The 143,200-nt window shown below is 43.3% G+C and overlaps 4 protein-coding genes and 1 pseudogene across 14 annotated transcripts in view; 3 read left to right on the top strand and 2 right to left on the bottom strand.

Annotated features, from left to right (window-relative positions):
• The window catches only part of Mcm8 (minichromosome maintenance 8 homologous recombination repair factor), a 27,833-nt gene extending 11,449 nt beyond the window's left edge, over nucleotides 1-16,384 (top strand). For 6 of the 9 annotated variants that reach the window (XM_021226368.2, XM_040746349.1, XM_021226369.2 and 3 more), the window contains 9 exons: nucleotides 1,607-1,637; nucleotides 2,284-2,424; nucleotides 4,829-4,970; nucleotides 6,951-7,146; nucleotides 9,713-9,932; nucleotides 10,600-10,809; nucleotides 12,035-12,111; nucleotides 15,009-15,198; nucleotides 15,925-16,384. In XM_021226368.2, coding sequence (XP_021082027.1) covers nucleotides 1,607-1,637; nucleotides 2,284-2,424; nucleotides 4,829-4,970; nucleotides 6,951-7,146; nucleotides 9,713-9,932; nucleotides 10,600-10,809; nucleotides 12,035-12,111; nucleotides 15,009-15,198; nucleotides 15,925-16,017 — 1,300 coding nt within the window. In that variant the 3' untranslated portion in view covers nucleotides 16,018-16,384. Of the gene's footprint in view, nucleotides 1-1,606; nucleotides 1,638-2,283; nucleotides 2,425-4,828; nucleotides 4,971-6,950; nucleotides 7,147-9,712; nucleotides 9,933-10,599; nucleotides 10,810-12,034; nucleotides 12,112-12,220; nucleotides 13,093-13,652; nucleotides 13,753-15,008; nucleotides 15,199-15,924 lie in introns of those variants that run through there. The other 3 variants (XR_005877433.1, XM_040746350.1, XM_013112327.3) reach the window with 3 other exon arrangements.
• A 4,430-nt stretch (nucleotides 16,385-20,814) lies between these two features.
• On the top strand, nucleotides 20,815-40,985 carry Crls1 (cardiolipin synthase 1). Of its 3 annotated transcripts, none has more exons than XM_021226373.2 (7): nucleotides 20,815-21,304; nucleotides 23,430-23,567; nucleotides 28,574-28,703; nucleotides 34,597-34,682; nucleotides 35,733-35,801; nucleotides 37,590-37,681; nucleotides 39,895-40,985. In XM_021226373.2, the coding sequence occupies exons 1-7, from the start codon at nucleotides 20,996-20,998 to the stop codon at nucleotides 39,980-39,982; spliced, it is 912 nt and encodes a 303-aa protein (XP_021082032.1). In that variant the 5' UTR covers nucleotides 20,815-20,995; the 3' UTR covers nucleotides 39,983-40,985. The 3 variants fall into 3 exon arrangements, with proteins under 3 accessions (XP_021082032.1, XP_040602287.1, XP_040602286.1); XM_040746353.1 differs by lacking the exon at nucleotides 20,815-21,304 and adding an exon at nucleotides 21,921-22,065; XM_040746352.1 differs by lacking the exon at nucleotides 20,815-21,304 and adding an exon at nucleotides 22,057-22,076.
• Nucleotides 40,986-43,167: 2,182 nt separating this feature from the next.
• Lrrn4 (leucine rich repeat neuronal 4) lies at nucleotides 43,168-53,248 on the bottom strand. Its single transcript, XM_005068674.3, has 5 exons — nucleotides 53,093-53,248; nucleotides 51,267-52,015; nucleotides 50,104-50,308; nucleotides 46,430-46,567; nucleotides 43,168-45,472 (listed from the first exon to the last, which is right to left on the bottom strand). Exons 2-5 carry the CDS (start codon nucleotides 51,934-51,936, stop codon nucleotides 44,278-44,280), a joined length of 2,208 nt encoding a protein of 735 aa, XP_005068731.1. The 5' UTR covers nucleotides 51,937-52,015; nucleotides 53,093-53,248; the 3' UTR covers nucleotides 43,168-44,277.
• A 10,401-nt stretch (nucleotides 53,249-63,649) lies between these two features.
• Nucleotides 63,650-63,823, top strand: LOC121140626 (annotated as a pseudogene).
• Nucleotides 63,824-74,571: 10,748 nt separating this feature from the next.
• On the bottom strand, nucleotides 74,572-111,953 carry Fermt1 (FERM domain containing kindlin 1). Its single transcript, XM_005068675.4, has 15 exons — nucleotides 111,795-111,953; nucleotides 108,614-108,782; nucleotides 106,276-106,509; nucleotides 103,046-103,192; nucleotides 101,910-102,123; nucleotides 100,389-100,491; nucleotides 92,354-92,461; nucleotides 91,669-91,800; nucleotides 89,949-89,998; nucleotides 85,076-85,200; nucleotides 84,118-84,224; nucleotides 82,201-82,422; nucleotides 80,993-81,117; nucleotides 76,710-76,851; nucleotides 74,572-75,118 (listed from the first exon to the last, which is right to left on the bottom strand). Exons 2-15 carry the CDS (start codon nucleotides 108,762-108,764, stop codon nucleotides 74,945-74,947), a joined length of 2,034 nt encoding a protein of 677 aa, XP_005068732.1. The 5' UTR covers nucleotides 108,765-108,782; nucleotides 111,795-111,953; the 3' UTR covers nucleotides 74,572-74,944.
• Nucleotides 111,954-143,200: the final 31,247 nt, after the last annotated feature.

Here is a 143,200-nt window from a genome sequence, read left to right on the forward strand (position 1 = left end):
TGGTTATTAAAAAAAAAAATGAAGAGGACTTCATTACACGGTATTATATGAAATTCAGGTTTTCAGTGTCCAGAAATAAAGTTTTCTTGGAATAGAACCACATTCATTCACTTAGATGATGTCCTAGCTGCCTTTGCACTGTGGTGACAGAAGTGAGTAGTAGCAACAGGAAATAATACATAAGGGGATACTTATGCCTTTTTAGAAAAAAATGATACCTAGCTTAAATGATGACTGTCTCACACAGAAAGTTTGCTGTGTGGTTGTGGTTTGTAATATACTTACCATACTTGACATAGTATGCTTTTGACATTCTGACAATTTGGGGGTAATTTTGAAGAAATGAGGAAAATCAAGAGACTGAATAAAAAGTTACCGTACCTAGGAGATGAAGAAGGATAGAACGCATTCTATGAAGAAATTGATCAAGGCTTCAGGCTCTGAATTGAGTCTTTCTGCTTTTCGTGTGTCAGTTTGCCAACTGAGGAAAGTTTTGAGTTACTTGAGTTCTTGTCTTTAAACTGTCCAAATTTCCCACCAAATATCAGCGTGTGTAAGCTACATAGGAATTGTCTGAGCAGGCAGGCAGGCAGGCAGGCAGGCAGGTACCCCAGCAGTGGCCATGATGAGACTCAGACACCAGTCATTCCTCTTAGCGGTTATCAGTGAAGCAGCGCGTAGTGCCTCTTTTTTGGCACTGCTCACCAGTTTGCCTGTCGCTAAGTATCTTATGATTTGAGTCAGTCTCTCAGTGAATCTAGAGCTTAGAGGTTGGCTAGGCTGGGCAGTGAGCACCAGGGATTCCTGTGTCTCCACTTCCCCAGTGGTAGGATTACAGCTTTCCACTATACCTGTGGGTTTTTTTGGGGGGAGGAACGTTGTTTATTTTTTGTGACAGGGTTTCTCTATGTAGTCCTGGGTGTCCTGGAACTCACTCTGTAGACCAGAGTGGCCTCAAGCTCAGAGATCTGCCTGGCTCAGCCTCCAGAATGCTGAGATTAAAGGCAGGTCCCAATCACCCAATTTACACTTGACTTTTATGTGGCTCTGGAAGTCTGAAATTGTTATGCTTTTCCAGCAAGCACTCTGTAGGTTGAATCATCTCTCCAGTCCTTGTAGATCTATTTCCTTATATTCACACTTAATCTGACCTTTCTGAATTGAACTGAAAAGAAATGAAATTTTACGCCACTTTGAAATAGTAATATTTGTGCTGATCTCACTCGTTAGTGTTCTCCTTTTGGTGACTTGACGATACAGGTCTAAAGATGTCTGTTTTAACAAAACAAGGAACTTGGGAATGTGGAAAACCTGATAATAGTGCATTTTAAGTGTTAATCCTGTAAGATCAGCTGTGTATTGAGTTACTTTAAGATGTTTTCCTGCACCCCTTCAGAGAGGCATGGATTTTAAAACAAAATCCCTTCATAGATTAAGTAAAACTCAATAAAGTTTTCTGCAAGAATAATATTTGTGTGGTTGAGGAGATGTAAAATTTGCTCTCCTCTTAGTTACTAAGTAAGGAAATTAAGCAAATTGTAAAGTAGATCTTCAATGCACCTATGCAATTTCAGTTAGAATTTATAAGATGTATTCTATTTTTCAGCTCACTTTGTCCTGTCATTTTTGGTCATGAAGTAAGTATATTACTTCACCTTCATTCAAAAAGTACATTAATGCTAACAGTAATGAGATATTTTAATATGAATCATCATTCTCTATAAGTTGGTTATGTGGGAGGCAAATAATAGCCCCCTAGAACTGTTGACAGTTACTGGGAATGGACACCTTTGACAAATAGACAAAGTAATTAGACATTAAGTTAAAGTAGGCACCAACAGGTATTTTTCACTTGGGAATGGATTTATGAAGTTGCTTTTATCAATTTCTAAGATACCACTGATTTATATACTTTTAGTCTTTTAATTATTCATGTTGTAGAAGTTTGTTTCTAGATGTTTTTGCTTTTTGAGACAGGCTTTTGCTTTGTTGCCCCACGTAGCCTTGAACTCATAACCTTCCTGTGTCTGTATCTCAAGCTCTGGGAATGTAGACATGCTGGCTTTGTTTCTTGACTTCATTATAAAAATAAATAAATAAAAAAGTTCAGCCATGTTTAAAAGTAGCCTGGCTGGGGTATAGCTCAGGGATAGAGTAGAGCATTGACTAATTAGGCACTAAGCCTTGGGCTCCATCAGCACTGTGAAGGGGAAATAATCACCAGGAATGCCTCTTGCTAGTCATCTTGATGTTTTTCGTTTTTTGTTATCTTCTTCACACAAGCTTGTTAAAGCAGGGTTGGTGTTAGCACTCTTTGGTGGTAGCCAGAAGTACGCAGATGACAAAAACAGGATTCCCATTCGAGGAGACCCACACATCCTGATTGTTGGAGATCCGGGCTTGGGAAAGAGTCAGATGCTGCAGGTAGAAAATCAATATTTAGTATTTTGCCTTTTGTTTATATAATGTATGAATAATTGGCAAGTGACATTTCTCAACGTATAGCATGTTTGGGTTGCAGAGGATCTAGGGGTATAGGAGAGTTGGAGTTTGTGTGAGTTATACACGTGTGCCTTCCTGCCACACAGACCATTATTACCCCTAGTAATGCTTTGCTAGTCTATTGTGATGTGACTACAGCCATGAACAGAATAGTGAAGGAAGTAAAGCTGGGTCATGTATTCCTTCCACACACATACCTAAGCATCTTGTTAGGGCTTCAGAATATTCTGGTAAAGGTAAGGGGTCTCTCTGAGTACATCATCACCATTTCTCTGAATCCAAAGCAAAGCAACTTTTCTGACCATTCAGTTGTTACCCACCAAAGAAGATTCTGTCTCTTTTAGCCAGAGCCTGATGGTGTATCCTTATTGGGTTCATTCATCATGGCTCTAGAAGGTAGTTGGTTGGAAAGCTTGTGCTTTTCTGAGAGTGATACCCAGCTGTGTCCTTCTTAAGGATGCCCACAAAGTCCCTCTTTCTTGCAGCTGTCCTGTGCTGATGAATCTTAGTCTAGCAGTTGAGTGCTCTGGTTGTAGATTACACTTGTCTTTGAAACTTAGAAGATAGTGTAGGCAGCCTGAAGTTAGTATTTGTATTTATGTAGTGCTCTACAGGTGGTCCTGATGTTAGACAGGACTGCTTTGATCTTGACATTGCATGTCCACCCTACCACCCTTCACGTGGGTCATCTTTATTCTTCCTTGTGGTTGAATACTAAGCCAGTCTTTTTATTTAATTTCATTTATTTATTTATTTATTTATTTATTTATTTGGTGTTGGATTGTTGAGACAGAGTTTCTCTCTGTAGCTTTGTAGCCGACTGGCCTCAAACTCCCTTCCTGCCTCTGCCTCCTGAGTGCTGGGATTAAAGTTGTGCACCACCACCATCCGGCTAAACCAGTCGTTTTAATTCCTTTAAAACATTGCATCCTTGTTTGGGTCTCTGGCCAGAAGAGCCGATTTTAACTTGTTCTGAGCCCTTGCAACAGCCTGATATCTGAGGCAAATGTTACCTAGTTATAAATGAAACAAAGTTTATAGTACAAGTGAAAGCAAAGAATGAAGAGATAGCTTAGTTAAAAGCACTTGTTACTCTTGAAGAGGACCTGGATTTATTTGGTTTCCCATACCCACATAGCAGATCACAACTGTGTCTCCAGTTCTAGTGGCTATGACAACCTCTCCCGGCCTCCACAGGCAGTGCACACATGTGGTATACTTAATACTTTCATGTAAAACACACACACACACACACACACACACACACACACAATCCCAAAACAATAAAAATAATTCTTTAAAGCTCTAATATTAGAGGCCAGTTTTTTAAAAAATTGGGCCAGCATTATTGGGAACCACTTAACATTTATATTCTTACTTTCTTCTGACCACTTAGTAAACTACCCCACTCTCAGATCACTGTAAGACTTCTCAAAAAAGACTAACAAAGAGGCCTGAGAATGTAGTCAGTTGATAGAAAGCTTGTCACACACAGAGCAACTGTGGTGGTGCTCCCTTGTCACACACACAACTGTGGTGATGCTCCCTTGTCACACACAGAGCAACTGTGGTGGTGCTCCCTTGTCACACACACAACTATGGTGGTGCTCCCTTGGGAAACCAGCACTTCAGTATCATACTGTGTATCGCATAGTGAACTTGAGGATGACACCCTCAGCTGATGAGACCTGTCTCGGGAGAAAAGTGTCTCAACTTTTGAAAACATTTGCTACTCTTCTAGAGGACCCTTTTGGTTCCCAGTACCCTTGTCAGGTGACTCAGAATCATCTGAAATTCCATGTCCAGGAGATCTGCTTCTGACTTCTATGGACACTAGCACATTTGTGGTACACACACATAAATGTCCATCAAAAACAAAAAAGACTTCAGGGAACACTTAGCATTAACATATGTTATACCCCTGGATTTGAGCCAATGACTGGTCAGTGATTCTTTTTTTAACTGTGGGGTGTGTGTGTGTGTGTGTGTGTGTGTGTGTGTGTGTGTGTGTGTGTGTGTGTGTGTGTGAAGGCAGTCAGTTGATGTCAGGTGTCTTCCTTATCACCTTGCACCTTAGTCTTTGAGATGGGGTCTCTCGCTGAACTTTGGAGCTTGTCATTTTGGGTAGGCTGTCTGGCCAGCAAGTCCCCGGGATCTGCCTGTTTCCACTCCTGAAGGGCAGAGATTAGGAATATTACACTGAAATGTCTATAAGGAAGCTGGGGATCCGAACTTAGGTTCTCATGCTGCATGGTAACAAAAGCTATCCATTGAGCCATCTTTCCAATCCTCTGAATGATTCTTTTAAACCTTTTGTTTTTAATAGGCAGCATGCAATGTGGCACCCCGTGGTGTGTATGTCTGTGGAAATACCACCACCAGCTCTGGGCTGACTGTAACTCTTTCAAAAGACAGTTCCTCTGGAGATTTTGCTTTGGAAGCTGGTGCCCTGGTACTTGGTGACCAAGGTGAGAGAAAAAAGGGACTAAAAATTCTGGGGCTTTAAAACTTTTGTCTTTAGCCAGGCAGTGATTATGCACGCCTTTAATCCCAGCACTCAGGAGGCAGAGGCAGGTGGATCTCTGTGAGTTGGTGACCAGCCTGGCTATATGTTGAGACCTTCAAAACCAGCACACACTAGAGGACAACAGACAATCCATAGGGGGAGCCCTGTGTGGGGCCTGTTGTGTTACAGTGTAAAATCTAAAACTTTTTTTATAGTTTTAAAGAATTGTACAGAAAAAACACAAGTGTATGTGAACTATGGGCTGCAGAACCTGAGATTCCTACTTCTGGCCCTTTTCAGAAAAGGTTGGCTGCCTCTCACTTTATACTCTGGAAAGTGGGAGCCAACAGATTTTGTTGGCTTGATCTTGTTCCCACCTCATTCCCTCCTGGGAGGACGTGTGCAGTCAACTGAGATTTTCAGTAATACTGTCATTGTCAGAAGCATGGACGGGACATCTGGGCAACACGGGAAGCATGATATGCCTGCCCACAGCCAGCACTGGAGGGAGGCTCACAGAGCTCCACTGGACAGCCTGGCCTCCCTCAGGGATGGGTGGCCCTCCCCATACAGGAAGCTAGGTGGCACAGAATCCAGTTGCTCTTGCTTCCCCTTCCTACGTCATTTGCGGGTTACAAAATGTAGTCTACAATCTAATTAAACTAACAGAAAAGGGAAAAGGGTGGCTCACAATTAGAGCAGGGAGAGTACTCGTAAGAATGACAGTATAAACAGGCTTATGCAGAAGAGCCACTAACCATGAGCAGGATAAACAGAGCGAGACAGCTGTGCAGAAACAACAGTGAAAGTTCCCTGTCTGGGCAAAACTGAAATCCAAGCAGCGATAAAAATTCCCCATGAAACTTTAAAGAGTTTAACGAGAACACGAGTTTAATGAAATAAAGTGAGATAAGTACAGTAGATTAAAAAAAATTGAGGCTCAGTATATGAGACTGACAAATGTAAGGATATAGAGGAAAGCCTTACAATAGCTCCAATAAATAGGAAAGAAAAGAGCAAAGTTCTAAATAATAGGACTTTGAGCAACTGTAGAGATAACAAAAAAGGAAATGCTACACAAAGGGTAATTGGTTCCATAAAATAGGAACCTAGAAGTGGCACTGGGTTGAACTCATGGATGTGAGACTAATGTGCCTCAGGCTCAAATCCCAGCACAATAGGTATCTAGATCTGGCAATGTAAACAAGGTAAGAAGCAGTTATTTCTCACATGTGCTTAGCTGGCAAGGGTTAGGTGGCCGCAGAGTACAGATAGTTTAACCACAGGAGAGAATCCCCTAACTGGTGTGGAGAAGTGGGAAAAAGCACACTACCAGGTGTGCGGACGATCCCCAGTAACTTGTGCTTCAGGCCCAACATCCCTGGTACTCAGAGAGCCTTTGGTGGTGGCACTGTGTGTTTAGTGTCCCTCAACTGCCATCTATACCTCCCTTTACAGACCATGTTTGAGTCTTCCGACTGGAGCTATGTTCTTCCACCCAAATCATTCCTGCAATCCCCCGAAGACTCAACTCAAGGGGCACCTTTTTCTTAAGCTCTTATGAATTCCCCTAGTTTAACTGCACTCTGCTCCGGGAAGCTACCACCTAATCCTGCAAGTCCTAAGTGGTCCTGGGAATGCAATTCTTAGATGTTTGTGTCTAACCTGACTGGCTAAGTCTTGATGCATTTTAAGACTTGCATGTCTTCATTTATGGATCTACCACATAGTGTGTTACCCTGGAAAGTGGTTAATAATGCACCAGGTTTAGTAATAAGATAGATGTATCATTTGCAGTAAAACAAATGGCAGTTCTCATTAGTTAACATTTGATAATTTTAAATTCTGGAAACAAATAGAAATAATCATTGTGCAGTAACTTCTACAAATTTGAAACCTGACCAGAGAAAGATGTTTTTGTCTTTTCCTACTGTGCTTGTAGGCATTTGTGGGATAGATGAATTCGATAAAATGGGGAACCAGCATCAAGCCTTGTTAGAAGCCATGGAACAGCAGAGTATTAGCCTCGCTAAAGCTGGTGTGGTTTGCAGCCTCCCTGCAAGAACTTCCATTATTGCTGCTGCAAATCCAGTTGGAGGACACTACAATAAAGCCAAAACAGTTTCTGAGAATTTAAAGTAAGTCTCTTCAAATGTGTGTGCTGTGCATCAGTAAGGAAAAAATAGTTGAGTGTATCTGTGGATGGCTCACAGAAGTTACAGGTCTCCAGTAAATGTTCAGAAATGTGCGTGACTCCTGAAAAAACAGTGAGGTGCCACAGATAGTCTCCCAGCCTGGCAAAGGTTTAGATGCAATTCTCAGTGTTAGCAGACTGAGAAGGAACCCTTACATGCTCTGTACGTTGAAAACTTCCTTGTATTACTATGTACATTGTGTTTATTCTAGCCACTCAATGCTTAGGAAATCCTGATTGTAGGTAACATCTCCATAGGCGTGCTTCTAGAATGTGTATTGCAGTGTTATCACCATCAAAAGTCAGTGGCAGTGGGAAGCAGCAGTGAGAAGTAAGGGCTTTGCATGAAGGGACCCTGTCCACTTAGCTGAGTAAGAAGGCTGTGTCATGTACTTAAGAAGTGTCGTTTCACTTTTTCAAGAAGGAAGTTTATCTTGTGTTTGTTTTTGCTCTTTTTTGTTGTTGTTTTGTTTGCTTTGTTTTTGAGACAGGGTTTCTCTGTGTAGCCCTGGCCTGGAACTCTCTGCAGACCAGGCGTGCCTTGAGATCTGCTTACCTTTGCCTCCTGAGGGCTAGGATTAAAGGAATGTACCACCACGCCTGGCTTGTGCTTCCTCTTCTAATTCATTTTGTACAGACTTAACTGGTATTAAAGTGAGAAGACGGCCAGGCGGTGGTGGCGCACGCCTTTAATCCCAGCACTCGGGAGGCAGAGGCAGGCGGATCTCTGTGAGTTCGAGGCCGGGCTGGACCGACAGCCTCCAAAACAATACAGAGAAACCCTGTCTCGTAAAAACCAAAAAAAAAAAACCAAAAAAAGTGAGAAGACAGAGTACCTCCAGAAAGAGTAGGGCCTTACATGTAGTTGGGGACAGCTTATTTCTTTCTTTTTTTAAATTTACATTTTCTTAAAGATTTATTATTTTTATTTTATGTGTATTGGTGTTTCGTCTACGTGTCAGAAGAGGGTGTTGGATCCCCCTGTAACTAGTTGTGAGGGCTGTGGGTGCTGGGCCATCTCTCCAGCTCCTCTCCATCCCCCTTGCTTTTGAGATGAGGAATCTCACTATGTTACTCATTTTTTATCCTAAACATAGACTTAAGTGACCCTTTGCTGCCTTCTTCTATCTTCTACTGTCTTCTCTAGTCTTTAGAAGCTACAGGTATGTGATGCTGTCCACAGCTAATGTTAAACAATTTACACATCTTGAGCTGGGAGTGGTGGCACATACCCTTAATCCCTGTACTTGGGAGGCAAAGGCAGGTGGATCTTCTATGGGTTTGAGGCCAGCTTGGTCTGCATGGTGAGACACTGTCCAAAAAAGAGTAATTATAAATAAATAAACAATAATAATAATAATAAATTTTGCCGGGTGGTGGTGGTGCACACCTTTAATCCTACCACTTTGGAGGCAGAGGCAGGTGCATCTCTGAGTTCAAGGCCAACCTGGTCTACAGAGTGAATTCAGGATACCCGGGGTTACACATAGAAACCCTGTTTTGAAAAAACCAAAAATAATAAATAAACTATTTAAGACATGTATACATCTAAAATAAAAATCGTCAGGCCAACAAGATCAATAGGTAAAGGTTCAATCCAGAACCACATGTGCTTCATGGTACACATATATATATGCATACAAATTTAAAGACACATTTTAAAAGTAAAAAATAAAACACAATTGCACTTGGAGATTTAAAGTGTGTTTATCACTGCCTCCAGTGAAGTCACTCTTCTACTAGTGGAATTTCCTTAGTAAAATAATGAAATTCTCTTTCATAAAGTCTGTATAATCCTGTTGAACAAAACCTACAGATGACTTGGTTTTGCTTTTAGCACAAGCATTCTTTGGTGGTTTCATCAAATTCTTCAGATTCTAGGTTGATTTTTCTTGTTTCAAATAGGAACAGTTCCTGATTGACTGAGTATGATGCCTAAGTAGAATGTGGCATCTTTACTCCGTTGCATTTAAGTGGGCCATGAGTAAGTGGGCTGCAGGAATGGCTCAGCAGTTAAGAGCACATGTTGTTCTTGCAGAGGACCTGGGCTTGGTTCCCAACACCCATGTAGCAGCTCACAGCCATCCTTAATTCCAGGTCCAGGGTACCCACCATCCTCTTTTGACTTCCACAGGCACTAGGCACACCTACATGCATAGACACACATGTAGACAAAATACTCCTACACGTGAAAGAAAAAAATCATAGGAGAGAGCTGTGAAATCAGTGATGATAGCCTCTGTGCACATGAGCATTGCCAGTGATATCATATGGATCTCAGTGACTTTGTTATATGAGGAAAGACCATTTGTACAGCTGCCAGGCCTAAATAAATACAGCTGTCATGCCTGTGGTGAGTTGGAACATGTAGCTGTACTAACAACTTATTTCTTTAACCTAAAGCTTGACTGTTCTAAAGTTCTACATGGAACTAGTAAGCAAGTAAACAGTTCCTTAGGCTTTTCTGTTTTGATTCAAACATTGCTGCTTCTTTCTTCCCTGCTTCTTAGGATGGGGAGTGCCCTACTGTCCAGATTCGATTTGGTCTTTATCTTGTTAGATACGCCGAATGAGCAGCATGACCACTTACTTTCTGAACATGTGATTGCAATAAGAGCTGGGAAGCAGAGAGCTGTTAGCAGTGCCACAGTAGCTCGTGCGCTCAGTCAAGATTCAAATACTTCTGTACTTGAAGTGGTTTCTGAGAAACCATTATCAGAAAGATTAAAGGTATACCTGTTTTTTTAATCATTTAGTTTCATTGTACTTAAATGTGCGAATTCCATGTGTGAAGGTGGCTGGGAATGTGTCATAGTGGTGTAGCATATGCTTAGCATTATACAGGGCTCTAGATATAATCCTCAGCATTTTACCCACCCACCCCAATAAAATCCACCTTCCTCCTATTCCCTAGACATTTACATAGTCCTTTGGAATCACCTAAGGCAGTAGTTCTCAAACCCCTGTAGGGTTACATATCTGATGAATAATACCCATAGGACACCTGTGCTAGCAGGTGTCCCCCTCCCCCTTTGGGACAGTCAGTGGAGGCTGGGGCAGGGTGGGCAACAGGGGCTGACACAGGAACTGCACCAGGGGGACAGAGTCTACTGAGAAGATATCCTGCATATCAGAAATTGACATACAGTTCTTAACAGTAGCAAAATTAGTTATGAAGTACCAACAACAGAATTTTATGGTTGGGGGTCACCACAACATGAGGAACTTGTATTAAAAGGTTGCAGCATTAGGAAGGTTAAAAACCATTGAGCTAAGGTGATTGAATTGAGAACTGTAACTATACATAGTGTTTGGTTTATTTGGAGAAGTTTTCGGGACTTTTTTATTTACCCAAACAAGCTAACTTTTTTAGCCATTTTTTTTAATACTACTCTAGGTGGCTCCTGGAGAGACGACAGATCCGATTCCACATCAGCTGTTGAGGAAGTACGTTGGTTATGCACGGCAGTATGTCCACCCAAAGCTATCCACAGAAGCTGCTCAGGCTCTGCAGGACTTCTATCTGGAGCTCCGCAAGCAGAGCCAGCGCATGAGCAGCTCACCCATCACCACCCGGCAGCTGGAATCTTTGATCCGTCTGACAGAGGTTTGAGTTTCCTATGTTTATGCTGTTTGTGGCTGGAGGAAGAAGGGAGGAGCTCAGTATGATGCCACAAGTCTGTAAGCTCAGTTACTCAGGATGCTGAGGCATGAGGATTGCAAATTGAAGGCCTGTCTGAACCACAGAGTGAGTCTAAGGCCAGACTAGGCTACTTAGTATGAGACATGTCTCAAAAATCAACATAGAGGTGATGGTAGCTCAGTGGTCTAGAGTGCTTGCTCAGGGTGTGCAAGTTCTAGGTTGTCTCCAGTACTGTAAGAGAGGTTGCTTGTGTGTGTGTGGTGTGTGTGTGTGTGTGTGTGAGACACTATGATTTCTCCTTGATCAGTTTTCTTCACTGTTGTCTAGAAGACATTAAAAAAATTTGCCAGGCATTGGTGGTGCACACCTTTAATCCCAGCACTCGGGAGGCAGAGGCAGGCGGATCTCTTGAGTTCAAGGCTAGCCTGGTCTACAGATCGAGTTCCAGGACAGCCTCCAAAACAATACAGAAAAACCCTGTCTCGAAAAACCAAAAAAAAAAAAAAAAAAAAAAATTTAAAAGGATGAATAAATGGTTTTTTTTAGAAGATTTCTTTCTAGGCATAGGACCAGTTTTGCCAAGCAGTGTCAATTTTTTTAATGACACTGTCGATTCCTGGGGTATCTGAACAGTGGTTAAATGACCTAGAATCCAGGGCTTGCACGTTGAGCATATGGGAACATGAAATGTGTCGAGTGTCTTGGTCACTTGATTTGATTATGTGACAGGTCTGTAGGCGTAGGCAGCCATTAGCAGCACTGTTTGTCACATTGCACAGTACTCTGAGTACTGCTGCAATTAAATTAGCTGCAACAGATGGTAAGATTCTTTTGATCCTGAAATATAATTGACCCCTCTGTTGTTTTAGTTCAAATAAACTGTGATTTCCTGAAAATAAAAGGCAAGGACAAAAACATTTTCATAACCAAACCTCATGAAATGAACACTCAGAAAGAATGTTAGTAGGGAAAAGTAAATTTTGGCTATCTTTTAAGCTTTTTGTACTCTTGTCTAATTTTAAACACATCTTTATTCTTTGGGAATTGCACATATGCATACAGTGTATTGTGATGTGCTCACACCCAGTCCTCCCCATACAATGAATAATTAAGCTTAGATACAACACACCTTCACACATAATGGTGACAATGTTTATCATTTATTTTAAATGGTTGTTTTCTTTCACAGGCACGAGCAAGGTTAGAATTGAGAGAGGAAGCAACTAAAGAAGATGCTGAAGATATAATTGAAATTATGAAACATAGGTACGATTAACACTAATTTTACCTTTATGGATGGGGGGCAGTGCATACACACTGTGGTCATCAGGGGACAACTAAAGTCAGGTTTTTCCTTTCTCCATTTACATTCCAGGGATTGTCAGACCTGGCAAATGCCTTTACCTGCTCAATCATCTTGCTGGCCCCTTAATTTCTGTAGGAATGATTTTTTCCCTTTCTCTTTTTCTTTCTCACCTCCCTCTCCCATCCTCATTTTAGGGTCTAGCACTTGTGCTGTCCTTGTAATTGTTCAGGAGTGTTGTGCTGATCACTTCTCCCTTCCCAATAGGGAGGCTTCACATTGCTTTGCTTATGTTCACTATGGTTCTGGCCTCACTGTGGCCGCTTCTCTCTGATTATGGGTAGAATGGCACCCTGCTGCTCCCTAAGGCTTGAGCAATAACCCGCAGCTTGTTCCCTGCTCTTATAGGCAGTCTGTGGAAAGAGAAGCTCTCTTTAATTCAGTGTGTCCGCCACAAGGGGAGAGAATAGTTTGATCAAGTGGCTAGGATTACCTAGTACTATCAGACATTGAGAGCTGGTTAGACACATCAAGTTCCTATCTGTTAGAACTAACATGCTTTCTTAGTCTGTGAGAGCAAGGACCTTATTCCAGTGTCTTTTTAGGGCCCACAATCATGGCTAGTACGTGGTATGAAACATACTTTGTTAATTCATTAATTAAAGTATACTCTTTAAAAAAATTTCCCCCTTTATAGTTCCTGTCTCTTCTGCGTCATTAAAACCACCATTAATGTGTTATCCTGTGAAATTACATTAACTAGGAAGCAGAAGCCTGAGCGAGAAAAATCTGAATCTTGACATAGTTCATCTGAGTTAGCATAATACATACTTGGACATTTTTTGAAAAGTAAATGTTTTTATTTTGTAAACAGTTTATATGTGAGCATTCTTATTTTGTTGTTTTGTTTTTGTTTTTTGTTTATTTTTGGAGACAAGGTTTCTCTGTGGCTTTGGAGGCTGTCCTGGAACTAGCTCTGGTACACCAGGTTGGTCTAGAACTCACAGAGATCCACCTGCCTCTGCCTCCCAAGTGCTGGGACTAAAGGCGTGCGCCATCAACACCTGGCTGTTATGTGAGTATTCTTACACAATTGAAAATATTCTAGGAACAGTAAGCTGCCTGCTGAGACTAGTTTGCTGTGAGCTTTTCCATTTCAGGGGAGTATGTCAAATAATTTGTGTATCTTTTTTTCAAATGGAAGCAAAAAAGCATGGATTAAAATTCCAGTTGTAACTCATTAGTTGTGTAACATCTAGAACGTCATTCATCCTTACTTGCCAAAACTGCCTTCATCTGTAAAATGAAATAAGGATAATTCCAGGGCATAATGTTACTAGGATGCCGCCTGTGGTAAATAAGCACAATTACCATGTTAGTAATTCAGAGCAACTTTGACAATAAGGGAACACTAATTCATTACATAATTCAGGTGAATTAAAGCTGAAGGTAGTAAATAATTTGCACCTGTTTTACTTGACTGATACGCATTTTTGTTTGCCAGTTTGTGACCTTTCAAGGAACAGATTGTGACATTTCAAGATCATTTCTAAGGACTCCTTAAGAACGAACAGTGATTAGATTTGTTTACCACTTCCTAACAGGTGACCAATACATATTTGATAATTCCCAAGTACAAAACTTCACCTGTTAAACAGGCTGTGGGATTTTATGTGTCCCATTGTATACATGGAATCATCAGTAGAGCTGGATTACAGGGTGGTTAATAATATCTTTAATGGGTGTTTGCAGATTCCAGCCAAAACTCACTGTCAGATACCTATCCTCCCCCCCCCCCTTTTTTTTTGTGATACTGTAAAAAAGAGAAAACAGAAGTGAGGTTAGTGTCTGTCATCACTGCCAAGTCCAGCATGAGTATTCAGTTGAGTATTTGTTTTTCAGATTTTTTTTATGGGTATGTGTAGTTAAACTTTTCTGTTTCCAAATAACCACACAGAGATCTGTTATTATCTATACATGTTCAGCCGATAGCTCAGACTTGTGCTAACTAGTTTTTTTGTTTGTTTGTTTGTTTGTTTGTTTGGCTTTTTCGAGACAAGGTTTCTCACTAACTAGTTCTTATAACTTAAATTAACGCATATTTCTTATCTACACTGTACCAGGTAGTGGTACCTTTTTTCACCACAACAATTTCCTCTTGTTTCTGTGTCTTCTCACGACTCCTGAGACTTCTCTCTTTTTCTTCTTTGCACTCTTTTTTTGTCTGAAAGTCCTACCTAACCTCTACTTGTCCAGCTATTGGCTAGTCAGCTCTTTTTTAACTAGTGAGAGCAATACGTATTTACAGTGTACAAAGATTGTTCCACAGCAGGTGTGGGTGTTTCGCTTGCACATATCTCTGTACCATATGCACAGTGCCTTCAGAGGCCAGAAGAGAGAATGGAATGCCATGGAGTTACACGTGCTTGTGAGCTGCCATGTGGCTGCTCTTAAACCTGAGTCCTCATTTCTCCAGCCCCCCTAGAGTTAAGCATCTTTTCTTTGCAGATGCTGTGGTAGTTAATGATACATGTTTACCTGGGAAAGCTGAAAATATTGTGTTAGAAATTAGTTTTATTAATCAGAAAGAATGTTTTGATATTTATAATATTTTTTCAACTCTTCATGTTTTCATTTCATGTTAACAAATTCGTTTTGGTTGAGATAGAATCTCCTTCCATAGCCCTACCTGCCCTGGTACTTGTTATATATTTCAGGATGTCTTTAAACTCAAGAAGTTTTATGCCTTAGCTCCTGAGTACAGGGATTGCAGGCATGTGATAGTTATAACTTGGAAGCCTAGTCCAAAAATATCTGTAGCCATGCTACATGAGATAATCCTTTCTTCTTCATCTTGAAGCATGCTAGGAACTTACTCAGATGAATTTGGGAACCTGGATTTTGAGCGATCCCAGCACGGCTCTGGAATGAGCAATAGGTCAACAGCAAAAAGATTTATTTCTGCTCTCAACAGCATTGCTGAAAGAACTTATAATAATATATTTCAATTTCATCAACTTCGTCAGATTGCCAAAGAACTGAACATTCAGGTATAATAACTTAAATACTTAACAGTTTTTTATAATAATTTCAGAGGGTCTCTATTATTAGAACAAAACCACTGTTTGTTTTTCAAGACAGTTTCTCTGGGTAACCCTAGCTGTCCTGCTACTCTATCGACCAGGCTGGCTTTGAACTCAACAGATCCACCTGCCTCTGTCTCCGGAGTACTGGGATTAATGGTGAGCGAAACCATACCTGGCAAACAAAAGCACTCTTTAGTTTTAAGATTCTTTGTTACCAATTCTCAAGGGTTTCTGGAGTTTTGTTTTGTTTTTTGAGACAGCGTTTCTCTGTTGGCTTTGGAGCCTGTCCTGAAACTCACTCTATAGACCAGGCTAGTCTTGAACTCAGAGATCTGCCTGCTTCTGCCTCCCGAGTGCTGGGATTAAAAGCATGTGGTTTTTGACATTTTGATAGAGTGACTTTTCTGGAAAGACTTGGGCTCTGTTTTTTCCCTGACTGTCCTATGCTGGCCATAGTGATGACTGATTTCTCATCTGTTGAATTGATGTGATCCCACCTGCTCCTCCTACTTCAGCGTTCTAATGGAAATTCAGATGTAAGGTCGTGCAATTTCAAAAGCTAGTCCAAGTTGGAATTCTTTGCTGTTCAGAGTGCTGTAGGAAGCATATCCTATTTTATTTGCCAGAGAAGCTTGTTGGGTGTATATCGTTTGGCGAATTACTGGGCTGACTGTGAGTGTTTGCTTCTAGGTTGCTGACTTTGAAAACTTCATCGGATCACTGAATGACCAGGGTTACCTCTTAAAAAAAGGCCCAAAGATTTACCAACTTCAGACTATGTGACAGACTTACCACATAAAAGCCACCTCTGGTTTACTGATAGCTCAAAAGCGTCTTAATTACTAAAACTGAAATAAGTTCTGAAAGATGACACACAGCTCCTAAAACAGGAAAAAGGTGTTAGTTATGGTCAGCTGAGAAGTGGTGAAATTGTACATTAATAATTCATAATTTATCCAGAAGATTAAAATTAAATTGTCTATATTTATCTAGTAACATAAGCATTATTTATACTTCTTGTCATGTTTTTATCAGTGTTTCATAGTTTTGTATATCAGGTGTCTATCAGGCATTCAGATAATACATAAACAAATGAGTATGTGTTCTGATGAAACTTTATGTACAGCATTAAACTTTGAATTCCATAAAATGCTTAGGTCACAAATAAAAGCTCTTTATTGTTTCTAACCTTATGGTTATGGGGCGGTGGGGCACACTCGGATTTTCATTTGAAGTAGTAGAAATTTGGTGGCATAAGTAGAAGTCCTTTCTGGATAATACCTGTCTACAGAATTCTATGAAGACTGATGACTAAATGAAACAAGAAAATCTCCCCAGGGGTAGTTTGTAAAACTAGCCTGCCGCCGCCACAGTGGCTAAAGCATTCCCACCTTTGTGTCGCATGGATGCCATTCTGTACCGGGAATGGCTTCTGCAGAAGGTGGCGGCAGCAAAGAACATTGTTCATCACCCTCCTTCTGTTGCCTTCCGAGTTCAGACGAGAAAGCACATCAAGAAATGTTGGTTTGAAAAGCTGGATTTGCATGCTGGGGAGTTTCCTGAGGTCTGCTTCAATGGGGCAGGATCCATAAGGTCAGAATTCACCATGTTTGGGAGAGCTTCAAGTGGAACTGGACCTCCAGTTAAAACACTGTATCTGTAACCAGCAAACACTGTAGCACATAAGTGCTCAGGCATTGAGAGCCACTGGTTGGAAAATGGATGGATGAAAAATTGAAAACACAAAATATAAGCAGATTTTTCTGTCCCATCAGCCAGCTCCCAAATATATGACATGGAGACTTCTTATTAATTACAAAAGCTTGGCTTAATCTTGTTTTTTTTGTTCTTTTCAGACAGTTTCTCTGTGAAATAGTCTGTGAACCAGGCTGGCCTCGAAATCACAGAGGTTCATCTGCCTCTGCCTCCCAAGTGCTGGGGTTAAAAGCATGCACCACCAATGCCCAGCAGCTTAATCTTATTTCTAACGAGCTCTTATAACTTAACCCATTTCGGTTAATTTACTTTTCTGCCTCATGGCTTTATTACCTCATCTCCACAGAGCCCATCCTGCTCATCTGCATCCCTTTGCACTCCACCTTCTTCCCAGCGTTCTCTCTGCCTTGAAAAATTCTGCCTTGCTATTGGCCATCTAGCGTCTTATTAAACCAATCATAGTGACATATCTTCATGGTGTAAAGGAATATTCCACAGCAGCTAAATATACCCAAAACCGGATTGGAGAAATGGCTCAGTTGGTGAAGCTTGATGAACAAGCATTAGAACCTAAACTCAGATCCTCTTGTAAAGCCAGGAGGATTTGTAACCCTAGCACTGGACAGAGGCAGATCCCTGAAGCTTACTGGCCAGCCTGAACTAGTGAGCTCCAGTTCATAAACACGCAGGTCTCAGAGGGTGAAGACCTCAGTGTCAACCTCTTCTCCTGAACTCCTATATGCACATGCGCGTGTGCACGTGTGTGTATACACACACACACAAATGGCAGAGTACATTGAATAAACAATAGTACATCCAAAGTGAAAATGAAATGGGGGATAATATGCCACAGAATACCATAAAAAATATTAAAGCTTGACTTTAGAAAGCAAATGGCAGATGTTAGTATAAATATAGTAATGTGGTGAACTGAACCTAGGGACACTGAACTGTATCTGTAGCCCTATATGGTGTCTGCCTTTAGAAGAGTCTTTTTTCCCTCGTTTCCTTACTGGGGAAGGACGGCAGTGGGTGGTCACAGTGCTCTTGTGGAGCCCTGAGAACGAAGTCACATTTAGTGCAAGCACCTTCATCAGTTAAGCCATTTCATCAGTTGCGATTTTTTTTGTTTGTTTTTTAATGCAGGGTTTCTCTGTGTAGCCCTGGCTGTCCTGGAACTTGCTTTGTAAACCAGGCTGACCCACAACTCAGGGAGCTGCCTGTCTCTTCTTCTTGAGTGCTGGGATTAAAGGTGAGCACCACCTTGCCAAGCCTAAAGTGTTAAAGGACAAGAACTGTTGATAATCTGCTAATAGAGCTAAAAGCCTATTTCAGAAAAGTCAGTGCATAGTAGCTTTTCATAAAAGAGAAAGATGAAATGTGTAACCATTCAAAGGAAAGATGGGCCTATCAGACTGTTATATCTAAGGTTAAGACTATTACATAAGGGGATGTAAGCCTAATTATGAGGAGAAACTGCTGTTTTCTTATATTCTGTATTTATTGGTATCTGTTGTCACAGGACCATGCAAACAGCTGCAAGTTGGGTGGTTGTGCACACCTTTAATCCCAACACTTAGGAGGCAGAGGCAGGTAGACATCTTGAGTTTGAGGCTAGCCGGATCTGTGTAGTGAGTTGACACAGAGAAACCCTGTCTCAAAAAACCAAATAAAATAGCTAATGTTGGGGATTACTGGAAAGTGTGTGACTTTTGTTTCTTCTGTATTGTTTAACTCTGTGAAGCTGTGACTCTTTGCCTGTCTAAAATGCCTGGTGGTCCTAATAAAGTACTGAACAACCAATAGTGAGCAGGAGTAAGGATAGGTGGGGCTGGCAGGCAGAGTATAAATAGGAAGAGAAATCTGGAAGAAAGGGAGAGCAATGAGAGAACAAGGGGAGGAGGATGGCAGGGGCCAGCCACCCAGCCAGCTGTGGAGTAAGAGTGAGTGAAAGCAAGATACAGAAGAAAAGGAAAGTCCCAGAGGCAAAAGATGGTTGGGATAATAGAAGATAAGGAGAGCTGGCTAGAAACAAGCCAGGCATTATAAACCTCTGTGTATGGCATTCATAAGTAGAATAAACCTCTATATGGTTTATTTAGGAGCTGGGCGATGGGTCCCCTTAAAAGCCCAGAGAGTAACGAGTCAAACATCACAGAACAAGCTAAAGCTGTGTATATTGTCAGGCCAGCCAGCTTTTGTAACTCCAACGAAATTAGGAACCCTCCAGCCCATGTGTTTCATCCCCTGCTCGCTCTCCTCTTACCATCGTCTCGTTACAGACGCTCTGGTCTCTGCCTTCCTTCCTCCTGCCCATCCTCACCAGGGCTATCCAAAGTTTCTGAGAAACAGATGAATGGTTCTAGTGGTACCTTAAAAACAAAGTCTTAACATTGCTAAAATTACATCTTTAGATTTTCTTTTAATGCGTATGGATTTTTCTTTTTAACACGTATGGGTTTTTAAACATTTTCTTGATTTTCAATGTTTTACCTGAACTTATGTCTGTACCATGTGTGCGCCTGGTTCCCATGGAGGACAGAGAGGGCATTAGATCACCTGGAACTAGAGTTAGGTTGAGAACCACCATGTGGGTGCTAGGAATCTAACCTGGGTCTTCTGAAGAGCAACCAATACTCTCAATCACTGAGCCATTTCTCTGGTCCCTAGATTTTCCTCTAAAAAAGTTAAAGATAGCTGGACACGGTAGTGCCCACCTTTAATCCCAGCACTCGGGAGGCAGAGTCAGGCAAATCTCCGAGTGCAAGTCCAGGCTGCCAGGGCCACACAAAAAGATTCTGTTTTCAAAAAGAAAAGAAAGGAAAAAAATTAAAAATGATCTTGGTAAAAATGCTCCTCAAATCTATAATTGGCAAATTTAATCTGAGCTTCAAGAACAACCTTAAGGTGATTGCATGCTTTTGCAGAGTGGCTGAAGGAGTATAGTGGAAAGACGGCAAAACTGTCCAGTGCGGGTTTGACAGGGACTTGGTGCCCTTCCTATGGTATCACCCTTGCCTGGGAAGGCCCTGGGTTCAAGCCCAATGCTAAAAAAGGTAGGAACATGTTTGTAAGGTTAGGAAACCAACGTGCCAGGAATGTGTTATTTATAACAACAGGCTCATTGTTAGAACAAGTGAACTGATTTGTTACTAGTATGGATTTCTTAAGAATAAACAAGTTCTGGTCCTGGAGAAGATTGCTCAGTGGTTAATAGTACTGACTACTCTTCCAGAGGACCTGGGTTCAGTTTTCAGCACCCACATCGCAGCTCATAACTGTCTGTAACTCCCTTTCTAGGGTATATGATACCCTCACATAGATGTACATGCAGGCAAAACACCAATGCACATAAAATAAAAATTTCAAAAACTATAAAAAAGTTTCTTCTGTACACCGATTTCCATACCTATAAAAGAAAAGGCAATAAGAGAATCTATGTTAGAGTTGTTACTAGGATTAAATACACAATAGCTTACACAGTAAACACTTTTTCCAAGTAAATAGTGATTGCTATAATTGACATTTTCATTGCTTCTTTGGACCTATCCATAATGTGCTCCACAAACAGGGTAGGTACTTAATACTTTCATTCCAACACTAATACTTTAAAACTCCTCCAGTGGTCATAGAGTGCCACACACACCTGCGGGCCACTTGGCACCAGACGTTTCTGGGCCTGAGATGACTGGCTTCCTGTGGCCACGTGGCACGCGCTCAAGGCCTTCCCTCCCTGTCATTCTGCTTAGCCTGCAGGCGAGCGAGCTGCGCCGCGCACGGGCCCGGCGGCCTTAGCGGCACAGGCTTGCCGCTACCGCCAGGGGGCGCGGGGGAGCCAAGCTGCTGGGTGTCGTGAAAGTGTCGTGAAAGCGGCTTTCCTTGACGGTTCCGGGCCACCTGTATAAGCGGGACGTCTGGAGTGTGGAAATTAGTATGGAGACATCCTTGCGGCCTTGGCATTGCTTAGTTTCTGTGGAGAAGCTGGCGGCGGGCGCCCGTGGCTGCTGAGTTCTCGACGCTTGGAGTCCCCGGCGGCCGCAAGGCCATGCTGGCTTGGCGCGTGGCGCGCTGCGCGTGGGGGCCCCTTCGCGTGGCCCTCCGGCCGCCGGGGGCGCGGCTCGGCAGGGGCGGCTCCCGCAGGGCCCTGCTGCCGCCCGCGGCCTGCTGTCTGGGCTGCCTGGCCGAGCGCTGGCGGCTGCGCCCGGCCGCGTTCGCCTTGCGGCTGCCCGGCGCCGGCCCGCGGAACCACTGCTCGGGCGCGGGGAAGGCGGCGACCCCGGGGCCGGCGGCCGGAGGAGGCGCTACCGCGCAGGCCCCGGGCGCCCGGTGGGTCCCGGCGAGCGCCGCCAGCTCGGTACGTACGAGGGTCGGCAGAGCGCCGGGACGCAGGTGACGGGCTCGGCGCTCTGTCGCGACACTCACCCGGTGTTCTGGGAAGTTACGGGCAGGCGGGGCGTTCGGTCGCCGTGAACTTCGGGGGCCCCAGCTGGGTACGGTCTCTGGCCAAATTAGAACCCACTCTAATCCCCTTCTGTCTACACCCGTTGCTGGAAGGTGTGTCTGCATGCTGCATTGGTAAAAATAGCTATCATTTGTCTAGTTAAAAGTCTATTTTTAGCTTTTCTGAGTGAATCTTCAGCGTATCGTAAGTTCGGAGGCATCTTAAGAATGGTCCTCCTGTTCGCTTGTGCAGATTTGGTTCGTAATTCTTTGGCCTTTGGTCATCGTATACAGTAACACGGAGGATACTTAGCTTAGTTTGTGATGGAGAGATCTTTAAACTTTGTATCATTGAAAACTTAAGAGTATTCCTGATGAAACAAAAGGAGTTATTTGTCCACCTCACCTGCTAAAATAAACTCCAGGCAGGAGTCACCAGAGCTTTTGATGTCATGTTAGCAAAGCCCATGCAATTATTACATCTTCAATTGTTAGGTCTTCAGAGGCCACTGTACTGCTCTGCTCTCATCAGTTACACAGCATGGGCTGAGGTGGCCACACCCCGGCAGGGGTCTCAACTTCAGGAATAGCTTTAAAGCCTGTCGGAGCTTGAACGCTGCATGCTTGGAAGTGGCCCTCAACCTGGCTGAAGCCCTTCCCAGCACAGTTGGCCGAGTATGCCACAGGTTATCTGGTTGGGTAATCTGAGATTAAGCTTTCCCAGGGTGGACTGTTACCGGTGGCATAACTAGCTGTTAGTGAGCTTTCTGTAGGGCTCGAACCCTTCACGGCCCAGGAGCTAACCATCCAGTTGTAGTTGTGTGTTTGCCACCGGAAGTGATGAGACTGCAGCTCTCTCGGCAGTCTTGCTTCATGGGTATGTCAGACCGACTCTGGATCTCTGCATTCCTGGCTTTGGCTTAGTATCACATCTCCTCAACCACTGGCTGCCTTCCTCTCTTTCCAGCCTTTTGTGAGTTGCTGTGATATTGGGCCAGTGACTGACTTTGTACCACAGTGTACAAATATCAGGACAGCGTGCCTGATCCGTCTCAACAGCCTGACACTAAATAGTCTGATATTTTGAACCTCGGTGTAAATGAGCATGTTTTCATACAATTTTCTAATGTGGTCCTTCTGTGAATAGAAGTTTCCAGAAAAGAGGGCTGTATTGCTTCTGATTTGGTGTAGAATTTGAAGTTCTACAATTTTCAGTGTCAGTATTCTGTCACCTGACTCCAACAACCACTCCATTATCCATCTACACTGGTATGCTTTCTGTTGGGTTCTGTTTATAAAATAGTCTTTTCTTATGAGGTAGGTGGCTCAGGAGATTTTAAGATATCTTGAGAAATGAGCTTTGCCACTTTTTGCCTTTGGTGTGTGCACACATACTTGCTATGAACACATGCAACTTCCCTGGAGTGTCTGCTGTCTTTCTACCGTGTGTTCTGGGGCTCAGGTTAAGAGTTGGCAGCAAGTATCTATACCTGCTGAGCTCACCAGCTCGCCCCTCCCCTTTTTTTTCCAAAAAGGTTAAGGTTCAAGCAAATTGGTTACTGATTTAAAAAGATGTTAAAATGGTTCTTTGAAGACAAAGTCCAGTGGGTTGAATCGGCTTTCCCGACTAATGAGAAGATAGTTCAGGCTCCAGGGAAAGACATTTTCTGGCTATTTCTGTACCATGTGGTACAGGGTATTTTTTTTTTTTTTTAGCTTTGCTAGGTGGAAGAGTTTTAAAGTTGAAGTGCTCTCATGAATTTTCTGTTTGGCAAAGAAGGGTTGTCCTTCAGGGCAGCTGCCAAGGAGCCATTTTGTCAGTGCCAGTTTCTAACAACTTGGCTCCAGATGACGTTGCAAGGAATCAAAACTCTAAGTGGGAGCCGTGAATACGCCCCCAGTTTTTTACTTGAGGGAGGAGAAAGTGTCTCGACGTCTCCATGAGTGCTTCGGAAAGATTTTCAGAACTCTCCATTTCCATGTATTTAAAGTATGAATTTGTAGTATTTTATTCAAATTGTGCTGTCTTTGTCTTTCAGTATGAAAATCCATGGACAATCCCAAATATGTTGTCGATGACAAGAATTGGCTTGGCCCCTGTGTTGGGCTATCTGATTCTTGAAGAAGATTTTAATATTGCGCTAGGTGTTTTTGCTTTAGCTGGGCTAACAGATTTGGTAAGTTATGAATATGTTTGCTTTTTGTTCCCTTCCAAATCCCACACTATCTATAACTCCCCTGGAGCACAGCCTTAGCTTTCCTGGAAGGATGTCCTCAGCATGAGTGTGATTTAGTCCTTGTGTAAAGACTTGTCATTAGTGTCCATGTGGAACTGCTTTTAGAAGACCTAAAAGATCTAGAAAAGATTATAAAGATCTACAAGTGTAAAGCTCATGGAAAGCCATAGGGGAGGGTAATCTTTACCCTACCTGTTTTTAATTTCTTCAAAAATGAAACAACCACTGGGCGTTGGCGCACGCCTTTAATCCCAGCACTCGGGAGGGAAGCAGAGGCAGGCGGATTTCTGTGAGTTTGAGACCAGCCTGGTCTACAGAGCAAGTTCCAGGACAGCCTCCAAAACAATACAGAGAAACCCTGTCTTGAAAAACCAAAAAGAAAAAAGAAAGAAAAGAAAAGAAACAACAGTAGAAATGTTCCAGAGCTGAGTGCTTGCTGTAGAGGTGGAATGAAGAGAAGGTCTGGAACTCTTGTGTCTACTGTGAAGGGAAGAGTCTGCAGGGAGAGTGGAGGGGATGTAGTCTAGGAGCTGCTGCAGGCCAGGTTCTGCTAGGAGGCCGTCTTTTGGCCACACACCTGTGACTGCTGTGCAGTGAGAGCCTTGCTTTAAGGGGGGGATTTGGCATTCTTTTCCCACTTCCTCAGCACATGGACAAGGAAAGGAACTCTTTGCTATCACTCTTGTCAGGTTTGGGAGTATGATATCAAATGAGAAATGGGAAACAATTCCATGGTAGAAGGCTCTATTGCTTTTGCTGACTAGCCATCATACATGACTGTATTCATCATCTACCTTTTCACAGAGGATTTGAAATGACTTATAAAATTGCATACCTACAAACAGAGTTGAGAGAAGCAAAGGACAGAGGAAAAACTTGAGATCAGGGCAGGTTGAGCATGTGGAAATGGAAGCAGTATTTTCGCATACAGGAAAAGCTGGGAAATGTGTTTCCACCTGAGTCGGAGATAAATGTGTCTTCAAACCTGTTTTTTTAACATTTTGCTCAATATTTGTGTAATGAGAATAGAAAACTGATTTCCCAACAGTAAAGAGTGTACAACATTTTAAAAACGGTTGCTTTTTCTTCTGTGGTTCACAGAGACAATACTTGCCTGGTGACAGTAGCATTAGTGATCAGTGTATAATCATCTGGTAGCAGTAGCACTAGTGATCAGTGTATAATCATCTGGTAACAGTAGCATTAGTGATCAGTGTATAATCATCTGGTAACAGTAGCATTAGTGATCAGTGTATAATCAGCTGAAGGCTTTGAAGGTAGACAGAGGTGAGCACTTAGATTGTCTAGATGTGCATCGGATAGATCTAGCCTTTCACATGAGCTCTTGCTTTTCTTTCACAGACGGCAGTTCTCTCTTGTCACCATCTGTCCCCATTCTCTATTTGTCTCTCTGAAGCCTGAAGGTCTCTTCACTCATTGTTGGTGTGGCCTGAAAATTTGTCCTAGAATATTTGACTGATAATAAAATATTTTAGATAGTAGAGTTGGGCTTTTTTTTTTAGACATTGGATTTACCTTTTATATTTGTTAATTTGTGAGGGTTTTGTGGGGTAGAGGTCAACTGCCACAAGAAATGGCCTTATTGAATGAGAGAGACACCCCATTACCAAGTATGACATAGTGTGTCTAGAATTAACTGGTGCCATATTGTGCACTTTTTCATGGAGATTTGAGTGCCCCCGCACTCACTGGTTTTAAGCAGGGGGATGGCAGGACCTGATTGTGTGGGCACTAGGCTCTAGGCCAGCAGAGTTGAAAGCCAAACAGCTTGTGAGGAAGGAAGTAGCTTAGACTGAGTTGGAGTTTTGAGATAGAAGTGGGTGGGTTTAGATAATGTTCTGAATAAAGTATTGATATGTTGATACACTGGACAGGTTGGATGGGGAGTAAAACAGGGTCACCGAGGCACCCTCCAACACACACACCCAGTCCCCAACTTCAAAATCAGGTACTAGGGGTGGGGAGCACTTGAGACAGGACAGGGTTTAGGGGAAAACACCAGGATCCTGATACCCGTTTCTTCCAATTGAATGTGGTAATGTATAGCAGAAGACAACAGACTGGGAGTTGGCTGATTAGAGGAAATATCTAAGTGATGTAAATAAAGTAAGTGCGAGGGAGAACCAGGCAATAAGTAAAAGAACAGAAGCCTGGCTGGGATGTTAGGGTAGTGAGAAGGGAAGATTGGGCAGTGCTTGTCCCAGAGAGTAAATGACAACTTGATGCTATTGTGTTGAGCTCACGTAATCTAAAAATGTAGAGCACATTGGTGATCTGCACTAGAGCTTCCCAGAGGTGTGAGGGTGGTTGGCCTCGGTTGGTAAGCAAATGAGGGGGGAATGACTGGCACTGCTTTTAAGGAAACTTTGCTTTTTAGGGGAGCAGAGAAAGGGCCAAGGGAGGGTTGTTTTAAAGACAGGTGTACTGGGGAACACTTTATATTGTCTGAGTAATAAAATGAGGAATGGGATGAGTCCAGCTGGACTGTGTATTGGGTGCAACATAGGGAAGTACTGGTTGTCTTTTTACTGTTTTCTTATAGGGTAGTATAGACATGGCCGTGGGCGAGAACGGGAACATTTGGTAGGAACGAAGTAGGTCAGGGATAAAGGCATATGAGAAGATAATACTATCAGTAGATATAACCTGGCATTGTGTCTGCAGAAGGCCTTGGCATGCGTTCATGAGATCAGTCAGCCTGGTTCTGTACTTTGGGGAGCAGCATTTATAGCCGCTTGCACGGGACCTGAAATTCATGGTATTGATTTGTGGGAGGAATGAAGTGCGGTGTTTGCAAAGGAATATTGTAAGTTAGAGGATAGTGAAGACAGGAGAGTGATGATGGCGAAAAGTGGGAAGTGAAGAAGAGAAACTGTACCAAAAGCTGGGTCTTGAAGGCCTTGGTTCCTCATTATAGACAACTGTTAGTCAACATTACCTCCAATCCACATAAGAAAATAGCTGGGCATGGTGGTGCAGACCTCTAGTCCCAGCACCAAAGGCAGGCAGATGGCTGCAAGTTCTGGACCAGTCAAGTCTACATAGTAGGTTCCTGCCTGCCAAGTAAGGGAACCTACCTCAAAATGAATGAATGAATGAATGAATGAATGAACGAACAAGTAAGTAAATAGATAAAATTGAAAAAAATTTGCAGGGTGAGGGGAGGAGAAAGAGTCAGGGAATAAGAAGAAAGCTGATTGTTGTCGTTGTGATTGGAGTATTTAGTAACTGCGTTTTTGAGGACTTGCTAAGAGACTGAACAAGTATTAATCGTAAGTGCTGAAGGCATTCAAGGCTTTGAGGTAGGGGGGTGTTACCTGTTCTAAGCAGGAAGAAAGCCATGTCAAACACCTTGTTCAAGGTCATGCAAGGAGGGCGTGCAGAGCAAGGACCTGAAGCAGTCTGTTCTGCTGTTGAGTCTGTGTTGTTGCTGGTGGGTTTTGTTTTGTTGCGCTAGGGGTCATCCCCTGGCCTTGTGTATTAGGTGAGTGTTCTGCCCTAAGCCACAGCCTCAGGCCTAGACCAACTGCTTAAACATTCCTGGGTATGTCTTTCTGTCTTTTTCCTTTAACTTACTGGAGTACTTGCAACATGGAGGACTTGTCTTTAAAGGGCACCATGCTTAATTGCACATAGTTTTATCATTTTCTTAGAAATAAGAATATCGATTTTGTTGAACTATTAAGTGCTATACATCAGAGCCTAGGATAAGCAAGGCAGACATTTCTGCCTTTTGTAGTGTGACTAGGCAGCACCTGGATCCAATCCTTGTAGTGGCCCTAGTATGATCTGTGCTTTAAGATGTTGTTTCTAATCATAATAAGTAATAGAAGAAGTAATTCTCTGAGTGTGGTGGAGCATTTAGGAGACAGAGACAGGTGGAGCTCTGTGAGTTCCAGTACGGCCAGGGTAGTGAAACCCTAGAGAGAGAGGGAGAGGGAAAGGGGGGGGGAGAGGGGAGAGAGAAAGGGGGGGGAGAGGAGAGAGAATTAACTTTTTAACTATGGTAGGTACAGAGGATTAAGTTGTTCATTCAAATATAGGTAATACAAACATGGAACATTGAATTGTTGAACTAATAGTGCTACTGAACAGTATATGTATTATGTGCATGTGATTATGCATAATTATTACTTTGTGTGTGTGTTTGTGGTGCAGGTCATCAAACCCAGGACCTCACAGAAAGCTAGTCAAGCACTCTTTTCCCTGTAATATACCCCAGCTCTCTGAACAAAATAAAGTTTAAAATTGAGTTAGATAACAGGTAAAGCAATGGCTTAGCTATAAAGTGCTTCCTGCTCTTGCAGAGGACATGAATTTGAATCTCAGTACCACCATCAGACAGCTTCTAGCTGCCTATAACTCCAGTTCCAGAGGATCTGATAGTCTCCTCCGGCCTCTGTGGACACACACATGCACACATGCACACACACACACATGTACACATACGCATGCACATGCATGAAGCTTTTAAAAACAGAACCCACAAAAGTCACATAGTACAGTAGAACAGATCAGAATGTGAAAGTTAATGTTTCACAATTTAAAAGTAGGCCTCCCAGACAACAACAACCATTTTGGCTCAAAACAGTAGACTCCTAGTCCCAGCTGTTAGTCATGCTTTCTGTGAGTTTTGTGGGCCTCTATTTCTACATCCATGCTTGTGTTTATCCCACATGGGCACATTGTGGAAATAGTGAGAAGTCAGTGGGACCCCTTGGAGGAGAAAGAACAGTTCTATAATCCCGAACTTTGTTTAAATAATTGCTGCTTTAAAAGCTAAAGAAGTAAGAATGTTTGGGGATAAGAAATGAGATTTTGCTGGCATTTTCTGAAAGCAGAGTTGTTTTTCTGGTGTCTCTTAAGCTTCAAATTATCTATTCTTTCCTATATGATGTTTATTTAAAAAACACTTCTATTTTCAGTTGGATGGATTTATTGCTCGAAACTGGGCCAATCAAAAATCAGCTTTGGGAAGTGCTCTTGATCCACTTGCTGATAAAGTTCTTATCAGCATCTTATATGTTAGCTTGACCTATGCAGATCTTATTCCAGGTAAGAACACTTGTGTGTACTTTAAATAACAGGGACTGACGATGGTAATGAGTTTAGGTCTTCTCTTGAGGGAAATAGTTTTCTTCTGAAATATATTTTTAATTTTAAACTGTTTCCTTAATTTTAAATAAACTGTTACACTGTTTATTGTAGAATTTGTGTCCTTGTTAAACTAGTAGTTTCTTTATAACTGTTTAAAATTAATTGAGATAATAGTCCACAGTGCTAATTCATAATATTCTCGAATTTTTTGGTGAACATTGTGTTGTTAGCACAGAGATATTTGGAAGTAATTTAAAATCTTCGTAAGTCACTGATTTTTTTTTCAACTTTTATTTGTGTATATGGTATATGTAAGTGTTTTGCCTGCATGTATGTTTGTGTACCACTTGGTACCTGGTGCCTACTGAAGGCAGAAGAGGGTATTAGATCTACTGGGATTGAAGATAAAGACATTTGTAAGTCACCATGTGGGTCCTGGAATGGAACTCAGGTTTTCTAGAAGATCAGCTGGTTCTCTTAACTGCTGAGCCATCTCTCCAGCCCCCACGGTTGTCTTTATTAATTACAGTTTATTCATAATGGGAGCTCTGATACTATGAAGATACTGTAAATTTTACATTATTCATTTTTTAAAAAGATTTATTTGTACATATGGTGCTCTATTTGCATGTGTGCGTGCATGACAGAAGAGGCATCAGACCCTATTACAGATGGTTGTGAGCCACTATGTGGATGCTGGGAATTGAACTCACGACCTCTGGAAGAACAGCCAATACTCTTAATTGCTGAGCATCTTTCCAACTCCCACATTATTAATTATTGCTCAGTTTCATATCATATACATATATAATGCATTAACTGAATACTCTGTAACTTCATGATCTCTTGCTTTATGTATTGTCATGCCTTGCTGGTTCTTCATTTTGGTCTTAGGCTGTATTTCTCAAGCAGTTTTTCTTCCTCATCCCACCAAGAATTGAAGTATGGTTTGAGAACAGAAGCTAGTCCATTGTTGGTGTCTGGTAGATGAAGCATTGCGGTGTCTCGTTCTGATCTCATATTGTTGTCCATTAGTGTCCATTATTGGCTTCTGGTAGCCAGAATGTAGTGTTGCCTCATTCTGGTCTCTACATATGGTCCTTGAGTGTCCATTGTTGGCATCTGGTAGATAAAGTGTACTGATGCTTGTCCAGTTTGATACTGGTTTTCTAAGTGCCCAAGACACATTAGTTAGTTATATATTCTTAGCTGTTTCCAGTGTGTATGATCTTAGAATCATGTTTTTCCAAAAGGAAAGTAAAAATCTGTTGGGGATTTGATTGATTTGATTAATGGAGTTTATAGAAATTTTTCTTTGGAAATTTTTACAGTAGCCTTCTTGTTCACAGATGCTACTGTATTTTTGATAGGTTTATTCTCAAGTAATTGATATTTCTTAATGTTCTTACCAGTGGAAACGTTTAAGCATTGTTATGTGATAGTTATCACTGTTATAGGTGTGATGACCATTCTTTTCCTATGTTAACCTGTGTCTAGTAAAGCTTACTCCCTCTGACTCTGTTAAATTCTGCTGGCTTGCCTCCCGGCCTGGTGTGCACTGTCTGTGACTAATGACTGCTTTCTTTTATCTCTGACTTCCCCACTGCACTGTGTATCTCATGCTAAGCAAGAGCAAGCCTGACTCATCCCAGCTCAGACACAACTTTTACAACCTCTTTGTGGGGGGATTCCTAGATCCTCTTTTCAAGTTGCATAGTAATTTTTCTTGGAAATTTCTTCCAAATGTTTATTATGATGGAATACTGAGAACCCTTTCTTGGCATATTATTAGCCTAGCATTTTTCCCCTTTAAACTGCTATTATGAAGTGAGTTGCATTACTGTTTTTCTAGTGTTAAGACAACCTGTAGTCCTGGTGAAAATCAACCTTGGCCGTGATGCATTCTGGAGATATTGTTGGGTTTGGTTTGATTGTATTTTGTTGAAGATTTCTCATTCAGATTCATGAGATTAGTCTGGCATACTTCCTTGTGGGGGTATTCTTTGTGATTTTTGCTCCCACCAGTGGCTTTTCACTTTCATACATTATTCTACCACTGAGCTAAATTCCCAAGCTGTAGCCAGGAATTTGTTTCGTGAAAAATCTCTGTTGGTTTTTAAATGTAAAAACTTTTTAAGTTATAAAGTAATGGGTTTCATCATGGCATCTTCATACGTAGGTGTCATTACACATTGTTCTCAATCATTTCCCTCTCTGCCTCAGTGGATTCTTCTATTCTCCAGTTAGTTCCCTCTGCTTCCTGTTATACGTGTATGCCACTACCTGCTCTACAACCCACCTTACTTTCAGGGACCCCCTTTCTAGCTTTATGACCCACAAAACATAAATATTCCCATACATGCACCTGTGCACAGTCATACATGTAAAATTTTATATTTAGGTTCTATAGGGGAGAAAAATAAGTGTTTTTGAGTCTGATTTATCTAGCCTAATAATGGTTTCCAACCCATTTTCTGCAAATGTCATGTTTTCCCTCTTGTTTTAACTGTCTGAAGTGTTTGTTCTTCCATTCATCCATGAACATCTAGACTGGTTCCTTTCCTGAGTCTTTCAAATAGTGCAGCAGTAAACATGCAGTTCCCAGAGTCGTCCTGCTGTGTGCTCAAGAGTGGCATCGCTGGGTTACGTGGTAGTTCTGCTCTGCTCTGGAGGAAGCTGCATTCAGATCTCTCTAGTGGTTGCGTTCCCACCATCAGTGAATAAGGGTTCCTCTTCCCCACATTCTCATCGCATTTGTTGTCATGTTTTCTTGGTGATAGCTGTTCTCACTGGGTCCCTGTTTTTAATGACAGTGTTGTAAACTGCCTCATCAAACAGGTTAGTGATTTTTTTTTTTCAGTTCTTGGTTGGTATTCATGTGACATTACAGGGTTTCTGTTTTGTTTTTTTTTTTTTCTAGTTCTTTTTCATCTTGGATGTTTGATAGAATTTGTTGAAGCCATTGAATAGAGTTTTGAAAGGTGATTAATTTTTTTTTGTTTCTTTAATTGTTCTTGGGTAATTCTGTTTAATAATTCATCTTTTGTGCATTTTGTAGGTTATATTTTTTCTCTAGGAACTTAACCATTTTATTTATATTATTAAGTTATTTGTAGCAACATTTGTTGGTACCATAAGATATGTGGTATATAGTAATGTCCTCATTTTCATCTCGAGTCTTAACCCTTATGTTTTTTTCTCTTGATTAGTTTTGTCACATGGTTGCCAGTTCTGTGACTCCTAATGAACCAATATGAAAAGAAATCATTGAAAAGATTCATAGATTGTTTACATCATTAAATATTGCTCCCTTCCCTTTCTCTGGACCTCCTTGATCCTTTCTTTATGTTTGAGTTCTTCTAGTAGAAATAAAAAAGGTGCCACATGTAATGAAACATTTTTAGTAGCCATTTTAAACAATAAGAAATAGAACAGAATTTTGATGAGATTTTTTTTAATCCTTTCTGCTGGGCTGGTGGATGACTCAGCAAATAAGGTGCCTCTAAGCCTAAGGACCTGAGTTCAGCCCTCTGGACCCACACAGTAGAGAGAACTGATTCTGAAAACCAGTTCTCTGGCCTTCTGTGCTCGAATGTGTGTGTTTCCACCTACATGCTCACACACTAAATTAATCTGTTAAAGGTAACTCAGTAATTCTAGCATATAACCAATACAAAATTAGCAAATTGAAGTATAAAGCTTCAAAAATGGAGTGTTTGTCTCCATTTGCTGTACCTTTCTATTTTGATGAGTCACCTCTTAGGTTCTCAGTAGTGTTGTGTCTGTATGAGTTGACAACACAGCCTATAGATGGGCACATGACTCATTGCTTTCCAGCTTTTGTGAAGTTTACACGAGGCTGCATTTTCTGCTTTTGTAACACTTTCACTGCATTGTGTGTGTGTTAGTGTTTTTGTTATTGTCCGATACAGAACATTTTTTCTGATAATTTTTGTCTGTCTGTCTGATAATTATTTCTTAGGTTAGGATATGACTCAGGGTCAGAACATTTTCCTAGTATGCACAAGGTCCTGGGTTCAATCCCCAATACAACCAAAATAATAGTATGTTTTAGTTCTCAATTTGTGTGGATTCTGTAGGTTATCTTTTGTTAGTGATTTCAAGCCTAACTGCATGTTCAGAGACTATGCTCTATGACTTTAGTTTCCAACCTGTATGCAATCAGATTTTATAGATGTGTGCTTCAGTGAATGGATATTCTGCAGTACTATGTTGTGATGTTCTCTGTATAAGTTCAGTAAGTGGAATTTTCAGTCTGTTGAAATCTTTCACATCTTGACTCCCCATCCCCCTGTCAGTTACTGAGAGATTAGGTTAAAGTTTCTTTCTTTGTGTCTTGTTTTACTCATTCCCCCTCCACATTTCTAATTTTGCTTTGTTATTAAAAGTTATTAAAAGCACCTAAGTTGGAATTGTATATTTATGACAAATGAAGCATTTATTTGGAAGTGGCGCACCAGATGGTTACAGGTAGTAAAATGACTCGAGACACTGCCAGGTCCTGTGCTGGATTGACTCCAAGAGCACTGCCCAAGTCTGCATTCCATAGACCTCTATCCCTGCACAAGTTTCTTCACAGTTAGGATTTTGATTTGCAGAGGTTAGCTACATTTTAAAGTGTGGTTGTTGTTAACTTACCAGCTAATGCTTTCTGTAGAAATATTTATTGGTTAAGAAAGTACATCTAAAAACCATGGTTAATGTGGTTAATAGTAGCGTGGCTACTAGAGTCACATGCTCTGCTAGACACATTTTCTCTTTGGAACAGCACTGTTGAGGATGGTGAGGCCAAGGCAAATTCAGTTAGATCTGCAGTTGCAGGTGCAGAGCCAACAGAATGTCAGAACCGGAGAGGGCCTTAAACATAGCCTCAGATTACCTCTGAGCTGTTTGAAAATACAACTAAAAGAGTATCTGTGAGCTATGATTTGAATTCAGAATTTATTCTGTAAAATATACAGGATTGTGGTTTAAACTTTGTGTGGTACAGAAGGCTCTACACTGAAGTAAGTTCTGTCCTCCCATCTAAAATTATCCTCCTGTTGGCTATAATCCTGGGCCCATGCTGGGAAAACTGAGGAATATGAGTTCAGTATCCTTAGTGACAAACAGCTTGGCATTTTGGATTGTTTGGGGATTAGTGATGCTCAGTGGGCAATGTTCGAATATCCCAAAACCCAAGAAACTGAAATCTGGAACATCTCTTATCCAAGCACGTAGAATAAGGGAGACTCATTTGATAAGAACTGATTGACAAGCTGGGCAGGGAGAAGAATAATAGTTGTGTAGGTAGGAGCTAGGTCAACAAGAATGAAAATATTTTTTTATCTGTAAACTGTGTATGTAAATGCTCTTTAGAGAATATACTAAAATTCAGATACAAAACATCTTGATACTTCAAGATATTTTAACTTCTCTGACATCCCCTTGAACATCTTTATCATTCCTTTTCATTGGATTCCAGTAAGCATGACCTCTTTTTCCCTGAATCACAAAGCTGAGAAGAGTGTGGAGAGGCTAGCTGTAGCTCTCGCTATTATGTACAGATTTGTCGTTTATAGACAGACACATGAGAGAACAAAAGTGGTGAGTGGGTCAGAATTCTGGAGGCAGATAAGTCACACAGCCATCTACTCTTCATTCTGATTACAAGAAGGAATAAAAAGATCAGGGCTTCACTGTAGAGGCATGAATCACCCATAAGTAATTGTTACAAAGTTTTTACTTATGGAACACATTGAATAGTATGAGGCTGAATGAGGCTTTTCTGCAGTCATGTATTTGTAATTTTCAGCCTCCTCATTACTGGTTCTTATATTTGATTTTTCAGTTCCACTCACTTACATGATAATTTCAAGAGATGTAATGTTGATCGCTGCAGTGTTTTATGTCAGATACCGAACTCTGCCAACACCGGTAAGTTTCAGAAATATTCCTTTTAGCATTACTTATAAATATTCACTCTTTTGAATGCAATTTCACTTTATGAGAATATTTATGCCAAGTATTTCTTAATGGGAATTTGAAAAAAATTACCCTGCAGCCGGGCGTTGGTGGCACACGCCTTTAATCCCAGCACTCGGGAAGCAGAGGTAGGTGGATCTTTGTTAATTTTAGACCAGCCTGGTCTACCGAGCGAGTTCCAGGACAGGCTCCAAAACAATACAGAGAAACCGTCTCGAAAAAAAAATTTTTTTATCCTGCAATTTGACACACAGCTGTTTTAAAAGCTGGTGACATACTTTTTATCTCAGTATTCCAGAGACAGAAGTAGATGGATCTCTATGAGATTGAAACTAGTCTGGGGTCTACAGGGCTACAGTGAGATGCTCATTTCAAAAAACAAACATAAAAAACCCACAACCAAAAAAAAAAAATCCCCAAACCTAATTTCTATTGTGTCCAGCTTTAGTTGGGCATATTGATATATGAAACCCAGGGCAGCTAGTCACGCCCCAAGCAGCTCACTCTTAGAGGTGTCTCATAGCTCCAGGCTATATATTGTTTCATGTAGCCTCACCATGGATGGTCTAGAAGTTGTTTTTAAAATCAGTCATAGGAGAATAGGATGGTTTGCTTATGTGCTAGTTCATTGGTTCTATAAATATTTGAGTATATAAGTATACCATTACTGTTTTTGGTTCTCAGGAAAAATAAAGCTATGTTTTATTTATTTTGTTTTTTAACATGTAAAAGAGAATAACAAAAGTTTCTTTAGGGAAAATATGTGATGAAACAAACTTTGTGAGAGCAATTGTGTACAATTTTGTAGGACTTGTCAATTCTACATTTTGAAGAATCTTATTTTCAATAGCCTAGAATAATTAGTAAGGAATGTAAATAGTGCTTATTTTAACATGAATGGAAGATGCTATACAGTGGGGCTAGGCATAGGATAAGAGTGGTAACTTTGATTTGAAAGCTGAACATTCAAACTTTGATTTGAAACCTCTTTTCTTTTGGCAGCGAACACTAGCTAAGTACTTCAATCCTTGCTATGCTACTGCTAGATTAAAACCCACATTCATCAGCAAGGTAAGAGAACCACAGCAACCTTTTAAAGAAGCCTGTCCCTTATGAAATTTTATTATAATGGAATGAATGTAAGTCTCAGGAGTTCTTAAACATGTGTGTACATGCACATGTGTGGAGGGCAGAGGCATCTTGGGGGTCAGTTCTCTTTTTCCAACTTGTGGATCTTGGGAATTGAACTCAAGTTGTTAGGCTTGGCCACAGGCACTTGAGAATGAGACAAATTTAAATTTAAATGCATTGATTGGAGGGGCTAGAAGGGGTTGGGCAGACAATTTTAAGTTAATTCTTCTGTTTTCTAAATTTTTAAAAAAATCTTTAGTATATGCAGTTTGTCTTTGCTCATAGGCTAAGAATTATACCTTGAATGAAATCATAGGGCAGGTAAAAAGTGAGATGTGTTTCTTGAGGTGTAGGATTATGAAGTGTCTCGTGCTTTTCCTGTCTATGTGGTCAGAGCACCTTATCTAGGAACCTTTCATTCATTCATTCATTTTAGTTGCAGGTGCCTGTGTGTGTGGGGGGGAGGGAGGGAGGGAGGGAGGGAGAGAGAGAGAGAGAGAGAGAGAGAGAGAGAGAGAGAGAGAGAGAGAGAGAGAGAGAGAGAGAGAGAGAGAGAGAGAGAGAGAGAAGGGAGAGAGAGAGAGAGAGGAGAGAGAGAGGAGAGAGAGAAGGGAGAGAGAGAAGGGAGAGAGAGAAGGGAGAGAGAGAGGGGAGAGAGGGATCTCCTGTCTCTTTACCCTGCTGAGCTATTTCTGTAGCTCCAACCCTTTTAAGTGTTAGATGGAAAGGGAATAGATAGTTCTACTCATTAATAAACAGTTACTCTAAGTTGTTTATGTGTTTTGTTAAGTGTTTTTCAGGACCATAAATGTACATCAACCTTTGCACAGAAAAAAAGATACTAATGCCTTGTTAATTTCACTTAAGTCATCCTTACAGTTTATTTCTTGTGACAGATGTAACAGATAGATATCCTTGGAACAGAGGGACCATTGTCTTTGTACAAGCACCAGAGTATCACCAACATAACTTCATGTGACTTCATTTGTGTCAAGTGCAACAATTTGAATGTAGTATTCCATAGAATGTCACTTGAAGTGCTGGGACACATGCACCAATAAACCCTTGTTCTTATAGGAAGTTTCTCAGACAGAATTTATTATTTATTTTAGAAAACACTGTGATTACTGTCATTTGACTGTAAAATGAATAATAGGACCAAGGTACATTTCTGTATACCTTCCTTAACTGCATCATACTCATTGTTTCATAGAATGCTGTCTTTGGGCTGTTTCTGGTTCTGTGTTGTGCTGTTAAGGGCAGGTAGTGATAATTTCCCCAGAGGACTTCATGGCAATGAATGCATTTTGGTTTTCTGACCTGACAAGAGTGTGGCAGGCAGCAGGTAAATTGGTCTTGGCAGTCTGGGTTCTATGTTTGACTCTCTTGCTTGCTGTGATTCTCTCACCCAGGGAGAAGCCACATCACTATTTCATATTTACAGAGCTAATTGAATGGCTAGCTAGGAAAAAAAAGGCAAAGGATTTTATAGTGTCATTGAATTGCTGTGGGATTCAAGATGTGGTACTTCCTGATAGTTGTCACTACCCTTGTTGTAAATAAAGCTGTGACTCTGACATGTTACATGTTCTCACCTGGGAATGCCAACTTTGGCATGGCTAATGCTGTTCAATCCAGAATGCTTGTCATGATAAGTATACCTTTGCCTCAAAAGCTTAAAATAGGAACCATTTGTCACTGTTCATTTGTAATGCCTTTATTTTTAAGGTAAATACAGCAGTCCAGTTAATTTTGGTGGCAGCTTCTTTGGCAGCTCCAGTTTTCAATTATGCTGACAGCATTTATCTTCAGATACTATGGTAAGCTAAATTTAGAATTACTCTGACATTATCAGTACAATGACTTATTGTGGCGATCCTAGAATGACTTTGTTCTTGAAGTGTTTAATGAACACTCCGACCACCCCCTTTTTCCTCCCTTTCTATTACTTTTCCTGATTTTATTTGCTGTCTTTTTTTGAAATGCTCACTGAGTCCACTTAGTGATACTTGTGTGTGCACAGGTGTAGTACCTTCTACTAGAGCATGGGTAAGCTGTAAGGAGCTTATCCCTGAAGAAGACCAGTTCTCTTTCCCCAGCAGCCATCAGTTGCCAATAGCTTCTCAGAAAAGGGTAGGACTTCATGATTTTCAACCATATTCATGCAGAGATGTTGACTGCCTTGTGCTGTTCTAATGCATGCATACAGTTATAGCTATTATAAGTTCATGTATACAATGCCACTTATCATGTTCCATAAATACTACTTTGTTGCAAACGCCCTGAATCTTAAAAATTTCTCCCTGCATGGATGGAGTCTTAGGGGTAGGGAGTATGGTATGGCTCTTCTGTGTGCACCTGGCACTCAACAGTCTCTCATAAGCAACAGGTTTGCCCAGCTTTGAACCCTGAAAGCTACAATAGCAAGTGTTTGCAGTAGTGGTTGAATTTAAAACCTATTCCACAAGGTGGAACTAAAGCCTAGTTCCATTAACAGGACCCCCAAATCTGTGGCTGGCTAAGTCGAAGACCCTAGGAGATAACTTAATACTATAATCCTGCTAAATGGACATAGTAATGAGTTGTGTCTAAGTTCCTGTCTTTATATCCATATGTTAGTGCTTCTACCAACCTTCACCAGAGAAGCTTCTTACAGTAGATGGTAATTAACATAACTGACCCCTGTGCAATCATTCTTAACCTTACTCTCAGTCACAGAGCTTAGAAGTTAGCAGTCACAGCTTGGAGGAATGAGAAGTATTGCCAATGTGTTAAGAGTTTTAGAGGAAGAAAAGGTAGTGAGAAGGATAACAACAGGAAGGAAGTGGCATTTGAGCCATAACTGTAGATGAGCTGGGTCCTCAGCAGACATTTTGGAGGATCCAGGCTAGTAGAGTCTGAGTGTGGTTTGGGGACACTCAGTGAAAGCTCTTTAAATCTTATTTTAATATGCTAATTACTGTTGTGAGATGATCTTTTTGTACTCTGTGAAGATGTGTCATTGTGATTAGTTTAAGAAAGAGCTGAATGACCAAATAGCTAGGAGAGAATAGGTGGGACTTCTGAGGAATGAGAGGAATTCTGGGAAAAAGAGGTAGGGATTCACCAGCCAAAGAAATGGAGGGAGTCAGACATACAGAATGGAGGAGAGGTAAAGAGCCACATGGCAGAACGTAGATTTATAGACATGAGTTAATTTAAGTTATAAGAGCTAGTTGGGAACAAGCCTAAGCTAAAGTCAAACAAGCTTCTATGTCATTATTCATGGGGGCTGTAGATCTAAAGAAAGTCCAACAAGAAAACTTGATATAAATTACTCATTTGTAAATGTCTTGAAATGTGTCAAAGTCAAACTTGGAAGCATTCCAAATAGGCTGCCATGTTGATTTTGAACTGTATTTTAGTAAACTTTTAATTATAATTAAAACATGCTTTAGCAATCTGCACAAGATGCTAAATTAAAGTAAATTAAGCTAAAGACTTAATGATGCAGTCTGATCTTTATTTTCTCACATAAAATGAAGGGGTTTTTTTTCTTTGTATTTTGGTTTCATCAATGGAGGTTCTCTCTGTGTCTGTCTCTGTCTGTCTCTCTCTGTCTCTGTCTCTCTCTCTCTCTCCCTCTCTCTCTCTCTCACTGCATCCATATATAACCTGATTCTCCTGTTTTTGGTTCAAGGTAATACATGACTTTAGATATGTACCAAGCAGTCAGAGTAGGAACTATCTAGATTTGTACCATATTTCTTCAGTCTTTTTACAGTTGTCTCTATTCTTTCTGTATGAATATGTGGTGGTCAGAAAGGACAGCTACTAGTACTACTAGTCAGTAGGCCTTAATAACTAGATGGTTTTTATTTGGCATCACCAATTCAAATGAGTCTTAAAGGAAGCCATGGATTTAGACTTTCATAGTTAGACAATTCTATCGCACAGTCCTGTTTTCTTAGTCCATCTTTTACATGTGTTCTTTATGATTTCTGCTGTTAGTGTTTGTAGATTTGACAGCTGAGTCCCATTCTCCCCTTCTAAGGTGTTGTACAGCCTTCACTACAGCTGCGTCAGCATACAGTTATTATCACTATGGTCGGAAAACTGTTCAGGTGATAAACGGCAAATGAGAGGCACTCAGCTCCTGCAGCAAGGAAGCGACTCGCATCATCGGCAGCAGCGCCAGCGAAAGCTACAGGACTTTCCCCATCTTGGTGTTCAGCTTGAGAAAGGACTTGTCAGACAAACCATGTCTTCAAACCGAAGTAATGTACATCGAAAATAAGCTCTATCATGGGCCTATGCAGAATTTCCAGTGTATTTTTAAATACAAATAAAACTATAATGTAGAATTTTTAATCTTAGTTTTTTGATTAATTTGTGAGATGAATTATTCTAGTTATTGTCCTTTTTTAAAAATTTGAAAAACATAGTTGATAGCGTTGAAACAGGAAAGCAAGAGGGATTTCCTGAGATTAGATATATACCCTACACAGCGAGCCTATGCATTTTTATGTTTGAATTTTAAATCTATAAACACATTAACAGTTGATGTGGCTAATATTTGACCATTTGAGAAGCTGAAAATAAACTTAGCTGTGGGGAGGGTAGAGGTGTACAGAGCCTTAAAATGCAGTGAGTTTAGAAAATAAAAAAGGAAGTCGGGCATTGGTGGCGCATGCCTTTAATCCCAGCACTCGGGAGGCAGAGGCAGGTGGATCTTGTGAGTTCAAGGCCAGCCTGGTCTACAGAGTGAGTTCTAGGACAACCTTCAGAGCAGTACAGAGAAACTCTGTCTCGATAAACCAAAAAAGAAAAAAGGTCAAAATAAAATAGATGGTCTTGAAGTTCATCAGTAGTCTTCCAGCCTCTCAGGTGCCAAATAGTTTATGTTTCGGGATAATAGACAACATGCGAGTCAGAGTAGGAGAACATGTAATAATAGGCTTTGTATCTTAAAGGCAGAGAATTACATCATGCCTTCCCACTGTTTCTAATGTGATGTTTGTATGATATTGGAACCTGTACTCATATGTCATGTAAATAATATAAAACTATATTTTTCAGAGTTTTTTTTAACTTTGGGGGATCTTCTGTTGTTAACTCAATAAAAGAATAAAAGAGCTGGAAAAAGTGTGCCTTCCATTTGGGTTGTTCCCTGGTGTGTCGTTATGCAACTCCATTAGTTTCCCAATCCATGAAGTATACTTAGATGCAGCACTTCCCCTTACATGGTAAACATAACTGGTTCAGGACTATCTGACTTTAAAGACCTGCCACACCACTGTGTTTAGGATTGTGGGGTGCAAGTAGGGTCAGGAAGAAGCTGGGTGTTCCTCCATATACTGGAAGCCTTTGGTTGCCATTTCTCCTTAGCTTTAACACTAAGAGTAATGTGGAACCATACAGTAAAACTCTCTAGTCAATTTGTTGAGCTGTGTTAAAATAGAAGGTAGTTTCCTTGTATTTTGCGTTGGTTCAACCCTCTGTTGCTGGTGCTGACTTGTCACAACCTATCCCCTGTGGTGGTTTGGATGACAATGTCCCAGTCTAGGGTGTTTGAATATGCTGTCCCAGTTAGTGGTACCATTTGGGAGAGACTTTAGAGGGTGTTGCCTTGCTGGAAAAAGTATGTCACTGGGGCATGCTTCTGAGGTTCTAGGCTGAGGTTTCAAAGCCATGTGCCATTCCCAGTTCACTCTGTTTTTTGCTTGTGGTTCAAGATTTGAACTCTCCAGCCCTGGGCCTTCGACACAGCAACAGCTCCATGTCATGCCGTGCTGTGCCATGCTGTGTAGCTGGCTGGAGTAGAACTCAACCAGGAACTGCTCGGGCACTCTAGGCCCTGGCTGTGACACTGCAAAGCAGCAAAGCAACAGCTCTGTGTCATGCGGAGCAGGACTCAGTCAAGTGCTGGCTGAGGGCCCGAGCCCTGCCTGCAAACAGCACAGTGATAACTCAGTGCCATGCCATGTGGCTGGTGGAGGACTCACTAGAAGCTGCCCCGGGGGCTCGAGCTCCAGGCCAGGACACAGCAATCGCAACAGATCCAAGCCATGCCATGTGACTGGCGAGCAGTAAGACACCATTCTGATGAGTGGATCCAGTGTGGGGAGGTAGAGCGGTTCATGGGCTGGGGAGAAGCCAGATCTGAAGAGGTGAGGGGACATGAGCTGATATCTGTGTCTCCTGTGGCCACTGAGGGCTGTAATGAGGCCTGTAGTGTGGGCCACCACTTGGGGTCAGATTAGTGTCCAAGGGCCATGATGCCAGGAGGACCATGAAGATTTGATTGGTGTGCACTGCCACCTGGGACCATGGTGACATCCAACCAAGGCTGCTGCTAAGGACCATATATGTCTGGGTTGGCGGACCTACCACAGCCAGGGTCTGTGTTGATGTCCTTGGCCTATGTTGCCACCAATGGCCACACTAATGTATGAGGTCTAGGCTGCAACCTGTGGCCATGTGGTTATTCAGGAGCCATGTTGCCACCAGGGTCATGGTGATCTGAGTGGCCTGCACTGTCACCCAGGGTTAGCAGCCATAGGGGTAAGAGGTCCAGACCCTTTTCTCTGGTAAGAGAAATACTTAGATTAACAATTATGGGTTAAATACTTAAGTCAGAGATAGCCAGTAAGAAACAAGCAAATGGCCAACAGCTTCATAATTAATACAGAGTCTTGTATGTTATTTGGGGACTACAACGCAGCAGAGTCCAGGCGGCTGGCAGGGAAAAACCAAAGTGGCTGGCAAGGAAAAAAACTACACAGGGCCATGGCTGCTGCCAAGGACCATGTATAAATCCACAGCTCTACAGCAGCCAGGATCTGAGTTGATGTCTGTGGCTCCTGTTAGTGCCAAGGGCCATGTGGGTGCCATGTTGGTGTCTGAGGACCATGCTGCTACCAGGGTCATACTGATCTAGGTGGCCTATGCTGCCACTAGGGCCATGGTAACACCTGGGCCAGGGCTGCTGCCGAGAGTTGTGTCTGGGTCCGTGGTCCAGCTGCAGCTGGGGTCTGTTGATGTGTGCCACCACCACCCAGCATTTTGTTCAGTTTTAAAATAGAAAACTGGAGTTGTATTTGAATGCGAATATTAGAGTATACATTTGTGTATACAGATTGGCAAATTTATCTCAGTGTTTCCATAAAATAGACCTTTTGTTTGTTTTTCAAAACAGGGTTTCTCTGTGTAGTTTTGGAGCCTGTCCTGGAACTTGCTCTGTAGACTAGGCTGGCCTCGAACTCACAGAGATCCACCTGCCTCTTTTGAGTGCTGGGATTAAAGGCATGCGCCACCAACACCCAGCTAGCTTTTGTAACATTTTAAGCAGGATGTCGGGGAGGTCTTTCAAATACTTACTCCAATTCTCTTGGGCACATATTTAATAAAACTAGGGATATATTTTAGGATGTTGAAAACATGCTTGAATACTTAGCCACTCAGAAGTGTATAGTATTCATATCTGGCTCCAGCTAGGATATGCTTGCTTTCTGCAGCATGGCTAGTGTTTAAGCCTGTCCTGGAGATGAAAGACGGATTCAAGAAGTCTTTGTGGGTCAATTTTGCCTCCTCTCCAAACTCTTGTAATTCCAGCATTTGGATGAGATCGTGCACATTCAGGGTGGTATGGCCGTAGACAATTCCAGCATTTGGAAAGAGAGGCAGGAGGCTCCCAGGCTTGAGGCCAGTATGGGTTGCACAGTAAAACCTTGTCTAGGCAATAAAGTTCACGCTACTTTTGTCTATTGAGTCTTGAGTGACACGCAGGAAACCATGGAAGCAAATAGTCTTTTCCTATGTTTCACTGATGTTAGCAGAAAGTTAGTGTTAACTGGAAAACTTGAAATACGTGTTTTGACATACACTGAAATGCAACCAATAAAGCCAGTAGCTCTTCCTTGACCACCAGCTCTTGGCTAGCAACTCATGCTAGCCACAAGGCAACTTCCATGCAAGAAACTTAAGGATGGCGTTTCCGAAACAATTTGTGTTCCTTGTTACATTGCTTTGTTTTCTCCCAGTAGATACTGAGGGAGACACTGACGGCTGAAAAATCCCAAGGGAACAACGCAGAATGACAGCTGCCAGTAGGACTGTCTGGTGTTGACCATCAGGTTACTGAGAACAGTTAGAGGAGGAACAGAAGGAAGCAACACAGAGTACTGAGTGTGTGGGAGGCATGCTGGCTTTGGGGAAGGTGGGACTCGTGTTGTTTTTAGGCACTAGGTTGTAATTTCTGCATACAGACTGGTTTGATTGGAAGAGAAGCTGGGATAATTGATGGTCTGGGGCCTCAGCAGGTGGTCAAATACTGGTCTGTTGTTTAATTTGGTCACTAGAGATTAACCCAAGACCTCAAATGTGTCCGATTTTCATGTTGGAGACAAATCCGAGGTCTTGCGCATGGGGAAGTCAACTACCACTGAGTTACTTCCTCAGCCCTAGCCGGGTTTTTGAAGGCCACCAGGTCTGTGTCATAGAACTGCCTGTGTGGCTTCCAGCGCTGCCTCCAGAGACACACAGACAGCACCAGGGTGCTAACTAGTAACAGTCCACTGGAGGTACACAGTGCCCAGAAGATGACCACAGAGCTGGGCTTGGTTGTGAAGTTGGCACATGACCTCTTCCAGCCTGAGGTCTGCTGCTGGCTCAGGCCAGCCCTGTTGGCTGCCTGTACACACACATGGTAGGTGGTGCTTGGTGACAGCTTGTATAGTGGGTGCTGTCTGGCTGTAGCATAGATGCCCACTACTGACTGGTTCCCAGATCCCCCTTCTGCCAGGTAGTTGATCTGGTACCAGTGCACCACTGAGTTGGGGGCACACCAGTGGATGAGCATTGATGTGTCCGTCATTTCTGAAACCCCCTGCAGCTTGGGCGGGTCTGGGATGGTATCTTCCCCACTGAGACCAGGGCAACGGCATTTGAAGCGCCTCTGCAACTCGGCACATGGGGTCTGCAGATGCTTGCAGGGGTGATAATCACAAGAGACATCCTGGTGAGACGATACCACCTGATCACGAGTCTCATCCTCCTTGCTGTCATCATCTAACAGCAAGACTGGAATCTCATCCTGTGGCGGGTGTGTGTGCAGAGCCATGGTGGTGGCTTGTGTCCTCTGGTTGGTCTGAGATATTCTCCTGGGGCTTGGTGAAGTAGGCGAAGGTCCAAAGTATTTGCCGAGCAGTGTGGTGGAGGCAGGTGAGATACTGGGCTCGAGGATATGTGTGGCAGTCTGCTCTGGCCCTGTGCTAGCAGCACCAGGCAGAGCCCTGGAGAGATGGTAAATTGTCACTGAGTCAGTAGTAGACCGGGCAGTTTCCTCTGAAGTATTATTATGCATCCATGACCCATGTGTAAGAGAAGCCACGGTGTGGGAGGGGACCTTAGTGATATTTTGTTGACCTCCTCCAGACTGAGCAGATGGGGCCGTGCTCTGTCCAATGGAAGGCCCCTGTGCCTGTGGTGCATGATCAAAGTGCGGTGGGTTTGAAGTCAGGAGGGTGGAGCTTTGGTCTGGCCTGCATACATCAGACAGCTGGAAGAGGGAGAGAGGGCCAGAGAAGGGGACCTTGGATCCTGGAGTGGGCTCGCACATGGTATCTGCTGCCCTGGAGGGAAAAACCAATCATTAGGAGACACTTGGTCTCAGAGTTTTAAATCCTCAATGTGGGGGTCTCCTCTGCCAACACATCTCTACCAGGTATGACTTAGTAACATCAGTTTATTGACCAAGGAAACCTTGGGGTAAGGATCCTATTGCCCTTTCTTCTAGGCAGAGAAGGTAAAAGGAGAGAGATGCTAACTGCCCAAGATGCCATGGCTAGCCAATGGTAGAACATAAACCTGGAAAGCACTATGCAGTAGGAACTGTCATCCCCACAGATGTAACACTGTCATATTTATAGTAGGAAGTGGAATGAAGCCAGACATTTTGCTTTAGCATGTGCTTTCAACATCATTTTTAATACCTCAGTGAGACCCTGACTGTCAAGAGATTTGGAGCTCTTCTAAGCCAGAGATGCTGTTAGAATTTGTTTCCTGCTTCATGAGAAAGCTCTGTAAGCATTCTGGGCTTAGTCTGAGTGAGCAAGAGTAGGAAGCTAGGCCATTTTGGGGGGCCAAGGGGCCTAGTGGTTAGGAGCACAGATGTAGATGAAGATGGATACTGCCTCTTTCATCCAATAGCTACATGAATTCATCAAGTACCTTACTTGTTTGGGTTCCATTCCCTTGTCTGTAAAATGGAGAAATGGCACATCTGGTCTTCCTTTTCCTACAAGGCACGGAGACTACATTTCCCAGCCTCCTTTGCAGTTAGGTATAGCCTGCCCACTAACTGTTGACCAATTGTGAGTGCCATCCTGCGACCTTATCCATTTAAAAGCTCACAAGTCAGTTTTTCCATGTTCTTTGCCCTTTCTTGCTGGCTGGAATAGAAGTAGAGCCTTCATCCCTCCTGTCTGACTACATGGGGGTGAATTCTATGGGGAAGCCATAAGCTGGGACAGCTCCGGCTCTGGAAGGATGATCTCATTTCACAGTTATCTGCTTGGTGAATGTGTTACCTGTGTAAGACAGTTTTGTTTGCATCCATGAGAAGCCACGCCAGCTCACAGCTGCAAGTGAGAGGGTTGCCAAAGAGGCTCACAGACAAGATCTGGGAGGAATTCACAATCCAAGGACCAAAGGAACTCAAGTTGCAGCTGAAATGACGCACACACACTCAAATCAGTTAAGTCGTAATCTTAGGTTCAGTTTGAACAGTTAGGTTTACAATATTCCCACAAGAGCTGGAGAGATGGCCTAGAGGTTAGGAACACTGGTTGGTGCTCTTCTAAAGGACCTGGGTTCAGTTCTCAGCACCCACATGGTGGTTCACAACCATCTGTAACTCCAATTCCAGAGGATCTCACATTTTCTGGCTTCCATGGGCACTGCACACACACAGGCAAAGCAAAAATACATATAAAATAAAAATAATCTTTAAAAAATATTTTATTTACTATGCATATGACTGCTCTACCTGCATGTATGATTTTACACCAGAAGAGGGCATCAGTTCCCATTATAGATGATTGTGAACCACCATGTGGTTGCTGAGAATTGAACTCAGGACCTCTGGAAGAGCAGCCAGTGCTCTTAATCACTGAGCCATCTCCAGCCCCTGATAATTAAACCTTAAAGAAAAAGAAAAAAGCGTTCCTAAGAGGCACAGTGGTATTATGGAAAAACAATTCTGCTAGCAATAGAACCCTAGGTAGTACCCAAAATGAATTTACACCTCCCATTTTGCCAACCAAGCTCAGTCATTGTTAACTCATACTGAATAGAGAAACTACCCCCACGCCAAGAGCTTTTTACCAGAAGTCTGTGATAATGAACATTAGTAAATATAAGTCTTTACATAAAAAGTAAATAATAGAAACTACTGTTACATACCAGTGCTGGTGATTGAACCCAGGACCTCACACATACTAGGTAGGCATTTTATCACCCTTAATCCCAAACTCTTAGTGAGAATACCACTGGGTAAGCCAAGAGACGCAGAGAGTGGAGTAAGTATAGGATAAATGTTCTGTTGGACTCCAGGGACAAAGGAGGGGGAGAGCCTGGAGTGGGTTTGCCATTGCTGGTATAGTGGGCTATTTGTTAAAATGTCCACATGTCCTCTCATCTCTGTAGGCACATGCCTTTGCAATGGGACCTCCCCTTTCCCCATCCGAAGCTAGTCTGTAGTTCTCTACCCCTTGACTTGGTGACCTACTTAGGCCAGAAGGACATTAGCAAATTGGATCTAGCCAGAAATGAGTTTTTGGACCATAACTGGTGGCACAATGCCAATACTCACACAATACTTCCCTTAGTGCACCAGTTAGCTGTTGGTAAGTGGAGGATGGCACCAAAACGTAGAAGCTTACAAATGCCTTGTTTTCATTCACATGATTCTTGGGGTGGCTTGGGTAGTTCCTGGTCTGGGCAGGCTCACCTGGGCCAGGTGATATAGGACTACGTCACCTACAAAGAGCCCCAAGTGGGTGTGGACCCCTCTCCAGCACTTGGGAGGTCAGCCTAGAACATCACCTGGTAGTCAGGGCTCCAAGAGTAAGAGAAAACAAACCGTGACTCTCAGTGCTGTCTCCTTCCTGTCTACAATGGCTAATACAGCGCCGGCTTAAAGTCACCAGGCTTCAGTGTCAAGCTTTTGATGGATGGAGATGAACAATCACAGACATGAATGGGGAACAGGAATGGGGGGCAGGAATGGGGGCATATTTACAGTTTCCCACAACTAAGAATGGCAGATCCCCTCTTGGCTCTCTCCTGTTTCTTCCCTGGAGTCTGACAGAATGCTTGACTTTACTCCCCTGTCCTTCACAGTTCCAGCTCATCATGGGCAGCATGATCTGCACAGGGCCATGGCTCCCTCACGCCCTTCCTACAGAAGCCTCCCTTACCCAGCCTGATGGACCACTACCACTACCTGCTTTATTATAACACAGCCCAGGGTGTGTGCCTCTGCTGTGGTTCGAGGTGGCTTGTGCTAGTTGGCAGTCATCTGCTTCCTGTGCTAAACCGTGGTCTTGTTGAAAGGTGGCGCCATATCATCATCACCACCGTTAGGACCACCATCTGCAGCCTCACCACCACCGTTAGGATGGTACAGTCATCATCACTACCATCGTCATCACCTCCACCAGGTAGTGTTATCATCTCTGCGTGTGTGAGAGGGAGTGGAGGAGGATACGCATACCGACGTGATGTGGGACTGTGTATCCATCCACGTGTCTGAGGATGTCAGAGGCTGACATCAGGATGCTCTCCTCAGTTGCCTTCCACCTTATTTTTTGAGGCAGGGTCTTTGTACTGAGCCAGAAGTTTGCGGCTGGCTGAGGCTGGCTGGCCAGCACACTGCAGGGACTTACTCTGCATCCTGGGATGCTGTAGTTCCAGATGTGCACGCCATGCCTGGAGCACTAGAGACTGCACCTTTCTCTCTGAGCCACCTCTCTAGTCCCAACTTCATCAAGTCTATAGACATCAGTCCAGAAACAGACTTAAGGGCTCCCATTTGCCTTTTTCATGTGAAAATTCCCAAAGGGAGCATCATTGTTACACTTCTGTTTCACTCTATATCATTTTCCAGTGCTTCATTCTTTTTACTTTGAATTTTTTTATTTTTTTTATTAAGCTCAAAGGAGTCAGAGCCACACGTGTTTCTCCTCCACACCATACATTCTTAGTATCTGGTTACTGAATGAAGGAAAAGCATTTATTCTTAAGGAAAAATAGTTTCATATTTGGCACCTGCATTGGGCAAAAGTGAACTAAGAAGAAGCACTCTAGGCTTCCCTGGAATTGCTAGCAAAGTCCTGTTGTGCCTCTAACACACTACCTTCCTGGACTCGGAGAGACAGGTATTTGTCCTCTGGAAAGCACTAGGCCCAAGTGGGTCAGGGAACAGAGAACTAAGGTTCAATGCTGCTACTTTTAATCTTTTACAAATTGTCAATGACACAGAACAGACTGCTAAATAACTGGATATTACAAACAGGGCTATTTTAGGCTTAGGGTCAACAGGAACCATAAAGGCTGAGAACACTGAGTAAGAGGCTGCCTGAGGTGCCCAGATCCCAAAGATAATTGCTCTACACCCTGTTAAAAACAAGGGAAGGAAGGGGTTTACTGACACATTACCCATCTGTAAACTTGATCAAAGAGGGAGAAGAGACTGGATGTGCTTTGGAATCCTCTAATCCCCTTCCCTACCAAAACATGAGGAACAAAAGAGGATGCTTCTATGTCAAATGACAGGTCCCAGATGTAGGTCCCACTGATAAGAGGTGGCCTGGGGTCATCTTCAGTATTCTGCTACTCTGAGAAGCCAAACCAACGTCTGCTACTAGAATAAGAGGACCAAGTCCTGATCCTACTGCATGGTAAACCTGTCCCTTCCCTCCCAACCCCATACCTTCAGACTAAAATGGCATCATTTGGGAGAAGGAGGGTTCCAGTGGAGAGAAGACCCAACCTCCTTGTCTCCTCGTTACTAGTTATTAAGCTGGGGAAACTATCTGGGATCTGCTTAAGACGCCACAGGGAAGATGGGGGAGAACAGAAGGCCAGAGAGGGTTTGGGAGAGCAGTGGCAGAAACAGCAAGGACTAGTATGCCATATAAAATTCAATATAGCATAAGGACAAAATCGGTCCCAGGACTGAGCTGGCCTTAGAATCGCTTACTTCTGCAGCAGAAGGACTTGCAGATGAGGAGTGTCTTGAAAGATCTGTGTGTGGACAGAAGTTAGCGCTGGGGACTCCTGGCAGTCCAGCTGCTGCAGGTTGGGGGTCATCTTGAAAATGTCTCCTTCCAGGGTCTTCAGCCTGGGCATCTTTCTCAGGTAGAGGGACTTGAGCTGTGGCAGGTTTCTGATCCACCCAGACTCAACTGAAATCAAAGGGAATTATCCGTTACAGCATGGCACGAAACCCCAGGGGACCAGAACGGCAATAAAGAAATGAGTGACAGGAGGAGACCACAGGTGCTGTGGTGGCAAGGCCCTTCCTCGGCTGTGCCTAATCCTTTTTCACAAGTTAGCTAAAAACATAGAAAGCATGGATGACCCAAGGCCACACGGTTGTAACCCTTACCTGGGACACTGTCTCCAAGCCTGCCACTGTCACGGCCTCAGGTTAAACTCCACACACAAAACAGCCAGAATTGCCTCGTAGGAGTGCAGAGCTTTCGAGGAACTTATGAAAGGAGAGGGGCACATGGTTGGAGGAGGCCCCAGGAACTCAGTTTTGTCATCTCCCAATATGTGGAGAACATTCTCCTTCCTGAACATCTTGTTCTCTCTAGCCCCTTGCCACCCTTCTTCACGCCATTATGCTGAAGAAATGGTTATAGATACATAAAGTGTTTTTTTAAAACAACAAAAGCGTGCTCGGGAACCAAACGCACCTCCCTCCCACATCCTGTTAGAGGAATCCAACATCTGTAGAAACAATTTGCGGGGGTGGGAGGAATCGATGAATTCCAATCAATGAATTTCTCTTTGGCATGCTTGAGGCAAAGGTTATATATATGAGCTCCAACGCCGACTTCACCTCGCCATCCCATAGCTTTCATCCAGCCAGAACACAGGGGCTAAGGTGTTGAGCGTACCGGTGGAATGTTTGGACTTGGATTTGGGGACATTAGGCGCTAGACCTGTGAGACTTTGGTCAAATTATGCCACCATCTGTGCCTTAGTTTCTTCATATGTAATCCGGAAGTTTTACAGCAGTTCTGTGACCGTGTGGCACTTCGGGCACTGGGGGCCAACTCTGGAAGAACGCAGCCCTGACCTCCAGCCCTAACCCCTACCTCCCAGGAGCACATGTAGCCCTCATACTGCACTCACCTCGCTCAAGGCGTGTGCTGCTCAGGTCCAAGATCTCCAGAGTCGCCAGGGGCCCGCCATCCTCCCGAACAAACGCCTCCTGGGCGATGTGGCTCAGCTCGCTGCAGGAGAGGTTGAGAAGCTGCAGCGCCGGGAAGCACGCGAAAGTCCGTGGCTGCAGTGCTCTCAGTGGGTTCGCCTCCAGGGCCAGAGAGCGCAGGTTGAGCACCGGGGGCCCGGCGCAGGGGGGCAATGCTGCCAGCAGGTTGTGGCTGAGGTCGAGCTCCTGCAGCATGGCGGGCATGCCGTGGCCCCAGTGCAGCGTAGATATGCGGTTATGGTTCAAGGTGAGCATGTGCAGCTCTGGGAGGCGACCGAACTCAGGCCCGCCGAAGGTGCGCAGCAGGTTGTGGCTGCCGTCGAGGATGCGCAGCGTGTGTGGCAGGCAGCTGGGCAAGCGCTCCAGGCTGCGGTTCGCCAGGGTCAGGGTCGTGGCTCCCGCAGCAGGGAGCCCCTCGCAGGGCGAGTTGGTGACTGTGTGGCTGTCCTGGTTGTCCCAGGGTCCCTGATGAGTGAGTCGGAAGAGGGGAATGGTCTCCTGGGAAAGTCCCGCCAGGCTCTGGCTCTGCACCAACAGCAGTGGTAGCAGCGGCTGCCTTAGCGGCAGTAGCAGCAGAAGCATCCACCGCATGCCTAGTCTCTAGGAAAAACCGCGACTTCAGAGGAAGCTCCTGAACGAACGGAAGGCAAAAGTGTGTCCCTGGATGGTCCTGAAGAGAGAGAGAGAGTGTGTGTGTGTGTGTATGAGAGAGAGAGACAGAGAGAGAGAGAGAGAGAGAGAGAGAGAGAGAGAGAGAGAGAGAGAGAGAGACAGACAGACAGACAGACAGACAGACAGACAGACAGAGACAGAGAGACAGACAGAGAGAGACACAGAGAGAGACAGAGAGACAGACAGAGAGACAGAGAGAGAGAGAGAGAGAGTCACAGAGACAGAGACACAGAGACCAGAGTGAAGCTCACCCCACCCCCACCACGTACTTGTCAGCGAACAGGTGGAGACCGTCTTTTCCCTTATCTGTGTTGCAGGACCCAAGCATACTTGCTTGTCCTAGTAATGCCTTTGCCTTTCCAGCCTCCCTGAGGCTTCCCACATCTTTCCATATCTGATCTGACTCTTCCAGAATCCCCCATGCTTCCTTGTCCCTCTTCTCTGAGTTTCTGAGAGAAGGCTGTTCACTTCTCTGTAAACTTCCCAGGATAAGCAGCTGTGTCTTAATTGTGAATGCCCCAGGGTTAAACTTCAGCTAAGATTAAATGGGAGTCAAAAAAGAGTTAGTCATACCTAGACTGGGTCAATTTTTCTCATTAAAAGAGCCCCCTGCCACTTCTTAGTTTGCATAAAATAAGTTCTGGGGTCCTCTCTTGGGAGGGAGTTTAGGCTTGCCTTCAGAAGAAGATAGGAGCCCTAGACAGTGGCAAGACTTGGGACCCTTGAATCAAGCATTTCCTGGTCCTAACAAAAGCCAGCCCTGGATGTTAGCTCTTTGCAGGAGAGATGGCTGAGCCCTGCTAGCTGTGCTTCTGAGACGGCCTGAGGAGTAGCTCTGGTGGCTATGTTCTGACTTGGGAATGGCAGAGTGGCTTCTAAGCAGGCCCAAGGCGAGAAGTGACTGGCTGACAGCCCATGTTACTGCAGATGGTTCTCATGGTTCTCCGCTGAACACCAATCTCTTACTCACCGTTAAAGCTCCAAGGGAAAGGCATCCCTCTTGGTAGGAAGTGATGAGAAACTTGCTGGGACCTAAGGCCAAGAGCGAATGCATCCTGTAGTATGTCACACTTACCTGGTAGCTGTCCCCGTGGTGTGGTTTGTGGCACCCCTTCACGTTCCTCAAACTTTTGAATATTGCAGGGACCAGTGACTTCTGAGTGTGACTCTGAATGTCAGAGGGAAGATGCCTGGTTCCCTGCTGCCCCTCCCCCATCCCCATCCAGGAGGAGCCTGAGATACTCCAGGCCTGAAGCCCCTCCTTCCACCAAGACTTGTCTTGTTTTTATCCCACTTCTGCCTGCCCTGGGCCTTTCCCTCTTAGACCTGGCATCTCCCACCAGCCCCCACCCCATCCTTGTCTTTCCTTACTTCACTTTTCCCAAGCTTGAGAAAAGGAGGCAGCAGCAAGGCCTGGTGCCCAGTGAAGCCCTGTTACCTCCCAGGAATCTGGTTCTTTTATGTGATTCCTAGCTCCTGGCATGGTTGGAACTGAATGGTGAGCTGGGAGAGAAAGAAGCTGTCTCTCCTGAGGGAGGGGTGCTTTCCCAGAGTGGCTTGCACAGAGTCACAGGAAAGTGACCGCATCTCTAGCAAAAGCCCCCAAGCCGAGTGATTGCTCTGAGACCTAGTATTTGATTCTGAGTAGTGAGCACAAATACAGAGACCGGAAATGCAGAAGGGGCAATCCTGTGCCACGATGGATCCCAGTTATCAAAACTTTCCGGCCCCCAGAGGACAAGGGGACTCAACTTTGTTTGGAGCACAGAGCCTTACTCTCAGAGATAGAGCCCCTGCACCCTTCCCTGCTTCTCCCAGGCCCACCAGGAAGCCAGAGAGCAGGCTGGGCTTTTAGCCCCAATTCTTTGTATAGACCAGAGCTGGGACCAGAGCTTCCTGTTTTCCCTCCTGTCACTGCTTATCTGGGCATCTCTGAGCAGTCCCAGGCACCTTGCAAACTGGTCGGGTGGGATCACTAGTCCCAGGGCGGTTTCCTTTGAGATCATCTTCATGGGATACCTCAAAGATGTGTGTGGCAGCCTAGGGCGAGCTGAGGCCTTGCTGTTTAGAAGCTCCTCTGCCTAGGCCAGGCAAGGGAGGGGGGGTTGATTAAGGGCATGAGTGGGAGGGAGAAGTCAAGGGAAAAATGGGGAAAGGAAGGGAATGGAGGTTGACCGCTGGGGTCCAGCCATGAGAGCCATAGCCTTTACTTTGCACAGAGTTGCATACCCAAGGATCAAAGCCTCAGGTTTCTCTCAAAATTAAATATGCTCTGTTCACCCTGGTCAAGCCATTAGCTCCCTTGAAGCCAGCAGGGGAGTTCTGAGTTCCATTAGAGACACCGGATAAGAAGGAGCAGAACCCACGGAGATGTAAGTACAAATAAACCACAGGAGAAAGGAGAATTCATTTACTGGAAGGACTGTAAAATATGTTGAGAAACTATGTTGGGGACACTCCTCTGTACACTGGTGGGGACGGGTAGGGAGAGCCCCTGGCCCTGAGATCATCACCTTGTGTGGTCCTGGAACGCAATCCTTTCAATCTATTAGCCCCCTTCACCTGCTGTGTCAGTGCTGGCCCATGCTGGCCCCCCTCGCTAGGTTGATGTGCCAGGTCCTCTAGGTTAGTTACTCTATTGCTTTAGTGGATGGGTTCCTGGTGCTATCCAATTGGGCCCCTATGCTGCGAAAACTGGTATCAGTCCCTGTATGGGTGTTTAGGAGTTTTTACAGATTGGGTTCACCCTTGTATAGTGTTTTCTGCTTTTCTTCCCTGCCTAGCACTTTACAATTAAGTACTTCCCATTGCTAGACCCCAGGTCCACAAGCAATGTCTCACTGAATCTTCTCACAGTGCTGACTATTCCATGAGAAGGAAACTGGGTTCCCAAGGTTAACTGGGCTCTGGAGCAGATTATGGGTGCCCTGTCTATCACTAGTATTTGATGCCTTTGGTATGTTCCTTTTTAAGATAGCCTTTTCTTTGATATTTAGATAAATCCATATCACTTAAGATGCTAAGATGTGTTGAAAATTTCCTTTTGTCAATGAGCTGACTTCTTGGGCATAGTAGGCTTGAAGATAACTACCGTGTGGCACCCATGGGCACCTCTCAGGAACACCGAAGAACCCTCTTGCAGTCCTTTCTCCTCTTCTAGCATTTTTGGGAGCATAGGAAAAATGGCATAAAGGTTTTACTTGACCAGAGAAGGAAGCTAGAGTCCGGTAACAAACAGCTGGGATCAATAAGCACATTTTCAAATCCCTACCACATCCTTCCCCCATTTGGTGCCTCATGAACTATTCCCCTGCTGGGGTGTCTTCCCATTGATCAACTCAGTTTCTTAACAACCTCCTCTATACCTGGAGTTTCCCTCAGAAGGAGACCTTTAACTCAGGACTCCGAGCAGGGAGCTTATTTGAGAGTTGATCTGACGGAGAGCGGAGTCTGACAGTAATGAGCTGACTCTGTTGTGCGAGACTCTACACGGGATGTGTCTATCCAGTGTTAAGGAAGTGCAGCATACACCCCCCAATTTCTGTATCCTGCTGCTCCCAGGGCTCTTCTCACTGCTGCTGCAGCTCCCAGACATACCTGGCTTTCCCTGAGCATGGTTGAAGCCTCTCCAAGGAGGCCCGCTTGCTATGGGTCAGTGCTGAGTGTTGTTAAAATGTCTAAAGTTTACCCAGTAATGAGACACGAACTGTAAGTCAATGGCTCCACGTGGAGTTTATTGGTATATAGGAAAGGAAGAGGGGGTGAGAGGTAACCAACCCGTGTGGAGCTGAGAGAGAGGGAGAGAGGGAGAAATAAAGCAAGAGAGAGAGTAAGTGGGCAGGGGTCTATCCTTTTAAGGGGTCCTTTGCACCTGAGTGCAGACTGGTTCTCATGGAACTCTGGGCTGGCCGGAGTGCTGCCTGAGTGCATTCTGCCAGGTAACAGGGCAGGCCAGTGTAATGCCTGAACCTTTCACCGAACGCCTGCTCTAGCTCTTTGTTCTGAGTTGTATTAAATGCCCTTCCTGGGTGCTCTTTCCCAGGCAGTGCTGGCTATGCCACGGATGACTGATGGAGCTCCTCCAGCTAAAGACTGACCTGAGAACTAGCCACACTGACAGTCTCATTAGCTCCAGAACAGGCAGAATCTGGCACCTGGGGAAAATGCTCGACAAATAAACCTGGGATGGAAGGGTGGGGGAGGGGGATGGGAGTGGGGGAGGGGGTGTGGGATGAGACAAGGCAGGATCATGGTGGGCCCCAGTTTTGGGATAGTTAAGGAAAGGGTAGAGATTGGGGAGGGAGCTGAAGCAGAAATAGAAAACTGAATTACCATGGGGCTGGAGAGCTTGCTCTGTGGTTAAGATCACTTACTGTTCTTGAGGAAGACCTGGGTTTGACTCCTAGCACTCATATGATGCCTCAAAACTATAATTCCACTTCCAAGGAATCCAATGCCTTCTTCTGACCTTTTTGGGTTCCTACATGCACACGTGCATTACACTTACGCACACACACATAGATTAAATGTTTTTTAGATTAAATATTTTTAAAGAAATTTAAATTGTCAAGGATTTTGCAATTCCAGATTTCCAACACATTCTAGGGCTTTGGGGTGGGGATTTCTCCTGGAAGAAACACACACACATGGCCCGGGGGAAACAAACAACCAGTAATTATGCTTCTCCTCTGGTTGTGTGTAAATATCAGGGTCAAAGATCCTTGTTTTTAGAAAGGTCTTGACCATTTGTCTGGCCCTACCCCCACCCTGTCCATTTTGAAGGCAGAAAACTGAGTCAGAGAGGACAAATGTTTGCCTGGGGTCACAGATCTGTGAGTTTCTGGTTAGTGAGGAAAAGGTTTACCTCACTCTCATAAATCCTCCCAGGCCATTTCTTCACTGTCCCCCAGGTCTCTCCTGGGGGTGTAGGAGTGAGAGCCTGACCTGCAGGGATGGTTAAGTCACTCACCTCCTGAATGCCAGCATTGCGGATAGCTCTAGGACTTTTGACCTGTGCTGTTCTGTCCCATTCTGAGTGTCAGAATGTATACCTCAGATACTGGTTACCCCAGACATCTTCCAAGGGGGTCCTGTTTAGCTGTGTTCCTGGAATAAGTTGATAGGGGCTGGCCAGGTGACTGCCTAGCCAATGGGCCAGCCTGGCTTTCCAGATGCCAGCTGACTCTGCTGCAGATTCCCCTCCAGTTGGGTTGTGCAAGAGCAACGCTTCATTCTTTTCTGACACCTGAGATAAACTGCTGGAACGGGAGAATGATTGTGGGAGGACATGGTACCAGGTTGTCAAGTCTCCAGAAAGGGCTTGCTCTAATGCAATGGTATGCAGCACTAAGACTTCAAGGGCTCATGGTCTGCGTGGACTCACTGACAATCCACCAGTGAGAAAGTGGTCTTAAGGAATAAGATGGTGACAGTTGAGGCTCAGGCTTTACCTCTCAGTGTCAGTGAGACTTCAACATAGGGATTTGTGGGATGCTTGGAATGCAAAAACACACCACTTAAAAAAAATCCATCGTCGAAAACATTCAAACTGAGCTGAGGAGCCAGACACAAGTGTGTCACTTTCCTTTGTGTGTCAGTGGAGGAAGTGAGATGAAGAAGGCATAGGCTATATTATAAACTGATTCTGGAGTTCTCCACAGCTAGGGATGCACTAGAAAGCAAAGAACCCGAAAGCGGGATGTAGGATGTGGATTGTCATCTTAGAGCGGCTCTCACCTTACTGAGGGCAATGTAAATTGTCCCCATTCCATATGGCATTGTCAAGGAGATCAGTTGGCTTAGCAACTCAGTGCACAAGCCAGCATCTTCGTTGGGTGCTCACATATAAAACAAAGTCCCAGAGCTGAGTAAGACTTGGATCCTGCCCTCCTGCTGAAGACTGAAGCCACCACACATAGTGTGAGCACACTCCCAGATCACGAGGAGCTGAGCCATGAGCTGTTTCCAGCTTGTTGACTGCCCATCCCTGTATCTGTCAGGACTCATGCATTTTATATGTGCTGTAGGTTGGACATCAAAGCCTCCAAAGACCCTAAAGTCTTGGTCCCTTGTCCCTGGCACTTCTTGGAAGTATTTTGAAACTTTAATGGGTGGGATTACTGGTGGGAAGTTGTCTTATCATAAATGTACTCTTGAAGAAGATATTGGAGCCCCCTCTTCCTCTTTTTTTGTTTCCTAGTTCCTGGGAAGTGAGCAGATTTGCCCCACTACCTGCTGCCATAATAGACCCCCAAATAATGGGCAATCTACCGTGCACTGAAACCTTTGAAACTGTGTGCTAAAACAAGTCTTTCCTCCTTGCAAGATGATTGATTATCTCAGGTTTTGTTACAGTAACAGCTGAACATCACACTTGCTTAAGTGACATTTGCTGAATACATTTACTGATTATTCTGTGTCCTTCTATTTCTGACTAGTTATATTTCCTTATTTGGAATGTTTTAGAGAAGAACTATCAGGTTTGAGTGTATTTAGATTTCTCATATATTTAGGAAAATCCTTCAGAAAAAAAGTGCTCAAGTTACACAAACCAAACAATGATTTGCAGTCCTAAGGAATGTGGGTATTGTTTGTCACCATTGTCTACAGCAACTTGCATGTACAATGTACATGTTAAACAGCGTTTTGTTGAATAATGTTTAGTGACATGCACAGTGTAGGGATTGACCTAACTGGGGTGACAGGAAATGAAGAAAAGACACACATACAGAAAAGCTGGCATGGGGTGGCTTGTGTGCTCTGACGGAGGTACACCAGCAGTAGTTCAGAAACTCAGCAAGTTTAGCACCAACAGGGTGCTGGGAGGGGGGTTAGCTAATTCCGGTTAGAAGGCCTTAGGAGGTTTCTGTAGTGGAGCAATATCAGGTTGTAGTCATCTGGGAGGAGGAGGCTGCTGTAGTTGGTAGTCTCTGTATACAATGTCAACATTCTAGAAGGATGAGGTTAAGGATGCTGCAATTGGTATTCTCTGCACACATTGGTTTGGGCTAAAGGTCAATTGTTCATCAACATTTGTACTGGGAATGGGGAAGGCTTTGCCAAGACCATGGGTCTTGGGCATTGCCGTCCTTGACATGGCTATGCTCATGTCAATAATACACAGGAATTCATCTGCTCCCTACAATAAGGAAATGCATGTTGCCTAGTAAGCAGGTAAATATTGCTTAAAATCACTACTCACCATGGAAATATACATTTGTGCCATAATGAGACACTAGTCTGTACGGTGGCCAAAAATGAATAACGAGCAAACAAAAGCCATAGAAAACCAATACCAAGTATTTCCCAGGATATGGAGTAAGAAGAATTCTTATGAACTACTTGTGGGAATGCCATATGGTATCCTACATGTACCCTATCACTCAGAAATTATACCCTTAGTTTTATACTTAAGAGAATAAATGCTTATAACAACTTCATTTATTTTTTTATTTTTTTATCATTTTTATTTTAATTTTAAATAGCTTGTTTTACATGTCAATCCCAGTTCCCTCTCCCTCCCCTCTTCCCGCACTCCCCTTCCCCCCCTCCCTCCCACCCTATTGCCAAATCCTTCCACATAAGGGATATCTAGAGTCTGTCATTTTACTCTTGGTAGGGTCAAGGCACTCCCCTATGAGTCCAGGCTGAGAGAGCATCTCTCTTTGTGCTATAGGCACATGAAGACAGTTTGTATACCAGGGATAGACACTGATCCACAGCTCAAGGCCCCATAGGTTGCCCAGGCCTTCTCACTGGCACTCACATTTGGGGGGTCCAGATCAGTCCCATGCTGGCCTCCCCACTGTCGGCCTGGGGTCCAAGAGCACTCCCCTGTTCAGATCAGCTGTCTCTGCTGGTTTTGCCAGCCCATTCTTTGCCAATTTGCTCATCACTCCTCTCTCTCTGTCACTGGGTTCCTTGGGTACAGTTCAGTGATTAGTTGTGTGTTTGCCTCTGCTTCCATCAGTCACAGGATGAAGGCTCCCGGATGGTTATAGACATCAAGTTCATTATCAGGAATGGGCATTCGAGGTGGGCCCTCCACTATTGCTTAGCTTGCCAATTGATGTTATACCTTTAGATCACTCGAAGTCACTCTGGTGCCTGATCTGTCTTCGATCCTATGATTCCCTCTTCCCCCTATTCTACCCCCACCCCCTCAACTTCCTGTTCCCCCATGACCAACTAACAACTTCATTTATAAATGCCCACAACTGGAAACAACTCAGAAGGCTTTTAAATAAGAAAATGGATTCATAAAGTATAGTGTAGACATATAATGAGCTAGTGCAGAGCCACAAAAGAGAAAAAAATATGCTGCACTCAAAACCATAGATGACTCCATGACACTGCGTTGATTGACAGAAGTTAGGCACATAGAGTACATATATGTTCCCATTTATATGAGTTCAAGAAAATGATGGCTGTTTGTAGTGGTTCACAGCTTTAATCTCAGCACTTAGAGGCAAAGACAGGAGGATCTCAAAGTTCTATGTCAGCCTGGCCTATAAAGTGAGCTCCATGTAAACTAGGGCTACATAGTGAGATTCTGTATCAAAAAAGTCATTGATGATCAGAGAGGTAGTTAGCTCTGAGGTGGAGGACCCAGTATGTGCAGAAGGCTGAATGTATGGTAGGCAGGGTGTGTGAAGGGAATTCAGTGTGGCAGGAAGACAGCAGGGACTGGAGGAGGAATGGAGGGAGAGCAGTCTACAAAAATCACATGTGGTCATTTTTGTGAAAGGTTTTGTATTAGTCTTTGGTACATGTACACATCTCACATTCTCTTTTTTCTGGCTGTGTGGTAGGATGGTACCTCCTAACCTTCATAGTTGGGTAAGGACATGTCTCCAAGCTTTGCTTCATCAATAATTGTAGAACGTGGCATGTGTCACTTCCAGGTATTATATTCAATTGATGCTGTGTGATTCTTGGTGGTGGAGGGGGTTGTCTTTCTTCCCTTTGGCATAACTGTTGATCTGTCTGCGGTCTATCATCTCTCTCTCTCTCTCTCTCTCTCTCTCTCTCTCTCTCTCTCTCTCTCTCTCTCTCTCTCTCTCTCTCTCTGCCTTCCTGTGATGGTGGCTACTCCATCTGCCTAGATCTCTAGGCACTCCCTCTGGACTGAATGCTTGTATGCAGTGTGAGAAATGAGTGAATTACCATGAACCTGATTATTTAGACAGATGTAGGCTGTGGGTATGGTGTTGGGCTTATTCATTCAAGACAGAGAGTGTCTGTTCTATACTCAGTAGCTGTTCTGAATGCTGGAGCTGATGTAGTCCCTTCTCTACTGACAGTAAGCAAATGAACAAGGTGGGTACAGATTGCCATGGGCATCGTGAAAGGAATAACCAGGGGGATTGGATGTAAAGGCATTGGGAGGTAGAGTGGAAATGGCCATCAGGAGGCATTGCTTCTTTGGGACAGAGGCCCTGGGGCAGCTAGAGCTGTGTCATGTACAGGGTCACAGGCATTGTGTTCCATGGCATGGTAAGAAAGATCCCGCTGTGTCTGAGTCACAGAAGCAGGTCTTTGTGGCTAGCAGATGGTGAGTGAGGAGGGAAGTAGGCAGGGATGCTACCGCGTGAGTAAGATTACAGGACGTGCATCAGGTGTTCAAAGGCCAAAGGCCGCCATGGTGATTGAAGGAAAGAGCAAAGGTAGAATTATGTTACATTGAAAATATGTTGTGAATGTCCTGAGTAAACAAGCTGTCGCTGGGCCAAGAGGGACCAGTGAAGGCGAACACAAATAATCTCGAAGTGTTTGGCAATTAGAATAAACAAGGTTTGTGAATAGGTGGAAGTGAGTGAGGTGGGCTGAATAATGGTCTAAGAGATGTTCATTGCTTACTTTCCAGAGGGATTAATGTTACCTTACTTAGCAAAGAGAACATGGCACAACCAGCCCAGGAGAGGCACCACCCCAGTTAGCTGGGTCCACCCCACGAATCAAGAAAATGCACTATAGACCTGTCTACTGACAAGTCTTACGGAGGCATTTTCTCAGCTGAGTGCCTCTTCCCAAATGACTCTATATTGTGTTACATTGACATAAAAACTAGTCAGCACAACACTTAAAGCACTTCACAAACTCTGTATCCACTAAACTATAGTTCCCTCTGCTCCCTCTATCCAGCTCCTGATGACTTATGCCATATTTTCTTTTCATTCATTTGCCTGCTTAAAGCACTTCATGTAGATGGGACCATATACTCTTGTCCTTTGTTCCTTAACTATTTCATTAAACACAAATTTTCAAGGCCCACCTACATTACAGTGTATATTAAAATTTCCTTCCTTTTGTGAGTGGATAGCATTGCCGCTTGTTATTTTAGGCAACAAGGTTTGTGTGATTTGTTACAGTTGCCATGAGAAACTAATTGATGTGATTAGGGAAAAGAAAATGTCATGGTGACTCCTTGGTGTTTGGCTGAGAGTTGGATGGGCCTAGACAGGAATCTACGAACACAGCAGATTAGGGGTAGGCTCCGTTCTGGGCCATGTTGTATTTGAGATGGCTGTTCTGCCTTCAAAGGACACGCTGAGGAGGCATTTGGCAGGGTAACTCTGGAATTCTCCCTAGTGCTGGGGAGTTGCGTTTGGGAGGCATCAGCAGATAGATGATTCTTAAGGAAAATTGATGGGCTGTGCTCATCCAAGGAATGTGTGTACAAAGAGAAGGGGAAAAGGTCAAGGCAGCATTGAAAGCAGAATAAATCAGAGTGGCTGGGAAGGAGCAGTTAGGGAGGTGGCAGAAAACCCAGGGAAACCTGGCTCAGGAAATTGAGAACCTTTTTACCTAGGAAAGTACAACCATTTGGGCTTTGAGCAAATAGAAGGCCAGAAGAGAGGGTATTGGATTCCCTGGGTCTGGAGTTACAGATGGCTGTGAGCTGCAGTTCGGGTGGTGGGAATTGAACCCAGGTCCTTTAGAAGAACAGCCAATGTTCTCAATCACTGAGCCAATTCCCCAGCCCCACTGGTGCAATTTCTGCTGTTGAGATGCAAAAGGAAAACTGACGACATACAGTTTTGAAACCATTTGAGGCAGAAGATACTGTGGTTAGTTCTAGCTAATGAGACCCAAAGCCTTAATAGTTTTAAACAAGCCCTTGTAGTCTGTGCCATGATTTTCTGGTTAAGAATTTGGTCAGAGCTTGGCTATGTGGCTCATTTACTTTAGGTAGTGTTGGCTGAAGTCATAGATAAGTAAGACCCTAAACTGAGGGGTTGACTCCACTAAATTGGCCTATGGTATACAGACACAAAGACATACACACGTGCAAATGAATTTTTTGAAACAATAAAAAATAGTTAAAATTGTTCATATTTATTTTACATGTGTGAGAATTTTGCCTGTATGTATGTATGCATGCGTGCATGTATGTATGTATGTATGTATGTATGTATGTATGTATGTATATGTACCACAGCCATACATGTGTGACTGATATCAATGGAGGTTAGAAGAGGGTGTCAGAACTCCTGGAACTGGAATTACAGATGGTTGTGAACCAACATGTGGGTGCTAGAAACCAAACCCAGGTCTTCTGCAACAGCATCAAATGCTCTTAACCGCTGAGCTATCTCTGGCCACAATAAACACTCTTTTTAAAAAGTCTGGCACCGCTTCTCAGCCTTTTAGCTAATATCAAGGGTAGTATCTGCTCTTATCAGTTTAAAAATGTGGCAAAAATTAGTCCTCAGAAATTTACTTTATAGGCAATGTTTTTTGCAGATGATGCAAAACCATCTTTGAAATTCTCTTTTATTACATGCACTTATGTGAGGTAGGATGCAGGGCACTATGGTATGTATGTGGGAATCAGAGGACAGCTTTTAGGGCTCAGTCTCAGGTCATCAGACTTAGTGGCCTCACCTACTGAGCCATCCTGCTGACTTACATATTTGCAATTGTTGCTTTGAAATTTCTTTCAGGAGTTTCTCTCTCTCTCTCTCTCTCTCTCTCTCTCTCTCTCTCTCTCTCTCTCTCTCTCTCTCTCTCTCTCTCTCTCACACACACACACACACACCAATCATGAGAATTTTTAAAATCACTCATTAAAATTGCTTTATCATAACTTCATTACTCACCTTTGTCTTGGCTATTTCCAAGGACCGGGTTGTCTTGAGAATAATGCGATTTTGTTGATGGTGATGCACCCTGCTGAGGATTTCCAAGGGGGAATTCCAAGAGTGTTTTGGACAGTGCCAGTGTAAAAGATCACAGGGTTCACAGCATCACATAGGCATGACTGGTCTCTTATCTGCACACCAGCATCACACTGACTGTATGGTGTACTTCATGACTGTGTGCTGGCTTTCCATCTGCTCAGCTCACCAAGCTAGACATTTTAGACTCAAGCTTGACTCTGTTACCTTCATTGCACAAATTCACTCTTTCAGTGTTAGAACAATCAGGAAGGTGTTCAGTTGTAGGTTCAAAAAAACCTACTTAATAACGGCAGAAATGTACGGTTGTATAATAAAGCCCTTAGAAATATCCTCCGGCCAGGAGGTGGTGACACAAGCCTTTAATCCCAGCACTAGGGAGGCAGAGAGAGGCAGGCAGATCTTGGAGAGTTTGGAGGACAGCCTCCAAAGCCACAGAGAAACCCTGTCTCAAAAACAAAACAAAACAAAAAGAAATATCCTCTGTCCCATCTCATCTGATCTCGGAATCTAAGCAGGGTCGGGCCTGGTTAACACTTGGATGAGAGAAATATCCTCTGTCTCTTTTCCATCAAAATTGACAGAAATGAATAGCACCACAAATGTACAAGCAGGTGCAAGCTACTGTTTTCCCTTCAGCTGCTCCATGTTACCACATAGCTTTCTGTGTGAGAGGCGGATTATCTCAGTGTGTTCATCTCTTTTTTGTGCTTATTGCCTTCTGGCAGCAGGATGACTGCAGGGCCTCCAAGTATTGTACCCACATTCCAGACAGGATGACCTAGAAAGGTGAAGCATAAACAGACGGCATCACCTTTTCATCAAGATAAACACTGAACTGAACTCCTGGAACCCAGTGACAGAGAGGGAGGAGTGATGAGCAAAGGGGTCAAGACTGGGCTGGTGAAACCCAGAGAAACAGTTGACCTGAACAAGGGGGAGATCTTGGACCCCTGACTGATGGCTGAGAGGCCAGCATGGGACTGATCCAGACCCCCTGAGTGTGGGTGTCAGTGAGGAGACCTAGGCAATCTATGGGGCTTTGGGTAGTAAATCAGCATTTATCCCTGGCACACAAATGGCCTTTGGGCACCCATCTCGCAATGAGGGATGGTCTCTAAATCTGGACACTTGGGGGAGGGCCTGGACCCTCCCAGGAATGAAATGACAGACTGTAGAGATCCTCCATGGAGGGCCTTACCCTCCCTGGGGAATGGAGTGGGGATTGGGTGGGGGGTGGGGGAACTGGTAGGGGGGAGCGGGCACGGAAGGGAGGGAGAGGGAGCTGGTACTGACATGGGAAGCAAACTTGTTTCTAATTTAAATATATAATAAAAAAGTGTTTAAAAAAACTGTTAAGTTCTATACTAATGTTCAGTCTGTCCTAGCTTAACAGGGACAGGTTTTGAACGACATTGTAATGAAAGCCTAAGGAAGACATCTTAGGAAATTCTCACATTCCTTGTTCTCTGTATTACTTTCCAGAGTGGCTTTAGAAATTGTCCTGTTAACTTTTTATTAAATCTGAAAATTTTTTTGAGATTATAGAAATAATTACAACATTATTCCCTTCCCAAATGCCCTTCCTTCCCTACTCTCCTTCAAATTCATGATCTTTTTCATTAATTGCTATTGCATGCATATACATATATTATTAAATATAACAATATAACTTTAAAAAGATAATAGATGGACACAGGGATCTCTACAGCAAACTCAGGGCCTCACTGGTCAGAACTAGGTCATACGCACACCCTTATCTGCAAAGGAAGATGAGAGGTTGGGAAATAGGATCGGTGTGGTTGGTGCAGAGCTGTAACATCCACCACTGGGGCTGCACGTTGACTTCATCAAGTCAAGTTCGAGTATGGAGAAAGAAAGGAAAAACGGTTTTTGCTCATAGATAATAGATAATCTTGGTCAAAACAGCAAAGTCTGTTTGGCGCTGAGATGGCTTGCCTGCGTCCTCCTGCCCCACCTACTGGCTTAGCTCTGGCCTGCCCCTGCCCCTCCCGGTGTGGCCTGCCTTCCATTGCTCCAACATCAGCAGCCACACTTGCCTTCCGGTGTGCCAAGCTGACCGTGGGCCATCATGGAAAAGAGACTGCCTAGTTTTCTCCAGGGATAACATCTGCCAAGCTTGGCTGAATTCCTGCCCCGCTCTCTACTTGGCAAATCTTTTGTTGACCTTCAAGGCCAAGTCTAAATATTTGCCCTGAGAAATTTTCCTTGATGGTAGTGTCACAAACTACCCTCTACTTCTTGGTTTCACGTGCTTTATTTATTTATTTATTTATGTATGTATTTATTTATTGTGTTAGTGTTATTGGACTGAGTTGCAAAGACTTTGTTCTGCCATCTGTCTCACTTGTTTCTGCACCCTGTGTAACCTGAGCATCTAGCACAATTCCTGGCGCACCCAGCGCACATGCCTGTAGAAGAGGTGGTAGTCTGTCTCCCAATATCCACTCCCACCATGGTTATTGGTAAGATGACCTTGACTTCCTTCCAGTTGAGTCTGCAGCCGCCTTGAATAAGGAGCAAATACTTCAAACTCCCTTGAGGAGAGCTAAGGTTATGTGACATTCCCGGAGCTATAGCTGCCTTTTTGGACTAAGTGATGATTTGGGACTACAAGCTGGATACGGAGGAGCAAAAAGATGTAAGTATGTGGACTCCTGGCTTGTACAATGATTTGTAGTCTAAGTCTAGCCTTGCTTACCTGAGGAGACTTAGGGGGAAATAAAGGGAAATTTCCCAAAATAGGGATTTGTTGTAGAATATTAGTTTAAGGTGTGTTACATTCATTATGCTGTGGAATATTTGTTTAATGATGCAAAGATGTGCTGCATTTTTTTATGTTGCATTTGTTTGACTCTGGAAAGCTGTGTTTCTTTGCCTGCCTTAAACACCTGATTGGTCTAATAAAGATCGGAACAACCAATAGCTAGGCAGGAAAGGGATGGGTGGGGCTGGCAGGTAAAGAGGAAAAAATAAGAAGGCTTGAGAGAAGAAAAGGGAGGAGTGAGAAGGAGAAGACACCAGGGGCCAACCATGAAATAAGAAGGAAAGAAAGATATATTGAATAATGAAAGGTAAAAAGCCCAGAGGCAAAAGGTAATTAAAGAGAAACAGGATTATTTAAGTCAGAAAAGTTGGCTAGAAACAAACCAAGCTAAGGCCAGGCAGTCATAAGAATAATTCTCTGTATATTTATTTGGGAGCTGGGTGGCAGGCCCCTACAGAATTAAAATAAACAAACAACTACAGAGATTCAACAGAGAAATTTTTCTGGTAGCAAACTATATATATATATATATATATATATATATATATATATATATATATATGCACTTGTCACTTACAGATGACAATGACAGAGACAGGAATTACTGAGTCTTTAAAGCTACTTTTATTCAGAGAGCTGGAAATATGAGAGGACCCTGGATTATCTGCAGTTCTGTCTTCATTTCACTGCTGGAAGGGATTGGGAAGCGGGCAAAGCCAGTCAATCATTGTGGAGCCCAGGTTTGTCCCTCTGGTCAAGTGATGAGGCCAGGTTTGAGACTTATGATGTCTAACCCTCATTACCATTCCTTGCCATCTTCCTTCCTCCCATGGATGTTTGGGCCCAGGCACATCTCAAAATGCTGACTCCAGGTAATTTAATGTCTGTGTTGTCAACTTTGTACCCTTCCAGAGTCATCTGGGCTAGGGGAGGCAGTCAACTCAGAACACATGCACCAGTGACAGTGGGCATGTTCTCAGCTGCTAGTAACACATGGCAATTCTTTTTTTTTATGATATACAGTATGAAAGCATCTTTAAAACAGATAACAATTGTGTCCCCCTCAGTCCCCCTTCTCCCCTATAAATAGTAGGCAGGACATGGTGGCTCACAAGTGGCCTCATATCTGACTACCCACACTCCTGTCCATCTCCTGCCTCCCAGTGGTTCTGTGTCTGTGACTCCCCAGTTTACAGGTTACAGGAGGGGGTTATTTAGCAGACCTTTTCTAAGCATCTGCTGGTCATTTGCTCTCCTGATGAGCACTTGATTTCCAACGTCAGCTACAAAGGGAGGAAAAGGTCATGACATCCCACTCTACTCCCGCAAAGGGGTTGGTCCCCAAGGGAGAGTTGGTGCTCTCTGGTATGATTTGGCATCAACTATTTGTGAACAACAGCAGGGTTTGGGTCAAGTGTTTGTTGTAGGTCTCTGGTTGGGTATTGGTATCCCTTTCTTTCCTTACGAGCTGAGTCTTGAACCAGACTTGCAAATGCCTACAGGACAAATACAGTGATACTTAGCATCTGGGGGGTTGTGTGACACTTGGCACCTGAAAAGTTGTTTAGGAGAAAATTTGGCATTTGAAATCTAATATAAAGTAATTGGGGTGGAAAATCCCATGTTTCATTTCAATATGTTCTGTAAAAATTCAACTCAAGTACTACCTACTGGTGGTTGGGATTTGGGTTAGGCGTTTTCAGGTGATTTAGGGATTTCTAGCACTGTGATAAAGACCGTGCCTACCTTAGTTACAGTTACTATTGCTGTGATGAAACACCATGACAAAAAGCAGCTTGGAAAGGGTTTATTTGGCTTACATGTCCACATCACTATTGATCACTAAAGAAGTCAGGATCGGAGCTCAAAGAGGGCAGGAACCTTGAGGCAGGAACTGATGCAGAGGCCACGGAGGATGCTGTTTACTGGCTTGCCACTCACGGCTTTCTTAGCCTGCTTTCTTATAGCATACAGGACCACCAGCCCAGGGATGACACCATCCACAATGAACTGGGACCTTCCCCATCAACCACTAATTAAGAAAATGCTCTACAGCCAGATCTTATGGAAACATTTTCTCAGCTGAGGTTCCTTCCTCTCTGATGATGTGAGCATATGTCAAGTGGACATAAAACTAGACAACACAATGACCATATGACTCTTGGGAGGAAAGAGTTTATTTCATCTTACAGATATAGTCCATCATGAAGGGAAGACAGGGCAGAAAGGAATCCACTGTCAAGACTGACAGCAAGCCATAATGAATGAAGATACTCAAGGCCTCCGACTATTGTTTGGGGCTTCCTTTCATGGAGAAGGAATTGGCTACTAAGGAGTCTAGAGGGGACAGTTCTGTTTTAATGAATTTATATTATAGATTTGGATTATGTCAGCCTTTGCATGTTGTACATTCCCCTTTCCATAATGCATCTGCTATAAATTATATATCTTCAACTATATTTGGGCATAAGATAGTAAAAGGGGGATTCTCCCTAAAAGTTCACTTGGGGACATAGCTTTACTTGTTGTTCATGTACCCTCAAATAGTTCAGCCTGGGCTGAACCCTGCCTCTTTACCCAGCCCTAACTGGGAACGTATTTGAATAGAACCTGGTCAATAAGGGAGGAGAAACATATTTGGAGAAGGCTGTGCATGCAACTCAATACAGGTTTGGGGCCGCAGGTCTCTCTCTTCCTGCCTCTCCCTCCCTCTCCCCCTCTCTGTCTCTGCTTCTCATTCTCTCTGTGTGTGTGTTGCCCAAGCCAAGCAGAGTCACAGATAACTAAACTATTCTCTACTTTTCCCTGCCACACAAAGATGCTGTCATGAATAAGTACAACTTAGGATTCCTGGCCTAGGAGCCTTGAGTTCACACTGAAAACCAAGAGCAGTGTTGAGGAGTGCTCTTTAGTTCAGAAGATGTGGACTCCAAGCCTCGTTTCCAGTTTATTAGCTCGTGACCTTGACAGGCTGCTTGACTTCTCTGCACAATCCCATTGGGTACGGGAGCTGGATCATCTTGGCTGGGTCACCTGATGTTCACAAGCATGTGTCCACTACGGTCACACTATCTGGGGCATGAGTTTTTACCTCACAGGAATTAGCAAATCATCATTCCCCGTGACCACTGTTTCTCAACACTCACCAGCACACTGTTTCTGAATTTGTGCAGGGGTGCCTATAATGCATGCTTGACTGAGCGGATGATGAATGGAGGGGGCTTGTGGGGGGCATGAGCCACAAGTGACGGCCGATACTACACCAGCAGCACTCCATCTCTCCCTCAAAATCAGCCTCTCTGTCGTGACCTACTATGAGCTATGCTGTTGAGACTGCTCTTTGGGGAGGTAGAAGCTGGTTTCATTTACTGTCATGGAACTTTGCGTAGCTCCTTAACCTCCGGGTATCTCTGGCTCCGGGGCATATCTGGCAGCAGTGCAGTCTGTCTTCCCGCATGCAATGTAAGTTACGTAGTCAATGAGCTGGCCCGGATGACACGGCTGTGTTGGCGTTTGCACAGGCCTCCTTCCATGAGCCTCAGCGCCTTGCTGACTCCATCCTGGTTTGGGTCTTGTGTCTCTGACAAATGTGCTGGCTGAGGACTACCCTTTGAGTAGCAAGGCCTCAATTTGAAATCTTTGTGGCTTTAATACTTGGCACCTGGCCTTTAGCAGCAACGAGGAAATCCACGTTGCAAGTGTACATCTTTGGGGGAAGAAACACTGGTTTTACATTTTTAAAAAAGTAGCAGTGATTGTCAGAGAGAGATGGGCCTGACTTCTGGTCCTGGTTCTTCGAGGACAGCCAGAAAACTGAGTGACAGCATAGAGGCCTAGTCCTCTTAGACTACTCCACCATTACAATGCTATGCGGCCAGGACAGTACCCTTGCTCTCTCCTAAAAGCCGTATGGCACACTTGGGATCCAGTCAGACACTGCCCTCTCTCCTAAAGGCCATATGGCACACTTGCGATCCAGTCAGGCATTGCACTCAAATTAGCCATCCCACTTCCAGTACATTGCCTTCTCTGCTGCAGTCTCTATGGAGGGCCACCAAGGCCTTTCATGATGATGTGTTGTTTGGATCACAGCACACAGGCTTTGGAGCCTTTATCTGCTCCCTCACAAAGGGCTCTGCCTCCTCCCTATGGCCCACTTTTCTATGTCACACCATTGCAAGTGTTGGGGGGCGCTCCTGGAGGCTTTTCTATACTTTCTAATCTGGTGGCATTAAGGATGGGTTCCATGTGACTCTGGTTTCAGCGATGCTTTAATTATTTGGGTTCCATTCTCCATTTAGTAAGAATGTTTCCTCTGCAAAGAAGTCTGAGAAGTTACCATTGCACTTAGGTTTACATTTGTATGGATGCATTTTAAAATTATGCTTCACAATTGCTAGGTGTAAAGCATGCCAACGGAGATACACCTTGGGGCCAATTAAAGTGATTTTTACATTACTTCAGTAAGTAACTACTGCAAAGCACCTTGGATTCTAGGGCCACTGACTAAAGGACTAGCTTTCAAATGGAAAGATTCGTTTCTTTACTTTTTAGGACTCAAAACTCAACTAAAAACAAACAAACAAACAAAAAAAACCCTCTACTTTTAGTGAGGTCTGTTTCCCAGCCCTCTTTGGTTCACCTCTATCTTCTCCTAACTCTGGGACAGTCACTTTCCCAAAGCTGGTGACAGTCTCCTACAAATATCAGTCTGCTGTGTGGATGTTGACTTGTTGGTTGGGAGTGGTGGACCCTGAGTTACACTGAGCTTTGTTGAGTGGGCTGTGGCTGAGCGGGGTGGGGGAAGGTTGACAAACTTGGTTTTGGATCCTGGTTCTCTATGACCTCAGGGTAGTTCACCTTCTAAGCTCTCATCTACCAGTAGGACAAGTAGGCAAGCTCTACTCACCCCCCTTACCCCGCCTCCCCGTCAGTGTGGGAATTGCATGAAGGATCCTATAAAGCACAGGTTTATACGTGTTAGGGATCATTATCCATTAAGTAAAGATGTGCCCTTGACATCCAGCTATCAAAAGCTGAGACCTCAGCTCTTCCTTTGTCTTTGTTTTATGGTGGGTTCTCAAGATCTAGAAAGGCACAAGACAAGCCACAGTAAGGACAGGGTAGGACAGGAAATCTGATGCCTGTTAGTGAGTGAGGAGTTGAAAGCAAAGATTAAGAAAAGTTCTAAGTTGGCCTCTTAGGACTCAAGGCCAAGTACTCTCTACTTGGCTGGAGGAGCTAGACTCTCAGTGTGCTGAGGCCCATGTTACACCTGACTGGACTCTTTCATAGCAGAGATAACGTTGGCCTTTAAACAGACAGCAGGCTGGGTGGGACACAACTGGACTGTATTCAAACCCATATACAACTCAATTTTAAAAGTCATATAAATAATACATTGCAGTTTTTAGCATCTATGGCAGATAATACAGCAAGTGGTGTGTGTGTGGGGGGGCATGCATTTAATATTTCACTGAGGACGTGTCACCTGAAAGAGGAAGGGAGGGAGGGAGGGAGGGAGAAAGAACGAAGCTGTTCCTCGGAACAGTGACATTTAAAGTTTTCCTCTCACGAATTTATTCCTTTGAGTGTTGCTGTGTAACCATAGGATAAGCCAAACTGCATGAACTTTGGCTAGAATGCAGCCAGTTCCCGGAGTGTTTCATGGGAAAGTCAGCCAACCATGAAAAGCTAAGGAGGGGCTGACCTGAAGGCCTGGGTTTGGGCAAACTAGGCAAGCTGAGCTGTCATTGGTGACATGTAATCAAGGAGACATGTAATCAAGGAGGTCATGGTGACCAGGGCCTGAAAGATCTGTCTAGACTTTAGCATGCAAATGTTTTTTGTTTGGTGGAGGGTTTCATTATGGAGCCCTGGCTGGCCTCATACTCAGAGGTCTGCCTGCCTCTGCCTCCTGAGTGCTGGGATTAAAGATGTGCACCACACCCAGCATCCTGTCGAGGCTCCAAACAGTAGAGCCCATGACAGCAGAGAAATAACAACTGCCATGCTCACTGTGTGCACACTGGTGTCTGAATAAAACTTTCCAAACTAAGTTCTTCTTTTTCCTCTAAAGATTTATTTATTATGCATACAACATCCTGCCTCCATGTATGCCTGCAGGCCAGAAGAGGGCACCAGATCTCATTACAGATGGTTGTGAGCCATCATGTGGTTGCTGGGATTGAACTCGGGACCTCTGGAAGAGCAGCTAATGCTCTTAACCTCTGAGCCATTTCTCCAAGTCCCCAAACTAAGTTCTTTGTGAGGGGAACCAGAGCTTGCAAATGCCTGAGTTAAGTTGAGCCACAGAAATTCAGGGGGTGCCTGACAGCTCATGAATACACACCTCTAAGGAGAGGCTAAAAGAAATCTCCAGGAAGTTCTTCTGGCTCAGATCTGTGGTCTTCAGCCAGGACTGTCTCCTGACTCTTGGAATTGCAGAACTCTCACTTCCCAGGTGGCTTTGTTGGGAAACAAAGCAACAGCTGAGGCTTAAAGCGCTCTGGGCTCCAGCCCAGCCCCTAAGTGTGCAACCTAGGAGGGCGGTGGAACTCAAGGAGAGCTCTTCCCTGTCTGCAGTTGAGTTTATTCGGAAGGAGAAAGGCTGTGTATGAACAAAGAAGACATCTCCCTTTAGCTCCCATGATGCGTCCCACCTACCCAAAACCCACCCATGTCTTCCTAAGGAAAAACCAGAATGTGACATTCAGGCAGCTGCCTAGGGTTTCTGCTTGCAGCAAGGCAGGGATGACACGGCAAAAAGCAGCCCCCAAGAATCTGGTATTGGCTTGTGATTTCTGAAGCTGAAGCTGTTTAGGGAAAACACCAAGAAGGGTAGAAACCCAGAATTCCGCTGAGTGGACAAACACTTCCTACCACACAGACAAGCCAGGGCTCTGGAAGCAGCCAGCCGTTAGTCCTCAGCGCATCAACATGGCGGTCTGCCCACTTCTCCTTACTTAGTTGGGATGGAGGCCTAGCTGAACTCTGAATCCTGTTGGTAGTGTTTTTGTCTTTTTGAGTGATTTTAAAGTGTGTGTGTGTGTGTGTGTGTGTGTGTGTGTGTGCGCGCGCGCGCGCACACTCACACAGCAGAAGGAATCAGATCCCTGGAGCTAGGTACTGGGAACTGGGTTAAGGGCCTCTGGAAGAGCAGCAAGCCTCCTAACTGCTGAGCACCCTTTCTAGCTCCATGGAAGGTGGTTTTTGTTAACAGAGAGCAGAGCCTGTTTTCTTGAGACCCAGTCCAGCAGCAATTGAGTCACAGATCTTGGTTGAGAATGGGCTTCCCTGTGTCCCTGCAGCACATGACTTTAAGAAGGACTTCAGTGTGTCTTTGGGATTCCCCAGGAATGGGGCTTCTAGTGTCAGCAATTCTATGAGGACCAATGGTCAGACCAGTGGTCACCTTCACAGATCTGACAGTCACTGTAACTGATGGTGCTGAAGACCACTGTAAACCCCCCCGCTCGTCTCTTTGACCTCCAGAGGAAAAGCGTGTCTAGACTCCCTCTGCCATTTTGGCAAGATGGGAGCTATGCTCACTTTTGTTAAGGACAGACCTGAGCTTTTGGAATGAGATTTGGACTTGCAACACATTGCTTTTACCTTTCTGCTCTCACTGCTGACTCACCACGCGGCACATAAGCAGAAGGTCAACTTCTAGTTACTTACATGTGCTTGCAAAGCCACAGAACCCGAGTACCGCGCTGGGCCCTAGAGCAGTAGCCGCCACCCTCCCCCACCACTTTATAGGGAAAGCAGCAGAAGCCCAGTCCACTGCTCTCAGTTCGAGGCAAGGTCAGGAAAGGGGATGTGCTCGCAGTGTGTTCCGATGAGGCAAGGCAGCTGGTGTAAGCACATGTTGTGTTGTTAGTCTGGAGGAAGCGCCACAGGTCCTATCCATCCTGGAAGGGCTCCTGGGTCCACCTAGGCCAAGTGGGCCTGCTTCACTTCAGTCTTGACCGCCAGTCAATTTGTGAAAGAGGTCCTCATCGAGCGTTTCATTTTGGTCCTTGGATCGGGTGGACAAGAAAATGTAGCCCCCGATGTACTCGTGCACAATCTTGCAATCTGCACTTAGGCAGGTAAACGCGATGGAGACATTTTGGTCAAACTCGATTGCCACCTGGAAAAGTAAGCCATGGATAAACTAAAACTCTGACAAGGAAGGATGAAAAAGCAGCTGTTATGCTGGGAACAGATAGTCTCCAAAGTTGAGGACTGTTGAGGGCCCCAAAACACAACGCAGAAAAAGGTTTTCTGAAAAATGCCTTTGCTCTTAGCGCCCTCTTGTGGTATTAACTCTGATGTGTGCCTTTGCTCTTTTAGAGGTCCTGATCCGGTCCTGATTACTCCCGTGTGGAGGGGCAAGTTTTGTGGACCATTCTGTTCCCTCATATTCTCCTACCCACTCCCCGTTTCCCCCCTCCTCTTCTGCCCTCCATTCTCCCCCACCAGTGCTCCCAATTTTCTCAGGAGATTTTGTCTGTTTTCCCTTCTCATGGGGATCCATATATGTCTCTCTTAGGGTTCTTTGTTACCTAGCTTCTCTGGGGTCAGGGGCATAGGCTGGCTATCCTTTGCTTTACATCTAACATCCACTTATGAGTGAGTACAAACCATGGTCGAGATGGGGGAAGGACAGAGAGGGAGAGCAAAGAAAGAGATATCTTGATTGAGGGAGCCATTATGGGGCTAGCGAGTATGTGAGTGTGTGTGTGTGTGTGTGTGTGTGTGTGTGTGTGTATGTGTGTGTGTGTGTGTGTGTGTGCACCTGTGTGCCCCTGAGGGCACCTATGTGGAGGTCAGAGGACATGGTCAGGTGACTTCTTCTGCCACTCTACTCATTCCTTTGAGACGGGGTCTGTTGATTCCTTTGAGACAGGGTCTGTTGTGGAACAAAGGCTCCATGTGTGAGCGAGCGTGGCTATTCAGAAAGCTCTTAGGATATGCCTGACTTCGCTCCTCAATGATGGGGTTACATGCAATTATAGTCATGTCTAATGTTTTACATGGATGCCAAGGATCGAAATCCAGGTCTCTTGTGCGACACAGCATGCATTCTTAACCACTGAGCAATCTTACCATCCTCAAGACAGATATTTTTATATCATCAGTAGCAAACTTCTGCATCAGTAGGATTCCAAAGCCTGTCTAACTTAATCTAGAACTTTCTATCATGCATGCTTTGCCTATACATAGTTCCTAGGATATAAAATGATGGATGTTGTTACACAGCTGTGTGCCATCTCTGGGTATCTCTATTGCTCCTTTAGCACTATTCCCCTTGTGGGCCTGGAACGTTCTCTGGGTAGGTGACTGAGCTGGGGGGGGGTCACAGGCAATCCTGACTCTTGGCAGTTAGATGAAGATTTTGGGGGGGGGCTTTGTTGTGTGTAGGGTTTCATCTAAGGTAGTTTCTGCTAAGCAATGATTGTGCTTAATCATATATAATCACATATGGTGAGTTTATGATCTGCCTGTAAGGAAAGTCTTTATAAAGCTAAGCCAATTGGCTGTGTTTACTGAAGAACTGTGGGCTTAAATTTGTTAGGAAACTGCCCAGAAATGTATCCTAGTATTTTAATAGGCTATTACCACATGTTCCTGGATCCTGAGTTCTAAATATAAAGGTACCTTAAAAAGACAGAGCAATGTGAATCTCTGAGAACGAACATTTATGGGTCAGCCTGGATTATCAGAAGCTTCTGCCTCACCTGCCGGATTTCCCAGTTGACATTCCACTGCTTCATGTTGGCGAATCTCCATGTGGTGACTGGAATCCCAGTGACTGCATCGATTCTAATCAACCTGTTGTATGAAACTCCCAGGATGTCATCTTTCTTGCTTCCTTTAAATCTGAAAATAATAGTATTGATTAAGAGAACAACTGTTATTCATATACAATTTCCTTAAGATATTTATTATTGTTGTTTGTATGTATGATGTGTATGTGTGGGTGTAAAACACATGTGTGAAGGGCATAGGACAACTTTATGGAGTCCGTTCTGTCCTTCCACCTTTATGTGGGTTCCAGGGAATTCAGGTAACCAGGCTATACAGCTTTTACCTGCTGAACCAGCTCCCTGGCCCCACATACAGTTTCCCAAAGGTCACTTCCATAACATTTCTAAATTATCTCAGAAGAAAAGACAATAAGCAATCTACATTCTAAAGGAGGGCACTTTTGTGGCAATAAAGAAGATATGCAGAATGGGAAGGAATTAAGGCTTTCATGAAGACATTCTTTAAAAGGAGATGACATCAGAGGAAAATGAAATCAGAGGAAGTCAAATCACTTCACACAAAATTAGGCTTAGGGGGCAGAATATTCATGGCCAGTAGGGAGTGAAGAACAGGAAGAAGTGAAGTTCCTGTGCTAGATAACATGATAGAGGAAAGCCAAGTGCAGAGGTGAGAGGAAGTTCTAGCATGAGGTCATTACGGTTTTAGACAGAGGTCAGAGAGGAAGGTGACAGAACCAAAGAGCTGATACCCAGGGGTGAGTGAGCTATGTGGGTATCTGGGAGGAAAAGTATTGCAGGAGAGGGTACAGCTACTTATGTGTATGAATATATTTAAAGATTACCAGGAGGCCAGGGTGACTGGCACAGCATAAGGAGGGAAGAGGAATGGACACAGAGAGCTAAGCTGTAAAGACATTCTGACTCTGAGTGGCACAGAAAGATGTCAGGCAGTTTTGAGCTGAGGCTCAGTATGGAGTGCCTTAGGTTTTACAAGAATCACTCTGACTGCTATCTTAGAAGACGAGGCTAGAGGCAGGGAAACTGGGTGGGGTCACTCTGGCAGTGGTCAGGTGGTAGTGAGAGTCTGTGTGTGCTCTGATGGCAGAGATGGTAGGATCTGCCAGTAAACATAGTGTCAGTGTGACAAAAACCATGCAGCCTGGAATGACTTGGGACACATCTACAAGAGCTTCATTTAGTAAGGTACAGAATAATTCAACAAGGGCGTCAGCTTTGGCGGGGTGATAGGAGTTTTGGACATGATAAGATGAGATGCCAACTCATTAGACACCCTGCTGTGGTTGGATGGGTGAATCTGCAGTTTAAGAGAGGGTTTGTGGTTCAAAATACACCTCTCAGAGCAACAACTCCTTATATAAAGGAAGTCAAACGAATGGCTGAGCTATAGTGTGAGGAGTGGTTTAAGTCTCATGGGCTTGTGAGTTCAGTATTCTAGGAAATGGGGAAGACAAGAACAAACCAGAAAAGATGAAAAGAATTGGCCAGGGAGAGAGGAAGGTGCCAGGGAGTGTAGGAGTGAACCCCACAAAGCTATCCGCCCATGAGGGCGGGGACAAGTAAATTAGCACAGGTAGATATAAAAGGAAGTGAAAGGAAAAGGACCCTCTCTCTTTCTCTTGGAAGCCAGCCACACTTCTAACTCCTAGCTTGTGTGACTCTCTCTCTGGTAAATAAATATATTGTATCTCCTATAACATCGGCTATCGCAATAAGGGAGTTCTGCTGTGATGGAAGTCTAGGTCCAGAAGCAAAGGCTAATGAGAAGTCTTGTGGCACACAGGCTCACAGTTAGCCATTGGATTCAGCAAAGGGTGACTAGTGGGCGACCTTGGACAACAAGTGGGAGGGTGTGGATGGGCAAGGACAGGCTTGAAGTGAGTTCAAGAAGAGAAGGAACTGGGGACACTATTATAACATGCTGGAGGAATTCTTCTGGGAAGGGAACAGACATGGGGGCAGGATGCGAGGCTGATACCAGTGTGAATGTTGTAGAAAAGAGAAAACCACTTTGGGGAAAATTCTAATTGAATAAAACACTTCTCATCTTATCTCATACCCTTGATTAAAATTAGCTCTACCTCTCTAGGGTCATTTCTATTCTTTTTATTGTCCATTCTGTCACCTTAAGTCTTTATTTTGAAGAAATAAATAAATAAATGATTTTTTTTAAAGACATGGTCCTATATGGTCCAGGCTGATTCTCCGTCTCTCAAGGACTCCATCTCTGAAGGATAATAAGTCTGCATCACCATGCTCAATTTTAGGAAGAATTGGGGATTGAAATCAGAACTTTGTACATGTAGATAAGCACTCTACCACCTGAGCCACACCTCTAGCCATTCAACATTTACTGGCACAACACATGTCTTGCTTTAGTGGATGAACTCCCCTTGGGCTGCTCTCCAGCTTCCAGTTATGATGCACGTACCCAGTTTTCTTCAGATGACCAAGTCCCTGCCGCTGCCTGTCGTCCTACATAGGAGGTCTGCATTAGCCCTTCCTTCTAACTAGCCCTCGAAAGTACAGGTTTTTAAAACTAAACCTTGGGCTTCTGCCTCAACATCTTTATAAACAAATTTGAGAGGCTACAGGTGTAGGCGCTGACAGGACATATGGGCAAAAGGAGAAGTCACATCAGGGAGTAATCATCCTGGGATGTCTGTGCAGGGACTGCCCACACTTTGCAGTTAATTGCCATGTGACTCACAGCGTTTCCCTGTTGGATTTGCTGAGCAGAGCAGGTCCAGATACCCCCTAGCATGCCCCAAAGCTGAGCCTTGGGAAGTCCAAAGCCAAGCCCCAGGGTCAGAAGCTGGCCTGGGAAGAGGTGGGACTGGATGCTGGGCCTGCTTGGCTTAAGTAACCCTGCTTCCCACTGTGTGGTGCTGACGTTCTGAGTTACAGGTAAGTCTGTGCCCCATGTGTACACACGTGCATACATGTGTGCTCATATGTGAGTATCTAATACAGCTTTGTCCTCTCTCCATCCTGTTTTCCCTTTGTGATGGGATGGAACCCAGGGCCTGAGCATGTGCTCTACCACTGAGCTACATCTCTAGTCCTAGATGCTTTGAGAAAGACTCTGGCTATGTAGCTCAGGCTGGTCATCAGTCAGCCTTGAACTCACGGTCCCCTTTCCTATTTCCTAATTGCCAGGCTGATAATGGTGTGCCACCGTGTATTATTTCCCTTACTTTTTTGTTATGAATAAAGCCGAAGGGATTTTTTTTGGTGGTGGTGGGGTGTAAGCAAAAGTTGAATGAGATATGAACAGAAGTAAATAGAAAAGTATGAACACATTCCCTTGCCAGCAGAGGCAGGAGGAATAGGATTTTGGGGAAAAACCAATGTTAGCTACTTTTGTGTATGGCTGTGTCTTACAATGCAAGCCAATCAGTCACGTTATGAAATGAGATTGTGATATACTACTTGCTGTGCCAGAGGATGAAGCATACATTTTTCTTAAGCCCCAGTCTCCCTTACTTAAAAATGTGGACTCAACTGGCTTGAAAAAAGAGTACTTGAAGTTGGGAAAATGATTGGAGGTAATTGGGAGGATCTGGGGAAGAAGGAGTGGCAGAAGGTGGATTTGACTAAAACACCAATTTATAAGCCTGTCTACAGACACACTTTGGAGAACCACACTTTATATGATAGACACAGCCAATGTATCAGTGCAGATTACCAATGTCAGTGTCCCTGACTATTGGGGTGAACTTGGACAAATTGTGTAACTTTTTTCTCACTTGTGAAATACAAGAAGGTAATAATAGATCAGCCACATGCAGGGCATTCAGACCCAGAAATCTTCTGTGAGTCACAGGAACACTGTCTTTTCTGGAATAGTTCTAGGATATACGTCTGTAAACCCCAAAACTACAAAGCCACACATGGGCCGCACTGAGAGAATACATAGCAGGGAGAGAAACTTGACATGAAGGGAGATCACAGGTGCACAAACTCAGGAGCTGACATTCTCCTTTTGGTTTGGCACAGGTGGTTAACCTAAAAGAACAAAATTTCTTTGGAAAAGCTGAACATTTCCTTTCCTACACTTAGCTGGGTTTCAGGGAGTGTTGACTCACCGAGCAGAAGGTATGGAAGATTCATAAGGGCATTCAAAGTACTTGGGCCATTTGTGAACTTGGCATTCTACACCTAGAACAAAGTAGGCTTCCAGAAAGCCACCTATGGCTGAAGTGAAGTGAAAGGCACGTGGATCCTGTAATTACCTGACGAGGTAGTAGGTGAGGCCGAACTCTGGCAAGGACTGCCATGCCTGGATGAACTGCAGCTTGGCTTCGACCAGAGGCATCTGGGCCACATTATGATGAGCTTCCAGGATCCGGGCTGCCAGCTATGCAGAAATGGGAGATGTCAAACTCTGCTTCACATTTGCTAATCGCTCTCTAATCATTCTTCTCACTCCAGATCCCCAGTGAGAACAATAAATGCAGGGCTCCCTGAACTCTGCACAGATGGCCCATTCTATTAATTAACTAGTTAGTTAACTCGTTCTCCTTTTTGCAGAGCTGCAAAAAATCATTGAGTAGAAGGAGGGCCAAGACCAGGCAACACACACCTACGTCTAAGGTTCATGCAAACGGCTCTCTTTTCAGTGTTGATTCCACTGGAATGGGCTCACCTGTGCAGTCTTTAATTGTGGGATATCCCTTTACATTGTGTGAATGTATGTCTCTGTGATTGGTTTAATAAAGAAGCTGACTGGCCAATAGCTGGACAGGTATAAGTGAGGTGATACTGGCAGACAAAAAGAGAGAGTAAGGAAGAAGAGGAGTCTCAGGAGTTGAAAGGAGATACAGAGGGAGCAGGAGAGGTACCGAGCCACGTGATAGAGCATAGAAAAGAAATATGGGTTAATTTAAAAATGTAAGAGTTAGGTGGTAATAAGCATGAGCTATTGGCTAAGCATTTACAATTAGTAATACGTCTCTATGTGATTATTTGGGAACTGGCTGATGGGACAGAAAACCCTGCCTACATCTAACCTGTTCTATGGGATCATAATTTTGATTCTTTTTTTTTTTTTTTTTTTGGTTTTTCGAGACAGGCTTTCTCTGTGGCTTTGGAGGCTGTCCTGGAACTCGCTCTGTAGACCAGGCTGGCCTGGAACTCACGGAGATCCGCCTGCCTCTGCCTCCCGAGTGCTGGGATTAAAGGCGTGTGCCACCAACGCCCGGCTCATAATTTTGATTCTTAATGGTTTTATCCTTAATTAAGTTCAGCACTAGACTATTACCATATTCAGTCAACAGTAAAATAATCTCTAACAAAACCAACAGTAATCCTCTCAAACTATCTGCTACCCAGTACATTGTCAAATTTCTCTATTTTTAACGATGATGGCCTTAATTGGATGGAGTCCCTCCTTTTATTTTAGAGAGTAAGTACTGTTACAAACAACCAAGCAGGCCAGAACCTGTTTAGACTTGTGCTTTTTTGCACAGCGAGGTGATACTAAACATTCTGGGTTCATATCCATGCTTTCTATACTAGAAGCCACCAGAGGCGATGAGTTCCGGTTTTTCATCTTCAGAAACGAAAGGATGTTGATGACCTCTGGCTGATAGGAGCTGTCTGCCATGGTTTTACCCTTTGAGGCCAAGATGCAGGCAGCCATCCACCGGGCATATTGATCCTCCTGAAACAAATGCCAGAGGGTTAGCAGCGAGCCACCTTGTCACAGACCAGCAGAGATTTGTAACACAAATAAATAAATGACACAGAGACTGATATTGACTAAGCTGAATATCAGAAAAACAAAGCAGCTGGCCACTAACTTCTTACCTCTATCTCAGACTGAATGGGCTGATCCTGTCTCCATGAGCTTTCAGAGTGTAACATTTCCTCAGTGTGGCTAGGGAATACCTCTCTGAGACCTTGCTTCTGTTTTATATACCTCTCATGAGTCCTGGGATTAAAGGTGTGAGCAATAATTCTCTTTTAGACTGATTTACTCTTGTATAGATCTGGGTAGTCTTGGACACACAGAGATCCGTCTCTCTCTTAATTTTGAGTCCTAGGTTTAAAGGTATGTACCACCACCTCCTAGATTTCTGGCTGCTGGGATTAAAGGTGTATGCCTGGCTTCTATTGTTTGTGGCTGACTTTGCTTTCTGAATTCTCAGGCAAGCTTTAATCAATCATTAACATCACCACAGGGATTGGCTCCATAGCTGATCTCAGCAAAAGGGTGAGAAGCAATGAGCTATGATATAAAACTACTGTTTTCCAATCACTGAAAGATATGAGGTGGTGCATTCTCTGAGAAGCTGCTAACTGCTGAAGGTAACACCCAGGAAGAACCTTAGAAGTGTGTTCTGTCAGCTTCGAACCATTCTGCACAGGGAATTTTGTGTGCAAAAAGGATGCCAGGAGACAAAGGGATCCTGAGCAGGGCAGACAAATGAAAGCCCAAATTTCCCGAGACCTTCACAGATACGATTTCCATCTTTATAATGGGTAACATACACGATAAAGAACACCCCAACCCACGGCTTTCTGTATTATTTGCATCCTCGTCTATCCCAGGTAAAGATTCTAACTCTAAGGAGACAATTAGGGCCTTAGGTGGGATTTAAACCAGTCAGTGGAAGTTGCTATTACCCTTTAATGCCTGTGCCAGGCAGCCTGGGACCCAGAATAAATAAAATCAGCTCAAACTGAAGTGAGGAGCCAAGCCTATATAGACCCGTAGTTCATCAAGATGTAGCCAGCTAATATCAGCCTGGAACATCAGACTCCCCCCTGCCAAATTCAAATGTTTTTAGAACACCAGGACAACACTGCTTACCATGTCTGCTATAGAGCAGCAGCTTGAGATAATAATCCCTCTATGGGGCTGCTATTTACTATAGTCATTATTTTTCCCTTTCAGTATAGAATTCAATACATCACAAGCAGCATTTAGTAGTTACTATAATCTAGGCACTGTGTTAGGTGGTTTAGCCTATGTGTAGGCTAATGTATGTGTTCTGAGCATGCCTAAGGTAGACTTACTTGGGTTGTAGGTCAGCTGTTTTAAATGTAATTTTGGCTGAACAGTTTTAATTTATGATGTGTTTACGGGATCGAACCCATTATATATACATCAAGTGTCTGTGTGTTTTGCTCTTGTATTACATTTTATTTGTTTGTCGCAGGTGCATGTGTGTCCTGGCGTATGAGTGCAGGAGGTGGGAGGACAGCCTGCTTTTTCCTTCCACTGTGAGTTCTGAGGATCGAGCTCAGATCATTCCATTTGGCAGCAGGCACCTTTCCTCACTGAGCCGTCTCACCAGCCCCTGCTCTTAGTCTTAATTCAGGGGAACTGAAGAGATTTAGTGGCTTTACTTACGTGGTCACATCTCAAATACACTTCATTCATACCATCAGCAACGGGGATTAGTAACTTGATTCCGAATTTCCTCCCAGCTACATTCACATCTGGTGCAATTTCACAGCCTGAAGAACAAAAAAGCGGGCAAAACGGAGTGCTGAGAAATATGTTGTAATAAATACCAATGTGTATCTACAGCAAAGACATGACAGTAAGCTAAAGCTGGAGGAGCAGATGATAGCAACAATTCCAGGAAAACTAAGTGAGCTTATAAACAACATGGCCAAGAAAATGATTTTATTATTAAAAATCAATTGAATTCATTTTTAGGATGATAGTGGCTATCTTGTTAGGAGCAATTATATATATATATATATATATATATATATATATATATATATATTTTTTTTTTTTTTTTTTTTTTTGAGACCAGATCTCAGTGTGTCCCAGGCCAGCCTTAAATTTACCGTGTAGCTTAGACTGACCTTGAATCCATAATCCTGTCTCAGGAGGTTAGCCCCACTCCTGGTATGAGTAAAAAAGAATTAAAAGAAAGCAGAAGTGATTCTCTGCTACAATGATGGCAGAGATGAGTACACTGGCTGATGAAATAACCCAGGAAGCCAGGACACCAATTCACTCATAGTCACTTTCAGTAGTAAGAACGGGTACTGAAGTAACTAAGAATGAAACATAATGCTTCTTGGCATTTTCCTCTCTTTTGTGTTGCTTGGGATCGAACCAGGAACCTTGCACAAAAGCAGGCGCTCTACCACTGAGCCAATCCCCAGCCTGGACACACTGCTTTTGAATCAGAAAGCCTCACATGCTGGATGAGAGGGGAGAGACACACCCCAGGCAATGTGCATGCCTGGTACTGCAGAGTTGCTGCTGTTGGGCAAGCAGCGAGTTCTTTCCGGTCCCGCCGGAATAGTGTAGTCAGTCTGTGCCACTGCGAGGTGCAAAAAGCTCTTACCTCTAATGTTCAGTTTTTCGATTGGCTCTCCTTGTTCGAGTTCCTTATTTTTAAAGTAGGCTATAGACGTGTCTTTAAAGACAAACCAATACTGTTTGAAAGCTTTTAGCATTAGCTTCTTGGGCCTGCAAATTAAAGCACAGCAGACATTTAGACGCCAACAGAACACCTTGCAAATTTTGAGTGGATTAAGGCCTTGGTTTAGCATTCTTTGTTTTTAAAAACAATTTTCAAATTTCTGGTTTTACTTCTTCTTTTTTCTAATGGTGCTGAGGCTCAGACCTGGGGCTTTGGGCATGCTGAGTAAGTGCTGAACCACCAACTGCGACCTGAGCCCACTAACATAAAAAAGCAAGAAATGAACCTTTGCTGTGTGATGCACAAATTCATGTAAATTAATGCAAAAGCCCAGAAGTCGGAAGCCAGACCTTGGGTCCTTGTTCTTCCTCTGCCTCTGTGGGACTCCTAACAGTGGAAGTAGGGTTGGTTGTCTTTGAGTCTTTTTGGTTCCTGGGACCCTATACCTCACATTAGATTGTTTTGTGCAGTCTTAACACAAGAGGGAGGTGCTTAGTCTTACTGCAACTTGATATGCCATCTTTTGTTGATATCCATGGGAAGCCTGGCCTTTTCTGAATAGAAATGGAGGAGAAGAGGATGGGGGAGGCAGACAGAGGGGAGGCTGAGGGGAAGGGGGGGTTCAGTCTGGATGTAAAATAATAAATAAATAAATATAATTTTTTGGCCTGTTTGTGGTGGTGCACACTCAATCTCAGCACTCAAGATGCAGAGACAGGCAGATCTCTGAGTTTGAGGCTAGCCTGGTCTACAGTGGGAGTTTCAAGACAGCCAGGGATATACATTGAAACCCTGTCTGGAAAAATCAGAAAGAAACCAGCAAGACAAACAAACAAACCCAAAACATTTGAATACCTGGCTCCCTGACTTTTGTGTATTTATAAACAGTAACACCGTACTACTAAAAAACATTAAACCTATACAAAAATATAAAGTGAATGAAACATTAAACCCATTTCAAGAATGGAAGCAGTTTCTCAAAACCCAATGGTTCTATCTCAGCTGTGAATACTGAGTCATGATTATTGGCAACTGGGTAACCATGGAAACATTGCAGAATATTTAAAAATGTTCTCTTTGGGGGCTGGAGAGTTGGCTCAGCAGTTAAGAGCACTTGCTGCACCCACATGGTAGCTCACAACCATCTGTAACTCTATTTCCATGGGCTCTGATGCCCTCTTCTGGCCTCTGTGGGCACCAGGCATGCACACGCGCACACACACACACATGTAGTTAAAACACTCAAATATGTAAAATACAAAAAAAATCTAAAAATGCTATCTTCCCAACTCTACTATCTTTCAAAAACTGGTTATATGATCACTACTTCACAATCACTTGTTCTTTCAAGGAGAAGTAAGTGTGTGTTCTGTTTTTGGAAGCACGTGGTGGCTAACAAGTGATGACGAGCATGGGACACTTATTTTTGAACAAAAAACCCCTCACACTTCCGCTTACTGACATTTGCCTTCATGAAGCCAGTGAGTCTCATGGGGGGACCAAGTTTTCATGACCATTCCTCATTTATTTGTGAAGTATTGCAAAGATCCTGGAATATTTTAAGACTTATCTTGAAATAAATCAGCTAACCCCAAAGCTCATATATAAGTATTACTAGAAGTCTCTTGCTGTGATAGCTCACCTAGAAATAACTCAGCGGACAAATTTTATCTGCAGCGTTCCTATTAACTGTTCATGGAGCCATTGTGTCTGCTCCACATGGTGGCACTGGTAGCAGTGGTGGTGCCTGGCAGCTTTGGCATACAACCTGTTCACATGAAGTCATTTATTAGTAGCACCAATACTTATAAATCTGCTTTTCTCACATGCAGAATTTCTTAGGATCATGTTTGTCTGATATGTGTGTACAGACCTACAGGAAGTACACTTGAGAGGTTTGACAGAGTGCTCTCTTCTCTCAGCACTTTGTAGACCACTTCCTGTTGACATTGGTGGTCCTTGTGACGCGGTTGTCCATATGACATGGCTGCCCATGTGACATGACGGGGCTGCCACTTCTCTGATGTTCTCCCCTAGGGGGTCCATCCTTTTCTTTCTATCATCTTAAAGACTTTCCATTATCAATTGTTGAGTTTACCAAGATTTAATAATTTATCTTGCCTAAGACCCATGACCCGTGAATTTAAGGACTTTTATTTTCAAGATTCATGGAAAATTCTGAGATATTATCTTTTGACTGCTTTGCTCTCTCCTCCAGAACTCTCAGTAGATATAGGGTGGGCATTCTTAGTCTATTTAAGTCGTATTTTGATTTTCCTTGATGGTATTAATAATATGATGACTAATACACTAAAACAATTAAAAATTTTATTTTGAGTCAGGTTCTCACTATGTAGCCCAGGAAGACCTCAAACTTGCACCAATCTTCAACTCTCTACCTAGCAATTTAATACTGCTATGATACACATTTTATCTTCTGAATTTCCATTTTGATCCTTTCAACAATTCATGTTTTCTTTTGTTATATTTTTTACTTTTCAATTTACTGGTTAAATGTTGTAATCACTTGATAGTTTTTTAAAAATATTTTAATACCTAAAATTATTAATGGCCCGCCAACTCACATGGTTGTGATTTTTAGTGGGAACTCATATTGTTTTCCACTAAGTATTTTGCCTCTAAGTATTTTCAGAGCTGCAGTTGCTAGGGCTTTACAGGTCTTGGGTTTCAAATTAGTTTTCCTTTAGATTCCATTATCATTTGAGACACTTATATTACTTCAGTCTGCATTAAGCATGCACCCTGGCTCTGATTCCACAAGAAAGGCCTTCTGTTTTCTCACAGATGGCATTGTAAGGATAGCATCCCCTCTGCTTTCTCCAGGTGACCAGTAATTTTCCTGCTTTGTACTGAGCAGAGAAGACGGCTCTCATGAGTTCCCACCTTTCCCTGGGTGCTTTTCCCTGGCTTATTGCTTTACGTGACCTGTAGAGCTGTATGCCCTATACTTATATAGAAATTAAAACGCCAGCCCTAGCCAGGTGTGGTGGAGGCAGAGGCAGGTGGAACTCTGTGAGTTTGAGCCCAGCTTGGTCTACACAGTGAGTTCCAGATCAGTCAGAGCTACATAGAGGCCTGTCTCAAATGTTCAGACAGACCAACCCAACACAGCAAAAACAATAAACACCAATTCTAAGCCATGAGAACCCAATTCCTGTGTGGCTGCTGTTTCATTTTATGAACATTTTTGTCATTTACAATCTAGTAATTCACACAGCATTTGCATGTACTTACAGCCAGATTGAGGTGTACATTAGACCCAATATCATGTTGCAAGAAACTGAAGTTCACTGTTGAATAGTGATAGTAGGGACAATAGAGTTTGTTTACAAAAAATAAAGAGCTTTCCTGAATAAAGATTAAAATGTTGACCTCAAAGGATCCATCCACTGTTCTCATATCAATGAGGAAAGGAAACGTAGAGCCTTCTGGAGCTGACACTCTAGTAGAATGCCATTCTCCTCACTCTCTGGTACACCTTCTTCACGCGTGGCCCCCCCCTCACATAATCTCTCACCTTCCTTTCTGCATTCCTTCCATCCAGGAACACTACCGTATTACTATTACCGTATAGGAAACTTGGTGTCTTGGGACCTTTGGTACACAGTGTCCATTCAACATATACAAGGACAATCCTAGTGACCCTGGGTATAAGTTACAGTAAAGCCACCAGTCAGCAGCAGTGAAAAGGATATGGGTGACTTTCAACATGTCATCCTTTTGTAAAACACTGTAACAGCTACAGGAAGGGGCTGTCCTCATTTGTTTTGTGATGTGCTGGCTATACTCTATTCAGAGACTATGAAAAATAAATTTCTTTGTGAAATACTTATACATATTTTATAAACCTATATTTGCCCTGTCAAATTACCCTTTTCCCCTGAACCTCTGAGTATCATTAGACTAATCAGTTGTAGTTACAGCTACTTGTGCCACAGAAGTTACCTGAGGTCATACCGTATTGTAACAAAAGACCAAACAAACCACTGCTAGAAACCCAGTGACAAATAGCATCTTTGGACCCTTGCTTCTTATGTAGACTCCATTCACCATTCAGTCTTTGCAGGTCCTTTGCCTCTTGTATGGTCAAAAGAAACTTGCATTTCTCTCCAAGCCAGTTGCCCCAGTGAAGTATTGGCTTGTTAAGAAAAGTCAACAAACCATAAAGCGACACAGTGACTGCCTTGTTTCTTTCAACTTAACACTCCTTGGCACTATCACAAGGGTGGCAGTCACCCATTAAAACAAACAGAAACAAGCAGGTTGACCAACACTGAGCAGGTGAATGGAGGTTAATAAAAGTGACTACTCCCTGTAAGCCCAGGAACAAAGAAGTAGAAATAAACAATTATTACACTGCCAAACAGCTCTCCCATGGTGTCAGGGAGATCCTCCCAAGCAAACCGTAACAGAAACGTCATTGCGACATACATGTTCATTCTTGCTGACCTGCTGCTGTTTACACCCCTGGTCTGTGAGCATGTATGTGCCAGGCACAGTTCTACAGTCTTCCAATGCCTCATTTTATCCAGTTCTCCCAACAAACTCAAGAAGAGGCATACCCTTGCTCTACAGCTTGGGAAACTAAAGCACAGAGTCACAAAGACTCCACTCAAGGTGGCCAGTGCATGTGGCGGGGGTTAAGGTTCAATTCATTATTGTCTATGCCAAAGCCCATAACTCTTTGAATCCACCTTTGACCCAGGAACCTGCCTGCTCGTTATGCAAGTATGTTCAGTCACAGACCCTATTTTTGCCCTTTTAAGTTACTTACCTAAATAATTTGAGATAATCTGCAAGTTTAGGGATGTCGGTAATGTCCTCCTAAAGAGAAATATGAGAATTACTAGCAGGAACTTCATAGATGGCATTGCCAGTCCACACTTGTGTCACTCAGCATGGCAATCACTTGCCACAGAGATGTTAAAATATGGATTAATTAAAATGAAATAAAATGAGAGACTGAATTCTTTTGTTACATGAACCACAGTAGTTATCTCTGGGGGAGGGGAAGGGAAGGGAAGGGTGGAAGATGAATAAAGAGCATGCAGGGACTCCTGGGTAAGTGACAAGGTTTTGCTTCCCAATTCGGGATGGTGACTTGGCTGGCAATATTAATTGGTTAATATGTATATTTGTATTGTTTTTTTTCTTTTTTTACCTTTGTGAGGATAAGAATGTGAAAAGAAGTAAAAAGCATCACCTCATACTTCTTATATGTACACATCATTCAAGTTAAAAATTTGAGTTAGGAATGCAAACTTTTTTTTTATGTATGAACAGATCTTTTGTAATTTTTAAGTTAAAGTGGGCTACTATGGTAACATCCAGATCACTGATTAAACTTGAAAGGAAACCGGTTCAAAGTTCATTCTGAGGTGGCGGTTGATGCCTGACTGCAGCACATAAAACCTCTGAGGGAAGGAGGGAATTTCTCATTTGTTCAAGCAGGATTAACTTCCTGTTATGTACTCAGGGTAGATAGCAGGCGAAAAGGAGCTCCAGTTTCTGCTCAGGCAGTCAGTAGCCTTGTGTAGCAAGCATTCGCTCCCCATTGTAAGGCAGTTACTGATAAGACAGCTCACAATGAAAGCCTAAGAATGTGGCGATTCATTCTCAGTGCTCATTTAGATCACAGTTTCAGCAGACCTACTGCTTGGATTCAACGCGATGAAACCAGGAATTATTCCCTTGATTGAAGAAGTTAAAACAAAAGAGCAGTGCCCAGGGAAAGAATCAAACAAGGGGGCATTCCAATGTCAAGGCTGTCACTCAAGCACTCATGGGAAAAGGGGCAAGGTTGATAACTAGTTTTCTTCCTTAGGTATTACTGGAGGGTTTTAGTTCGTGAAATCAAAATTGTTTAGGAGTGTTTGATGATATACTAGATCAGTGGTTCTCAACCTTCCTAATGCTGCAGTTAATATAGCATTAATACAGTTACTACAACATTGGTATACTTTAATACAGTTTCTCATGTTGTGGTGAGCCCAACTATAAAATTATTTTCATTACTACTTCATAACTGTAATCATGAACCATATCCTGATATACAGATATCTGATATGTGACCCCTGTGAAAGGGTCATTCAACTCCCAAGGTTGAGAACTGCTGTCCCAGAGACAGGCCTTCCTCTCTGTCAACCTTACTCAGTGACAACATATGACCAGGCATCAAGTCTTTAAAAGCTTGTTTTCATCTTCACAGGTTCCCTGTGCCACAGGCTGCACAGCTCTTTCTAGACTTAAAGGATCAATGGCATGTTCCATGCTATCGCAGAGGAACCCATTGGAATTTCCCCACATGCTGTGCCAACTGATCTCCAGGAAGAAATGTAGTATAAAAATTTCCATTGGTGGTGGTGAAATGATCTCACAGTCCCTTGCAGAGCTAATCTGAGAAAAGCCAGTTCTTGTCACACTAGCAGCATATTTTCCCTTTTGGAAGAAATGTTCTTTTAGTTCCAATCTGCATTTGTCAGAACTAATCATACCAGAGTGTTGTCCGCCTTCCCACCTTCAAGGGTCACCTCCAAACTAGACAGTGCGGCTTCCACTTCATCAACCTCGGACTTGGTTGCAAAGTCCTGTATTTCAGCACACAGTGACAGTTTGCTGATGTGATACTAAAACATAAACAGGTTTTATTTTTATTTAGTTAAGTTACATTAATGTATGTTTTTGAGGCTGGATCTCACTAAGGCTAGTCTCAAACTCTCTAGGTAGCCTAAGCTGCTTCAGTCTCCCACATACTGGGATTACAGGCATGCTCTACCTCACCTGGCTCAAGACGGAGGTTTTAGAAATGTTACAGCCACAAGTGGGTCATTAACCTTGTCTTCTTCTCAGGAGAATTTCCCTGGAATCCTGAACATCTCCTGGAAGGAGGTCTGTCTATGTACGTAAGTGACATCCAATTGAACTAATTTTGAGACTTACAGTTAGTTGAGGTCAACCTTAGTTCTCCCTTGTCTCTGCATGTGAGACACAGCTAATGGGAAATGCAAAGTAGATGTCTTATATAGTATGTGCATATGAGTAGATTGTGATGAGCATTCACATTAAAAATTACTCTCTCTTAATTTTCATCTCTTTCTCAAAGAAACAAATAGAATGCTGTAACAAGAATAAACTTGTCTCCTCCACCCCCCAAGGAAAGCTGCAGACATCCCCCACAACCTGCAGTGCCGCAAAGATCAACATCTCTTCCTCCGTGCAGTCGATTTCCTCCAAGAGAACAGCCCACCTGGCTTGCTCGTAGAGTTGGTTTATTCGGACAGCGTCATACTAGAGAAAGAAACAAATGTGTACATGAGTGTGGGCATTTATTTATAGTCCACAGTGCAAAAGTTCTTGAATAATTAGGGCCATTCTCTGTGAATCACACGCTATCTTCCTGTTGCCCGCTCCTTTGACATCTGAGGTTAGCAGGAACTTCCCCCAAATGTCTCCCAGAGCTTCTTCAAGCAGCCAAATTAGTCCATCTTCGGTGCCATGATTTTTCCTCTCTGTGTCATGTTTATATTGAAAGTAAAAACTTGCACTATGTGATCGACTGTTGACGGTGAAGTTGATCTTCAAACTGCCATTCCAAGGAGAATTTGGCAGGGACTTTAAAATGGAACTTTATACCAATTCTTTAGGTAAACTAGAAGGTATAACACTCAAGTATTGACAGAATCACTTTGAAAAAAAAACCACATTGGAAAAGACCCTTGTACCACCAGACACCAAACATAGTAATTACAATAGCATGTTATTGGTTTATGATGGATACCTGTTACTCATACACATGTATATACATTTACTAGAAAGTGAAAAACATTATATATAGTGTTAAGAGAAGCTTTTTCCTTGAGAGAAGCCTTCCCGCCAGCCTGGTTCTAGAGCCGCATCAGTCCCAAATAAACACACAAGACGCAGTACTAATTATGAAGCTGTTGGCCTTGCTTGTTTCTTACTGGCTAGCTCTGACTTAAGTAATTACCCCATAATTGTTAATCTAAGTATTTCTCTTACCAGAGAATAGTTCTGGGCTTCCTACCCCATGGCGGTTACATCTGGACTCTCCTGTGTTTCTCCTTCCCAGAGTTCTCCTGGACTCCTAGTCCCTCCTATCTAGATTCCCTATTGGCCAGACAGTGCTTTATTGACAAATAACAGGACTTCCCCAACAATATAGCAATGAAAACACACAGGTATTTGGGGAACAAACATCCCAAACAAAAAAAAAAAAACACCATTCCAAATTAACTGACATATGAATCAACAAATTTAGACACACAAAGCTGCAGGGGGTTCCACCTTACATCCGTGTGATGAACCTTTTATCATCCCAAGCTGCCACCCATTAAACAATAACTTCCTTCTCCTCCCTCAGGCCCAAGTGGTTTCAGAACACTTTTCTTCTGACTTTCCGGATGGATGACTCTGCCTAATCTTGTTAGTGCATGTAAGTGGCACCATGTAATATTTTTCCTTATTGCTTGTTTCAATTATTTCATCTTTGGGAATCATCCATGTTACAGCATGAACCAGAATCCCCTTCCTTTTAAAAGCCACTATCCTAGTTGCTTCTTTATTTCAATGACAAAACACAATGACCAAAATATTTATAGAAGAAAGAGTTTATTAGGAGCCTACAGCTTGAGGGTGAGTTGTGCCCACCATGTTTGGGAGCATGGCAGCAGGCCAGCAGGCATGATGCTGGAGCTGAGATATTATGTCCTTATATGTAGGCATCAGACAGAGAGGAGAGAGGCTCAGCTGGGAATGACATGGAGTTTGAAACATCAAAGCCTATCCCCAGTGGCACACCTCCTCCAATGAGGTTACCTCTCCTAATCCAAAACAAAAGAACTATTGTATTGTACACTTACAATGCGCACATTATTTTTAAATTACTTTTTGGTATTTTTTTGAAAGAAAGGATCTTATACAGCCCAGGTTGGTCTCCAAATTGTTATTCAATCCAAGCTTGAACTCTTGTTCCTACCACCTCAACTTTGTGAGTATTGTGCCATGATGCCTGAATTCCAGTGAATGAGTTTTATGGTGCATAAATTATAGTTCAGTCAAACGTGTCAACTAAAAGAAATTCACATGTGTACATGAATCCAGATGTGGTGGTACATGCTTATCATCTCAGACATAGGGAACCTGAGGCAGAGGGACATTTGATCACAGGAGTTAGAGCAGTCTCCTCTTAAAAACAGGTAAAACTGCTAGGGGGTGGTGGCACACTCCTTTAATCCCAGAAGTCAGGAAGCAGAGACAGGCAAAACTGTGTCAGAGGCCATCCTGGTCTACAGAGCAAGTTTCAGGATAGCCAGCGCTACACAGAGAAATCCTGTCTCAAAAAACCAACCAACCAACCAACCAAAACCAAAACCAAAAGCCATGCAGCCACTACCACACATAAAAAGAGTCCTGCCTCAATGCACAGATTATAGACAAAATCTAATTAGTGATGTAGTCACTGATGCTTACATTTGACTAACAAACTGTCAACCTGGATGTCTCTCAACCCTTCAGTGCTAGTATATCCAGGTACTAATATTATAGGAACTCAATGGGTCACTCAGCAAGGTTTTCCTCAGACTGCTCAATAAAGACTTTAAAAGTATAGTAAAAGTTCTCATACCTGAACATGTTTATGTGCTCCATAAATCAAATAAAATAATAGTGTATAAAATATATTAAACTACAATCACCCACAATTACACATTAGCAGTAGGAGATGGATAGGATCTGGAATAAGATGCTCAATAAGATCTGGAACAAGGGCTCATTGCTGGCCAAGTCTTGCCTCCAGAGCTATCCAGGGACTTTCTATTGGTCCTGCTTGGCTTTGAGATTTTCCCCTCATGATGGTGGAAGTCCTTCTGTTTATATGTGTGTCTTATTGGTTGATAAATAAAACACTGTTGGCCAATTGGGAAGCAAGATAGGTGGGACTAGGAGAGGATTCTGGGAAATGGAGGCACAGTCAGTCACCATGTAGTACTTGAGAGGAGTAAGAGGTCCGGACCCTTTCTCCGGTAAGATAAGACCTTATATAAATATATATATTAGTAGTTATGGGTAATACTTAAGACAGAACTAGCCAATGAGAAGCCCCGGACATTGGCCGATGGCATTGTGCCTAATAGAGTCTCTGTGTGTTATTTGGGGTTGATGGGGCTCTGGGACCTGGCTGGTGGAGAGAATGCTCATTACACCCTCAGAGGCTGGTTTTCCCATGCAGGTGTAGTAGGAATTGTCTGCAGGTAATTAACAGGCATCCTATAGACTTCTGTCTTTGAGAATACTTTTAGTTGCTCTCCAGTGTTTTAGGAGCAAGTTTTTCCTAAGTGGGTATGCTGGATAGTTTAATGTTAATTTGACACCAGCTTAAGTCACCATAGAAGAGGGATCCTCAATTAAGAAAATTCCTCTACTAGACTGTTGTCAAGCCTGTAGGGCATTTTCTTAATTAGTGACTGATGGGGGTGGGCCCAGCCAATTGTGGGTGATACTACCCCTGGGCTACCAACTCCTGGGTTTTCTAACAAGGCAGGCTTAGCAAGCCAGGAGGAGCAAGTCAGTGAGCAACACCCCTACATGACTTCTGTGTCATCTCCTGTCTCCATGTTCTTGCCCTGTATGCGTTACTGTCCTGACTTCTTTTGATGAACAGTGATGTGTAAGCATAAGTCAAATAAATTCCTCCCCAAGTTGCTTTTGGTCATGGTGTTTCATCACAATAGTAACCCTAACAAGGACATCGGGGATGGGCTACTCATGTCAATGCTTAGCCTTAGGTTTTCTGTCTCCTGGTTGACTTAAGCTTGAACCCCACACCTTGAAGGACATGGATCCTGCCATCCCTGGTCTGTCCCACATACCAACCATGACACAACAGTAATAAACCTGAATCACCCTTTCCATGTTCTCAAGAAAGCTTACTGCTTAGGGAAGGGTCTAGGCCCTGCCCTATATGAAATGACAGACTATGGACACCCCCGTGGAGGGCCTCACCCTCCCTGGGGGAATGAGGGGATAACGGGGGGGGGGGGGGTTGGGGGGAGGGCACGGGAGGAGGGGAGGGAATGGGAGAGGGACCTGGAACTGACTTGTGAAGCAACCTCGTTTTTTATCTAAATTTAAACTGGAAAAAAAAAGAAAGTTACTTGAATACATGTTAAACATTAATGTAATTTTTGAAAGGTTATATCTGATTTTTTTTTACCAAAATAAATCTGGAGAAAAAAAAAAAAAAGAAAGCTTACTGCTTACATCTGACCACAAGGCTCTGTGTCTTGGGAATGGATGTCAGTATCCTGGGGTCCTCTAATGTGTTTATTGTGTTCAAAACTGGAAGATATTGGGCCTATTTCCTTAATTCACATATTTTAAACACATTTAAAAGGGGCATAGTGTTTACAACAAACCAAGTGAGCTAACTCATTCTTTTTTAACAGCAGTGTGGTATGGATGCATCATAATATATTCAAGCAATTCTCTACCAATGGACATTTAGGTGGCTTCTAATCTTTTCTTAAAACCATTCATGCAGCAACAATCCACAGTAGAAATGTATAAAGTTACATAGGTACCACTATGCTATAACTAGTAGATTTGCAGGTCAAAGAAGAGTTGTTATTCTGAAAGATATTGCCACCTTGCTTTCTATAGGGGCTAGATTATTTTGTATTTTGACTTACAATCACTGTGTGAGTCCTACCCTGGGTTTTATTATTTATTCAGTTAATTAAGAAACACATATTACTAGGTCCACTTTGAAAAAGATTTTGCTCACTATAGTTCATTGTTTCATGTAGCAGACATGCATTTTTTAGTTCATTGGCTTTAATGCCTGACAGTTTTAGATTCCTGCATGTAATTTCGTCCTTGGCTAATAATTATTGCTTGATAAACATGTAAGTAAATAAACAGATGGGGAAACATTTGAATAGAAAAAAATGGACCCAGAATACTGACTTAGCAATTAAAATTTCCTGAATATAGTTTCTATTAGTATTTATCTAGTTTTGTAAACAATTTTGAGTAGGATATTAAAATATAGAGCACAGAATAACGTATTTTAGCGGGGTACTAAATGAGGAAAGACTCAAGTTGAACCAGGGTTAAGGCTTAAAAATGAAATCACAAAATCCCCAGCAACAGGCATGAGAAATCTCTTTTTGAACTGTTGGTCAGGGTAGTTCAAGAGACTCATAAGGTAATATAGGCTATAGATGTTACCCTTGGTTGCCTCCCAGAAGCTGAAGGAAAGTCCTTGTTGATGACACCATAAATTTCAGTGACAGGACTCAGAGGTTTATGAACTGACCTGAAACCCTGCCCACCTGGGGTATAGTACCAGAAGGTGATATGCAAAATGCCAAGAAAGAAAAGCAATTAAAACTCCTACCTAACTATGACACCTATGAACCACAACAGTGACCAACATGGCAAGATATTCCTAATAATGCAATAGTGGTACTCATATCTTGGCAGTAACCAACAGCTTTCTAATTAGACTTAAGTCTCACATACTATGAGAAATCATATCTGATACTGGAAACCCAAGAGAACCTACTACTGTCCTTTCCCTAAACAAGTATAATCCCTTACTTCATTATAAATATCCCTATATCCACAAATAAGTGTAGCTCTCATTCCTCATCAAAGAAGATTTTTTTTGCTACAAATGGAGTCCACATCTGGTCAAAATACAGAGAACAACTGACCATAGGGTGCTAGACCCAACTGATACATCTACAACGCATCTCCTACACTTATGACTCAGAACATTCTCGAAGAAGGGTTGGAAAGATTGTAAGAGCCAGATGACCAGAAAGTCTGCTATGAGATTGTGTCTATCAGTTTTGATAGAGAAGATACCAAATCTCAACAATATAACTGCCCAAATAAGACCTGAGCAATCTAATAACAGTTGACATCCCAACATGGATGGGTAAAGCCTCAAGGTGTGCCATCCATAGATAATGAGCAATAAATAATCAATGACTGCTAGGAGAGAGAGACAGAGACAGAGACACACAGAGACAGAGACACACAGAGACACACAGAGACAGAGACACACAGAGACACACAGAGACAGAGACACACAGAGACACACAGAGAGAATTAGTTTTCCCCAGGGACAAGCCTTAATCAACTATCCAATACTAAGCGTCTGCCCTAAACGCCATCTCCCCCCACACCACAATGGACTCAGCAGATTGGACTTATGTATTTACTCATATGCATGTAACAATAATAGTGAAAAAAGGAGGCCATGAACTTGAGAGGGAGTGGGAAGAGGTCATGAGAGGGGTTGGAGGAAGGAGACGGGGTGGGTGGGGTGGGGGTAGGGAGTGGGGTGGAGAGTAATATGATATTTTAATTTAAAAAATTTAAAAAGAAAAATATTTTACTTTAAGCTAAAATACATTTTTTACTTTTTTGTATGTCAGAAATATTTTGCAATTTTAAAGCACCTTTAAAACAGCAAAAAATAAAATCATAGAAATGTACAGATTTGTAACTAGTAGACAATGCAAAAAAGAAACCCTAAACTGTGTTCATTAAGAAACTTAAGCAAAAATCAAAGCAAAACAAAACGGTTGCTTAGGAGAGTGATACATTCATGATCTCTGAATACTTTTACTAAGAAGCTAAAATTTCCTATTTTGTCACAATTCACTGGGGGTAATGCATTCCAGACACAGGACAGACCCATCAGCTTTAACCTGGGTCTAAAGCAAAGGCTGGGCAGAGTTTTTCCATAGAAATAACAGGAATAGGACCGGGAAAGATGACTCAGTCAGTAAAGTGCCTGATAAGCAAGATGAGGACCTGAGGTTGGATTCCCTGCATCCAGTATGGTTGATGGTTCTCTCTATACTCCCAGTAATGTGGAGGGGTAGACAGGAGGTCCCAGAGGCTTGCTGCCAGTCAGTGTAGATAAAATTGGTGATCTCAGTGTTCAGTTAGACACCTTGTCTCAAAAATAAGGTGAGAGTGGTAGAGGATGACATCTGATGTTGACTTTAGCTTCTATACACAGACACACACACAGACACAGACACAGACACACAGACACAGACACAGACACACACACAGACACAGACACACACACAGACACACACACACACAGACACAGACACACACAAACACGCACACACTCAGGCAAGCATATACACACACCTAAAAAGAAATAAAGACTAACGTGTGTTTTGTTTGTTTGTTGGAGGAAATTACGTAGGGCGGCTAGGGAACTGAGATGGGCCTTTTAAAGACAGACACAAATCATCCAAGAAGGCAGAGACGTGGCTGCAATGGGAAGAGTGTAGAGAAAGGCTAAAGCAAGCTCCTCACACAGATGCCAGACTGGAACAAAGATGAGCAGTAGGCACAGACCCTGGGCAGGGCTATAGCAGTAAGGTTGCCTGGCCACCTTACTCTGTTTCAGTTTGTATTTCCTACAATGGACCATTCAGTTGCTGATGCTCAACTCCCAAAATGATTAACTGGAAGTGGGAGAACGGTAGGAGTCCAAAGAACTCATCCCACCCCTCATTAATTTTCCTAATAAGCTTTGGGTGGAGATTTGTCCTAAAATTGGAGTTGGTGACTAGCAGGGCTCTTTATTTAGACAGATGATCCCTTTTCCTTAAAAACATTTTTGTTTGTTTGTTTGTTTTTTTGAAACAGGGTTTCCCTGTATAGCTTTGAACTAGCTCTTGTAGACCAGGCTGGTCTTGAACTCACAGAGATCCGCCTGCCTCTGCCTCCTGAGTGCTGGAATTAAAGGTGTTTGCTACCACCGCCTGGCTCAAAGACATTTTAACACCGTTGTGGGGATTCTTGTGTGGATCACCTTGTGGTCCTGGCTTGCTGTTAAGAACACGTCCTCAACCTGGCTCTGGTAACTCATCTCCTTCCTAAGGCATGACTGATTCTAGCTCTGTGGGCCCCTCACTCATGCCTTCTTGTTCCTGTGAGTGTAGAGAGGCAGTGAACACCGTGCTGAGTACAAAGACCCCAGGCAACTCCGGCTAACCCTGCTTAGCCAGAAGCAGGCATACCTGTTGCAGTTTAACCTGCAGAGATGAAGAGGTTGCACAAGTCAGCCTTGACCTGCATAACAAAATGACAATATAGAACGTCCATGCACACACATCACAAAACGAAAACAAAATGAAACAAAAGACAATTTTCTTACTTTAGGATTCAAGTCAAAGAAGGTGTAGTACTTAAATCTTAACAGCAGTTGCTCATCCTCTTGAATGTTCTGTTCCATAAGGGATCTTGAGGAATCCAGCCAACTAGGAAACAATAGGTTAGGATTTAAAAACCAGGCTGCTTTTCTCATATACCCACCACATTGCATTACATACTGCATATTACATAAATCCAAGAATACGGGCAGGGCAAATAATATCAGCAAAACCAATGAGCACATGATAGCTTATATTTGTGCTTTACCTTACGGTGGGTCCTCCCTCCCCACCCCACAGGGTTTCTCTGTGTAACAGCCCTGGCTGGCCTGGAAATCAATTTGTAGACCAGGCTGGTCAAGAACTCACAGAGATCCGCTTGCTTCTGCCTCCCGAGTGCCACCACCTGACTATGTTATAATTTTTTGAGATAAAAATATTCTCATTGACATATGAAAGTGAAGGAGCTAAGAGGGTTGTTAGTTAGTATTTCCTTCCTTCCTTCCTTCCTTCCTTCCTTCCTTCCTTCCTTCCATCCCTTCCTCCCTCTGTCCCTCCCTCTATTCCTTCTCCAATCTCTCCCTCCCTCCCTCTTTCTGTCTTTCCCTTCCTTCTTTTCTTCCTGAATCTCGATGTGTAGTCCAAGCTGGCTTTGAACCTGTGATCCTCGTGCCTCAGCTTCCTCAGTGCTGGGGTTATAGACATGTTCCACTGTGCCTGGCATTATCCTGGTGTAGCAGATGGCATGACCAAGTCACAGTGAGTTAGGTGGAACTAGCATGTAACTCTGTGCTTCTGCCTGCCAGTTCTGCCACTCCACTCTAACCTGCTCAAAGCTAGGGCTAGCTTACTTAGTCAGTGTCCAGCCTTTTAACAAGCAACATGGTGTTGTCATCTATAAAGCTCGTGCAAAACTTTTTAAAAAACTCACAATTTAAGGAACTTTATACTTTTGTGTTGGACTGCGGTTTGTGGCTACCTTGTGTGTGTGGGGGCCATAGGCCATGAGTTGGATATGCCTAGCAGACCCTTATGCAATGATGGGAAAGTCCTCCTTGTGCTGTGCAATGCGTTAACCTCTATCCACATGTGGCTGTTGAATATTTAAATGTGAGTAATGCTGTATCTTAATTTTAATTAAGGGGAAGCAGTGTTCTATAAAATACAGCAGGAGCTGGGTTGACCACCTTCAACATCTCTAATGGGTTCATAGAGGCCACCATTTGTATAAATTACTCTGCATCCCCCAGAACTCTTTTCACACTCGTGGCAGCATCAAGAGTCACAGCATGGATGGTAAGGCTTCTAGTTATTTGAAGACAGTTTTCTCATACTTTTAAGGTAGTGAGACCACCATAGTTTGTGTGCATTCCCTTTTCTTTCTCTTAAAGTTAGCACTCCAAATTTTGTTAAGGAAACACAATGCCCATGCCTATTAACTAAAGGATTAGATGGCCCCCATCTCTTTCATACCTCTTAGTGCATGGACACCAGTTCAGATGGGAGAAAGATGGAGCATCCCTTACCCTGCGTTCATCTTGGCTTTGTCCACCAAGGATCGAGGCTGGAACATGTCGGCGAGCACATCCGGTGATGGGGGAGGTTGGCTAAAGGCCAGAACACTGCAGTTTTGCTCTGTCAAAGGGCTGTCACCAAACCAAGTCATAGTGGATAAGGCTGGCATCCCGTTGATGGGGTCATAGGTGGGTGTCATGGTCTTACTGTACAAGCCAGGGCTTACTGTGAGGCAGGCAAATGACAGGGGATTAGGGTTAGGAATATTTAGAAGATTATACTAAAATGAATTTTGATTTTTAATGTCAGAATGGTAGGGAGATCAGTTGCACAGATAAAGATCTTGTCTAGACTTTCCAGTCCTGGGATCCCAAAGATGTAAAAGTTTCAAAGAATCAACACAGATAAATGTTGGTACGTAAGTCCTTTCCAAGCATTCAAAGTTCTCTATTTCTTGGTGCTAGTAGTAAACTGAGAACACAGGCAAAAAATGTCTCAGGCAGCAAAGAGCTACATTTGCGGCTTTTAAGAACCCAATAGCTGGTTACCTGGCCATTACCTCTCTGAACACTGCTCAAATCCCTCCTTTATTCTTTGCATCAGAATATACTATAAGAGAAAGCCCTTGATATTGCAAGAAAACTAAAGACTGATACAAGAAGAAAAGGGTATACCTTCTCAATATTTATATGCTTTTCCTTTACAGGTCAGTGAAAGCATGCTTAAGAGCCACACAAAAGCAAACCAGGAAAAGAGAAATGTATTTAAATTATCCAAATTACCTTCTTTCTAAAATGTACCTTTTAACCCACAAATCATGGCCAGATGTACTAGTATTTTACAACATAAGATACACAATTAAAACTGTGAGTTACTAAGCATACTTTTAAGGTAAAAGTGTAAATTCAAAAGACATTGAAACTTGACTATGCATCTCCTTCTCAACTTGTCAGCTGATCCTCCAACAACATTGATCCTTCTTTGTTTGCAAGGAGGAAGAGAGGGAGGGAGGGAGAGGAAGAGAAAGGAGAGAGAGAGAGAGAGAGAGAGAGAGAGAGAGAGAGAGAGAGAGAGAGAGAGAGAGAGAGAGAGAGAGAGAGAGATTTTCCTTTTGGGGTCCACAGTCACATTTGAAACAGCCCCTTACCTGGGGAGCCGGAGTTTGTTGAAGAACTGTCCAGGTTCAGGACGTCTTCAATCATAGGCTCTTTGCTATTTTTGTCTTTCTTCTTTTTCTTCTTAGTATAGTCACCAGAAGGCTTTAGTAATGAAAGTTCTTCTGGTCTTCTAATATCTAAAATAAAACAAAGTAACAACTAACACAAACAAAAAGCAAGGAAACTAAAAAGAAAAAGAATTCCTCCTCAGACTCAGCTGTCCTGTGCATTTGATGGGTCTTAGGGGACTGTGGCTGCAAATGGAAGCCACTGCATCTTGTTTGAAGAGACAAAGACCCTAAGCTGGTTAAGGGCAAATAGTGGCAGAAGGTTCAGTCTAGTGCAATTTCTAGTTTGTGTTTTAGTTTGTGATGAAATTAATGCCCTCTCTGTGGGCTTGATACCCAGCTCCAAACACTGTCAACACTGTGCGACTCCTGTGCCCTCCACGAGCAAACAATTTTTCTGTTTCCTTCCTTTCCCATCTCTCTCTTTGGTTTGGTAAATAACCACAAAGGGCTCCCCATCCTTTGTGGACAAGTGACTCTGCAGTCTTTATCCTACACAATGGCCATCATTTCCTGCTGTCCCTGTGGAGATGTCCTCTTGTCCTGTCTTGCCTTCTGGGTCTCTATCATTTCAACTAACTCCCAATAGTTTGAGAGCATTTGTGTGTCTGTCAAGAGCGTGTTGCACTGCCCACCTCTAGCAGTCCGTGTGAGAGGGTTTATGCTCTCCAAGATGGGCCTTCAGTGGTAGGCTCCTTGGTAACTTCATTCTCCTGGGACAGCCCAGAGGCTGTGTCTACACACTGCCTCCCAGAGGTCCTGGCTGCCCACAGTGTGACATCCTGGAGGCCAGGTGTTAATAATCTCTCTTCTCTGTCTCTGTATTCCACACAGTATCTCTGGGCATGAGGATCTCAGTTCTAGATTCCTTATCTCAGAGTCTGCTTCTGAAGAAACGGAGCTGTGATAACCCTTCCCTGATTCATCCAAGAGTGCAACTGTGACCAGAACTGCTGATAACCGACAGAGCAGCTTTAATCCAAGGAAGTGGCTGCTTTCAGGCACCGCTCTCTTAGATCCTCTCATTCAGTCAGTCATGAACTGCGTGGTGCCCAGAGGCAAGAGCAACATGCTGACTCTCCCCATCATCCGGGATGCCTGACTGTCAGGTTACAAAACACCTGGAGCCATCCCAAGTGTATACTTTATGTAACCTGATAACTTAAATATTTTAGTTGTATGCACTGAACAATCAACAAAGCAAAACTCCTCTGCCTGAGATCTGTACCTCTTCCGTTCTTCCGGGGGAAACCGCCATACTGATAAGTCTGAGCTAGTGCTAACTATTGGACTTAAAAGCCATGATTAGAGATGCAGAGCAGAGATCTCGCTTCACGTGTCTTCAAAGCCACAGTTAGAGAAGAAAGCATGACTGCTTGGTCTCAGCTGTTGTGTCACCTAGTCCCTGTGGGGTACCACAGAGGCCTTTTCATTGGATGGCTCACTTGGTGTTTGAATCCTCACTGGATTACTACTAACGACACCACCACCACCACCACCACCACCACCACCACCACCACCACCACCACCAACAACAACAACAACAACAACAACGTGTCCTTGAGCTTCATCCACGTTTTCCCACCCCATGTCGGGGACACTCCAGGAACTTGTGCTCTCCAACAGGCTGCTCCTTGTATTGGTTGGCTCACGAAACAGCCACTGGGAAGCCCGTGTGTGTCAGACATTGATATACTGAGGTAGTGGTTTCTGTCCTGATCCCCCGTCAGGCTGTCAGAACCCTTAATATCTAACATGGGCATTCCTAAATCTGTGGCGAGTTTCCTTCATTTCTCCACCTCCCATCCCGTTTCAGCACCCTCGACTCCTTTTCCTGCTGATTTTCTGACTAGCCATCTCTGCCTGTTTCAAAGGGCAAGGTTTCAGTGATCTTCACCACAGTGTCTACCATTCATCACACTACCCACTGCACAGTAAGCTCAGTGAGCATTTGTTGAGTGAATGAATAACACAGTTTATAGTTTAGTGGAGGAGGGTGAATACTTAGTGATGTGTAATATTCTGTGTTCACGTGTTGGGTGATGATGCATAATATTCATGGTACCAAAGAAAGCATCCATCCATTTTCAAAAAATAGGAAATAAGAACCACACATGGTACAGGGGTTCCTCTTTCTACAGAGTAGCATAAAGAAAAAAAATCAGAGTAACATTATCCCTGTGAAATTACACCATACCATGAGATACCGATTCATCAAGCAAGTCTGGTGGCACTTGCCAGTGACCCCAGTGTTTTTGAGGCTGAGACAGGAGGATTGCAAATTTAAGGTAAGCCTTGACTACATAGTAAGATCATATTTAAAAACCCAACAAAAATAAGGCTAGGCTTCTATCTACAAATAGTTTTTGTGTGTGCTAGTGTGTGCAGTGTATGCAGATATTTGTGTGCACACATGCACCTGTGTGCACATGTGTGCGGACAGCAGATATCCTTGGTGGTGTTTCTCAGAAGCCAACCACCTTGTATTTTTTGAGACAGGGTCCCTCACTGGCCCGGACCTTGCCAAGCAGGGCAGGCTAGTTGGCCAGTGGATCTCAGGGATCTGCCTGTCACTATCTCCTCATTGTTGGGATTACAGGCGTGTGCCATTGTGTCACCTTTTTAAAAACATGGGTCCTGGGGATTGGCAAGGCAAGCCCTGTACTGATAAGCTCTCTTCCCAAGGAGTGCTTTTCTGCTTAACCTTCCTAAATGACTTCTGTAAGTAGAGTTATTTACAAGAGCTGAGTACTAATGAAGGAATTGAAGTGTGTGATGCCATCACCCCAAAGACAGAGATGTGCCATAATGAAGGATTCAACAAAATTCCCATTCTTGGGTGTGTCTTAAACATCTGCGTGTGGTTTGGAGAAATGAGTTGGGAGAAGCACTCTTAACACGACCACTTCTACTTACAAGTGTATTTTAAACAATTGCAAGCTCGTGCAAATGGCTCTGACTTATGCAAATAGTGTTCTTTTCATTTCAATCCACTGGGCCGGCTGTGGCGCTCTGCACTGGGCTTGGGAGTTTGCTTCCTTGTAAAGGAGGGTTCTCCAGCCAGTGCTTGAGGCAGGCAGAAAGCACAAGTACCTTTCCTGTTTTCCTTTGCCAAGAGTCTAAAGGGCACGGTGGCCCCTGAGGAAACTCACTCAGCACTTTGCAGATATCGGCAACAGCCTTAAACACCACAGCTGAGAAGCTGACTCGAAGCCGCACGGTCCTGGCATTGGGTAGGCGAAGGCGAAGCATTTTATGCTGTGGGGTGAAGAGGAGCTTGGCATCGGCCTGGACTCCACACTTGTCCAGGGTCCAGTGGGTTTTCAGAAGCCAGCAGCGCTTCTGCTCCCACCAAAGAGCAAAGTCTGACCAGTCTTGGGTTATGTCTGCAAAAGTGGAAAACGTGGTTGAACATGGGAGAGGAGGTTTAACACGCAGGTTCCAGATGCCTTAGTCTATTCACAGGTAAAGCACTAACCTTTAGCTTACAATGTCTTTTTATGGTTCAAGGCTCAACAGTTCTTAGCTTCCTTCCAAAGTCTCCCAGGAGGGGCAGGGAACGAATGGTGTCTGAACTCTACCCTCACTTACATTTAAGTAGCATAAAAAACATAAAGCAAAAATTTTTTTGTTCTGATGAATGCTAAACCACGCCCCCAATCATTCAGTGCATCCTTCTTGATTGTTTATTCAATCTTAATCTCTAGTAGAAATGAATCCTTTCACTTCTGGATCACAAGGGAACACTGTTTGCTGGTCCCACAGGCCACGCAGAACACGGAACGCACGGAAAGCTGACAGATTACGCTGCTCAGTGATGTCCAGCTCCTCCAGCAGTTTTATATTTGCAGTTTGCAAAGCACCTGCACTGACATCAGAGCTGCAATTCTCTCCTTCAGATTTGCCTTTGACATCAGGATCAAAGGTGAAACTTCACTTTGTCAGTAGAAAGTCAATCCCATCTTTTATTTTGCTAAATTAAGAGGCATCACCATTTTAATTTACTTGTTACTTTTCTCTCAGTGAACTTTGCCTCTCTTTAATTAGAAAGCCCTCCTCTCAATGCTCTTAGTGGAAACATCCAATTGTTTTGGAAGGCAAAGAACCAGTAATTGTTCTCTGTGGCACAGGATATATCTGCTGTGGTTGGGATACGGCTTGAGCATTTTCAAGACTCTATGAGTTGGGGTTTGATCCCCACTGTTAGGAATAAAGGGGGTGGAAACTTAACTTGACCACTGTGTTGGGACATGGAGCCTTAGGTAAGTACATGGGATTAGGTATGACCGTTAAAATGCAGCCCCTCTACTCAAACCTAGTAGCTTTATATAAGAAGCGTCAGGAGAATCAGGTACACACACACACACACACACACACACACACACACACACACACACACTCTCTCTCTCTCTCTCTCTCCTTGCTTCATGCTATATGATACCCTGTGCTGTCTTGAGAGTCAGGCTTCTGCATCAGATGGAGTCCCTAGAACTTTAGCCAAAATCATGTGCCCAAATAACCCTCTTTTCTTTATAGTCACCTAGACTCAGGCACTTTTGTTGTAACAACAGAGAAATGAACTAATGTAGTATTCAACAGAAATATCTATCAAGAGATAATGATCATATATTCTACTACCTATATGAAACAAAAATAGAAATAACTCATATGTTCATCAATAGAAAAATGATTAAATTGTGGTAGGGTCACACAATTGAATATTATATAGTAACAAAATTAGATTAAACCAAATTATATGCAACAATATAGATTTCTTTCAAACATGATGTTAAATAAAGAAAACATTTGTGTAAGATTATGTCCAGTATGAGCCTATTTACATGGAGTTCAGAAACAGCAAAATGAGAGGCCAGGATAGTGGTTGCCCCTGGTGAGCTGTTGATTGGAGGCGGGTGGGTAGCAAGTGTGGGATTGAGAGGGAGGCAGGATGTTTTTTCTTGATTTGGGTGGTGGTCATGTGAATGTGGACATAAGATACACTTAAAAAGACCTTTATTTCACCATAAATGAGAAGCCATCATCCAAGGCTTCAAATAAACACAAAACAAAACATTAAATTCCAAGGCCAGAAGAAGAAGACTTTTCTGTCTTTGTTAGGGGAAAATATGAAAGGATACATTAACGGCAAGCTGAGGTTAGCATGAAGCTATCAAGTATTATAGAGAATGGACTCAGTAGTCTAATGCCGTGTTACCTAAGATCACCGTGGATGTCACTTGTGGGATGGCCCTTGACCTTGTGGGAGTACAGCACTCTACATTCTTGAGAGCTTCAGTTTGCCACCAAGGACTCAAGCTTTTACAAAGGTGGCTGAATTCACTTGGAAGTTCTTGCATGGTCCCTCTTCCTCTTCCTGGGAGAAACCAGGGATGAGGAAGGGGAACATGCCCTCAGGAAATACAGGGTCCGCCAGGTGAAGTACAGAGAGGGGTGCAAACACAGAAAAACCACAGAGGAGGAATGACTTACTCATCTGTTCCACCAGTTTGAGCATCACCCCCCCAATATGCAGGTCCCCCGACACCCTCAATTTGATGTCTTTCTGCTGCTCTTCAATTTCATGGTCGACTCGGACCACAAGCTCCCATGAAGCAGATGCAAAGTCACTGGATGACAGCATTGTGGCACAGGCAGGTGTCTTTAGGGACAAAGACAAGCACACGTCAGAATTGGAAGGTGCCAGCAGGTTGTTAGAGAAAGGACATTGCTTTTTATTTTGGATTCTTACTCAAAAAATTCTGCAAGGTTCCTGGTCCCTAGTTATTAAATTAGTATCCTAAGTGTATATACAAAATTCTTTTCTTTTCTCTGCTGGGGTATGCATTTTCTTTGCTCACATAATGTATCAATCTTCATTTTCCCTTTCTACTAGTTTTTTGTGACTTTCTCTGAACTATTTCGATGAAACACAATAAATCATGGCAATCCTCCAACAATCTGTTTTTTTCCCCTACCCCTGTCCAGCGATCTTAAAATATCCTCCATCTTTACTAAGATATATTTTATGTGATAAAATGTACAGTTTTAACGTAATAGTTCAACATGTTTTGTTGTGTGCTTCAATAAAGCCAGTTCAAAAACGCTTTTCACTGAAACCATTCCCCACTAATACCTTCTCTTTAGCATCTCTAATATATCTGTGTTATTATATTCCTCCCAGTGATATCACCTCCAAAATAAAAACTCAGCCAAATAAATGCATATTAGTCCTTGTCATACCTTAATGTGTATGATGGCATGGTGTATGACCATAATTATTGCCATATATTAGACTTACTTTTCCTTTCTATAGTGTTGGGTGTCTATCCTCGGGCCTTGTGCACTTTAGTCAAATGATCTCAGTGCTGTGCTACACCCCCCAAAGCAAGTTAGTGTTTTAAAGCACACAATAATTGGTGCATAAAGTATACTGATTAAGAATTTTTTTGAGACAAGGTCATTCTGTGGTTGGCACTGTAAAACCCTCTTGCTTCAGCTTCCCAGGTGCTGACGTGACAGATGTGTGTCACTACTCTTGGCTCCATGGTGTTTTTTTTTTAATAAAATATATTTTTGGCAAAAGATTAAAAATCATGAGTGACAGGTGAAAATTTATTCTTTAAGATAGGGTAGGAAGTTCAAACCCATGGTTTCCTCCTAACTGGAGGTGATAAAAGGAAAGGAAGAAAGTAGAACCTAGACTGAGGTGACCTGGTATCTTCTGGAACATCAGAATCCAAAGCTGGCAGGACCTCAACAAAACTTGAGATGCTGACTCAAACAGCACTGCTAATTTGGGCTTTTAAGAAGGTTTAAAGCCATTTGAATGACTGCAAGGAACCCTTTGCACATGGCTGTGGAAGACAGCTTATGAGAAGCCCATGCTTCACAAGGCCTATCTTGAGGGGCCCACTGTACTCGTTCGTATTCCTAAGGCAGCACTCCCGACCATGACAACCGGTCTCAGGGGATCTCAGGAGGTGCCTGGCAGAGGCAGAGACTCTGAGGCCGGGCCAGCCTCCCTGGCTTACACCCTGAGTCCCAACTGGCAAATGTAGATGTAAGACTCAGTACCCCCTTCAAGCAACCAGACCAGTAAGAAGCTGGGATGGCAATGATGTCCGAAGGGCACTGTTTTCACAATGATTGGTGGATAATTAAACCACCAACATCACACCACATGTTCAGTTCACGTGGTGCATTTGTAAGCACTAAGTGAATCTCAAAAACACACCGGATACATTAACTACCACAAATCCATAGATGAACTTGTGGTACAGACTGAAGGTGTTTGAATTAAACTCAAAAGTTCAGGAGTGTTTTTATAACCAGAAGCAACCCGGTGGTGCACCACAAGGATGCAAAGGTGTGCCTCTCAATACAGAGGCCCTCAGGGTGCACCACAAGGATGCAAAGGTGTGCCTCTCAATACAGAGGCCCTCAGGGTGCACCACAAGGATGCAAAGGTGGGCCTCTCAATACAGAGGCCCTCAGGGTGCACCACAAGGATGCAAAGGTGGGCCTCTCAATACAGAGGCCCTCAGGGTGCACCACAAGGATGCAAAGGTGTGCCTCTCAATACAGAGGCCCTCAGGGTGGCTTCTTGCATCCAGTGATTGAGCTGGCCTGAATGCTTGCTCCCCTCATCAGCCTGCAGGAGCATTTCTGGTGATAAACTGTGTCAGCTACCATCCCAGCATCAGGCCCTCCATGCTTACCAATCTAAAAGTGAGGAAACTTGGGCTGAGGGAAGGTAGACCACTTTCTGTAAATCCCATTGCGGAAACCCAAACACGAATCCAACCCTTTTTACTCTAAACTTATCTGTTCATCACCCTGAGAATTGTCCTGGGTGATTGTTCGACAACAGGAAGAAACCACATGAATGAAATTCTAGCTTTTAACAACATACATAATTTCTAAAAATAGATCAGCATTGAAGAGACAATAAAGACACCCTTTCCATGGTCACCTTGACATGGAAGGGTTTGAAGAGCCTCATGGTCGTCAAAATGCTATTTTCTGAGGCTGGGTTTTAAAGTAGTGTTTTGTACAGCCTTAAATAACTTTACTGTTAAAAAGATGATTTCTTGTTGCTCATTTCCTGGGTCTTCAGCACAAAGTCCTGAGCTTTCCCTCACCGGAGTGATTAGAACGTTTGCATAGACAATGAGCAGATTCTTTACAACGAAAATTCCTCCTAAAATTAAGACAATCTGGTTTCCCCACATTCCTTTCCTATCTCTCGGTGCCTTCGTTTTACCCTGAAGTTCTCATCCTCAACAAGTTGTTACTTGTGGAGTAAACTTCAGCCGGTGGAAGCGCACCCAAGGAGACCAAAACAGGAGGTAAAAGGCACCGTGAGGTCACCCCCACCCCGGTCCAAAGGGAATGAGGGGGGAAAAAGACGCTGGTTTTGGATGGTGTCGCGAGGTCCTCCGTGTATGCTAGTGCCCAGCCACCTGCCCCTCACCCATTAAAAAGAGCCCGCGATGAACCGAAGAGTTACTTTGCGCGGCCAGATTACTGTGCCTGAGAAGGGGAATCACAAAAATCTTTCAATTCAATATCCATTTAACTGCACAGAGCTAGAGAAAGGGGACAGAGGTCCCGAGACTCCGCGGTGCAGATCACAACCTAGCGATCCCCGCTCGGCAGTTCCAGATCTCACCTGCTTTGGAGCCCGCGGCAGCGTCCAGTCTGCAGCCTGCGCGTGGAGAGCAGCGTCCCACAGCCCGCCTTGGGCGAGCAGTGCTCTCGCGGGACAGCACAAGGCTGCGGTGGGCCGGGTGACGCTACGAGGACCTCGCGACAGCCAGTGAGTGCGCCTGGAGGCCGCCGCCCAGCGCCCAGCCCGGTCGCGGGGCCGCAGCGTCGCGGCGCAGGCTAGCACGGCGGGCAGGCGGGGGCACGCCCAGCCTGGCTTGCTAGGTCTTGCTCGCGCAAGGAGCAGGAGAAGGCTGCAGATGAAATAAGGGTTGAAGGTAGCCGCAGCGCTGCTCCTTGCAGGAGGCAAGCAGCTTGGGACACACTCCACCCCTCCCGTTTCCACTTTTATGCGGCTTCTGGACACCTGCGGGTTCCCAGTACGAGTACCCTGAAGCCCTCTGCCACTGGCCCAGATGGCAAAGCCCGCTAGGTAAATTCGTCACTCCTACCCGGGGAGCCCTGGAGAATCCCTTCCTGTCTGCTACTATCTATGCAGAGCGCAAGAATAAACCTGACTAGATAGGTGGCATGCGTAGAGGCGATTCACCTCTGAGTAAGAGGGTGATGCCAGTCCTCCAAAAGTGTGAGGCATGTGGGAGGAAGCCCCTCCAATCAGATCAAGTTCCATGCCAAAAGCTGGACCACTTCGGGTGGCTCACCCTATGCAGTCATCTGTTACTTTCCTGCCCAGGAAGTGTAGGAGACCTTGGGTAACTAACACAGCCCGTGGAATGTGTACTGTGCCAGGCCAGGGGCTGGGCTCCGAGGACACCGTGGTTAATAAGACAATAGTTCTCCAACTGGAAATGAGTAGTGACTTGGGGTGGCAGCCACTCCTTGGGAAACTTTTATGCATCATGCCTCAAGACTCAGGTACATGCACCAATGAGGTAACGTCTTAAGTCGAATATATTTTGAAATTTAAAGTCGAATCTTTGGTTTTGTTTGCACCGGCAATATTTAGGAATTGTTTTGGGTTCAAAGTATTTTAAATTAGAATTAAAAGCTGGGGATATAGCTCAGAGGTACATAGCTTTCATGGCACACACAGCACTCTGATTTCTATCCCTAATACCGAAATAATAAACATCACTTGAGTTTTATCAACAAGTGCAGGATTTTAACAGCAGAGGGTGTGCAGTTGAGTGGTAGAGCACTTGTCACGGAGTTCCTTCCTCAGCACTAACGAAAGATATTTTACAATTAAAATAATTAAGAAATTAGGGAATGTACTGGCTAGTTTTTATATCAACTTGGCACAGGTTAGAGTCATTGGAAGAGGGAACCTCAATTAAGAAAATGCTTCCTTAAGATCTGGCTGTAGGGGCTGGAGACATGGCTCAGCCATTAAAGGCTAGGCTCACAACCAAAAGTATAAGATCTGGCTGTAGGCAAGCCTGTAGGCATTTTCTTAGTGATTGATATGGGAGGGCCCAGCCCATTGTATGTGGGGCCACCCCCTGGCTAGTGGTTCAGGGTTCCATAAGAACACAAGCTGAACCGTACTTCTCCAGGTCTCTGTCTGAGGTTGTGAGTGGGCTGGTGGGGTGGGGCTGGTGGGGTGGGGCTGGTGGGGTGGGGCTGGTGGGGTGGGGTGGTGGGGTGGGGCTGGTGGGGTGGGGCTGGTGGGGTGGGGTGGTGGGGTGGGGCTGGTGGGGTGGGGCTGGTGGGGTGGTGATGCTGTGCTCTTGTCTTGACTTTCTTTAGCGATGAACTGAGATATGGAAGTGTAAACAAAATAAACGCTTTCTCCCTCAACTTGTTTTTGGTCATGGTGTTTCATCATAGCAATGGTTACCCCAACTAAGACAGGGGATGTTCCTAGTTTAGTAAGTCAACTCTAGGGATGGGACTGTCACCTGACTCTACTTTTTCCAGGTAAATATGCCCAGATCTTGGTCAAACACCAAATATTTACAGAACTTCTTTCTGAAATTGTTCCTGACAAATTAGTAATGGGCCTGTGCTTAAAGTCTGCAGTGTGACTTTGAAGGGTTAAAGGCTCCATTAGTACTAGTGCAGATTTTTTTTATTCCACTTAAAACACCTGGATTGTACTAAAGAATTCAGCTGCCTTTAGGCTTTCTCCTTGCTGTTATTTTTAAATGTATACAGATACTCCTTGATTCTGATAGGATCCCAAAATGTTCATTGTAAACTGAAAGAATCTTGAGGTAAAAATGAATTTACTACACAGAGCCTCCAAATATAGTTTAGTAGCAAAGTATGGCAGAGAGCAGTGGCTCTCTCCCCTGTGATGGTGTGACTGGCGGACTGCAGTGCCCTGCAACAAGGGAACACGCACAGCCCCAAGCTTACTGCAACGTTTGTTGTTCCAAACTGAACAGTGAACCATGGTAAATAAAAAATGGTTTTGGTCAGTCTTTACACTTCATTGAAATGAAACAGAATAGTGTGTATTTGTGTGTGTGTGTGTGTGTTGTGACATATTTGTGGTTTTCATCCATAGTATGTATCCTAGACTTGTGATTTAAAGTTTTACTTATCACTTGGTTATTTTCTAAAACAGGTCTAAGATCATGAGTACAAAATAGATTAGAACGTTCACTCGGGACTTCAACATTTCACACCCTTCCACACACCCATATACACACCCACACACCCACACATATATAAACATATTCATACCCACATATATACATACACACCCACACACCCACATAGACAATGTACACACCCCTTTCCCTCCTTTATAACACAAATAGAATCAACATTGAGTCTTTCATTTAATTCATTCAGACATTAATCAGCATTGAATTTAATTTGCTCATTTGTTTCTTTAGTCACTATTTTAGGTAGATGCTGAACTAGATCTGGCAGAATAATCTGAAAACACCCCGTGGCTTGTCTTTAGATTTTTAAGTGTAATGTGTAGGAATAGAAAATAGAGGTGCTTAATTCTGCCAGGTATTCAGAGCGGTGGGGCATGAGGTTAAGCTTCAGAAAGAAGATGACATATTTGCTTATTGTTTTGTGACAACTTCACACGAATGTAAGGTATTTTGGTCAAAAGTGTTCTCCTTGCCACAGTGGAAAGGGCATGTCTCATGCATCTACAGGCCCTGGATGAGGACTGGTGATGAAAGGAGTAACAAGGATTTCCATAGGGGTCATGCTGCAGCCACTGGCTTGCTGCTGTGTCGTTGTCATGCGTCACATCTCCCACCAGGAGCCGTCTCTCGCCCCTTTTTACACTGAATCTGTCTTAGTCAAAACATACAGTGATAATTAAGTCTTCTTCCTACCCCTGATTATAAATTTTCCTTCCCTGGAGATAATAGTTACCTGGTTCTGCAGAAACTTCTTAAGCAAATGACAGGATTCCAGATACACCATTATTATACCTTTTGCTTTTCTCCCTTTAGAATAATCTTGATTGTCTTAAATGGCAGATGTTTTCAGGGATGCACTCCCCCCATCTTTGAAAAATCCTATCCAATATTTGTGGAAGCTCCCATGATTCTATCAGTCTAGAAGTAAGAACTCAAATCATGCTGTTGCTCCCCGTTGACTTGGGCTTTTTCATTCAGATACACATAAACAGGTAAGAATTTGCTTTGGATGAGAGTAGGGTGAGAAGGCAGGATGTGCTTGGGATTTCCATCCTTCCTGGTGGTGGCAGAGTGACTAACTTTGGTGGTAGTTGTATAAGAGTGGTATTTCCCTGTAGTAAGAATTCTAATTGGTATTAATAATAAAAAACTCAGAGTCAGCTATCAGAGGTGAAAGCTGAAAGATCAGAGAAGCAAAACAACTAGCCACCAGTTCTTTCTTCTACTGAATCCCTCAGACCAAAAGGGAGACCCTGTCTCTAGGAATCCTCAGACTGCACTGCTCCTCCGACTGCCATGAGCTCCTGTCTCCTCCTGCCTTATATTCCTCTCTCTGCTCAGCTATATCCCTTCCTGTGGCCACCTCCTCAGTGCTGGTATTAAAGGCATGTCACTCCAAGTTCTGGGATCACCTTTGTGTGAGCTGTTTCTCTTTTAGACAGGATCAATTTTGTGTAGCCCAGGGTGACTTTGAACAACAGAAATCTGTCTGCCTCTGTCTCCTGAGTGCTGAGATTAAAGGTGTGTGCCGCCACTGCCTGGCCTCTGTGGCTAACTAGTGTGGCTAGCTTTGCACTGTGATCTTCAGGAAAGCTTTATTTGTTAGATTGTAAACCAAATATCACCACATTTCCTTCCAGAATGTGAGTCTGAAATTCTATTTCAGAAGCGACATCAGTGCTGGCAAAGTCTGTGTCTTCCTGCAGGCAGTCCTTAAAGCATGATTTCAGATGTTGCTTTAGATTCTTAGTTCTACCCCTTGCTTGCTGCACCCAAATTAAGCATTTTGTGCCAAATTATTTTTCTGATCAAATAGCTAATATAGCTTTTGTTATTTGTACCTGATGCAGAGTGTGGTACTTAGAAGTGAGGCCAATGACAGGCACAGTTTCATATAAGGAGAGGTGGGGGACAAACATTTGAGACTGGAAAGTGATGACTCCTATTACACTCCTGCTCAAACCATCATACAATTGTGTGTGCCCCTCTCTCTGTGTGTGTTTGTGTGCATTTAATTAAACTTTTTAGTGGGTACGGTGTTCATTACTGTATCATGGGCAAGTTACCTGTGGCTATATCCCTGGAAGGAAATGACTCCCCCAGCTCCCAGTTATCATTAACTTCCAGTAAGCTCCTCAGCTAGAAGTGGGACTTCATGCGCCCCTTTACTGTCCATGATAGAGTGTTGACTCTTGATCTTGTACATATCTTGTGCAGGTAACCACAGCTGTTGTGAATTCACAAGTAGGATGACCATGCCAATGCCAGAAGATAGCATTTCACAATCTCCCTTCCCACACTCTAGCTCTTCCATTCTTTAAATACTCTCTTCTGTGATGTTCCTGAGTCTTGGGTGAAGGGTTGATATGGATGTCCTTTAAAGGCTGAGTTCTCAATGGCCACATGTTCTTTTTTTTCTTTGAGACAGGGTTTCTCTGTGTAACCCTGGCTGTACTGGAACTTGCTCTATAGACCAGACTGACCTCAAACTCAGAGATCTGCTTGCCTTGGCTTCCTGAATGCTGGGATTAAAGGAATGAGCCACCACCTCCCTGCAATCACTGATTCTTATCACTTTGACCTGTCATGAATCTCTGTAATTAACTGCTGCCTACTGAAAAAAGAAAATTCATTGACCAAGGTTAAGAGTTGCACCAATTGATGGTATGAACATAAATATTTAGAAATCAGTTTGAAAGGGTTGTTCAGTTAGGTTCCTCCTAAGCCCATGAACCCGTAAACCATGGGCTTTTGGTCATATTTACAGCATCAAGGATGAATTTCCTCCTGTGAAGTGGTCCTCAAACCCAGTCAGTTATTTGTACCCCTGTAACTTTCAAGCTTCTTTTGTACCAGTAGGCATCTTATGCCTGGAAGGTGGAGTCCACCATGGGTAGGATTATTGATGACTTTTCTCATTGAATGACCTGCATAGTACCTTCCAGCACTATAAGAGTTAGGCAGCAGTGGGGAGGTTTCTAGCTTGATTTCTCTCTGTCTTATAACCAAACTGTGTGATGTCTTTATCAATACAGACTCTCTATCTAGTTCTGATAGGTAACCAATAGGAATGGCAATAGCCTGCATTATTTTGGGGCCCTGGAACCTCCCTGACCAATAACCCATAAGGAGGTATCCCACATCCAGCACTGTGAGTTTTACTTAATGATACATGGTTTCGAGGAGCGGTATTGTCCCCTCATGCAGGGTGCTCAACTCAAACTCCCTCAAAAATGTCTTAAATTAGCTAAACACTTTTGAATTTTCATATGTTCTTCATTTGGTTAACCCTCACCCTCTCTTTTCTCCATTCCCACAAGCGATTTGGACCTTTCTGCTCTCAGTAGTCTCTCCACCTCATCTCCCATCTTACTCCATCCTCACTTAAACCTTTAGGCCCCAGGATTTTCCCCTCTTTTGTATCATGTGTGTTCTACTATCTCTAACTTCCTTAAGACCCCCTACCCCCATCTCATGAGCGTATTCCAATTTCCTGACCTCTACAGACACTCCAAATTAGATACACAAATCTAAATATTCAAAGCTAAGATTTGCATGTGGTACTGGTTTTTCTGGGCCAGGTTACCTCACTTGGTATAATATTTTCCAGTTATATTCATTTCTCTGTAAATTTCATTTTTAAAAATATTTTTATTTTATAATTTAAATTTTATTTATTTACATTTATTTATTTTACATCCATACCACAGTTTCCCCTCTCTCCTTTCCTCCTATTTCCTCCCTCTACCATCCCTATGGCCCACACCCCAACCCATTCCACCTCAGTTTCTGCTCAGAAAGGGGCAAGCCTTCCATGAATATCAAAAAAGCATGGCATATCAAGCTGTAGTAGGACTAAGCACCCTCCCCCTCTTGTATTAAGGCTGGGCAAGGCAATCCAGTATGAGGAATAGGTTCCCAAAAACCACCAAAGCATTAGGGACATCCCCTGCTTCCACTGTTAGGAGTCCTACAAGTAGACCAAGCTACACAACTGTCACATATATGTAGAGGGTCTAGGTTGATTCCATGTAGGCTCCCTGATTATTGGTTCAGTCTCTATGAGCTCCTATGAGCCCAGGTTAGTTGATTCTGTGGGTTTTCTTGTGATGTCCTTTACCCCTCTGGTTCCTACACTCCTTCCTCCCTCTTCAGCAGGATTCCCTGAGCTCTGCCTAATGTTTGATTGTGGGTCAGCATCTATTTTCACCAGCTATTGGATGAGGACTCTCTTGACAATTGGGGTACGCACAAATCTATGAGTATATCAGAAGGTATCATAATGTTCTTTTCTCCAATTTTGTTTGGTTCTATCCTATGTCTTGGCCATCCATCCTTTGGTTCCTGGCATTCCATGCAGTGCCAGGGGTGGGCTCACTCTTGTGGCATGAGTCTTAGGATGGATCAATCATTGGTTGGCCACTTCCACAATCTCTGTGCCACCCTTACCCCAGTGTATTCCATAGTCAGAACAGGCTGTAGGCTGAAGTTTATGTGGCTGGTTTCATGTCCCAGTTCCTCTACTGGAAGTCTTGCCTGGTCACAGGAGATGACCAGTTCAGGTTACATATGTGCTATAGCTAGGAGTCTTAGTTGGGGTCACTCTTGTAGATTCCTGGCAGTTCCCTTGTAGCAGGTTTCTACCTGACCCCTAAATGCCCCCCATTTCCAGTCACATTTTTCAGTACTTTTCCTCTCCATCCACTCCTAACCTGATCTCTCATGTTCCCATCCCCAACCACCTCCAGTTCATCCATGAAATCGCTTCTATTTCCCCTTCCCAGGGAGATCTGAGTGTCTCCCCTTAGGCCTCCTTGTTACTTAGCCTCTCTGGGTCTGTGGATTATAGCATGGTTATCTTTTACTTTACAGCTAATATCCACTTAGAATTGAGTACATACTTCATTTGTCTTCAGGGTCTGGGTTACCTCACTCTGAATGATTTTTTTCTAGTTCCATCCACCTGCTTTCAAATTTTATGATGTCGTTATTTTTAACTGACGAGTAATATTCCATTGTGTAAATTGTACCATATTAAAAAAAAAACATACATTCTTTGGTTAAGGAACATCTATGTTGTTTCTAGTTCCTGGCTGTTGCTGGGGGTGAGAAGGCACAAAGTCAATGACACAGACCCCGGGAGTCAGATGAAAGGAAAAACAGCAGGCTCCTTAACTTAGCAATGAATAGAAACTTATGTACCATCCCAGCACCCAGGCATTCTGATCTGTTGACATTGCGTAGTCACTGCTCATTGGCTAGGCATGATCAGGACCTCTGACAGCACCTGTTGCTAGGGCCTCAGGCAGGATCATGAGATTATCTCTTATTGGCTGGGCAGGATCAAGACCACTGACAGTGACTGTCAGACTCCAGGTTGGCTCATCTCTCCTCTTGATAGGCCTTAACTTCCTACATCTGGCTATTACAAATAAAGCTGCTATGAACAAAGTTGAGCAAGTGTACTTTGGTATGATTGAGCATCCTTTGGGTATATGCCCAAGAGTGATATATCTGGGTCTTGAGGTAGTCCCAAATTTCTGAGACACTGCCATATTAATTTCCAAAGTGGCTGTAAAAGTTTACACTCACACCAGCAATAGAGAAGTGTTCCTCTTGCTCCATATCTTCTCTAATGTGAGCTGTTTTTGATTGACAGGTGTAGGATGGAATCTTGGAGTTATTTTGATTTGCATTTCCCTGATGACTAAAGATGTTGAACATTTCTTTAAGTGTTCCTTGACCACTTGTGGTTCTTCTGTTGAGAATTCTCTGTTTATATCTGTACCTTATTTTTAAATTGGATAACTATTTTTTGATGTCTAGTTTCTTGAGTTCTTTATATTTTAGAAATCAGCCCTTTGTTGGATATGATGTTGGTGAAGATCTTTTCCCATTCCGTAGACTGCCATTTTGTCCTATTGACAGTGTCCTTTACCTTATAAGCTTTTCAGTTTCATAAGGTCCCATTTACTATTCTTAGTGTCTGTGCTACTGGTGTTCTATTAATGAAGTTGTCTCCTGTGCCAGTGCATCAAGGTTACTTCCTACTTCTTATTCTATCAGGTTCAGTGTAATTGGATTTATTTAGAGGTCTTTTATTCACTTTGACTTGAGTTTTGTGCAGGGCGATAGGCATAGATCTATTTGAATCCTTCTACATGCTGATATCCAGTTATACCAACACCATTTGTTGAAGATGCTTTCTTTTCTCCATTATACAATTTTGTAAAAAATCAGGTGCTTATAGGTGTGTGGATTTACAACTGGGTCTTTGGTTTGAATCCACTGATTTACCCATCTGTTTTTATGCCAGTACATGTGTGTGTGTGTTTTTTTTATCACTACAGCTCTGTAGTACAGCTTGAAATCAGGGATGATGATACCTCCAGAAATTTTTGTATTGTGCAGGATGGTTTTAGCTATCCTGTTTTTTCTACATGATGTTGAGTATTGTTCTTTCAAGCTCTGTAAAGAATTGTGTTGGGATTTTAATGGGGATATCATTAAATCTGTAGATTGTTTTCAGTAAAAATGGCCATTTTACTATGTTAATCCTACTGATTCATGAGCATGCTAGATCTTTCCATCTTCTGATATCTTCTCCAATTTCTTTCTGCAAAGACTTGAAGTTCTTGTCATACAGTTCTTTCACTTGCTTGGTTAGAGTTACCCCAATATATTTTATATTATTTGTGGCTATTGTGAAGGGTGCTGTTTCACTGATTTCTTTCTCAACCTGTTTATCATTTGTATATAAGAGGGCTACTGACTGTCTTTTGAGTTAATCTTGTATCCAGCCACTAAGGGTGTTTATCAGCTTTATGGGACCACTTCTGGAATTTTTGGAGTTGCTTAAGTATATTATCATATCTCTGCAAATATCAATACTTTGACTTCTTCTTTTCCAATTTGTATCCCCTGGATTTCCTTTAGTTGCCTTATTACTCTAGCTAGAACTTCAAGTACTATATTGAGTATATATGAACAGAGTGGATAGCCTTGTCTTGTTCCTGATTTAGTGGACATAAGCACTGAATTCTAGCAACTGTACTTATCCACAGAATATCTCATGTGATCACGTCTATTAATATTCCCTAGAACAAGACTTTTCAATGGTACATATTGTGAGTCCTTCATATTGAGTCTTGGCCTTCTCAATGGTGTAGTTTTCTGAGAGTCACCCATGTTCCTGAAAATAACCTCAAGAAACTCATTAGTTCACCATACAGAACCAAAAAGATTCTTTTTTTTAACACAGATTCTTTTTTTTTTAGTCTTTAGACACTTGGGCTTTAGTTGAACCAAATATACATTATTTCATGCTAACTGCCAAATAATGTGGGCAACGGGCAACCATGGGTGAGTATGGGATAGTATACAATAGGTTATATATTTTTCCCTCCTACAGAAAAATATGCTAGATGTTTGTGGATAAACTGTTGGGTCACACTTTGCATTCCACCATTGCAGCGTTTACTTGACAGGATGAGCTGTAGGGGCAGTGATTTGTAACTTTTTGAAATTAAACCCTATAATGGTAAAGTTTATCACTTAGCCAAAACCCATTTTGTTACCAGCTAAATATGGTAGTGCCCTCCTCATCATTACCTTTTGACAGAACAATTAATACAAGAGTTGGACTCTTTTAATGGTACAATGTAGCTAGTTAACTCTTTTCACTGTCCTCTTAGTTGCTGAGTCCCAAAACAAATATCCATTTACTGGAAACAAATGGCAGTAGGCCTTCATTGATCTTGTCTATCTTCTAATAAGCACTTACATCACCGGGATGATAGAATGCTAAGCTCTGTGTGCCTTACAGGGTTAGAAAAGGATCTGGAAGTAGTCAAGCAGCAGCAAAAGAGGTTAAAGGTGATCTGTGTGGATGGTAAAATGTGGATTGAAATCCAGAAAGTTACTGAATGAAAATTCAAGTGTCAGCATAGACTACCTCTCTACAAATTGTTGGCCACCCAATGACAATGTTTATAAATTCTCCCATGTTTACTGGGAGGATAAAATTTCCCACATTAGACCAAAGATTTAATTATCAGCTTTCACAGTTGGGTTGAAAGCTGAACTCATGTCTTTAGCAAGTCTTCTACAGTACAGTCAGTTTCATAACATAACAAAATAGACCTATAAAATTCAAGGCAGCGAGATTGGGCAGATGTGCTTGAGAAACTTGATATGGTTTCCATCTCTACTTGAACAGTGTGATATCCATAAAACCTCTAGACTAGCAGAATGGTTCATGCTACTTATTAAAGAGGAATTTTGTCTCATTACATGATGACTATGGAAAATTTTTGACTAAGGCAAATGCCAACTAACATGACATTTTCCCATCCATCTCAAAATCTTCCTCAACTTCTTTCCAAAATAATATTTTTCATCAGCATTATCTAAGAATGTGGGGATATATCACTGAGGAAATAAATAATACATTTCACCAGAGGTTAGTGCAGTTTAGCATGCCTGAGAACGGAGATGGTATTTCAGAAAAAACATGGCTAGATATGTGAGAATTTATTCCTGTGGACATTCCATAGTGATTTAGGATTTCGGGTCACATAAGTATTTAGCAATGGTAGTCTAGAAGCACATGCAGGGTGAGAAATAGAATTGCCTTAACATGGAAGGAGGAAGGGGTTTCAGCCACTTTGCTAAAGGTGCTTATCAGCTTTAGGAGTTCCCTGGTAGAATTAAAGGGGTCCATTATCTATGTTATCATATCATCTGTAAATAGTGAAATTTTGACTCCTTCCTTTCTAGGTTGTACCCACTTTTATCTCCTTTAGTTGACATATTGCTCTAGCTAGAACTTCAAGTACTAGATAAGGAGAGAGTGAACAGGCTTGTCTTGTCTCTGATTTTAGTGGAATTGATTTGAGTTTCTCTCCATTTAATTTGATATTGGCCGTCAGCTTGATGTATATTGCTTTTATTATGTTTAGGTATGGTGATGTTTTGCTTATGATCTAATAAAGCTTGCCTGGAGATCAGAATACAAAGCTTGCCACAGTCATAGAGGATAGGCAGTGGCAGCACACACCTTTAATACCAGAATTTAGGAGACAGAGGCAGATGGATCTCTGTGAGTTCAAGGCCACTCAGGGCTACACGAGAGTGAATCAGTCTTACACAGAAACAAAGCTCATGCCTTTAAACCCAGCACTAGAGAGGTATATAAGACAGGAGCAGGGGCTCAGAGCTGGCATTCAGTATTCAGCATTCAGTCTTGGGCAATTAGCCTCCAACTCCCCAGCACTGGTGGAAGTAAGAGCTCTCCTGTGGTTTGGATGCTTTGCTCTTCTGATCTCTAGGCATGCTTTATTAGATCATAAACAGTGTGTCACCACATTTAGGTGTGTCCTTTGTATCCCTGATCTCTCCAAGACTTTTATTATGAATTGGTGTTGGATTTTGTCAAAGGATTTTTCAGCATGTAATGAGATGATGATGTATGTTTTTTTTTCCATTTTGTTTATATGGTGGATTACATTCACAGGTTTTCATGTGTTGAACTATCTTTGCATCTCTTGGATGAAGTCTACTTGGTCATGGTGGAAGATCTCTTTGATGTGTTCTTGGGTTCAGTTTGCCAGTATTTTTTTATTTTTATTATTTATTTTTAAGTTTAAATTTAGATTAGAAACAAGGTTGCTTCACAAGTCAGTTCCAGGTCCCTCTTTCTTTCCCTCCCCTCCTCCCGTGCCCTCCCCCCAACCCCTCCAATATCCCCTCATTTCCCAAGGGAGGGTGAGGCCCTCCATGGGGGTGTCCACAGTCTGTCATTTCATCCAGGGCAGGGCTCAGACCCTCCCCCAAGAGTTCAGGGTGAGAGTGCATCTCACATTGTTGGATGGGAGTCCAAAGTCCATGTGTATACTCGGGATGGGTACTGATCTGCTGCTGAAGGCTCAATAGATTACCTAGGCCTCCTCACTGACACCCCCAGTCAGGGGTTCTTGATCAGTCCCATGCTGGATTCCCAGGCATCAGCCTGGGATTCAAGAGTTAACCCTTGTCAGGTCAGCTGTTTCTGGGGGTTAAACCAGCCCAGTCTTAATCCCTTTGGTCATCAGTCCTCCCTCTCTGTTACTGGCTTTCTTGAGTTCAGCTCAGTGCTTAGCCGAGGGAGTCTGCCTCTTCTTCCATCAGCCACTGAATGAAGTTTCTGTTTCCCAGACTCTCTGGCCATGGGACTGTAGGCTGGCACTCCCCAGATCTATGTCTAAAATCCATATATGAGCGAGTACATGCCATGTTTCTTTTTTTGTGGCTGCGTTACCTCACTCAGGATGGTTTCTTCTAGTGTCATCCATTTGCGTGCAAATCTCAGGATTCCACTGTTTTTTTTTTCTGCTGAATAGTACTCCATTGTGTAAATGTACCACATTTTCTCTATCCACTCTTCGGTTGAGGGACATCTAGGTTGCTTCCAAGTTCTGGCTATTACAAATAATGCTGCTATGAACATAGTGGAACAGACATCCTTGTTGTATGAATGGGCATCTTTTGGATATATGCCTAAGAGTGGAGTTACTGGGTCTTGTGGTAGGTGTATTCCCATTTTTCTGAGGAATCTCCATACTGATTTCCAAAGTGGCTGAACCAGTTGGCACTCCCACCAGCAATGGAGGAGTGTTCCCCTTTCACCACATTCTCTCCAGCATAAATTGTTGTTGGTGTTTTTGATTTTAGCCATTCTGACAGGAGTGAGATGGTATCTCAGAGTTGTTTTGATTTGCATTTCCCGGATGGCTAAGGATGTTGAACACTTTCTCAAGTGCCTCTCAGCCATTTTAGACTCCTCTATTGAAAATTTTCTATTTAGTTCTGCAGCCCACTTTTTAATTGGATCCTTTGGTGTTTTGGAGACTTGCTTCTTGAGTTCTTTGTAAATTTTGGAGATCAACCCTCTGTCAGATGTGGGGTTAGTGAATATTTTTCCCATTCTGTGGGCTGCATTTTTGTCTTGCTGACTGTGTCCTTTGCCTTACAGAAGCTTCTCAGTTTCAGAAGGTCCCATTTATTAATTGTTGATCTCACTGTCTGTGCTACTGATGTTATGTTCAGGAAGCTGTCTCCTGTACCAATTCGTTCAAGGCTACCACCCATTTTCTCTTCTAAGAGGTTCAGTGTGGCTGGATTTATGTTGAGGTCTTTGATCCATTTGGACTTAAGTTTTGTGCATGGTGATAAACGTGGATCGATCCGCATTCTTCTACATGCCAGCCTCCAGTTATGCCAGCACCATTTGTTGAAGACGCTTTCTTTATTCCATTGTATATTTTTATCTTCTTTGTCAAAGATCAGATGTTCATACGTGTATGGGTTAACATCAGGGCTTTCAATTCGATTCCATTGGTCTACCTGTCTATTTTTGTGCCAATACCAAGCTGTTTTCAGGACTATAGCTCTATAATAGAGCTTGAAATCAGGGATGGTGATGCCTCCGGACATTGCCTTATTGAACAGGGTTGTTTTGGCTATCCTGGGTCTTTTGTTTTTCCATACAAAATTGATTATTGTTCTTTCAAGGTCTGTGAAGAATTGTGCTGGGATTTTAATGGGGATTGCATTGAATCTGTAGATTGCTTTTGGCAGGATTGCCATTTTTTACTACATTGATCCTACCTATCCAAGAGCATGGGAGATCTTTCCATTTTCTGAGGGCTTCTTTAATTTCTTTCTTTAAAGATTCAAAGTTCTTGCGATACAGGTCTTTCACTTGTTTGGTTAGCGTTACCCCAAGGTATTTTATGTTGTTTGTGGCAATTGTAAAGGATGATGTTTCTCTGATTTCTTTCTCAGCCCTTTTATCATCTGTATATAGTAGGGCTACTGATTTTCTTGAGTTGATCTTGTAGCCTGCCACTTTCCTGAAGGTGTTAATCAGCTGTAAGAGTTCCCTGGTAGAGTTCTTTGGGTCATTTATGTAAACTATCATATCATCTGCAAACAGTGAAAGTTTGACCTCTTCCTCCCCAATTTGTATCCCCTTGATCCCCTTTTGTTGTCATATGGCAATGGCTAGAACTTCAAGTACAATGTTGAAAAGGTATGGAGAGAGTGGACAGCCTTTTCTTGTTCCTGATTTTAGAGGAATTGCGTTGAGTTTTTTTCCATTTAGTTTGATGTTGGCTGTTGGTTTACTGTATATAGCTTTTATTATGTTTAAGTATGTCCCTGTTATCCCAGATCTCTTCAAGACCTTTATCATGAAGGGGTGTTGGATTTTGTCAAAGGCTTTTTCAGCATCTAGTGAGATGATCATGTGATTTTTGTTTTTCAGCTTGTTTATATGGTGGATTACATTGATGGATTTTCGTATGTTGAACCATCCCTGCATCCCTGGGATGAAACCTACTTGATCTTGGTGAATGATTGTTTTGATGTGCTCTTGGATCCGATTTGCCAGTATTTTATTGAGTATTTTTGCATCAATATTCATGAGGGATATTGGTCTGAAGTTCTCTTTCTTAGTTGTGTCTTTGTGTGGCTTGGCGATCAAGGTTATTGAAGCCTCAAAGAAAGAGTTTGCAGTTTGCCAATATTTTATTGAGTATTTTTTCATTAATGTCATGAGGGAAATTGCTCTGTATTCTTGTGTGGTTTGGATATCAGGATGACTGTGGTCTCATAAAAAGAATTTGGCAGTGTTTCTTCTGTTTCTGTTTTATGAAATAATTTGTGGAATATTGCTATTAGCTCTTCTTTGTAAGTTTTTTCCCTCTTAGCTCTTTTATTCTTTGTTCTTCTGGGGACCCATCCTTAGCTTCCAAATGAATCAAACTTATTCTTACTTTTAAATTCCCAGCCTTAGCTCGACTTATTTCTAGTCAGATTTTCTTAACTTAAATTTTCCCAACTACCTTTTAGCCTCTGGGATTTTTCCTTTTCTTATTTCTGTATATCTTACTTTCATTCTTACTCCGTGGCTGGCTGTGTGACTGGGTGGCTGGCCCCTGGCTTCCTCCTCTCCTTGTTCTCTTGTGCTCCCTTCCTCCAGATTTCTCCTATTTAAACTTTTTTTCCTGTTAGCCCCGCCCATCCTTTCTCTTGCCTCAATATTGGCCATTCAGCTCTTTATTGGACCATCAGGTGTTTTAGACAGGAAAAAAATCACAGCGTAACATGTTTAACAAATGCAGCATAAACAAAAGAAACACATTTTACATCATTAAATAAATGATCCACAGCATAAACAAAAGTAACACATCTTAAAATAATGCTCTATAACATTTCCCCCTTTTTCGTCTAAATAAAATGAAAGGTTTTAACTTTAACATAGTAAAATTATATAAACAAAACAGTTATCAAGTAAAAACAAGCTTACAATATTCAGTTTATTTTCATTTAGCAAACATCAGAGAAAATATTACATTACCTGTCTTAGTGAATGCAAGTTTTATACCAACTTACTTTCTTTCATAATTAAAGAAAACTTTAACTACAAATATTTAGTCTTCAACTCCATCCAGAGGGAATTTATAGTACTTAAATAAACAGGAAGTGTTTGCAAGCAACTTCTAAGACTCTAGAAATGACAGAGACAGTTGGCTGCCTGGACAGTCACCCAAAGTTTCTATGTAATATTGGGGAGTCCATCTTCAGTCTACAGGCCTAGAATATCTGGCAGACTTTTCAATGAAACAGGAAAGTTGATGTACTGTCTCACCTTGTATCGGCAAAGTTTGGCAGTTGCTTTCCTCTGTATCTGGCAGACTCTTGTGAAGCAGGAATTTTGAGGGACTGTCCTGCCTTGTTTTAATTAATTTCAACAGCCTTTTTCCTGTGTGTCCTGCATGTCCCGTCTACATAGCACATTGTCAGCAGTCAAAGGCCAAAGCAGTTTCTTTGCCCAGTGGCTAACCTTTCCACAATGAAAGCAAACCCCAAAGGGAGTTTCTTTATTGCCCATCATCTCTAAGATAAACTGCCAGGTGCAGATGTGTCTAATTGTCATGAAAAATCTTAAGTTAACAAAAATTTAAATATTATATTCTTTAGGTCTTTGAAGTGTTTGAAAACAATTTATCTATCTAAAATATATTTCTGTATGATATAGAAAACATGCCTGGCATTTTAAAGTTGACTGTTACTAGTGACTTCATTAGCCTAAATAGTTTATAATAAGAGCTTTTAAAAGCTAGAATTTTACCTTACATTCTAAAATTAATTGCATAGAAACAATACCTTAAACAAGAGTAGAAACATATATATATATATATATATATATATATATATATATAATATGTTGTAACACAACTGGTCTTCATATAAGAGGAGGAGAAAGACATTGAGGGGGACAATATGAATATGAGGATGGATTCAGAGATGAGGATGATACATCTATAACTTGAGGAATGTAAGAGATTGTCAGCAAATACGAGGAGCTGAAGAAATAAGGAGCACATCTTAGCTAGGTTGGGTTGTTATAAAAAGCACCATAATCTATGTGGCTTGAAAGCATAAATTAATTTTTCACAGGTCTGGGGCTCTGCCTGTAAGACTGAGCATTGATGAGGTGCCTCTTCTGAGCTGTCGATGACTGCCTTTCGTTACATCTACACATGGTGGAAAGAGAACACTCTGGGACTCTAAGTTTCTCTTAAAGGGACACTAAATCTATCTCATGAAAGACAGTTCATTGTGGTGGCAAAGACAAGAGCAGCTCAGTTTCTGGTGGGACCATGCTGTCTTGGTGGTTTGCTCATGTGGTGCCTACTGGGGAGCAGAGAATGAAGATTGGAACTAGAGGTGGGTACAATCTTCCAGGTTCACCCCCGTTGCCTACTTCCATCGGTGGGCCTCATATCTCACAGTCACCACCATTTTCAAAAACAGTGCTATCAGTTGGGGACCCAGAGTTCACACACATGAATCTGTGAAGAGAAATTCATATTCACACTACCATAGCAGCTATTGTCCTACCTGCTTTTGTACACAGCCATTAACCTACTTCCACATTTACCCATTCATGAACTCTATCACCCATTAATTCATCCAGCCACCAATAAATGAGCACCTATCACCTGCCAGGAATAGTAGGTTCAAGCAATCATTGACTATTTGTTGTTCACATACCGCTCTTGGTACTGGAGATAAAGTAGTAAGATATGGTCTCTGCCATCATGGACTTTGCAAAGCACATGTAAAGCAAACATACTTATGAAGATAAAATGCAAATCAATGTTTCTCCCTGTCCTGATTCTCTTTTGCTGAGGCTTCTCTCTCTTCAGTTCTTTGCCAGTGGTGTGCTTAGCATAGAAAGAAGACTTTATCAATCAGTGGGGGATCTGTGAAAGCTGAATGGGGACTGAGTTCTTATAAATGGATTAATGCCCTTCTCACAGCAATGGATACTTGATCTCACATGAACTAAATCACTGTCAGGAGAGTGTAGCCCTTTTTCTGCTGTGTGGCCTCTCTGCCTTTCCAGGCTCTCCCCTAGATACAGCCGTCTCTCTTCCCAGCTTCCAGATCATGAGCTAAAGAAATGTCTTTCCTTTCTAAATTGTACCACTTTCTTTCATTGTAGCTGTGACAAAATACACACAGGAACAATCTAAGGCAGGAAAGATGTATTTTGGCTCAGGGTTAGCGATGATATTGACCATCACTGCAGGGAAGGTACACTGAAGGTTATACTGATAGATGCATTCTGCTGGGATTCAGGCCAGGTAGCGAAGAGGACTGGAGTAAGAGGCAGGACTTGACTGTAACCTTGGAGGTCCACCCCACAGTGATCTACTTCATCTGTGATCATTAACCAATTATAAACAATCCCATTTAAATGAAAACAAAGATTTATAAACAAGATGGGAATTAGGATGTTGCTCATTCCAAACTGCTTCCTGCTGGAAGGGGGCGCTGTTCATACCATGGGGATCATGACAAAACTCAGAAACCTGTATAAGTCCTTATTTTCGGGGTCTGTAAGACTGCATCATCTTAGCTGTTTCAATTGTTGGAACATCTGGTCCACTGCTTCCGGGGGTCTTGGTTCATCAAACCACAGAAGCCTGGAAGGAATCCTCAGCTTTTTTTTTCTGTAGAAACATAAGCAAAATCTCCTTTCCCAAGTAACATATCCTTATACTTAAATTTTGAAGTCAAGGCATTTTCAAAAGATATAAGTTGAATTAATTTAGCAGCATTTATAATCAACTGTACTTTAGCAGTTGTTCCTTCCTGAGCAATGAAAAAACTGAAAAACACAATAGCGTACAGTATCCAGACTTTCTGTGTATTTTCCATCTTTACGTGGCTTATTTATTTATCTATTATTACTCTATTTCTTTTACTTTTATTTATTTTTCTCTGAGACAGGGTTTCTCTTTGGAAATCTGCCTGCCTCTGCCTCTGAAGCAATTCCTACCGGCGTGTGCCACCACACATATTTACCACTATGGGTTTCTTTTTCTATCTCAATCTTACGTATATTTTTAAACACACTGTAAACCTTTAGAGGTTTTTCTTCATGCAAGTCTGACTTTACTGTAAATCTTTATGTTTTTCTGACCACGTGTTTTATCTGTTAAAACCGTGGCTGTTTTAAACTGCCATTTATCCAAGATGGCGGGCGTAAGCATGATTCCAGCTTACTGTCTCAGTCTGACTTCCAGCAAAAGCTGCTGGCTGAGAGATGTGGTCACTGCCACTTCCAGCTGTACGTATAACTTTTCAATTGTTAGCAGAGTCTCTTAAAAGAACCTTGCTGTTTTTTTTTTCTTTTTATGCAGAGTCAGGAAGACTCCCGTAAGCGAGCTGCGTGAATCTTGGCTTGTCGCTAGCAAAACAGAGCCCACCTGAGAAAAATGCTGCTACCAAAAATCTGTGCTTCTCTCTGTTCTTCTGTTTCTAAAATTCCTTTAAAGCTTTTGTCATTCTACGTGGAAATTCATCATCCCACTCCTGATCACCATTTGTAAAGAGAAGCCTTTTCCTTGAGAGAAGCCTTCCCGCCAGCCTGGTTCTAGAGCCGCATCAGTCCCAAATGAACACACAAGAGGCTATATTAATTATGAAGCTGTTGGCCTTGTTTGTTTCTTACTGGCTAGCTCTGACTTAAGTAATTACCCCATAATTGTTAATCTAAGTATTTCTCTTACCAGAGAACTTTCCAGGCTTCCTACCCCATGGCGTTACATCTTGACTCTCTGTGTTTCTCCTTCCCAGAGTCCTCCTGGACTCCTAGTCCCACCTATCTAATTTCCCTATTGGCCCAACAGTGCTTTATTGACAAATAACAGGACTTCCCCAACAAGTACCATGATTCCCAGGTTCTGCTGTCAGCTCAGAGTAGCCTTTCCATTTTGGATCACAGCTGCAGTGGCCTTTCAGTGCTTGCACAACTGAACTGAACTGGGCAGATATTTCTCTAGAAAGTCCTGTTTGAGAAAGTCACCCAGGAAACTACATTCTCAAATGCCCTCTTTTAGGTGCTATCTTTAGAAGGAAATGCCCCCACAGACTTGCCCACAGGCTAATCTGATGGAGGTGTCTCTTTATTGAGGCTCCCTCTGTCCTGGTGACTTTAGTTTGTGTCAAGTTAACCAGCACAGAGGGGCTCTTGGTGGTGGTGGGTCTCTGAACTGAGAAACCAGCTGCTGTTCTCATCAGTCATTAGCATGCAGAGTGGAATTGAGAAGAATGTTCACTGCAAGGCAAGAGGCCATTTATGACTGGAACAAATGTTTATTGGCCCCAGCTGAGAACTCTGGAGGCTGGCTCCAGTGTTTGCCCTGTGTTCCTCCTCATTCTTGCCATCTTTGGCCTGTTCTGCCTGCAGGGGCACCCCTGCACAGTTGCATTCCACTCTGTGGAAAGAATGACCTCTGTTTTAATCGGGTTTCTATTGGCATGATGAACTCTGTGACTAAAAGCAACTCAGGGAGGAAAGTGTTAACCAAAAACAAAACAAAACAAAACAAAAAAAACCAGAGTTCTCATCTTAAAGAGAGTAAGAGGTAGTTTATTCTCAAGTCATTATGAATGGTCATGGCCTAGGGGCACAGACATTCTAATGTGGAAGTAATTTCACAGTCTTTTTTTTTTCAATAGTTTTATAGAACAAAGGAAGTCACAAATCAAGGCAAGTTGAAGATACATTGGTGGGTTCTATAGGCCCAGGATGCTAGCCAATGACATTAGCCCTTCGATTGGTAGAAGCTAGTGCTCTGCTAGGTTAATAGCCTCCAAGAGATTTTAATTTTTTATCATGTGGTGTTAGTTCAGATACAGAGTGGGGCAAGGAATGGCTGTTCTAGAAGGCCAGAACTAGCCCAAGATAAAGTAATTAGCCTGTGAACCTACAAGACACCCATGTCTTCAGCGTACTGAAACAGCAGCCCATTAGTCACCGCAGACACAGAAGCGCCTACCAGGAGTTCTTTGTTCACATCCAGACACGGCTTCTTTTCAGGAATTTTCTTATTCCCTCTTTGTTGGGGAAGTCCTTTGTCAATAAAGCACTGTTGAGCCAATAGGAATCTAGATAGGTGGGACTAGGAGTCCAGGAGGATTCTGGGAAGGAGAAACACAAGAGAGTTGACATGTGACGCCATGGGGTAGGAAGCCCGGAACTATTCTCCAGTAAGAGAAATACTTAGATTAACAATTATGGGGTAATTACTTAAGTTAGAGCTAGCCAGTAAGAAACAAGCAAGGCCAACAGCTTCATAATTAATATAGCCTCCTGTGTGTTTATTTGGGACTGATGCGGCTCTAGAATCAGGCTGGCGGGAAGGCTCCTCTCAAAGAAAAAGCTTCTCTTTACACCTCTTACTGCTTATAGTCCACCATCCAGGGAGGTCAGGGCAAGAACTCAGGACAGGAACCCGGAGGCTGGAACCGAACTGAAGCAGAGACCATGGGGGAGCATTGCTTACTGGCTTTCTCTCCATGCTTCCTTCAGCCTGCTTCCCTATACACCTCAGGACCACCAGCCCAGGGGTGGCACCACCCAGAGTGGGCTGGACCCTCCCACTTCAAACGTTAATCAAGAATGTATCCTACAGACTTGCCTGCAGGTGATCTGAGGAAGTCATTCTTTCAATGGAAGTTCCACCTCCCAGATAATTCTACCTTGTGTCCAGCTGACAAAAAACAAAATAACAAAAAACAATGACAAAATAACAAAACCAAAAAGCAAAGCAGAAACAACAAAATCCACCAACACCAGGACTACCGATAGGATAGTAAAACAAAACCCCAGGCAATAGCTTCTTTGATATGCAGAGTCAGTCATTGGCAGTCCTTCTGGGTGAGTGTCTACCTGGAAGCCATCTCTGCCCTTCTAGCTTTCAGTCTGCATCCTGGGACTCAGGAACTCCCTAAGTGTTCTCAGGACTGCCTGGGATTCTCTCTCCTTGGTGCTGGGCTCTGGGTTTACCCTGCTCTGAGGGACAGGATTTCAAGACCAAGAGGAACAGGGCATGGGTGCCTTCCACTTGCAAGGTGATCTAGAAGTGTGTGTGCCCCAGGAGTCTGTCTTTGCCAGGGCTTTCTGCATTCCCTCTTCCTCTGACAGCACCTGTATTGTCTGTAAGTCAGATTAGATTTGTTGGTGGGTTAAAGGAAAGAAGAAAGTATAATGGTCTTAGCATATGGAGGAGCGAGGGACCATATCCCAGCTTTCCAGGGCACAGTCTCTTTTTCATTCTCCCTGGACAAATGCCACAGTCTAGGTTAGGTCATCTTATAGCTGTGTGACTTATTGGGTTGGTACAAAATCTCTTATCTGTCTGTTTTAGGAAGAAAAAAAAAGGATAATTTTCTTCATTTACTTTGTGTCTGGGTCTTGGCTGAGGTGTGTGAGATGAAGCCACCCATGGTGTGAATGGATCCAGAAGATCCTGGGGGCATTGTTTACAAGCCTGTCTTGCTATTAACTTCTGCTAGTGTTTAACAAATATTTATTGGACACGGACTCATTGCATCTGAAGCTTCCTTAGGCACTGGTGTGGGCTTTACCAATGGTGCCCACTAGATGTCACTATTGCTGTGCTTGCTAATTCTATCCCCTCCCTGCCCTGGTTTGATTTCGTTAGCTTTATTACACAAATATGTCCACTTTGAGGGAAGATTTTTCCTCTGTAAATTCCTGGAATTTTGGCTGCATTCCCACATGGTCGCAGCCTTTCCATTACTGTTGTTGATTTCCTGCCTAGGTTGGGCACATGACGCTTTCAGTACATGCTTGGTGCTTAGCTTAGAATTGAACAGGGGAGATTTTCATTCTATTTTAACTTGATAAGTACAATGTTAAAAAGTCAAACAGTGCCTTTATACCCCCCTCCACCCTACCCCAGAACTCTCACTCATGTCTTCAGCCAAGCTCAGTTAATCTGTAAGGAGAAGTCAGGAGCAAGAAGCTAGTCTCACCTTGGTTTGTACATGTAGGTTGCAAACAATAGCAACACCCGGGATTACAGCACAACAGGTGTAATGGAATTCTTTATATTACACCATCTGAAGTGACAATTCTGAGACGTCATGTACAGTCACATCCATTTTGAAATTAAAAGAAGTTACTGGATTTACTGATAGTTCTTTGTCATTGCAACTTTCCCTGTTGCTGTGCTAAAAGCAACTAAAGGGACACAGGGTTCATTTGGGCTCACAGTTCTGGGTTACAGTCCATCATGGAGGGAAGTCAAGACAGCAGGGTCTTGAAGCAGATGGCCATGTGTCACACATAGCCAAGGAGCAGAGAGCAATGGATGCTAGTTTTCAGCTCACTTCCTTCTGCACAGCAGGATCCCAGCCCCCAGGGATGGTGACACCTACAGTGGACAGGTCTTCCCACTTCAATAACCTCATGGAAACAATCCCTCACAGGCATTCTCAGAGGCCTGTCTTCCAGGCATTTCTAGGTGTTAGCAAATTTTCAATTGAGGCTAACTATCACAGATGTTTAAAAAGGAATTTAATAACTGCTTTCAGGAGAAATAATTTCATTTTCAATCATCTGTGCAGTATTTTGTATATTTGAAAGCATAATTCTGAGAAGGGGTCTATAAGATTCATCAGACTGACTGTGCCAGGTTACCCTACAGAATGTAAAATATTAATGTGGTGGTTTGAAAGAAAATGGTCTCCAAGGGGAGTTTCACTATTAGGAGGTGTGGCCTTGTTGGAGTGGGTGTGGTCTTGGTGGATATGTGTCACTGCGGAGGTGGGCTTTGAGGTTTCATGTATGCTCAGGCCACTCCCAGTGTCTCAGATGACTTCTTATTGCCTGCAAGTCAAGATGTAGGGCACTTCTCCAGCATTGTGTCTGCCACACACTATCATGTCCCACCATGATGATAACAGACGGAACCTCTGAAAAATGTAAGCCATCCTAACTAAATGGTTTTCCTTTCTAAGAGCTGCCATGGTCATGGTGTTTCTTCACAGCAATGGAAACCCCAACTAAGACAAGGGGAGGGGGACTAAGGTTGGAGATAGAATTAAGGTGGCTGATACTAAGATGGGAAATGAGGGTGGAGAATCCAGCATCTTCAAAATGAAAGAGGGAGGAGGTAGAGTTGAGGATTCATGTCAGAGATAAAGATGTGCTCACGAGAACAGAAGTGGGAGTCACGTGATTGCTGACTTTGAAGATGGAAGGTGTCACAAGCCAAGGAATGCAGGCAGCCTCCAGAAGCCAGAGAAGTCAAGAAAGCAGCTTCCATTCTGGAGCCTCTAGCAGGAGACAATCCCACAGATACCTTGGTTTTAGCACCATGAGACCTATTTTGGACTTCTAATCTGTGGTGGGAGTAGGGGTGCTGATGGACTAAAGGAGTGTCTATCGAGGTGATTACCCCCAATACAGTGCTTAGAAATATTTTATTTTGTTCAGTTTCCATGGGCGGGGAATTTGGGAATGGCTTTGCCAGATGGTTCTGGCTGTCTTGTGAGATTGTAATCAGGCTGTCATTCAGGGCAGGTTGTATATGATGGGCTGACCAGGCTGAAGATACTGCTTCTAAGATGGTTATCGCCTTCAGGCCATGGACACACCAACAGGGGAGCTGCAGGGTGTGTTCACAGCAGGATATCATTGAGACCAGGGGATCTCCAAGAGAGGGCAAGGAAGAAGGCAGACATGGTGTCTGACATGACTCCAGAGGTGACCATTAAATTGTCATCCTCAGTTCCTCCAGAGATGATGCTGGTGTCAAGAAGAGGAGAAATAGACTCCACTCTTTAAAAGAGAAGTGCATCAAAGTATCTGTGAACAGATTTGATATTTTGTCTTGCAGTAGTGGTGATGGAGTCCAGGACCTTATAAACACTAGGAAACTGCTCTGTTACTGAACTGCATCCTTAGCCTGACGTATTTTAAAACTATTGTGCTATTTCTCCATTTTTCTTTACTTCTTGAGAATTTTCCATCAGTCAACATTCTAGCATGAGCCGCCCCCCCAGCTGAGAGCTGCTGACAGCTGATGGCTTCTGGGGGATGGAGAGTCAGTTTTCCTTTAGGGTGTGGCTCCTGGTAGGGGGGGGCACACTCCAGAGGATGGTTCCACACCCAGGAACATATGGGCAGCACAAACTGTGTTATTGAAAAAAAAGTCAGTAGTTGGGGGTGTGCGGATGTGGAGGTGGATCTGGGAGGAGTTATGGGGAGGAGTGGGACCATGATCAAAAACATGCTATGAAAGGACTCAAATAATCAATACAAGTATAATATTAAACATTTCCATGAACAAATGCCCATGGAACCAGAAAACTCCGGGTAGAGTTTAAATGGTCAGGAAGGCTGCACACAGAAAATTGCATTTGAATCCAGCGTCTCCAACTCATTAGTTAAACCAAATCAGTAGTTCAAATCTGAAGCCAAAGAAAAGAAACCCTCCTTTGTGGAAATTCTGTCCTGATGAATGGGGCCGGGAACAGAATATTTTTAAAAAATAAACTTCTAATTTAAAATAGCCTTAGTACAGAAAACAGTTTCCAAGATGGTGTAGAGAAACCATGGAGTCTGGGCCAGGTTCTCCCTCACTGTTGCTTTCTTAGGGCCTGCCGTGCGTCTGTGTTATTGATGAACCAACATCCACAGACTGTTGCTTAAGCTTGGGATGTATTTAGGTTTTCTTAGTTTTGAACTAATGCCCCTTCTTCATGGAACAGATTGATGTTAGGGGGTCCCACGTATTTGTAGTAACTTATGCGTACCAGGGCGTATTGGCTGGTTTTGTTTGTCAACTTGACACAAGCTCTAGAGTCATCAGAGAGGAAGGAGTCTCAGATGAAGAAACACCTCCAGGAAATGCATCTGTAAGGCATTTTCTCAGTTAGTGATTGATAGGGGAGGGCCCAGGCCATGTAGGTGGTGCCATCCTTGGGCTGGTGGTCCTGGGTTCTACAAGAAAGCAGGCTGAGGAAGCCATGCGAATCAAGCGAGTAAGCAGCTCACCTTCCCCTTCATGGACTCTGCATCAGCTCCTGTCCCAGGATCCTGCCGTGCTGGAGGTCCCATCCTGACTTCCTTCAGTGATGAACAGCAATATGGTGGTGTAGGCCAGATAAACTCTTTGCTCCCAAACTTGCTTTTTGTTCATGATGTTTCATCACAGCAATAGAAAGTAACTAATACACAGGGATTTTTACAAACAGCAGCAAAACGCTTCCTTGTGGGGCTTAGAACAAGGGCTGCTTGATTTGGACTTGCATCTCCTAGGCTGAGCACCGGGGCTCCTAAACAAGCCGGTTCTCTCTCACCACAGTCTCCTTATTGATAAAATGAGGATGATTTTACATCTAAAGACATTGTGATGATTAAACAAATTCACAAATGTTTATACTTTGCATAATTTTATGACACATTAGCTAACTGGGGGGAGCTACTTAGTCAAACTCAGTGTTCTGTGAAGTCACAAGACTCGAACTGTGCGTTCAGGGGCCCCACACAGGCCTTTGGATAATTAATAAGGCCTTCCATTGAGTCTTGAAGATGGGTGGCAGCTGAGTGGAGGAGGAAGGGTGCAAGCAATGACAGGGTGTGTATCTGGGAGAGGGAGCTGTGTAGGGAGAGACCTAGGCACCTGTGTCGCTGACCACGCCCATTTTGGGTGTGGCTACAGGTGTGTTCAGTGTGGAATAAAGGGCTGTGAAGAGAGGCACTGGGTCTCTTTTCCGGTTCCGGTTGAGTCTCGGAAAGCTGCTGAGATTAACCTGGGTTGCCAGTTTCGCTTGTAAGTACCTTCCCACAATAGTCTCCTATACCCACATCAAGTATACGATTTGTATTTCCTTAACAGAGTTACATCCAGGGTCCGCTGTGAAGCAACCTGGCAGCTTGGAGAGTAGCAAGGACTGTATGAGATGGGGAGCCTGGTCCCACGTTTTTAGGCTGCATGGGGGGGGGGGTTAGCCCTCCTCTCCTGAGGGCAAGAGCGATTTCTGACAAATGTTCAGCAGGCTGACTCTGGTCTGACTATGGCTGGTAGAAACGGATTGGACGAGGAAGAAACTTGGAGAAGGTTGCTGTATTAGTTACCTTTCTGTTGCTGCGATAAAACACCATGACCAGAAGACCACTTAAGGAGGAAATCTGTCTCGGCTTCTGGTTTCTGAGGGATGAGTTCATCATGGCAAGGAAGCATGGCAGCAAGCAGCAGGCGTGGTAGCTGGAGCCAGAAGCCGAGAGCTCACACCTTCACAAACACGAAGCCGAGAGTGAACTTGGGAGCCGGGCAAGGGCTATGAACTTTCTAAGCCTCTCCTCGTGCTGTGCTTCCTCCAGCGAGGCTGCACCCCAAACATGCCACTAGCTGGGAGCCAAATGCTCAAATATCTGAGCTTATGGGGCACATTGCTCAGTCAAAACGCCATAGCTATTTAGACCAGAGGCCTCCGAAGTGCAGGGGTCAAAGGCAGTGGCGGATTTCATGTCAGTAGCTTATGGTATGGTAGTCAGTCCTGGCAGCCGGGAGGCAGGCAGGAGATCCCGGGGAGGGAAGCTGCATGGGTTGTGCCAGCCGCCTTAGTGAATTATCACAGAATCGTGCTTTAGGGTGTCAGGCTTTTGCCGTCATGGGCAGGGAAGCCAAGGCTGTGCTCCTGCTGAGGGCTCTAAGGGGGATTCAACTCTGGTTGTTTCTGATGCTCCTGAACTTGGAGTGGTGTAGTTCTAGGCCGTTTTAATCTCCACGTGGCAGGTCTAGTTCTAGTTCCCCTCTGTCACCATATGGCCGGTCTATGTCCCAGATTCCTTCCCTCGTCTCCACTTTCCTCCATCACCTCTTGTGATTCCTGCACAGGCTTTGTCTTCTGAGAAAAGATGCCCAGGGTAATTTCATCTTGAGATCTTTAACTATTCACAGCAGTCATGACACCATCTCCAAATAGGGCTGTAACTGAGGAGCTGGATGGGCAAGGTGGATTTTGGGGTGAGTGCTATGCAACCTGCTCTGGAGGGGAAAAGAAAAGAAGATTGTAACCAAAGTTACATTCACGAAGTTCAAACCAAGAGTGAATGAATAATGGGGGAAGGGCCGGTGTGTGGGGCCTGCATTGCTGTTTCTTGAATATGTCTTCTCTTCCGCTGAGCGCACACCTAGACTGCATTTCCCATAGTCCCTTGAACTTGGGTGTGGTCATGGACTGGCCAATGGAAGATGGTTAAGAGCAGTATATGCCTCTCTTAGCCTTGCAGTGCCTCGGTACCATCTGCCTTTTCCTCTTAGAAGACTGGCTGGAATGCAAATCACCAGTAATGTGATTTTAGAGGCTACATGCGGAGCAGGGCAGACAAGGGAACCTGGGCTCTACTTCAACAACTGATCGATTCTTGGAGGAGATGCTAAGTTAGGTATACTTGTTTATAATTACTTGTTTCATAGTAAAATGAATGAAACAGAAGTTTCCATTGTGTCAAGGCTGGGAATGACTTGTGGTCATTACCATACCCTGGCTAATAGCCTTTCAGGTGATAGTCAGGGTACAGCCTCAAACACAGGCAAGATTTGAGATTAAACTTCTCACCTAAATCTGTAAAGCCTTGGGGAGACACCTTTGCTTGGTAAATGAAGTTCAAGTCACTGTAGACCAATTAAGCCACATGCAACAGTGTATGAGGAGAGAAATGGAAAAAAAAAAACACAGACTATTCAAGTCTAACAGCCTCAGACAAAGAGGAAGTTCAATGTGCTAAATCTTGTTTGGAAATAAATTAAAATATAGGAGCCTTGTGTCTGACAATAACACAATAAACTAAAAAATCAGCTCCATGCTGCCATCCTAAATCTTAATTTTGCCCTTCAAACAATCAGAGACAATTTTAGAAAAAATTTCAGAGAAATCTTTCAGGAAAGTGTACCTTGTGAGGGTAAGGCCTGAGAGCACCTCTCCCGTCTATGCCAGCATATTTGCCAGATTGGCTTTGTACACCTGTACAAACCACAGCTGCTTTGAACTCATGTGCGTGAGAGCCATATCCTGTCCAGACAGCACTTCACAGCACTCTTTCCCTCCTCTGACTTTTAGCTTATTTCTGCTGCTTCTTACAGGATGTTCCCTAGGTATTGGTAGATGGTGGTGGGGCTTCGTGGTGGTGGGATTTGATAAAGACATCTTCTGTAGGGTCAAGCACCCAGTCCGAACACTTCGGACAGTTATTCATGTCCGTATTGACAGTTATCCACCGCAAAAAGAAGTGTCTCTCACCAGGGTTGAGAGCAGCCCAGGTCTATGAGTATAAACAAATATTTGGAAGGCATTTTTAGCATCATGGATGTTTAGCGAAATCACAAGAACAGTCTCCACCTATGATCTGCTGAGTTGTGGGTTTTTGAGCAAGGTTACAGTGTCAGACATGAAGTTCCTACCTGTGGAAAGGGCTGGAAATCTTTCTGAAAGTAGTTAATTACTCATAACCACCATGCCGCTATCGCACCACTGTTAGTATCTTTTCTGGAAGCTGACTTCTAGTCCCTGTCTGGCTATCTCTTTTTCTAAATGTTGACAGTTTTCTTCTGTGATTTTTTTCTTAAATATATTTTCTGTCGGTTGGTGGTGGCTCATGCCTTTAATTCCAGCACTTGGGAGGCAGAGGCACGTGGATCTCTGAGTTTGAGGCCAGCCTGGTTTACAGAGCGAGTTCCAGGACAGCAAGGACTACACAGAGGAACTCTATCAAAAATCATATGTCTATATCTCTATATCTGTCTGTCTGTCTGTCTGGTGCTGCCTCCTCCTCCTCATCTTCCTCCTCCTTCTTGTCTCATAATTTGAAGATTTGTTCCTTTCATGGTGTTCTAGATCTCTCCAATGTTTAGTTCATTAAAAAAGCTTTCCTTTTTTATTTAAAGAGATTTATTTATTTTATTTTGTGTGTATGAGTGTTTTGCCTGCTTGTATGCATATTTCACCATGTTGCCTGTTGAATCCCCTAGAACTGGGGTCATGGATAGTTGTAAGACACAATGTGGATACTGGAACCTGACCCTGGCTCCTCTACAAAAACAAGAAGTGCTCTTCTCTATTTCTCTTCTGTCACATGGCATCATGGGGGAGGAGAGATGTCCCCCCATCAGTGCCTGTGGCAGGTGGGAGAGCTGACCCTGAGGTGGGACAGTCATTCAGACCCAGGGCTGCAGGATTTCCATGGCACAGGGCAGCAATGGGATGTTCAGGAAGAGTCTCAGTTATAATGTGCATTCTTCCCACCAGCTGCCTGGGTCCTGCCGCTGTCTCAGCCTCCAAATAACACATGAGACACTATATTAATTATGAAACTGTTGGCCGTTTGCTATGGTTTCTCAATGGCTAGTTCTGACTTAATAATTAGCCCATAATTACTTATATATATTTTTATCTTTCCAAGGATGCCGAACTCGCACACTTTCCTCCAGGGATCACATGGCAACTCCCCACTCTTGACTACATTTCCCAGAATCCTCCTTGACTCCTAGTTCTACCTATCTGGCTTCCCTATTGCCAACAGTGCTTTATTTATCAACATATACACAGGAGGACTTCCCCCCTTCCCCGGTGAGGGCCCAGTGTTGATGGTGTAGCAGAGACCAGGGGCCTTGATTAATGGTTTTTTGGGATGAATGCCTACATGTAAAAATCTATGGACACAGGGGTTTACTGCATGACTCACAGCATCACACTGCAGCTTCCATGAGGAGAGTTTCCTTTGCTTTTTTAATTTTCTTCTCTTGAATTTTATTTTATTTTTTGTAGGGGGGAGATGGGTAAGATTGGGAGACATAATATGGAGACATGATGTGAAAGACACAAAGGATACATGAAAAGAAATGTTAAAAAATAAGTGCTCTTAGCCAATTAACCATCTCTCCAGCTCATAATTTTTAAACTATTTTTTCATATAGTATGTTTTGGTCATATTCTTTTCATTCCCTGTCTTAGTTAGGGTCTCTATTGCTGTAAAGAGACATCATGCAGCAACTCTTATAAATGAAAACATTTAATTGGGGCTAGGTTGGATTTTCAGAGGTTTAGTCCATTATCATCATGGCAGAAAGCTTGGGGCCATGCAGGTAGGCATGGTGCTGGAGAGGTAGCTGAGAGTTCTACATCTGCATTAGAAGGCAGCAGGAAGAGACTGTAGCACTGGGTCTGGCTTGAGCGTTTAAGACTTCAAAGCCTGCCTCCTAATGACACACCTCCTCCAACAAAACCATGCCTATTTCAATAGTACAGTTCTCTGTGAGCCTATGGGGGTCATTTTCTTTCAAACCACCACATTCCCCCAACTCCAGATTCCCTCTCCCTACCCATCAAACTTCATATATTTTCCCTCTTAAAAAACCAA

This window comes from Mesocricetus auratus, unplaced genomic scaffold (assembly GCF_017639785.1).
Source record: "Mesocricetus auratus isolate SY011 unplaced genomic scaffold, BCM_Maur_2.0 Super-Scaffold_100004, whole genome shotgun sequence".
In the NCBI taxonomy this organism is placed as follows: Eukaryota; Metazoa; Chordata; class Mammalia; order Rodentia; family Cricetidae; genus Mesocricetus; species Mesocricetus auratus.

What these genes read in the sequence shown, in the direction of transcription:
- Fermt1 (XM_005068675.4), bottom strand. Translation starts at nt 108,764, where the DNA reads ATGCTGTCATCCAGTGACTTTGCATCTGCTTCATGGGAGCTTGTGGTC. An exon ending in AAAGCCAAGATGAACGCAGG is followed by an intron (nt 100,492 to 101,909) that starts GTAAGGGATGCT and finishes ATTGTTTCCTAG; the next exon opens with TTGGCTGGATTCCTCAAGAT. An exon ending in TCAACTGGGAAATCCGGCAG is followed by an intron (nt 75,119 to 76,709) that starts GTGAGGCAGAAG and finishes TTACTTTTCCAG; the next exon opens with GTGGCAATCGAGTTTGACCA.
- Lrrn4 (XM_005068674.3), bottom strand. Translation starts at nt 51,936, where the DNA reads ATGCGGTGGATGCTTCTGCTGCTACTGCCGCTAAGGCAGCCGCTGCTA. An exon ending in CAAGTCCTTCTGCTGCAGAA is followed by an intron (nt 46,568 to 50,103) that starts GTAAGCGATTCT and finishes GCGTCATTTCAG; the next exon opens with CTGCAACTTGAGTTCCTTTG. An exon ending in AACAAAACTGTCTTACACAG is followed by an intron (nt 45,473 to 46,429) that starts GTAACACATTCA and finishes TTTTCCCTCCAG; the next exon opens with GGCAGCAGATACCATGTGCG.
- Crls1 (XM_021226373.2), top strand. Translation starts at nt 20,996, where the DNA reads ATGCTGGCTTGGCGCGTGGCGCGCTGCGCGTGGGGGCCCCTTCGCGTG. An exon ending in CGGCGAGCGCCGCCAGCTCG is followed by an intron (nt 21,305 to 23,429) that starts GTACGTACGAGG and finishes TTTGTCTTTCAG; the next exon opens with TATGAAAATCCATGGACAAT. An exon ending in CTATGCAGATCTTATTCCAG is followed by an intron (nt 28,704 to 34,596) that starts GTAAGAACACTT and finishes TTGATTTTTCAG; the next exon opens with TTCCACTCACTTACATGATA.